Below are 121,896 nucleotides of genomic sequence, written 5' to 3' on the forward strand. Positions count from 1 at the left end.
ACCCAGGAAAATGAGAGACCCTCCGCCTTGGCTGCTTTTGCTTTGGGAGAAAACCCACCTCTCAAACTTCTTAATCTCAGGACATTAAAATCAAAACAAAACCACTCTTACACCGCAGTGAGGAAATTCTCTGTTCTCACGGCATGTCCTTGAGGCAGGTGTAAAAATGGTATCCATGTTTTATACATAAGGAAACCACGGATGGAAAGGGGGGTGGTTTGCTGAGGGAAGTCATTTTATCAGCTCTGACTTCCCAAGCACTGCATCTTCACCAGACATTTTAATGTCTTCTTTAAACTTTCTAAAATTCCTAAAATAGTCATGATAGCTGCATGTAATATATTGACTTGATACCATGGAAATGGAATTACATTTTCACAGAATGTTGGTATGAATTTTTTGTCTTCATCAAAATGTATATTTAAATTACTGAAGAAAAATACTACCACATAGTATGATAATGGAATAGTAACTCTGTGATTTGGGGTAAGTTACTTAACTTCTTCACTTTATTTCTCTGTTCTTTAAAGCACAGGGAGAATCTACCTCACAGGTTTTTCCAAACATTAGAAAAAATGTCTATATATAAAAAATATATATATACATATATAGTTGTGGCGCAGGGACTTAGTTGCGCCACGGCATGTGGGATCTTCCCAGACCAGGGATTGAACCCATGTCCCCTGCGTTGGCAGGTGGATTCTTAACCACTGCACCGCCAGGGAAGTCCAAGATTCAAGTTTAAAGTTGACAGATAAAGATTTTTTTTTTGTTCCTTTCAACCCTGAGTGTAGATACAATTAGAAATGATGTCAAGAGTGGGGTGAATGCGAGGTGGGAGCTAAATGGACCCCTTGCCCTGATCCTCTACCCTCATCCCCACTCTAAGCTAGGTCCCGCTTATTAGATACAGGAGCTATTAAGAAACCTTAAAGAGGGAATTGGCATGTTAAAAATAGTATCCATTATAAGTGAACATGGGTATATTTGTCTCCAGTAGAACAGGTGAAATAAGACTGATTCTCTGTCACTATCTCCAACTCAAGACTGTGGCTTCTCTCTGTATTAGCTGGTTGGGCTGCTGCAACCTGCATGTGACAGAGGAGAATTCTGGCTGTGCGGACAGGGCATCAGGGGATTGGAGTTGGAATCATAGAAGCATAGGCTGTAAGAGCTAGAAGGAATTGGGGTCATTTAGTGAAACTTCCTCTGGCTCAGAGAGATAAGAAATGTCCCTAAAACCAGAGACAGAGCTGAGACCAGAAGCCAAGCCTCCCAACTGAGTCCAAGTGACCTTGTTTTTACAAATAAGCTTTAGAAATCTTATGGGAAGCAGGTGCCCGAGGTTGTCCAAATCAATGCTCCTTTATTCATCTTTCCTTCTTGTTGAAGTAAATATGGCTAGCTTTGCCATTTGTCTTAGGATATCTGATGCCATGATAAGTCATGCGCTGGTGACCCTAAAGTGAAGAAAAGTGAAATGTCTTTGTTAGTCATGTGAAACCTTATTTCATTCTGTACCCTTACATTCTCAAAAGCAAATTTGCCTCAAAAAGTGCTATGTAAACTCTACTCAGGTAAGGATGAATCTCAACACCATAATGTTGAAGGAGAGAAGCCAGTCACAAAAGAACACGTATGACCTGATCCATATATATAACATACAAAAAAAGGTAAAATGAATCCAGGCTGTCAGAAGTCAGGGTAGTGGTTACCAAATCTTTGTGGCCAGGGGCACAAGTGAGGGCTTCTGGGGTTCTGGTAATGTTCTGGGTCTTCATCTGAGGTTGGAACAAGACTATGTTCAACTTACAAAACTTCATTGAGCTGTATACTTATGACATGTGCTTTTTTCTGTATATTTACTATTTTTCAATAAAAAGTATCACAAAGGAAGGGGGCATTGTGGTGGTATTGGATCTATCTTGAGTGTGTCTGGAATGAGCAAAATTTAGAAATATAGCTATTTTATAATCTGTTCTTCTGTATACCCCATCTCAGCTGGACACATGAAGTTGAATTTTACTGTGCTTTTCTTTGAGAATAAAATGATTCAGTTTTTACTTTTGGTGACGCATCAGAAAATGTCCACTCTGTAGTGCAGTCGGAGAGAGGTATTTTCTTTGCTCTTGGCTGCCTCTAAAATGCTTTGGTGTGTCACGTGCAGGCACTCATCTCACCAGCTGTTACATGATGGTCTGCAACAACAGAAGAGGCGAGATCGAGGATGGTCTTTCAGAAACAGTGGGTAATAAGTAGAATCTCTACAGTGAAATCCTCATATGTCCACTCCTTTGGGGCAGAATGTATCTAATTGGTGCTTGATGACAACTATCAGAAAATTATTTACGCATCTGCTTTGACTCTCTCTTTCACTTAAGCACTTTTTCTTCTTTCTTCTTTTTTTTTTTGAAAGTCAGGTTTTTTTATTTAATACATTCTAATCAAATAGTAACAGCAGTAAATAAACACTTTGAAAAACAGGCAGGTATCCCCCTATATCTGAAAGAAAATTAAGTCAGAGTATTCTACATGGTAGAAGGGAGACAATTGCTAATGTCCATGGTTAGACCACTTGGAAATTTCTAAAGCCATTTCTGAAAAATCAATGGCAACAGGTTGTGGGACACAGCTACTTCAAAGGGTAAAATGTCTCTTTCTACATGGTTTTATTAACAGGGATTGAGTTGCACCTGTATAGCATGACATTCTTGTCTTTAGCCTTAAAGGAAAAGAAGTCTTTTCCATTTGCACCAGTTTGAAATATTTCTGAAATAAGGCTCCCTTGAAATGGATTACTACAGTACTCATTCACATGAGAGAGTTCATACATGTAGTAAAAAGACAAATACAGGATTTCATGGTCACTTTTTTTTGGTTGATTTGGTTAATTGCATAAAATGAAGGATAAATACTCACAAGCATATCTGTTTAACAAATCTCCTAAGTACATCAGAATGCAAAATATCAAATGTCCTAAAATAGACTCTGATCACCAGGTATACAAAATTGAAGTTAAGCCTGTGTCAGTTTGGTTCCTTCCACTTCTTCAGCACTCCTAAGTGGAGCTCTTTCTCTACTGCCGGTGCTGGCACCTTCCACCTAACACGAACCTCAGAAAGGCAAAGAGTTCTGATAAAGTGTTCCTTCAGCCTTTACCTGGGACGTTTTATTTTTAACTTAAAAGGATAAACTGGTCTTGGTCAGCCTTAGGAAGGGAAGCATCACTCAGGTGAAAATATTTGGGGGAACTTTAAATACCTAGCTACCCCTCCACACGTTTAAATTAGATTGACTTCAGCTGTTCTTAGAATTCCGCGTGGTTATCCAGAGCCGTCACTCAAGTTTTGGTTCTCTTTTACATAGCTGCCTTCGGAGATACTCTATAGGAGGCATGTTTAGAAAAAGAGAAACACTTATACCTGGAATTTATATTCTTCCAAGTAATCTTTTCGTCTTGTTGGTAAAGGCAGTCCCCAGATGGTACCGGTACATTTGTTAATGGTGAGTCTACAGAGATGCTGCAGAGGTGGTGCTGATGTGTAGAGCGGTTTGGTCAGATAAAGGTGAACAGTGCCGTTCCGGGGGGCTTCTGGGCCCGTCCGCTTATCCTTGCACATCTGAACATAGTAGTCGATCAGATGAACCACACTGTCAAATTGTTTAAGCTTGGACTTGACACATATGATAGAGTCCAATCTAAATTTCCCATCTTGGTATTCGATGCGAAGATTAGTTGGTCCAGCTGATGTTTTAACAGATATTGTTAGTAGGTAGTCTGAATGCGAACTATCTCTAATCAAGAAAGTTCCTTCTGGTGCCTCTTTTAATTTCTCTTTGGCTTCATTAACAGTCATACTTCCCCAGTACCAACCTGTGTCACTAAGTTCCCGCAGGGCCTTCGCCAGACGCGCCGCCTCCGGGGACGGCTCCTCCGCCGACCCCGAGGTCCCCCAATGGCTCTGCGTCCCTTCCGCGCCATTCCCGGAGGGCTCGAGGCACCGCAGGGTCATGGGAGAAGGGTCACCGCGGCAAAGACAGGTGGCCGCCCGAGCTGGGGTCAGAGAGGGGCACGCGTCCTTCTTAGAAGTCAGTGGGAACCCCAAAACGAGTCCCTGAGGGGTCCGCGAAATGGAAATGGAGGGGGAGGTAATGGGGAGCCGCTGGTTCTTCCTCCCCGGGTCCCGGTGCACGGATGGCAAAATCCCCCGCAGGCGCGGTCACGCACAGTTTGCCTGCCGCGGGCCCCTGCCCGAGCTCCTCCGGCGCCCCAGCTGTATGCTACGGGGATCCTGAGGCTGTGCGCCCGGGACCCCGGCGCGCACTGTCCGCGGCCCGCGCAGTGCCAGTGGCGGCGGGCGAGAAGGCTCATGCTTCAAGGGAAGCCCAAGGCCCGCGAGCCGCGGCGGCGGCGAGACTAGACCCACTTTTTCTTCTTTTAACAGTTGATCAAGATTCAGTCATCTTCTTGGATTGTAACACAAAATAATTACAATTTTTCTGACCTGATTGTTGCCCCTGTTTAATGTCTTCACCCATACACCCATTTATTCATTTTTACAGACATGTTTCTGTACATTTATATGCATGTTGGGAGAACACATCCCCCCCTGTAAGCATAGCCCCGTCCATTAGAGAAATGCCCTTGGCCATCAAACCTAGCTTCACCCACATTTGTTCCTCCCGTGGGGAAAAGGAATGCATTATCTGGCTGGTAAGTTGGGGAGTATTTTCTGCCTTGCTCCTTCCCACGGGAGAGACCTGGGGTTGCAGAGCAGTGCTGTGGCTGGGTGGGAAAGTTGGCCTCATTGAGGGGGAAGCAGTAGCAAGGCTGCTGGGCTACCAATCCAAGCCATCCTTCAGTATCAGCTTTCTCAGTAATCAAACTGACTTTCCTTGCCTGGTTTTTGTGTCTATCTCTCAATGATTCCAAAGTTAGGCAAGGAGGAAAAGGTAGATTTTATTTATTAGTGCCCCCCCCCCAAATTTCAACTCTTTACAGTCAGTGTAGAGTAGGGCTTCAGAGAAGGATCTCTGGGTTCAAATCCTGCTCTGGCTACTTACACCTGTGTAACCTAAGTTGCTTAACTTTTCTGTACCTCACTCTTCCATCTGTAATAGGAGGATCTTAATAGTATCTACCTCAAAAAGCTATTAAGAGAATTAAATGGATCATTCATGTGTACAACTTAGAATATTACCTGACATATCAAGACTACTCATTACATGTTAGCTGTTAATTATATTTTAACCAAAATAACATCGTCCTAGTCTGTAAATCCACCACCCCCATAAAAGGATCTGAGCAATAAAATAGATGAGATTGACCTCAGTGTTCTCATAATGTTTTAGACCACGCCCCATTTTGCTAAACTGAAGCATCTCCCATTATATTAAATATAAAAATTTGTATTATCAAAAACAAGAAGATTTTTACAACCCTCCCCAAAATGAAATTATAATCTAATACAGAATTTGCTTTTGATCAAACAACACATCTCACCTCTCCCTCCCTGCTGCCACTTTCTCCTTACCCTTCACCATCACTTGAGAATCACTGATCTGATTAATAGCTGGGGATGGAACCCTGAAAGCAGAGTACACCTCCTTCACCAGCTCACGGAACAGTTAATACATCTCAGAATCATGGAGTCAAGAGGGAGAAGCCCTTTTCATTTTTTTCTCACCTCAGATCATTCAGTCATCTGTCACTTCCCTCTCCCCTTCCTGTTCAGAATCTGGTTTTGACTGTTGGCTGTAAGGGGACCAGATAGAAGATTTCAGAAATGAAGTAAGACTTCTGAGGTGAGCTTGGTTTTTAAGTGTAACCTGGGTTTCCTCAACCACATCAGGCTGGGGGCAGTGTTTATAATAGAGTTTCAATAATAATAATGAGCAGTATTAATATGCTGGTTCTTTCCCACAGAGTTGAGGAAGCTTCAGTTTCCCACAAACCCTCCCCCAGAAGCTCAGAACGTTCCATGGGGTTCTCCCTGTCATTTGGTCTAGTTTTATTCTCCCACGTCTGTATTTGGTCTCATGCTCCCCCAGTCACTGCCAGCATTCCACCCTCCACTCTCTCAATCTGAGCAGCTTGAGGTTCAGGTTATTCTCAGCTTCCCAGGAGTCAACACCAACCGCCTTCCATGGGCCAGAATCATCCTGCAGTCACCTCTCTCAGATGTGGAGAAACTCCACCCCACACAGGCCTGGGTTCGTTCCTCTTTATGGTTTATAGTGCATTGCTGTCTAGGCTCTTGGTGACTCACAGAATCTGATGGTTTTGATTTTGGTTGTTGGTTAGTGTTTTAAACAGCCTTCTCCCTCTACGACTTTGTTCTAATTCCCTGTGTTTGAGGGCAATCTGAGGACCCCCGTGATTATCCATGTGTACTCACAAATGACCCCTCTCCTCTTTTTGGATGGTTCTGCAGAATCCTTGAGCAAAGCCTGAATATTTTTACTTGATCCAGGGTGTGAATTCTTCCTCTGAGTCTCCTCCACCTCTGGAGCAATTAGATGCCAGAATCCTGGGCGAATATGCTCAGGAGATCCTAGATATGTGTGAATTTGGCGCAGGTACACAATTTAGATGTTCTCTGCGATTTGTTTCAAAAAGTAGGGCTTTGGGCTTCCCTGGTGGTGCAGTGGTTAAGAATCCACCTGCCAATGCAGGGGACACAGGTTTGAGCCCTGGTCCGGGAAGATCCCACATGCCGTGGAGCAACTAAGCCCGTGTACCACAACTACTGAGCCTGCACTCTAGAGCCCGAGACCCACAACTACTAAGCCCACGTGCCACAACTACTGAGCCCGACGCCTAGAGCTGGTGCTCTACAACAAGAGAAGCCACCGCAATGAGAAGCCCGCACACTGCAACGAAGAGTAGCCCCTGTTTGCCGCAACTAGAGAAAGCCCACGCGAAGCAACGAAGACCCAACTCACCCAAAAATAAATAAATAAATAAATTAAAAAAAAAGAAAAGAAAAGTAGGGCTTTTAGGTAAGTAAATAAGATTCGGGGAGACTATTCAAATTAGTTAATTTAATTTTTTTACAGTTCTTTTTAAGAGTGAGTAGTTAAAATGGTACAACTAATTCTCAAATACACCTTGTTAAAAACTCAAATGGTAGAGGTATACTGACGCAATGTGTGGGGGCGTCCCTCCATTTCCCCCAGTAATCTTTTTTCTTTAGTTGTAAGCGCTATCACATCACTCAAGACACTACACTAGGGCTTCCCTGGTGGCGCAGTGGTTGAGAATCTGCCTACCAATGCAGGGGACACGGGTTCGAGCCCTGGTCTGGGAAGATCCCACATGCCGCAGAGCAACTGGGCCCGTGAGCCACAACTACTGAGCCTGAGCGTCTGGAGCCTGTGCTCCGCAACAAGAGAGGCCGCGATGGTGAGAGGCCCGCGCACCGCGATGAAGAGTGGCCCCCGCTCGCCACAACTAGAGAAAGCCCTGGCACATAAACGAAGACCCAACACAGCCATAAATAAATTAAATAAATAAATAAAAGACCGTGAATTTCTTTAAAAAAAAAAAAAGAAAAGTATTCTGGATAATCTACCTCTAAGGTAGGGCTTTTTAGGTTCCAACTTCAGTTAGAGATCTTCCTAAGTAGTAAACATTCATGGAGTATTTCCAGTCAACAGAAAGCTAGGAGATCAGAAGTTCTGTAAAATGAAAAAGGAATTATAATATCTGTCTTTTTACTTCCAGGATGCTTACCTAAACGTTTCTTTCTTTCTTTTTTTTAAATGGGGCAGAAGGAAAGAAGCTTTATTTATTTATTTATTTATTTTTTGGCTGCGTTGGGTCTTCGTTTCTGTGCGAGGGCTTTCTCTAGTTGTGGCAAGCGGGGGTCACTCTTCATCGCGGTGCGCGGGCCTCTCACTATCGCGGCCTCTCTTGTTGCGGAGCACAGGCTTAGTTGCTCCGTGGCATGTGGGATCTTCCCGGACCAGGGCTCGAACCCGTGTCCCCTGCTTTGGCAGGTGGATTCTTAACCACTGCACCACCAGGGAAGCCCCCTCATGCTTTTCTTATAAGGGGATATTGACTCCACTTTTATCAAGGTAGGGGGCAGATTTCTCCCCTTGAATCTGGACAGGTCTCTAATTATCATAGAAGTAAAACTGTGACTTTCAAGACTAGGTCTTAAAAGGCATATGTGGACCATTACACAGCAACACAAGGAACTAACAATTGATACATGTACAAGTGGATGGATCTGAAGGGTATTATGTGTAGTGAAGAAAAAGCCAATCTTAAAAGGGTACGATGTACTGTGCGATTCCATTTATGTAACATTCTTGAAATGATAAAGCTATAGAGTTGAAGAACAGGTGCGCTGTTGCCAAGGGACAGGTATCAGGGTGGGGAGGAGTGGGCGTGACTATAAAGAAATAGCACAAGGGAGTCCCTGGATGGAACAGTTTTGTATGTTGATTATGGTGGCAATTACATGCATCTTAACGTGAAATCGAATTGCACAGAACACACGCGCAGGCACACACATACACAAATGAGGGCATGTAATAACTGGTAAAATGGAGTAAGTTCACAGTCTAGTTAATTGTATGTTAATTTCCTGGTTATGATATTGGCCTACAGTTACAGAAGATCACTATTGGGGGAAGCTGAGTGACAGGTTCATGGGACTCTATTACTATATTTGCAACTTCCTGTTAGTCTATAATTAACTCGATATAAACAGTTTTTTGTTTGTTTGTTTTTTTAAAGGCCTTACAGGTTTCATCTGTCCTTTCGGGATGCTTGTTTTTGGAGCCCAGCTGCAATGCTATAGGTATGTCCAGGCCACATGGAGAGGTTATTGTGGCATTCTGCATGACAGCCCCATCTGGGGTCCCAGTCAACAGACGCATGAGTGGGGAAACAGCCACAGCTGCCATCTGACTGCAACTGCATGTGAGACCCCAGGTGAGAATCTCTAAGTAAGAACTGCCCAGCTGAGCCCAGTCAACCTCTAGCGAGGTAACAGTAAAGTAATATTATTGCTTTAAGCCACTAGGGTTTGAGATAATTCATTAGGCAACAAAAGATGACCAGAATACCATCAATGTGACCTGGGCACCTCTGTGCCCCAGGTTTTTTATTTACTTATGAAAAAGTAATAGTGTCTGCACCACAGTTTATTGCAAGCATGAAACAAGTAATCGAGTAAAGAAGCTAGGGCAGTGCTTAATGAGGTTCATAAATGTTAGCTCCAGTTATTATTACTGTGTATCCAAACTATAACAACAGGACAAGCAAGATATTAAATAGCCCATTTAGCTCTGGGTCAATTCCAAAATGACACTAAATTACTTGTTTCCTCTTATCCCCAGAGATTGAGAGCAAGACACAAGAACTTGGCAATGGAGTGGCTTCTATCTTGAGCACATCCTTGTATGACCTCTACCCTGTGGTTTGCCTGTGGGGTAAGTGTACATTCTAAAAATAAATGATGGCTCTATTAAGTTACCCCCCTCTCCCTCAACCCCAGAGGGAGTAACTTTTTTCTTCTATATGGGTTAAAAGTATTTGTGGGTGCTAATCTGCTCCTTGGGACGAAGAACATTCTTTTATGGAAAATGTCTGTTGCTTGAGCAACATTTCAGCTAGTTGGAAGCCCACTTTGTAATACACAGCATTAAGAAAGGCCTTCTCCCTTTCCCCAATTTGAGCACAGAGTGTGCTAAATCAAAGCCCTCTTTTCACTGCACCATTAAAAAAAATTATCCTATAATTCCCACCCTACTCCTACCTCCTGACCACACAGTTATTGCACCTACAGGTCAGGACAGCAGACAACCTTTGGAAGGAAGAATTGACAGAAGGGGAGGCAGAATTGATTCAGAGGAGCATGGTGTCCTGAGGCCACCCCCAAGGAGTCTGAATTTCTCTCAAGAGAGAGTGCCTGGTCGGAAACCAAGGAGGGGTCATTTCACCCGAAAGTGCTGACTACAGCTGCCTGGCAGGGCAGGGATGTGCTGCAGCAAGAGAAGCCCTTGGGCAGCATCTGGATAAATACTTAGAACTTCAGACTTTGGAAAATGCCGAATCATTAACCCTTAGGTTTTAGTCCTTGCCTGTGATCTGTATGGGTGTTTTTGGAGGTTGCCCCGGAATCTGGATTCACTATGACTAACTCAGCCCACTCAACCTTGTCTGTAATACTTAATCCCTACACAGAACGAAAAAAATGAGAGAGGAAAAAAACTTGATGTGTGGGACAGGGGAAGGAGGATAGGGATGCTGGGGGCACACCCACACCCACACCCACACAGATGATGGAACAGTTTCTGCATCATCAGTTTGAACTCTTTATCTGAGTTATCACAAAACCCCATTAAAATATAACCTGAGCTATATTTCCCTCCTGCAGTTGTAACAATGTTGTGATAGCATATCTCCTGATGTATCTGTGATTAATGGCCTTTATCATTAAGGTTTTCACATCCAAGGTGGCTTTGAATGCAAATGTGCATTTTATCCAGGAGATGTTGGGGAAAATATCATAGAATTGCCTGAAAACGAGGACAAATATCTCAATAGCTAGAGAATCAAGAACTCCTGCTTTACAAATGACCTGTTGTACAAAGTACCACAGCTGGCCCTGACACTCTCCTGACCTCACCACTGGGAGTTCTTAAAAGAATGACAGTGACACCAACCCTAGCTTAAGTATTTGATAAAGCCTATGGGTTCTGAAGTGGAAGAAAGGAAGGAAGTTGAAAACAACAGGTTGGATAGTGAACCTCAGAGAAAGTTTCTATAAATGAAAATTGCCGATGGGGCATAAAGTAAATAACACAAGGGGCATAAATAATACAAGTAATTCAAGTAAATAATACAAGGGGGGGCTTCCCTGGTGGCGCAGTGGTTGAGAATCTGCCTGCCAATGCAGGGGACACGGGTTCGAGCCCTGGTCTGGGAAGATCCCACATGCCACGGAGCAACTGGGCCCGTGAGCCACAATTACTGAGCCTGCGCGTTTGGAGCCTGTGCTCCGCAACAAGAGAGGCCGCGATGGTGAGAGGCCCGCACACCGCCATGAAGAGTGGTCCCCACTTGCCGCAACTGGAGAAAGCCCTCGCACAGAAACGAAGACTCAACACAGTCATAAATAAAAATAAATAAATAAATAAAAAGAACGTGAATTCCTAAAAAAAAAAAATTAAAAAAAAAAAAAATACAAGGGGCATAAAGTAAGCAATACACCTTAAATTGCACCTGTTAGGCATTACTCGCAATTCATCATCATCCCCCTCTTTATTAAATGGCTGTTATTAGCCAATCAAAACTTTGCGTAAAACTTTGTGTACATCTGGGGGCTTTTTCCTAACCCTCTTCTGTGGTTCTCAAACTTTAGCATTCATAAGAATCACCTGGGAAGCTTGTTTAACCTGAAGGTTCCTGGAATGCTGCCTTCAGAGTGTGATTCAGTAGAGGGAGCCCAGGAATCTGCATGTGAATATCCAGTTGGGGGTTTTCCATTTAATTTTCTGTTTGGGTGTTCTGCCCATCCCTAGTGAGCCTCAGGTTCATGAGGCCCGTGGTTCATGTTTTGAGAAACATTCTGTGTAGCTGACTGAGAAGTTTGACCTCTATTCTGCTACTTATTAGCCGTCCCTGGACAATCACTTTTATTCTCTGGGCCTCAGTTTCCCCCTATAAAATGCAGTGATATATTGTGGTGGGAATTAAATGCAAATGCATGTTAAGGACCACATGCACAAATGTGAGTTCTCTCAACCTAGTTAGAAATTAAACACTTACTACGTTACTTCCGCAAGAAATTGTGTTCTAGTGGCAAACAACTGAATTATACAAACTTTGGAAACATGGTCTATTTGCAGGCTTGCAACTTCAGCCTGGTATAAGGTTAACCTTATTTACAGAAAACCATGTGTCCAGAAAACAATTTACTTTCTGATTATATGCCTTGTCAGCATAAATGCTAAGGTTATTAATTTTGCATAGAACTCAGTCTATAATCTGCTTTTCCATAACTCCAGTTTACGTGGGTAATTCTACTCATATACCCCAACCACTCTAACTTATGTCTAGAATTGGTCACCCTTTCACTGTCTAGCACTCTGCAGGTGTTCATTTTTCTCTTTTCTTTGTATTTCTTTTCCTAGTCTACCCTACCCCTGCAAAATGTTAACTAATTTTTTTCCATAAGCAGATCAGAATGAGAAAACTATATTTAAGATATAATTATGCCACTTGAGACTAAAACTTCAAAAGTGCTTACTCACTTTGTATCTGAATAAAAACAAGACCAAATCCTCCATGAGGACTTGATATAATTATTGAAATGACAAATGGATTTACATTTGTTTGATGAAAATTGCCTGTATAATTTATACATGTAGGCCCTAAATGCCGATCTAAAGTGATATGTAATATACATAATATATATTCTTACCAGCCCCCCTCTCTCTGGGTAGAATGTAAATGGTGTAATATTAAGCTTCAAGAGGGCAGAGGTCAAGTGTAAGTCACCACAGTGTGCCCATTGTTTAGGCCAGTAACTGGCCCACAGCGGATCCTCAAAAAATATCTGTTGGATTAGTACACAGTTTTGGAGTTTCAGTAGAGTTAAATTTCTCCTAGAACTTTATTCAGTTGTTCAGATACAGAGAACAAACTAGCGGTTACCAGTGGGGAGAAGGAAGGGGGGAGGGGCAAATTAGGGGTAGAAGATTAAAAGATACAAACTACTATGTATAAAGTGAATAAGCAACAAGGGTATATTGTACAGCACAGGAAAATATAACCACTATTTTGTAATAACTTTAAATGGAGTATTATCTATAAAAATATTGAATCACTATGTTGTACACCTGAAACTAATATAATACTGTAAACCAACTATACTTCAATTAAAAAAAGAACTTTATTCAGTTGCTTATGTGATGCCCTTTATTTTGTTCCCTTACTGATAATGATTTTACCACCTTTGTTCAAGGTGATTCTTAATCATAGATGGCAAGGTGTTATCAGTTTAGAAGATGGGAATGTGATAAGCCTCATACAAATGAGTAAAACATTTATTTAAACGTTTATTTTAAAATCTTAGGAGGCCTTTTAGAGTATAATTGTCAGGAGTTGCCAGTGATAGTTTTTCAGTTTTCATTCACCTTTATCCCTCTCTCTAACATTTTTCTCTAACAACTACCTGAATGCCTACCCCTTTCTACATGAATTAGCTTTTCTTCTGACTTTCTTTGACACTGACCTCCCCTGTCTGTCAGACTGTTCCTCCTTTGTCCTTCTTCCTGATTCCTAAATGTGGCAATCATTGACCATCTATTGTTCTTATTTTGCTATTCTTTCTTAGAGTATATCTATTTTCAAGACTTCAGCTACTGACTACATCTCTAGCCCTGACTTCAATCCTTCATCTTCAAATGCTGCTAGGAATTCTCCAATTGGGTGTTCTGCCTATCTCAAATTCACTGTGTCTATAACCGAACTCATCTTTAGCTTGGAACCAGCAATCTTCTTGGGACTTCTCTATTTTTGACGTTGGTCCCTTAGTGATTCACTCCTCCAGACTCAAAAAGAAGAATCTTTAAAATGCATTTTCTCCTTTTTATTTTGAAAGTGAAATCTCTGACTGCTGAGTGGATAATGTGGAAACTAAGACACTGTCATTCCAAAGACATGTGAAATGGCTTCTACCAATATAGAAGATTTACTGAATAGTGTATCAGTTAACCCTAAAAACCAAGTTGATAAAGAGATTAAACAAAATAGATAGTACAGAGCTCCAGACTATACAATGCTTACTTGTATTTTTTCCTAATATTTTTACCATAGACATGAAGTATGTGTGATAGATATAAACATATGCAGAGTTAACAGTTGTTAACAAGGCCTTTTAGTGGTTGTTAGAAATCCATACTCTTTATACAGCAGATTAGGAAAAAATGTTTGTGTGATACCAATAAGATGCTGGATGTTACTTTGAGACATATTCATTGACATATTTTTAGGTTGAACAGATCCTGGTAGTAAGAAAGGAAGTTCAAAACTGATCTAACTGGGACTTCCCTGGTGGTGCAGCGGTTAAGAATCCACCTGCCAGTGCAGAGGACACGGGTTTGAGCCCTGGTCCGTGAAGATCCCACATGCTGCGGAGCAACTAAGCCCATGCAGCACAACTACTGAGCCTGCGCTCTTAGAGCCCGCGAGCCACAACTCCTGAGCTCGCATGCCACAACTGCCAAAGCCCGCGTGCCTAGAGCCTGTGCTCCGCAACAGAGAAGCCACCGCAATGAGAAGCCCGTGCACCACAAGGAAGAGTAACCCCTGCTCACTGCAACTAGAGAAAGCCCGCTCGCAGCAATGAAAACCCAATGCAGCCAAAAATAAACAAATAAATAAATTTATATATTAAAAAAAAAAGTGATCTAACTATCCTCAGAAGTCATTCCAATTCCTAGGCTATTCTTACTTATAGACTCAACAATTCTCAAGTGTGTCTGGACTATTTTTTCACGCCCAACACTTTGAATAGATTATTCCACTGCCTTTTGGACTCCATGGTTACTGATGAGAAATCAGCTGTTAATTTTATTGAAGATCCCTTGTACATAAGTAGCTTCTCTCTCACTGCTTTCAAGATTTTCTCCTTGCTATTGGCTTTTGACAGATTCTTCTTAATGGGGTATGGTAACCTCTACTGCAAAATCAGATTACCTCACAGTTATAGCAGGTTTTATATTTTTAATCTGTGGCTTCGAACCCAACGAAGTTTATAGCAAAGAAACACATGGTATTAGTTACATAAAAAATAAACATATGGAGTTGATTCCTATTATGGTATTTATAGGTAAAATAGTTAGTGGCCTGCTATTTCTCAAGGGTGACTGACACTATATAATTAAAATAACCATCTGCAAACTATTTCAAGTGGAAAGGCTTATGTCTTCTTGACTCTGAGAAGGTATCACATGCCACCTTGTTTCTTACGGGAAGCATTGAAAGCATTCCAAATGTAGTTGAGAATCCAAAAATGGGTTAATGCCTCGTGTACAGGCAAATGATAAGATCTGGATACCACTCCTATATACAAAATCACTAATGAGTCCATCACCGGAGACTCTGAGAAAGGAATAACCTCAAACCACTTCCTAAAAGAGAATTAGACTAGAAATAAATGTGTCGGTAGGAAAATTCCATCCTCTGATGTCTTAGATCTCCTGCTGTGCTCAGCTGGGAGTCTGTGAAGCAGTATCACAATTACTGATACTTTCCCAGTAATTGTCTGAGGAAAGAGAACCAGTATCACTGAACCAGGTGAGTTAGACATAACTGTGTAAAAGGGCGAGGATTAAAGCACTATTGTACAGATAAAGATGTTGTGTATCTTGCCATAGCTTCAGGACATTTGAAGAATGTATTCATGGAAACAGAATTAACTCTAAAAGTTAATTAACTCTAGTTAACTCCAAGTTAACTCTAAATAAATTCTGAAAGTCATTCCCATTACAACAGTAAAGAAACACTGTAATGAACCCAATGACTCAAAACCCAAGCTGCCCGGTACAATTTAAGCATCTGGTATAACCTTAACTGTAAGAGAAGTACCCCAACCTAGAGGTTGTGGGCCTTATGGGACACTGATATCCCAAGAAAGTGTCAGAATTAGAGGATATACTTCATCTGTTTGTTGGGTGAATTGTGCTCAAAGATATAAGAAAAGAAAAAAACCCTCATATAAATAAGTTGATACAGATGGAAAAAACAGAATTAAAACACTGAGATCCAAGTTGCAGGTTTCATGGACTAGTATCCCACTGTGTTAATTAATTTGCAGCAACAAACAAGTCACCAACATGCAGGCTCTCTCAAACAATAAAAATAGAAACATGAAAAATAAACTCATTGAGTATTTCTAGCAAGTGGAATAATTGCAACCAGAAAATATGGAAATTTTTAAACAGGTGAGAGTAGCTCTAGAATGTTAGAATCAAAATTCAGAATCAAAGTTTTCAGTTTCTATCAAATAGTAAAACACTTTGGAATTTACGTGGGAAATTTGCAGTGTCAAAATCTTATAGGGGGAATTCCCTGGCAGTCCAGTGGTTAAGACTCTGCGTTTCCACTGCAGGGGGCTCGGGTTCGATCCCTGGTCGGGGAACGAAGATCCCACATGCCACAAGGTGCAGCCCCCCCGAAAAAAAAAAAAAAAAAAGGAAAGCTAACTTCACCAATATTGGGACAAACCAACATCATATGTCCTTTCCCCCTTTCCCCACTACTGTACCCTGAGAAGGATACTACACCACTTCAATTGTATTCCTGGTATTTCTATCAAAAATGTGTAACTTGGATCTAATTGCAAGGAGACATCAGACAAACTCAAATGGAGGGACTTTCTACACAATAACTAGCCTATACTCTTCAAAATGTCAAGTTCTAGGAAGAAAAAGAAAAGTTTAGGAACTGTTTCAGACAAAAGGAGACTTAAGAGATAAGATAACTAACTGTAACGCATGATCCTGGATTGGATTCTGGAGGGGAAGCTGTAAAGATAATTGGACCAGTTGTTGAAATTTAAATAGGGACTATACTGTATTGATATTAAATTTCCTGATTTTTATCATTGTATTGTGGTTATACAAGAGAACGTCCTTGTTCTTCTTAAGAAGTACACACTGGATTACTTAGGGATAGAGGGGTACAAGTTTTCAACTTTGAAATGGTTCAGAAAAAAAAAAACGTGTGTGTTTGAGTAAGAATTTGGTAAAGGATTATGGGATTTCCTCATGCCGTTCTCATAATTTTTTCTGTAAATTTGCACTATCAAAACTACAAGTTATAAACAATGCTACAATGTCTGCAAAATTCACCTCTTTCAGAGTTTGAGAAACCATCCAAATTCAGAGTTGTTCAAATTTCTTGTTGCAGAGGAATTAGCAGTTTGGATTTTATATTCTCCCTAGTATTAAAAACAGGGACTATGAAACAAAATATTAAGTGATAAAAGTACATTTTTATTAGTATTTATATAAATATTCAAAGTCTTCCTTAATATTTTTTATGTTGGTTTCTAATCTTATTTCCTTCTTCACAGGAAGAGATAAAACCCTGAATTTGGGGGAAATTTTTATTAGGTAAATATTCAACTGGAAGATGGGAAATGACTTGTCAGAAGTGTCTCAGAAAGATTGTATCAGGCAAGAATACAGGCAGCTGTGATTCTAATTAAGATTAGATCTTAAATATTTTCAGTTAAAAATTCTACCTAAGAAACGATACTTGCAATACAGAGAATTTCAAACTCTTGTCTTCTCTGTCCCTGGATCCTGCTGCCTTCAGTGTTATGCTAAGCACCAGTCATTTTCCAGGCCAACAATTCTGATCCTCTAGTTACAAAATAAACCATTAGCTTCTGGATGTATTGGTCAGCATCTGTTCATTTGCTGATTATTTTAGAACATTAACTGGTTCTTGGCCAAATGCTGATCCTGATACACATTGTTCAGAGTGGGGTTTGGTGCCACGAACACTCATCTGATTGACTCCCAGGATGAGTGCTGGAAGGACTATTTAAGATCAACCAATCCAACGCCACCATTTTGTTTCACGGGATGCTTTCCCCTTCCATCCAAACCTGAAGGTATGCTGGTATAGTAGAAAGAGCTCTAGCTCAGCTATAAGGATTTCTGGATTCCAGGCCAAAATGGCCACAGATGTATTGTGTCAGCTTGATCAAAACTCCTCTCAAGCCTCAATTTTCTTCCCCCAAATACAGATAATGTTGGGATGTGGACCAACCTTTCTCCAGGTATGGAGTCAGAAATTTGGGATATCTCTGACTTGTTTCTTTCCCTCAACCCTCACATATCCTGGGATCCCCCAATCCCCATCCATTCCACTTTCATTTCTCAGGATCCACCCCATTCTCTCTACTTTCAGTGCCATTGTCCCAGTTGAGATCACCTTTTCCCACCTTGTAACTGGTCTTCCTTCCTCAGTCGTGCCCACTACTCCCTGCCTCACTCCACTACTATCCATTCTTCATAAAAGCTGCCCAGAGTGCTATTTTTTTAAATGAAAATATGATCACGTCCCTCCCTTCCTAAGTCTTAACTGGCTCCCTATTAACTTACGTGCTAATAATACCTAAACCCCTTAGCATATGCATAGACTCAATTCCCTAATATTCCATTATTACCCTTTTGTTCTCTTTGGTCTTCTTTCCCTTTCACTGTAGAATCTACATCTTACTGTCTGTTTACTTATCCATTTTCCCCTCAGTAAACTCCTTGAGGACAGACTTTTTAAAATCAAATTCCTATGGCTAGGACCTAGCCTGGCAACTGAAGTATACTTGATAAATAAAAACTCAGAAGACTACTCATCAGCACTTAATTTTAATTAAAATTGATAGTTTGGATTAAGAACAGGACTAGAATAGTGTTTACAATCAAATTCTGAAAAATCACATTTATATAAAGGAAATAAAACAGGTCAGCAGAAGTCCAAGAAAGGTGCAGCTTGTAGTATTGCACGTGGATGAAATACGCCGTTCAGGGTAGCATAATACTTAGGCCACACAAGGCGAGGAGGAGGAGACAAACACAGAGGACAAACCCCCAGTTAGTATTTATTCTGGATTCTCCAGTGAGCTCAAAAATATGTAGTATTTTTGAAACATTCAGCTAGAGCTCTTTACAAGGATGACTGTGTCTTCAACACCTTTTACTTACAGCCATGCTTTTCATTCCAAATCATGTGCAAGTTTAACGTACAGCTTCTACCTCACATAATGGGACATCTGTTAAATCAAATCCACCCAGTGCCACAGGCCATGGAAAGTGGGAAAGGGAATGAATTTCTACTTTATACAATTTTAGGGAATAGTACTGTGGCTATAGTTTACCCTTTCAAGCACTCTTCATTTTGGTCATTTATATCAGAACATGAAGAAAAGTGACAGTGAGTACAAATGGACACTAAAAGTAATTCCTAGGCTACTAGTAGAAAATAAAATAAGATTTAAAAAAAGTCCCCTGCCACGTTCACAGAGGTGGCATAACTGTATGGATAAGAAAAAGGCTGTAAACTTATAGAAAAGATAAACTCTGGCTTCTAAACAAATTACAGAATTGATTTTGCCTTTACTCTTGAGTGTTATAGAGAAAAATGTAAACCAGTGGACCTAGTTACCAAAAACACACATCCTCCAAAGACGAGGGATGACCTTAAAGTTTGGCCTGAGCTAGTTTTGTCTTCAAGTTTTCTCCGAGTTTATCCATGAACTCAAATGTATTCAGGTAGTCAGAATGCTGCACACTAATAGCAGAGGAAAAAGAAAAGAAGGAAATTTAGTTTGTCTTTGATCTGGTGGCAGGTAGAGGAGAAGTCCGAGACATGCTACTTAAAGTAACATTCTATTTATTTCTAGAAGGAAACTGATTAATGTGAACAAGCTGTAGGTTTATGGCCGATGACTGCGTTCAAGGTTCAAGGGGCTAACCCAGGTTACAGGCAGTCTGAGCAGAGGCTGGGCCACACACACACTCACAGGAGGTTCCTGGCCATGTAGCTCTGAGGGTGAAACTGCCCCAGAGCTTCATTCAGACTAATGCCTGGGACACTGAAATCATCCCACTTCTTATTCCTCATTCTTAAAAATAACAGAGCATATCCAGGTACAGTCATGCTTTTACTCATATCCCCACAAAATGTCACATGTCCTCAAAAAAAACCTTCTGTAAAAAATTTATTCCTAAGTATTTTATTCTTTTTGATGCTATCATAAATAGAATATTTCAAATATGTTTTTCAAATATTTGAAAAAAAAATAGTTTTGCTCCGTGAATGTGATGGTTCTTCCATTTCCATTTTTGTTTATTGGTGGTGTAAGGAAAAGCTACTTTGTTGTTGCTTATTTATCTAGTATCCAGCTACCTTAGCCTTTTTTTGTTGAATTGTTTGAATTTTATAGATATATAATTTATAAGCTGAAAATAAAAGACAATTTCATCACTTCTTTTCACATTAAAAAAAAAAAGTAAAGCTTTAGTGCTCTTATTTCTACCTTTGTCTTACTTAAAAAGCAAAAGACAGGGCTTCCCTGGTGGCGCAGTGGTTGAGAATCTGCCTGCCAATGCAGGGGACACGGGTTCGAGCCCTGGTCTGGGAAGGTCCCACATGCCGCGGAGCGATTAGGCCCGTGAGCCACAATTACTGAGCCTGCGCGTCTGGAGCCTGTGCTCCGCAACAAGAGAGGCCGCGATAGTGAGAGGCCCGCGCACCGCGATGAAGAGTGACCCCCCCTTGCCGCAACTAGAGAAAGCCCTAGCACAGAAACGAAGACCCAACACAGCCATAAATAAATAAATAAATAAATAAATAAACTACATTCCTTAAAAAAAAAAAAAAAAATAAGCAAAAGACAATGGACTGCCTATCTAATCCTGCTAATAGGTGCCTATTCAAATCGGCTTGGCACCCATAGGAACATTTCAAACACTGTATTCTTGCTGGAAATTTAAGATGAGAAAGATGTAGTGATGGAGTGTATCCCCATTACTGAGGTATACTGACCCTAACAGAGATCTCTGAGGACACATGGATGGGACATGGGATTGGTGTTAAATTTTAGTATTGTTTCTTGATGTGAGTCATAGTAGCCAACTTTGATTGAGGGAGGAATTCCTGATCAGCAGCTGATCCAGCTGGGATACAGGCTACCATGTTCTCAAAAAAGTCCTGGGCGATACATGGGCCCTCAAGTATCTGACTGCTGGTTACAGATACTTAAGGAAGGGACTATGATAAACCGGACATCTTATACCTGCACTGCTTACTTTTCTTACTGTAAATTGAAGAAAATAAAGAGGTGGAATAAAATAGTCTCGGGGGTCTCTTTGTTTCTAAATGCTTATAATTTTCTTGTTAAATTAAGCAGAACCTTGCCACCCACTTGATTGTAACTAGATCAGGGGTGAGCAAACTACAGCTTGGCCCATGAACCCAGTCTGGGCTGCAGCCCAGTTCTGTACACAGGGTTTGATTGGAAGACTGCCACACCCATTAGCTTTTGTGTCACCACTGACTGCTTTCCTGCCATGGAGGCAAAGTTCAATAATTGCCGTATGTTCCACAAAGCCTGAAATGTTTATTATCTGACAATTTACAGATGTCTGCTGACTCCTGAACCAGATGACAAATACTAATTCATGCAACTCCAAAAAGCACTTGATATTTTGAGTCCAGTGAGGATAAATGGTAATTTGATCACAGAGCTTAGGGCATCTTATACTTACTTGGGTAAACCTTTAATACAAGCAGCCAAGTCCTTGGTCATGAAGCCAGCCTCAATGGTCTCAATACAGACTTCTTCCAAAACCTTTGCAAAGAAGCTGAGGTCTTTATTGTTATCAAGTTTAGCTCTGTGGGCTAAGCCTCTGGTCCAGGCAAAAATGGAAGCTAAAAGAGAGGGAGAAAAAAAAAAAGCACACTTCAATCACACTGGTTAGAAATATTCCCAAGTGCCTCAGTTCCCCAAAATAGAACATTTTTTTTGTTTGTTTGTTTAGGTAACCGACTTCATTGGATGCTATCTGCATGAGCTGTTAAGTTTTAGGAAAGTTGGAAACATTTTACCAAACTGAAACTTTTAAAAAACCTGCATTTTTGTAGAGGAAGTGTTTTGGATTTTGGACCTCAGACCTTTAAGAAAGCACATATTCAGGGTAGGAATACATGACACTTAAGGCATTTATGAATTTGGAAAAGGTCACAATCTCTTCTACCTCTTGTCTATATTGGTCTCTTCTCCTCTTTCCAGGCTATAATCTGTTTTTAAAGTGCTATCCCTAAAACCTAACAATGTGGCTTTAGATTCTTAGCTACATGTGACATTTCACTGCAGCAGAGGAAAAGGAAACTGCTTGTTGATAACATTCTTTGCTGTAATGAATATTCTCCCACAAACTGGAAAAGCATAGATTGTGTATATTTTAAGAAACATATTAAAACAGTTCTTATGAGTAGAGCAAATCAGCTGTTTGGTGATGATTTTATACACAAGGCACTGGGCAGCCAAAGGAACACGTCTGAGCTCCTTTGGAGATTTCTATTCTGGTTGGCAATCAATGTAGTAGCAAACACTATCTTACCAATGGGATTGGTGGATGTCTCCTGTCCTTTCTGGTACATTCGGTAGTGACGTGTTACAGTCCCGTGGGCAGCCTCTGCTTCTACTGTCTTGCCATCTGGACAAACCAGCACACTGGTCATCATGCCAAGAGAGCCATAACCTATGAGTGGCAGAACATGAAGTATGGGATTTAACTGCATGAAGAGCACTGGGTCTCCCAGAGATGACAGAAAATGACTTCGTCTTGACAGGTTTCAGTGAGCAAAATAAACATGAGCACATGGAGTCACCAATAATTCTTCTGCCTTTCAGAAAAGGCTGTGCTTTTTCCTCACTTATCTACCTCAGAGGCACCTGCTCCATGACGAAGAACTCGTGGTCTGACTGCCTGCATTCCACCCTAGTTCCGTGACTCCCTGACTACTGTGGCTCAGTTTTCTTACCTGTAAAATGGGAATAGTAGAAACACCTACTTCATAGGGTTGTTGTGAGAATTAGATGAATATGCATATGTTTGTGAATATATATGAAGAGAATACATATTCCTATTCCTTAGACTAGTACCCGCCACAGAGTAAGAACTCAATATATTACTGTCATGCTTACGTGCAGATACTCTGCTGTTCTAGGAAAACAAAGATTAATGAGTTGTCTCCTGCCATCAAGCTGCTCACAGGCTCATGTGGGACTGGGAAAAGAAAGCTGATTAAAAACAGAATGGGATGGGGCTTCCCTGGTGGCGCAGTGGTTAAGAATCTGCCTGCCAACGCAGGGGACACGGGTTCAAGCCCTGGTCCGGGAAGATCCCATATGCTGCGGAGCAACTAAGCCCGTGCGCCACAACTACTGAGCCTGCGCTCCAGAGCCCGTGAGCCACAACTCCTGAAGCCCGTGCGCCTAGAGCCCGTGCTCCGCAACAAGAGAAGCCACCGCAATGAGAAGCCACCGCAATGAGAAGCCCGCGCACTGCAACGAAGAGCAGCCCCTGCTCGCCACAGCTAGAGAAAGCCCATGCACAGCAACAAAGACCCAAAGCAGCCAAAAATAAATAAAATAAATAAATAAATAAATACACACACACACACACACACACACACACACACACACAGAATGGGATGGATCCAAGCACCTCCCACTCGCCCCTGCTCTTTCACAGCCTCCCCAGAACGACTCTATTCTGTGGTTTCCTATTCAGAGAACCACATTACAACTTTTAAGTCCATACAATTGATTTTTCTTTTCTTCTTTTTTCTTTTTTTACACTTGAATTCAAAGAACACTTTTCTCCAGTTTTGCTACCTCCCAATAACACCTGTGGAGTTAATAATGCGAATTTATAATAGGCTGCTACTTTGTTTGTTTGAGAGTAAGTAAAACCCTTTTTAAACTCATCATTGAGTACAATGGCAATTTCTGTGCTGAATTAGCAGCTCCTTTCCTATCACTGTGTTGGTATGAGGCTTTAGTAGAGTCTCAAATATTCATTGATTGGAGACGTTTAGGGCCATATCCACGGTGAATGTGTCTATCTATTTATATTAGGAGACACTAGTTGGTACCACTGTCAAAACTGAGGACAGAAATAAAATGTTTGGTTGAGTCCAAAGTAGTTCATGCCTCTAGAGAAGAATGAACGTAAGAACAGCTCGGCTGCCTTTTAATCTGTTTAGCTACGTTGAGTTCACCTTTATCTAAAGGCGCTGCTCAGACACAAAGCCTTGGTTCCAGGTATCTTATCGGTGCACTGCTGGACACTGCAATTCCACATTCCTATTTTGAAGTCCTTTGAACCTCCATAACTTGACAATTACATTGGAGATATCCCTCCAGATACCCTCTTCTTATTGCCATGAGGACATTTAGAAATGATGGAATGATTTGGGTCCCTTTCTAAGAACTCTGATTACCAGGAAGCTTTTTTATGCACCACAAAGCAACACTCCTTCCTCTGCTGCATTCAATACAAACGATTGTGAGGACTTAAGAGAAACAGAAGGAGGGTAAAGAAGGAGAACTGGGTAACTCATGTATCTGACATAAAAGTTATCTTTAACCAGGCGTATTTACTGATTTTCAAACTGATAGGAGATGATTAACTTTTCATAAGAGAAAGAAAAAGTAGTACTTCCTGGGGAAAAGCAAACATAATAATTAAAGCTACCACAAACATTCATCGGGGGAAATTCAGTTTATACAGCTACCCTGAGTAACTAAAGTTGGAGGGCAACTTGGTGCCGAGGAAATCAGGGAAGGGAGCATTTTTGCTCATTTGGTCCTTATCTCTGGCATGAAGCTCCTGGTTCCTGGAATTTCTGTGAAGAGCCCGGGGCTTCTTTGCTCAATTCTGTGTGTTTCGAGCTAAGCAGTAAACACATGTGTCTTACATGGTGACAGAAGAGCCGTCAAGGCTGGCAAAAGGGGGATGATTTGTAACTGTCTCCAGATGAATGGGCTCTCAGAGGGAGGCCCCTCGCTTAGGACACAACCCTGGGCCCTCCTTGCCTGAGTCCCCTAGCTTTCTACGTTCTCATCAGAAGGCAGATAAGGGTGGGGAGTGGTTTTCAGATTGGGCCGCTGGGCTACCGTTGGAGGCAGGGAAGCTTCAAGCGGGGAAAGGGCTGAGACATGAGCTGTGTCAGCCTCTGAGACTGGAGCCGGGAGTCTCGTCCCTGCCAGAAGTCGCCTACCCAGTCTGAGCTTAATTTCCTCATCTGTCAGCTGAGAAGATGGACCTGGACGCCTTGCGGTGTTAACATTTCATGACTTTTAGCAGCAAAGGGCTACAGAATCCCCCTTCCTGTGCCAGAGAGCTAGCAGGGCACGACCTGTCTGCTGCAGGCCAACCCCACCTCCACTTGGTTCTCCAGCTCCTTACCTTGGGCCACGGAGTCCGACTGCACATCCCCATCATAGTTTTTACAGGCCCAGATGAAGCCTCCCTCTGATTTCATAGCTTGGGCCACCATGTCATCTATGAGCCTGTGCTCGTACCAGATATTCTGAGCTTCAAACTGAGATTTGTACTGCCTGAGAAACAAGAAAGAAAAGAGAACAACGGACAAAGAAAACTGGTTTTGTTGGGATACCGTGTGCCTCTCCAAAGGAGTCGGGGTGGGGTTGGAAGCAGCACATTTTAGTTGAAGCAACACAAATTTGGGAACCAGACAGACATGGGCTCAAATCTCTGCCCACTCATTTTCTAGTTGTGAAACCCCAATTTCCCCTTCTGTAAGGGTGATTTCATCCACTCTGCAGAGATGTGAGAATTAAGCAAGACGGTGGAGTGTTCCAAGTACTACTTTTACAGTTTTCAATACACCACTAATGAGATTCATGAGATTCAGCTTACTTTAAGAACGTAATCGGGGAGAAAAAGACTACTTTACTGCTCAATATCATTCAGGAAACTAGGACAGCTTCTAGGTTTGATATAGATAGGTAGTAGGAGGAATTAAAATGTCTCAGGAAAGATACCTAAAATCCTAGCCCTGGCCTGAATGCTTGTATCTAAAAGGGAGGGATGCCATCTTAAAAGTCAACAAGTGCTCAGGTAGTGTTGAACTCAAAGTTGTTATAAATGTAGACTTAAGTTCCAATGACTCCACTAAAGCAGAGTTTTATTTTATTTATTTATTTTCAATAAAATCAATCAATCAATTAATTAATTAATTTAAACTTTTTGGCCCACGGCTTATGGGATCTTAGTTCCCCGGACCAGGGATTGAACCCCTGCCCTCGGCAGTAAAAGCGTGGAGTCCTAACCACTGGACCACCAGGGAATTCCCAAAAGCAGAGTTTTAAATCATAGCAGTGGGCTTCAGAAAGAATGGAAATGGGCCCAGACTCAAACTCACACCCATGAAAAATCAGAACTTTCTATCACTAACAGGGTACCTTTACTCACACATTAAATAACTCTGGCCCTGAAGAAAATAAATGTGGGGCCTTTATCTGAGAACACATTTCCCTTCTAAAAGCAATTCAAGAGTTTCGTTTCACTCCTGTTAAATCTCAGTTTTGTCCTTATCTTAATGGGATAGTGATTTTCACTCAATTTGTCCCACAATCAAAGGGATAAGCATACAAATTCTATATTATAAATGCCAGCTTATGTGACAAAAAAGAAGAAAAAGAACTGTAGTTACTTGTCATATATCTCCTGAAAGATGTCTTTAAAACGTCCATCATATTTCTTTAGAATAGTGTTTTTGGTGCTCAGATACAAAGGCCAATTCTTAGACAGAGCCATCAGGAAAGAACTGTGTGCAAAATCTTCGATTGCCTTATCTTGATTGTACATCCCCATGGCAACACCACCACCCTCTGTGGGGGGACAACAATGAGGGAAAAAAGAAAGGTAAACAGGGTATAGTTGTAACAAGTCTATATACACCCACCACCCCCAAAACACCCAATTCCCAGCTCTCATGTCTGAGTCCAGGCTTCAAACTTCAATATTCCATGAGTTCCTGAGACACATAATCGGAGGAAAGTCAGTTCTAGGTAAGGACATTCTAACTTGTTCTGAAAGGGTAACATAAATGAGAAAAACATGGTCTTTAGGATCCTAAAGTTCTTGAAGTACCAAAAGCTACTGATACGAACCAGAAATACACTCAAGAGGTGAATAATTTTTAAACTCTCTTTTCATACTTTAAAAATTTCAAGCATGTTTTTTAAACTCTAAGTGTGAACTCAATCCTTAGCTACTGAGAAAACTTTGCATTTCAAATACTGGATGAAAATTCTTGTAATTTCCTGGCGGATACTGAAAGTTCATTCTGTCATTGGTAGAAATAATTACGCTCCATGTAATCACTGGTGTTTCACAGCTCTTATTGTTTGAACTTTGTTATTATTGAAAGCTAGAACTTGAATCTGTGCCACTGCCCAGGGCCAGCTTGGGCTGAGGATGTTAGAGCTGCTGAAACTGGCAGAACTAGATTCCATTAAAACGATTTGATTTACAGGAGGCAAGGAAAACAACAGCTAGGTAAGTTTTGAGGTTTTGTTTGTGTGAGTGCTTTTAGCAACCTTAACAGTGGAGAAAGAGGGTCCTCTGTTCTTTCAACAGCTTTTGGGAGGGATTTGCCATAATGGACCTTAGAAGCAGCAGGATGGGGGGAAAGAAGAGGCAAAAAAAACAAACATTCCACTTTCACAGAACAAATACTCAGAAGGACAAGAAGAAAACTTCAGCAAATAAATAATGCAGCCATTTTCAAATACAAACCCTACCAGAGCCAAAGGGCAGGATTACATGACAGGCGATTTGGGGCTATTAATGTTTAATTTGTACACTTTGCGCGCAACAGACTCCTGTCGACCTTCCCTCCATGTTTTAAGAGAGACACATAATTATCTATTTGCATTTCCAATTAAGTGGCTAGTTCTTTTTATGCCTTTAGCAATGCCACAGGAAGCCATGGCATTGATTTTGAGTCCTCTGGAAATGTTGTAGATTCAGGTTGTATGTTTAGGCAGCCACACAATTTTCACAGAACTTTAAAAAACCAGTAATGACGCTGTCTAAATGATCTGCTAAAAAAATGAAAGATGTAGCTCATGCTGGACTTACACATACCTGTGAAGTTATGTACCAGGTATGTCGTTTTGGGGGATCCATCGCTTGGCGTGTAGGATATCTCTACTTTTCCAGGCCCCGGGACAACAAAATCAGTTGCTCTGTACTGTATGGGGGAAAAAAGGTATATTAAAAAAAACAAAAACAACCCCCCCCCCCCACAAAAACCCAAAACTGTCCTAGCTAGTTAGTGGTAGTACACATTAGAAATCAATATTTATCAGGCATCTACCATGCATGGGGCAGTTTTCTGAGTTCAGATATGGGTATGAGAGAGAATAACAAAGTATTTCCCCTTATGAAGCTTACGACCTAGCAAAGACATACAAAAGAAGTAACATTAGAGCTTTCAAATGTCAAAAGGGGGCACAGATTAAAAAATGCTATTGGAAGACAGAGGAAGAGGAATGACTATAACCTGGAGGTCAAGGAAGTCTTCCTATAGGGAGATAATATACTAGCTGTAGCACTGAAGACGATGATGCCAATGCCAATGCCTGGTTCCCACTATATGACATACTGTAAGTGATTAACTTGTATCCCTTATTACCTCATTTGATTCTTCCATCAATCTTACAAGGGAGGAACTGCGATGTAGTGGAAATAATGCATCTAGGGTCAAAAGACTCGGGATCTGGTCCTTGAACCTTCAGGACTTGGTCTCTTCATGGTAATCACTGTTACTAATGCCCAGTCCAGGACCTGTCCACATGAAGCAATCATTCTGAAAGTAGCTGCAACAGGCTGATGACCCTTAGGAAAGGGCCTTTGGAGGACAGCTACCTTTGTCATGGGTATGGAAAATGTGCCCAGCCCACACTAGGCTTATGTCAATCTTTGCTGCTTTGTATCTTTTTCAATGGCTTAGATTAGAATACTTTCAGAGTCAGGTACCAGCCGATGCCAGCCAAACCTATTTGTCTACGTTTGTGTAGAATAATACTAATGACAGCTGGCAGAAAAGCTGTCAGATAACGATACAGATTAAATATCTACTCTATGCAGAATTATTTCTGACGTATAAAGTCCTTCACTATGGGTGGTAATTGATTCCCATTTCTCAAAAGGCAGAAACCGAGGCACAAAAGTACAATAAATGCTTTCTAGAGGTTTGGAATTTTCAATCTAGACTTTAATAAATAGAATGACCATTCTTCCAGGTGATTGATGCCAAAATAATAATTAAAAAAAAAAAAAAAGAAAGAAAGGAAAAGGACATCATTGAACTCGTAAGAACTTAAGAGTGGTGTTCCCAGGATTAGTGAGCTTGTAGCACTCCCATCTACATCCCCTCTCCTGGGCCTCTGAGAGGTATCTGTGAAGGGACTGGCCAGGAGGACGGGATAGCCTGAGCCATACAGTAGAACAAAGTGAACTACCCCTCAGGGACTGACCTGGTGACCCTGCCCCCAGGAACGGAGAGTGGTCTGCTCTATCCATACTATTTTTAAGGACGGCTACATCAAAGCCTCTGGGTGTCAGCATCAGAAGTCTTGTTTTTAAGGTTCTTTTAAGACATAAGCTGCTTTCTATGAAAGTCTAAAACTTCAGTTTCAACACAGAACTTTTATTTTGTTTAGTTGGCAATTTTTGTTTAATTTGGCAATAAGCCTACTTGTATAGAAGTACAGAAACTATACTTTTTTTTTCCCAAGCAGGAAGGGAATGTTTTAAAGAGACTGTTTTCAACTACTGAGTCAGTTTTTCCTTTTATGCATGAAACAATCATGTTTAATATAATCTTTGGTAGTTCTCAACTCTGTCTGCACATTAGAATCACCTGGGGAGCTTTAAAATGCCATGGAATTCAGATTTAGCTGGTGTAGGGTGGGACTCAGGCACTGGAATTAAAACAAACAGAATTTTTTTAAAACGCGAAGCAAAATAAAACAAACACCAAAAAACCTGTAAAGGGACCTTACTGTACAGCCACAGGGTTTGGCTGAATCACTGATTTGGCCGAACCACAGGAAATTATCTAAATAAAAATGTCTACATCATATGGTTTAATCTAATAAAAAGATAAGGAAGAAAAAAACATGCCTGAAAAAAATCATTTGTGTTGAGACAGGTACCTATCTGTAAGTTTATCTGTATTTACTTTTTTGTTGTTGTTGTTTTGTTTTGTTTTTTTAATTAATTAATTAATTAATTAATTAATTTTTTATAGTTGGCTGTGTTGGGTCTTCGTTTCTGTGCGAGGGCTTTCTCTCTAGTTGCGGCGAGTGGGGGCCACTCTTCATCGCGGTGCGCGGGCCTCTCACTGTCGCGGCCTCTCTTGTTGCGGAGCACACGCTCCAGACGCGCAGGCTCAGTAGTTGTGGCTCACGGGCCTAGTTGCTCCGCGGCATGTGGGATCTTCCCAGACCAGGGCTCGAACCCGTGTCCCCTGCATTGGCAGGCAGACTCTCAACCACTGCACCACCAGGGAAGCCCTGTATTTACTTTTATCTAAATGTATACAGACATTCATTTCTCAATTCTGTACCTCAATTAACGGGAGTAGATAAGATAAAGATAAGAATAAAGCACATATAAATCAGAACTGCTGGGCAGTCAAAGCCCGTGAAAAAAGAATATGGAAAAAATCAAGTTATGCCAACACCACTTACTTGATCGCCATAAGCATGACGACCTATGATGATGGGTTTTACCCATCCACTCACAAGCCGGGGGATATTTCTGCAGATAATAGCTTCTCTGAACACAGTGCCACCCAGGATATTTCGGATGGTGCCGTTGGGTGATTTCCACATTTGCTTCAACTTGAACTCCTCCACCCTCTTCTCATCGGGGGTGATGGTGGCACACTTGACACCAACGTTGTACTTCTTTATAGCTTCTGCAGCATCCTTGGTGACCTGGTCATTGGTGGCATCGCGATTCTCTATGCCTAAATCATAGCTGGGAGGGGAAAAACTGTAAGCGTAACTTTCCAGGCAAACCGACAGGAGATTGAGGGTACTCCTATTCTATCCCCATGTACCACTCTGTGCATGGTGATGGCATGCAGGGCCTGCCCTGCAGAAAGTGAAGACTCCATATGTACCCAAATCTGCCAAGTTTTAGCGTTAGTCTATCCTAGACGCAGAAGATGGCTGCCAACTAAAAAAAAAAGCACCAAGAAAGGCTGGACTGCTAGGCCACACATGCCTCCCCGTGTTGTGGGAAGCTGTCTAGAAGGAAACTAAATGGAAACCACTGCGCTCTGCCCTGCTGCCTGCTCTTCACCATAGAGGCAATAATAGCACACCAGCCACCTTTCTGCAGACTCCCTTCCGCACGATTAACACAAGAATGCAAGCCCAAACATTAATTTTCCCTTAGTAAATATTGTGCTCTAAAAATAAAGGGGTCAGAGGGTTTAAAGGGTTTCTATTATTTTGGCATTGAAGTGTTGGAGTTACAGATGAGACGAACACCGCCAGAAAAAGCTAATGACCTCTTCATTAATGACAATTAGTCATATGAAGAACCTTTCCCTAAATCTTGGGCAAATCTCTTTATTTCTGGAAACAAGCCTGCAGTTTATAGAATAAGTAATGGAATCCAGCAGTGGTTTTATATACCCCAGTGAATTATAGCTTAATACACACCAACACCCAGACTGCAGGTTATTCAGAGCAGGAAAGAATGCTGGTTGCCCATGAAGTATAGAAAAAGACTGTAAAGCTTTATGTAAAGTATGTAATAGTTTGTCAAAAGCAGGAAAAACAAAACAGTAATGAATAGTTTATTTTGTTCTCCAAGGCTTTAAAAATTTTCCAAATTTTTTCAGCTTTCAAAACTTGCTGAACCATTAAGCCTCTAGATTTTTCCCTTCAGTTCCTGTATTTTCCTTTCCTTAGATATCCCAACTTGTGATGGAAATGCAAAAGGGAATCCAATCTTACAATGTATTTCCAAATAAAAATAATTCCAAATTGCTTTGACTCTTTCGGCTTCCTCCCTCCCCTTGAGGGTGTATCGTGCATTTGCATTAAGCAGACCTCGTTAGGAGATATCCTTCCTTCTTAGTCTTGTAAGGGGCCATGATGACCCACTACTTGCTTTATACGCACAGGTGCGGATTGTGTGTAAACTGTCAATACATCATTTGACGTACAACCCTTCATTCAAAAACTTACTTAACTGCTCTTTGACCTCTAGCGGGCAGAACAGTCCTCAGAGCTTTCTGAAAGACTGTCTCCTGGGTTATAATCCTCAAGTTGGCATAAATAAAAATTTCCATTTCTTTCTTAGATCGATTATTGGTTAATTTTTTTTTCATCGACACTTACAAAGCCACTGACTTTCTTATCTTATGGTTTAGGGAGTGCTCAATATCTATAAGTGTCTACTCCTAACTCAAACAAGCAGTGTGGTCAGCAGTATTTATGTTCGTAGGAAACATTTTTCATCAGAAGAACCTGCCAGCAAATTAGTGGATTTTTTGCTTCTCTTCTTAACATTTCTAAGCGAAAAGAATGAATAAATGGCCTCGATTACTGCTTAGCCAACAGAAAATAAAACAAATGAATAGCTCCACTCCCCTCAAAAAGAATCAATCATGTAATAATAATAGCAATTTTGGAACAACTTACACTTGTTTAAGTCTCCAAAAATTCTTTAGTCTTTAGCCAGTGACTCTTTGCCTTCTAGGCATAATGACTGTCCTTTAAAACTCCTTATGCCTCTATACTAAAGCAGCTCAAAAGCATCTTTGCAGCTACTATACTGGGAAGAGCTCTGCAAGTTCACCTATTGTCATGTAAAGTGTTTGTAAAATGCTTCTTTAAGCACTTGGATGATGTTTTTAAAGCGTCATTTCCTGTGTGTTTGGTGGACCTCTGCAGATATTTGCTCCCTCCCTCTCAAGGCTGCAATATAGATATTATCAACACCTTAGGCTTAGAATAATTAAAAAGGGCATTTAATGACAACATGTGAATTAACTGTCTACACCCAAGCAAATAACAGGTCCTCAGGACAGTCTGAGGAATAATTCTGGGTCAAGGCAAACACACTTACAGTTGCCAATAGTTTGGCTGAAATGTGTTGTTCAACATATTACCCTGCCAGTCTTCAGTCACTCCACCCCTGTGAAAATTCTGTCTCTACCTAGTCCAAATGTACAAGGAGCATGAGCAAATGTATGAAAAACACAGGGGGAAAAAAAATGAAAGAATTCCATAGAGATTTTCATATCTGTCTCTAAATACTTTTAATACAGGGCAAAGGCTCCAATCTCCAGGACACAAATGGTTTAGGGAACTTCTGAAAGGTCGGGGTTGTATTAGATAGATAAGTCAAGAATTCTTTGTGTGCTACAATTGTATGAAAAGGGTAAAAGACAGGGAATGAAAAGGTAGCAAGGCCCACTGACTAGTTAAGTAGAGTGACAGAAAATACACTAAATCTTCTGAAAGGACAAAATCGTGTTAACTACATTCTTTACCCATTAACAGAGGATGTAGCTCTATTATTTTCCCCTCCGCAAATAATACCTCCTGCTGCTCTTGGCCACTGATTTATTACAAGTAAAACCCTCACAGGAAATAGAGGCTTGGAAAGACCTGAGAATTACTTTGTTGCCATCATAATTCTTCTCTTCTGAAAAATGACAATTTCAGTGTTTCTAGTATTATGTTAAAATTAAAATAGAAGATTCATTTGCATATATATTTGAAACCCAGTGCCCCTAAAATCGAATTCCCTTACTGAGTTTATGATTAATCTATCTGAAACTTTATCCCCTTGCTGGTCCCCTCTGACCTCAATCCTGTGCTAATTTAACACTAATCAACCAGAATCAGATGACTGAAATTGCTATTATAGACAACATTGTTAATGACTAAAATTGCTCTTGTAGATATCATCAGTTACTACAAACTCAGGTTGTTTCTCCAGGTCAAGATGAGCTAACAGACCCCCAGGCCATGAACCACCTGGCCAGAGAAGGTAAACAGGACACAATCTGACCCACTGAAACTAACATTTAAGAAATATCACAGAAATTTCACAAGCTTCTCAGTTCTTCCCTTTAAAAACAACCCCAACTCAAAGACGAATTTGGAACGGATCTGAGACTTGTCTCCCACTCCCTTCTTGGCGCCCTGCAAATAAACCCTTACTTTGCTGCAAACACCTACTGTCAGAGTTTGGCTTTCTGCACAGGGGCACACCAGTTACACAATCATTTGCATATAAGCTCACCAAAAGCTTTATACACAAGATACAGTGGTATCTATGTAAAAAAGCGACTTATACCCTGAAATCACATATGCTCTCTGACTTTGCTGATTGGCAGAGTGATTGATTTACCTGTGCAGGTCCAATTCCACATAGGGAAAAATAAGTTTCTCTTTAATCAACTCCCAAATGATTCGTGTCATTTCATCTCCTTGCATCTCTACTACAGAACCGCCTTGGATTTTTTGAGACATTTTGACTTCAATAAACCTTCAAGAGGAAAAATGATAAGACACATATCTCATCATTTGCCTCATTACCATGTAAAAACAAAATACAATTTGGTAACTACTAAAAGAACAATTCATAACAGCATGATTGCATAAAAAGCTAATAATAACAATTACATTAACCATTAGAATCGAATATGTTCCCTGTATAAAGCATTGTGTTACATGCTTCTTGTGTGGTTTCTGAATCAACACTCACAACAACCCTGTAAGATGGAAATTATTTTTCCATTCTACTTTGCTAAAAGAAAAAAAAGCTTTCGCAAGGCCATCCGGCTGGAGGGTCGGGGAGCCTGAGCCTGTCACATGCCCTTAATAATGTAATCATTATTCTTGACTGTTGGTTTGTCCTATAAAATGAGATTATTTCCACAATATCATGTTTATTTGAAAACCTCTATCCAACTCCTCATTTTACTGGGCCCCCTCAAGAGGAGCAGAATGACGTGTGCTACTATTTCCCATCTTTTAAGAGGCTGTTTTGGTTAAAACAACTATCCTTGAGGAGATTCAACAAGTTCTAGAGACCCACTTTAAAGAAACTTTAATTAAGTCCTTTTAAAAGTGAAAGATGAAGAATTCCGGGTGGAACTATATTTTCCTAGAGACAATAATGGATATTGGGGATGTCACACTGAATACAAAGTGATTTCTCAGTTAGAGAAATCTGTACGTATAGAGAAGGACTACTGTCCAGGACATGCCCCTGTCCTGTCCTCGGTATCCCAACTCCTGGACTGTTCTTCTGGCTGTTAGTGGGCAAAGGCAAGCTGCCAGTGGGTGGGACAGGGGATTGGAATTGTTCCAGGAAGAGGTGTCTTCCTGGGATGTGGGGGGATGCCAGATACAAATCAATCTGATTCCCAGAGAGGGCAGGGGTACACCCTTTGGATAAGGCTTAAAGAAAGGCGTGTTTCCTGAGAGGCAGAGGAGGTCCTGAGCCTGCTAAAGGTTCCCTTTCATGGTGCTCTAATGGAAACTTTCTTTTTTCCCCCTAGCAACATAACTGCAGATTGCTTTTATTCTTTTAAGTTATGGCTGAGGACTGGAAGTCAGGAGAACTGACTAAAAAAATTAAGAAGTAAGAGGCCTGTAAACAGTATTTCTTAAAAAGTTAAGCTAAAGTAATTTGGTCTTTAAATTTTAAAACGTAATGATTAGTAGACTGTGAGCTTCAGTTCCTCACCACAAGCCAGGATATATTCCTAACCCCTAGGCCCGTTTTCACTTCCCAATTTCTTTTTTTTTTTTTTTTTTTTTTTTTTAGGATTTTCTTATTTATTTATTTATTTATTTATTTATTTTTGGCTGTGTTGGGTCTTCGGTTCGTGCGAGGGCTTTCTCCAGTTGCGGCAAGCGGGGGCCACTCTTCATCGCGGTGCGGGGACCGCTCTTCATCGCGGTGCGCGGGCCTTTCTCTATCGCGGCCCCTCCCGTCGCGGGGCACAGGCTCCAGACGCGCAGGCTCAGCAATTGTGGCTCACGGGCCCAGCCGCTCCGCGGCATGTGGGATCCTCCCAGACCAGGGCTCGAACCCGTGTCCCCTGCATTAGCAGGCAGATTCTCAACCACTGCGCCACCAGGGAAGCCCCCACTTCCCAATTTCTAACTCTGGGATCCTGCTTGTTAGTATTTAGGAGGTTCCCTAGACCATTACTGGGGAACCATCTGGAACTCAACTAGAATAAAAAAGTGAACTGGTGTGAATGAGTCAGCTACTTCCCATTTGTAACTTCAAGTACAATTTAAAGTACAGCTTAAAGTGTATGATTTAGTCATGCTGATCTCACTGTCACATCTGTCCTTGTATTTAAAACAAAACAAAAAGAGGCAGCAAACTTATCTTAGTTTTGATACATTTCCGAGGCCATATTCTTACATAGTATTATGCAAGGGTTATGATGGCTATTTTTCTTTGATGGCAAATACAGTTAATAAAAGGTTATACATCATACTTGAAATTTCAATGAGTGATGTTTTTTAGTTAATTATTTTCTTCTCAATTGAAACAAACACTTTCTGCAGTAATCTTTCTATATTTCATAATGCATAACTGAAACATTTCATATTTTCTTCACGTTACTTATCCATTACATTTTTACTATCCTTTCACTAAAAAAGTGAAGCTTTATTGTAGACCCTGGCTTTCTACAATGTAGGACACTATTTTATTTCTCCTAGATTTGAATTCCATGCGGTGAGCATTAGACACCACTGAATTCACTTTCTCCCCTAGTCCCTCAGATTTTCTGTCTCCACCCAAACCCTGACTTCAGAAGGAAGGCCTTTTCCAACAAGCCAGTTCATTTATTCTGAAAGCAGTTGAATTCCAATCTCCTGACACACATGTGCAATGCTAGAAAATAAACCTGGACTAATACAAAGTAGTTTAAGAAAAAAGAGCTGCTCACCCTGTTTAATTTTATTTTCATTATTCCCAAATTTTTAGCCACATTTTTTTGGGGGCTGAGTTCATAAACTACATTAATTTCTGGGCAAAACCCCCCAAAAAACCAGTCTCTTGCAGAGAAGACTAGACTAAAAGAAACAAGGAAGCAAGTGCAATTTATTGCTGGAAATATTCCTGACTCACTCCCTTGCAGTGGCTTCGACTACTTCCAAGACCTCCAAGACCAATTAAACGCAATATTGCCATATCAAAGAATGGAAGAAATTGCTAATTCTCACCTTTACAACTTCTGATCACCCCAACGCCTCTCAATCTTGCAGACTCAGCTGAGTGCAGTTTATCTCCTAAAACAAATCAAAAAGGGGAAGAGAAAGGTAAGGTACAAGGCACTCCTGTCAGGAGAATTTAGCTGATTTCAATACGGGCCAGGCAGCCCGGTTTGTCTGGTTTAAAGTACAGTGCTCAGTGTACACAGGGGGGGCAAAGGGCAGTTTTAGGTCCGCAGGCACCTTTCAAATAAAGTAAATATCTCTGCACACACTGGAGGGTGCGCCCGTGGAGAGTCCCGGGTTCGTCGTCCGTTAGCTAGTCTTGGGGTTTGCACGTCCCTAGGGGACGCTGTGACCAGCGGACTCTTGGCCTGCATGCGTCCTTGGGGCCATTGTGCAAGAGGGCTGCAACCAAAGCTGGCTCGGTTTCTCCTTCCAGGTCTCCACGCCCGCCCCTTCCCTCCCAGGTGCCGGGACCTTTAAAACCCGGGCTCCAGGAGCAGCCCGAAGGACGCCTCCCCCAGAACTCGAGATGCCGGCGGCGGCGTGGTTTCCTCCACCCTCACTCCGCCCCCGACCGCCACCAGGTGGCCTAGCGAACGCCCCTCGCCTCCCCCCTTCAGGATCCCCAGGCAGACGCATTCAGCTCGCCGCACCGCCAGTCCCAGCCGCCCAAGTTCGATGCACACGCCCAAGTCCTCCAGCTCCTGAGGCCGCACGTTTTCTTCCCCGTAAACCCAAGACTTCGTCTTCCACGCGTCCCTGCATCCTCCCGCCCCGATTGTCCCTTCTGTTGCAGACCTGGCCTTCCGTCTGTCATGGCATGCAACCTTCCGCCGCCCAGTTTTCGTCCTCCCTTGCCTAAGAGCGGACCTTCTACACATCCAGGTATCCAGCACCTTCTTCCTCCCCATTTCCTTTTCCCACGCCCAATACCTGGATTTTTTTCCCTGCCTTGCTTCCACGACTCGCCGCTAAGTTGCCCCTACCATACCCAAGATCTGAGCTTCCTTCCTTTTTCCCACTCCAGCTATTGACAGAGCCTCCCCACAAAAGCCAGGGGCCAGAGACGCCCCTCGAAGCCTGCGGTTACCTGCAGGAGAAGGTACGCTGGCGATGACCCGAGAACGCCACAGCCCTCACACGCTTAACCCCACAAGCGCACACTCTGGCAATCCCAGCTGCACTCCAGCTGCTTCGGCTTCTGACACGGTCTCCGCAGAAACCCAGAGCTGAAACGGCGGCGCTTCCAGGCTTTTGTCCCGACCCAGGCCCGGCCCACTCAGTCCACCTCCCGGAGCTCCGCCCCTGCCCCGCCGCCAATCGCCGCGCGCTGACCCGCTGAGATGGGCGGGGCCAGGGGCCAGGGGCCAGGGGCGGGTCCCGGAAGGCTAGGTCGAATTCCGCGGCGAATTCCAAGCGCTCATGGTGGGGAAGGCCTTGCAGCGCCTTTGGAGTCGGCCTCCACTCCTCTACGGCGGAAAGACGAGATTGCCACCTGCAGGCTGGGGAGCAGGGCACGCCTGGGCTGGTCTTCTGAATCCTCCGCCGCGAAGGGGCCCCCCGGGCTAACAACCTAGGTCCCGGCGGAGTGAGTTTCCACGTCTGCAATAAAGGCAAACCGGGGACTGCGCGGCTTGGACCGATCCCCTTCCCTGCGCGCCCCGGCTGTGGGGTAGACTGGAACGCGCTTGGACAGAAGGAAAAGTGCCCTGGGCAAGCGTGACGTCGCTTTGGGGGCTTTGCGCAGCTGGAATGCAAAGGATTGAACAGTTGCACAAGCAGGCATGCTACAGTAAATTTCCGCCACCGCCGATGACTAAGTCTTTAGAGCTTCTGTATCTATAATTTCAATTACTACTGCGTACTATAAATAAACGCAGTCATTTGCGTTAGAAGATAAGGATAATGAGATTATTATCTGGGTTCCAGAGAAGTTCAAATAAAGATCGGAAGTCTTAGGGAACAGTGGATTAAAAAAAAATTATGTCCTCTGCAAGGAATTATTTTTTGTGTATTCCTTACTCTTGAAAACATGGAAGGCGGGGGAGGAATATTTTCGATCGTGATTTGTAGGATAATCGCATGCTTGGTCCAGGATTCAATGCCCCCAAATTTATTTTTTAAAATTATCTCTAATATCGGGTTATTATTATCACTCTTATGAAGGGTACTATGCGAGGTGCATTTTGGTCACTAGAGGGCACTGGTATTTTTCCCAAGAGAAAAGGAAGAAGGAAAGCATACACAGCCTCGCGCTTGTTGATTATTGAGATGGATTAACTGAAAATAGCGGTCACTTCCATTTATTCCTATAGAACTGATTATAGAGGTATATGGTCTTGTATTTTCATCTCTAATTTGAGACTCCAAATCACCTGAGATTGTAAATTTACTCTATATTATATCAGGCTCACGTTATTATCCCTTGTCCACTACTAAAATTATTTATATTCATTCTTGTTCCAGAAAGGATTTAGGGCAACCTTCAAGATACATACAGTATAGCACGACAAAGGACATTGAATATAGGTGAGGAAAAGACAGAATAAATACAGGAAATTGTACAGAACCAAGGTGAGTTTAATCACAAAATGTATTCCATCAAATCCTAAACAGTGCCAAAAAGGGGCTACAAATTTGGCTCTAAGCCAATGTGGGAGGAAAGGTAACACTTAAGGGGGTCTTAGCATCTAAAACAGCGTTTCCTAAGTCAGTAATGTAGGAAGTACTTTTCAACTGAAAAGTTTTCTTGTAGATCCCGAGCAGTGACTTATATTAATATATACAGATATATGCTCCTTATGCTGGTAGCTCTCATACAACTATAAAATAACAAACTTATAGACAAAATGACTAGAAGCAATATTATAAAAAATATATTACCATTGTCAACATTAATTAAATGTAACAAACGATGTTTGGCTGAAATTAAATTACTGCTTGCAATTTGAATATGAAACTCACTGCTTACATTCTGGTTCTTTTGAATTTAGCTTGGCTTTTCCACTGGATGCCATGTGAGGATTCATTTAGAACACCAGTCTTCCAGACTCACAGACATAGGGAACAGACCTGTGGTTGCCGAGGGGGAGCGCAGGTGGGGTTGGAATGGATTGGGAATTTCGGGTTAGCACATGCCAACTATCATGTATAGAGTGGATAAACAACCAGGTCCTACTGTATATCTCAGGGAACTATATTCAATATCCTGTGATAAAACAGATTAGAAAAGAATATAAAAAAGAATGTATACACCTGTATAACTGAATCACTTTGCTGTACAGTGGACTATCTTTACTGGGCTATCTATTCTGTTCATATGATCTCTTGGTCTAATTTATACTTTATTGTATGTTTATGAAATATTAACATCACTAGGCTAACTACAAGAGGGGGGAATTTTTTTGCTTGTCTTTGTTTTTGTTTCTGGAAGGCATAGACTTGAGCACGTTCACAAGTTAAGGAGGAAGAGTCATTGGAAAAAGAGAGGTTGAAGAGACGGCACAAACTTCTGTAATAGGGAAGACACTTTGTACTCTATTATGAGTTGATCACTAAAGAAATGTTGCCTGTAAGCTTAAATTATACATAATGGCCCATCTCTGGGAATCCTGCCTCCCAGGTAATGAGCATTAAGCTAAAATACCTTTGCTTAGCTCATAGGAAACATCCTGACCAGGCGGACCTGTGGATGGCTGCAGGGAGGTAGAAATTAACACATCTCGTGTGGAGGCTGAGTGGAACCAGGAAATGTTTGACTTCACTCCTTCCCCTTTTAGTATAAAGGAAGCCTGAATTCTAACTCAGGCAAGATGGTTCTTTGGGGGCACGAGTTCACCATCTTCTTGGTTTGCTGGCTTTCTGAATAAAGTCGCTTGCCCCAACACCTCGTCTCTCGATTTATTGGCCTGTCGCGCTGCCAGCAGTTGGAGCTTGGACTTGGTGACACTCCCAGGGGAGAGAGGAGAGACTGGCTTGAGAGCTGGGAGGATTGAGCAGGAGAAGAGGCTCTTTTCTCCCAGAAATGAGGGCAGGAGTCAGGCCAGGGTGGACGTGAATGCAGGTAAATGCGATTGGGGTGGTTAGGTAGTTAGGGATCGCACCCAATACCTCGGCTATTTCACTCAGGTAGATGAGATTCTCTTGCTGAGAATGATAGTCAAGGTGGTGTTGGTGCGGAATAGCAGTAGTGAGGAATGGAAGAGGAAGTTGACTGCTGACTCCTAGGAAGATTGCTGAGGGGCTCAGCTGAGGGTGGTGACTGGCATTTATACCGCTATCAGCCTTCAGGCTTCCATGCTACTCTCCAGTGGCTGAAAAGACCCAGCTCAAGGAGAAATGGGTGGGAACTTGCCAAAACTCTTGGGGAAAATGGGTCTGCAGAGTTTAATTATAACAGCACCTCACTTTGGGTTTCACTTCCTTTCTGACTGCCCCTGCCAAGTCCCACAATCCTGTCAGCAGGTTTTGGTATGTTCTCTTCAGCTAATGGCAAAACACTCTAGCAGGACAAAATGATGGATAATGCTAGCTCGGCCCAGCAATACGGGGCTTGGTAACTTTATTTGCGCCAGTCTTTGCAACACAAAACTTGAGTGAAAAAAATAGCTATAGAGCTAACATCACTTATTCCGGATTAGACATTGCGCCAAATGTCTACAAACATTTACGTACAATGTTTTACTTAATCTTCAAAAAACTATCTGTGAAGGGTACTATCATTAGCTCCGTTTTACAGATAAGAGGCTTGGAGCCTAAAGAAATTGGTAATTTAAGGTTACTTGGCTAGTTGTTGGCGGAGTCACCCAAGTCTGATAACAGTATTCGCTTTAGGCGCAAGTGTTACGCAAGTGAATGTCAGTCCGTAAGAACGCTGAGCGCTGTAACATATTATGAGTGCCCATATCATCGGGCACATACGGTAACCGCAGTCCAGCCAGCACCCATCCGGTGACCCGGACACTTGACGCTCACGCGCGCAGTCACCGTGGCTTCCTCTAGGAAGGCTGAGGCGGCCTAATCTTGGTCAAGGTGTCGAGCACGACTCTATCTGGGCTCGACTCCTTCTGCCTGAGCGTCTGATCCGAATGTCGTGCGGGCGGAGCAGGGAGGGCGGAGCCGGCGCCCGGGAGAGTTACGGATTGGAGGGGAGGAGGAACAGAGGGCGGAGCCTGGGTGGGTGGCGGACGAGAGAAGCCGCAGCAACCATGTAAGCAGCTTTGCTTTCTGCCGTAACCGCCGGCTGCCTGAGAACCGCGGCACTGGGCTCTGAAGCTGCCTTCCTGCGCTGGGACCCGGTGAACCGGGGTCTGGGGTGGAGGGTGGCCGGCGGGGCCGCGGCGGGAGGCGCAGGTAAGGGAGGGGGCTGGCGCGCGGCCGGCTGGGCCTGAGAGTGGTGAAGAAGGCGGGTTTAGGAAGCTTTGGGGCCGGAGCGGAGGGGAAGTCTGAAGTGAAGGCGAGAGCTGGGGCTTTGCAGCCGCGGCTGCGGCCGAGGCTGGGCAAGGAAGGGCAGAGAACCTGTGCCCGCATTCAGGCGGCTCCCTTGATTCCCCGGCTGCCGCTTGTCTGGCGAGTGGGGAAGGGAGCCGGGTGGGGCTGTTCTGGAAGAGGTTTCCTTGGAAGCATTTGAAGTTCTCTTGCTCCTCTCTTGTCCCGTGTACTTGAACTTATTTCGGAGATGCATAGTCCAGCTCCTCCTCCCTCTGATGGATAAGCTCTGAGCCTTTGTTTCGGAGGTGTATGCGTAGGCTGGACAAGAAAGTTTCTCGTCTGCAGAAACGGTACCGGTAGTGGGGTTTCAAATATGTATATACCTCCTTAAATGCTTGCCTCTGCTCTTTGAGGCTATTCCATGTGTACCTATGTTTCAAAGTCTCTTGAGGAGAAGACTTGATTTCCCAGTTAGTATTTTCCCCTTGTTTAGAACGTTCTCAACAAAAGGATGAGAATGGAATATTTTTAGGAATTAGGGGGTCTTCTGTTCTATGTAGAAGTCACTGTTAAGGCATTCAAGAAATATGAGAAATGCTGGAATTCTGTATTAGTCCAGTTATTCCTGTTTATCTGGTGAGTGTATTTATTATATTATCCCATACTGATTCAGTGCATCCTTTTGTAAAACTACTCCGATATTGACAGTAGAGGTGGTCTCTTGGTATATTGTAGTGTCTTATTTCTAATTTATTTGAGTCTTGATTTTTGGCACTCCCACTATCAGGATTCTTACATAAAAGTTTCTTAGTTCCTTTCGGTTAGATTCGAGTTTGTGACAAAAAAGGGCAGGTTAAGTTTCCTTTGCAGAGCAAGACTGCTTTCCTGTGTCCTCTCTTTTTCTTCTTTCTGGGAAGAATAATATGGATCATATGGTTTTCCTTTAGAAAACCTCCATCTGTTGGTATGTCGATCAAAAATTGAACAAAAAAATCTTTGTAGATGGAAACTAACATTTCTAGTATTCAGTTGTCCTGCATTGTTAGATATATTTTGAGTATTAAAAAAAAAAAACACTGTACTTAGAAATGACTGAACTGATACTTGCATTTTTCTGTTCGCTAAAATTTTGGTTTGGCTGGTAGAGCAGGCTTATTTTCTAAATTTCAATTCCTGACAAGCCTTTTGATAGTGCTGAGTGGGTCTGCATATACTAGTCGCATTCAAGTGAGAAGAGGCAAAGTGCTGGTGATACATTAGAGGTCTTTGAATGAGTAAGTGAATGCTTCTAATTACCTCTCAGATAGGAAAGCATCCTAGTTTATATCACAGACAGTTAGTTATTAAGCTACCACAGAATAAGAGTTGTAAGGTAGTTTTTTCAGGGTCCTGGTATTATTATGTAGTTATTAATATTCACCCTGTGTGATTGTATTGTTTTAGAAACTACACTGGTGAGTGTTTGCATGGTAATTTTTATCCTCACATCTTCAGAACCTAATAAAAGTTTCTGCATGGGTGACCCTTAGGTGTGATGCTAAGACTTTAGGAAGGTTGCTAACTCTCCTTCTCATGTTACTTGCGTCAAAGTAGAATGTAGGATGTTCTCTGAGGCCTTCAGGTTGTTACTGCTGTCACATTATTCTTTCTCTCCAGGACCCTCTTTTTTTTTTTTTTCCTCTTTTTACCTTTTTGAGTTTACACTTGATCAATCACCAGCTGATTTCCCAATCCTTTATGCTGGAATATGGGTTGTCAAGACACTTTAGAAAGACGTGTCCTTTCCCTCTTTCCTTCTTCCTGTTCTCCCCCTCCTCCTCCCCCCTTCCTCCTCTTCGTCCTCTGCCCCTTCCTCTTCTCCTTCCTCTTTTTCTTCCCCCTCCCTCCATTCCAATAAACATTTGTTGCCAACATTCTCCTCATCAGTGCTTTTATTTTTGCTTTGTTTAATTAATAATCAATTAAAGTTTTAATTTGGCAGTGTCCTGAGTAGTTAGAATTCAGGTAGGCCAGAATTGAAAGTCTGGGAAGAGCTACAAGATAATTTTGCTCTAAAGATTAATTCTGTGCCTTTTATGGGCAAGCACTCTGCTAAACGTGCTTCACATATACTGTCCCACTTAATCACCCTAAGCCTCAGTTTCCACTATGTGAAATGAAGATGGTAATACATATCTCACAGGGCTCTTACCCAAATTTACTCAGCTAAGATATTTCAGAGTCAGAATTTGAAACCAAGAGTGTCTGCCTCCAAAACCAATGCAAACTCGAGATATCTCTTTAATTGAAAGAAGAAGTAATTAAATAAAATGCTGCCCTCAGGAAAAAATAAAGAGTAATTCTGGGGTAAAACTTGGCATCTAGTTACAGCTCTACCACTGACTAGCTATGTGACCCTCGAGAAAGTTGTTTTAGGTTCAGTGTACGTTGGTTGCTTCAGAGGTAAAATGTGGTAATAAGCCCAGCTCTGTATCTTTCAGGCTTTTATAAAAATGAAATGAGATGGTAGATAGGATTTTGAAAGTGAAAAGCATTTTGTAAGAGTGTAGTGTCCTCCTTGTAAATATAAATTAGATTACAAGCTATAGCATTTTAATGAGTTATGCATAATTCATGGTCTTCTCTTTGAAGTATTAATCAATATGGCAGAAAATAGACATCAGTGCTTTTATGTTACCTGCATCTGGTGATGTGGTTAGCTTTACAGCTTTGGTTGAATTATAAGTTTTGGTTATTTAAAAAAAAGCCCTTTAAGATCTTCATTTTAATGCCTATGAATTTAGGCTTAAAAGGAGAAAAACCAGGCTCCTGTGCCTAGGAGGACATATGATGGGGATCAATCAGTTTGTTGATTTGGATAGTTCTCATAGGTGATGAGGCATAGTTTGAGGTAACTTTTGAGGTTATATAGAAATGTCGTTAAGGGATGACTATTTCATTTCCTGTTCTTGGAAATATTCATTTTTTAATATTTTTTTGAAAGAAAACATTGAAATAAGTAAAATAAAACTTTGAGGAATTTGTATGCTTGTGTAAAACCAGTTTTCCCCCTTTAAAAAGCTATTTTTTCAAAAAAAATCTTAAAATGAAAACTACATAAATCATGTGAAAATCCTCTTTTTTCCTTTTTTCCTGCTCACATTTATGCCTTCAAATTTTTAATAATTTTGGTATTTTTCTGTATTTGAATAGTAATTTTGAAAATGAGATTGACTATATGTTCCTAGTTTTAGGTAATTGAGACTCTTCCTTATGATCTAGACTTCAGTGTTTTCAAGTCTTAATTTGGAGTGTATGCTGAACTAGATTTATTTACTCGTTGGTTTTTTTAGGTCTGAATTTTTGAAGTCAGATTTCTAGATATTTGGATGCTGTTTGGAATCAACCTTTGGGCTTCCTGAGGAACTTACTTTTGCTTATTTCTTTTGTTTACTAGACTCATGAAATGGCCACAGATGATAAGACTTCCCCTACATTGGACTCTGCTAATGATTTGCCTCGATCTCCTACTAGTCCTTCTCATCTCACACACTTCAAACCTTTGACTCCTGATCAGGACGAACCTCCTTTTAAATCAGCGTATAGTTCTTTTGTAAATCTCTTTCGATTTAACAAAGGTAAGACTTATTCTTAAAGATCAGAGCCCCTACCATCTTGATTCTCTGAAATTCTCTTGTTCAGCTTTCATGCTGTGTCTTTGCAAGAAAGTGAAATATTAACAAGGAGGTAGCTTTATAATCATAGGTCACTGGGGTTAACTGCATAAGAAGAGAAAGCTAGAATTTTCACTTTAATCTTATTAATTATTGGCAACTGAAGATCAGAATTGAAAACTAAATGTTAAAAGGGGGTCTCTTTTTAAAGAGAAGTTAGCATTCTTTTTTTTTCCTTTCTTAATATATCTCAGTTTTCTTAAGTTCATAGAATGGACTTTTCTCTTTTAGGGGTTAATAGCCAAAAGATTTTAATTAAAGCAATGAAACTAAAGGACCAGCACATGGGAAGAAGGGTTCATATTTTTCAAAAATTGAAAGCTGTCAGCAGGCTTGTTGTTGATCTGTTAAGGTATACATTTAATGACACCAAATGAAAAGATCATTTTAAAATGAGCTCTTTTTAAGTAATATATTTTTTACTTGTTAGAAGAATTAAAAAAAAAAAACATGGCCTACATCTTTTGCTTTATATTTGCCTGTATTGTTTGAAATGTGTTAGAAAGTAATCCCTCTAGTTGTAACGGATTTGGGGGTTAATAGTTTAATTAACTCAGTAGAAATTTTAATAGTATTAACTGACTTTTATTAGCAGTCATGTTTAAAGCTCTGTAAAACCTGTTAGTCCATTTTGAAGACAATAATCTTTTTTTTTTTTTAAAGAAACTGCAACAATCTTATTTTTTAGAATAGTTTTAGATTTATGGAAAAATTAGGAAAATAATACAGGAAGTTTTCATATACCCCTACACCCAGTTTCCTGTGTTATTAACATCTTACATTGGTAGAGTACGTTTATTACAATTAATGAACTATTATTGATACATTATTAGTAACTGAAGTAAGTATTTTATTCATATTTCTTCAGTTTCTACCGAATGTCCTTTTTCTGTTCCAGGATCCTGTCTAGGATACGTTACATTTAGCCATTAAATGACAGTAGTCTTTTTATTTAGCATATATTTATTGAGCACCTACTATCCACTGGGCACTATTTTAATAGTACAAGGGATCTATCCCATAAATAAAGCGGAACAACAAAAAAAATCACTGCCTTCTTGTGGAGCTTGCATTCTGTTTCCTTAAATATGCTCAAGAAATTTCTAATGAAAAGTAAAACAGGGACTTCCCTGGTGGTCCAGTGGTTAAGACTCCGTGATCCCAGTGCAGGGGGCCTGGGTTCGATTCCTGGTCAGGGAACTAGATCCCACGTGCTGCAACCAAGACCCGGCTCAGCCAAATAAATAAATATTAAAAAAAAAAAAAAAAAAAAAAAGTGAAACAAACTGAAGGTCACATATACCAAGGATGTAACTTTGCCACCTTCTTTGAATTTCTCTCTCTTTTTTCTTTAAGAAAAACCTAATTTTTACTTAGGCATGTAATACAAGTACACATTCTTTCCTAAAAAATTCTCATCTATTTCCTTCTCTTTGCTGAACTCTGAGTCTTAGTTTTTCCAATAATTCCAAGCTTTTGTTTGCTGCAGAGAGAGGAGAAGGGGCTCAGGGAGAGCAACAGTCTCTGAGTGGAAGTTGGACCAGCCCTCAGCTCCCTTCAAGGACACAATCTGTGAGATCACCTACACCTTATAAAAAACAGCTTAATGAGGAGCTCCAGCGGCGATCTTCAGTGTTAGGTATGACACTGTTCTCGTTTCATTCCTCTCTGTGTATTAGACTTTTCCCACAGTCATTGTGTTTTGCAGGTTGTTTATTGACTTAACTTTTTTGCTATTTGGAATAGTCAGGTGCTCTTAAGAATTAATGAAACTGTTACCTGGATAACTGTTGATACCTAAACAAGAGTTCTTAAACATTTCATTAAACTTTAGGCAAGGCAGAGCTTTCTTTGACTGTTTTTTGATTAATTACTTGCTTGGGTTTCAGCAGAGGACAGTTTGCGACACCCCCAGGAGAACACAGGTTAGTTTCAACTTTGTGACTGACTGCTGCATCTATGCTTGGGGTGGCCAGTGTAATGTGATGTGCATGCCTCTGGCTGCAGAAGTCTCTCAGTTCCATTAGTGGGCTGCCACTTGCTCTTGGCCTTCTGTCCTTGTCGGGGTGCAAACTGTCAGTGTGGCTGGATAAGCTGAGCTCCTCTTGCCTGTTTGTTCTCCGTCCTGGTCTGCTATGTGGTCATGCCCTTCATTTTCATGCTGTTCTGTTGAGTACAGACTGGGATCAGCCTGAATCCACAGACTAGATAAAGTGAGTTGTTTTATGTTTTATTTCTGTTAGATTATTAAACTCAGTGCATTGGTTTGCCCAACTCAAGGTGACAGGAGAAAGGCAATGAGAGGTAGCATAAGAGAGGGAAAGGGATGTAGCATTGGAAATCAGGTGTCCGTGAATGTCGGATCCTGCCTTGTCTGGCCAGTCTTCCCCATGAGGTCTTCGAGTGAAAAGTAGGCAGGCACAGGTGATGGTTGTTGGCAGAAGGATATTTTATTGCTAGTTGAGACTTGGCTCAGAACCTTCTTCTGGTGGGCCAGAGGAGAAGGAGAAACCAAGCAGAAGAAGAGTTTCACGCTAAGGACTGGAGCAGAGCTGGCTGTATCACCTCTGTAGGTTTCCCAGGGCAAAGGGACTCAGCCTGGGTCATATCAGCTGTTTGGAAGGAAGAATCAGAAGGTAGGAAGGGGGAGAGAGAGAAGTGAGCTCTTTACTCCAAATGGATGGAGGGAAGAGACCATCCCCACTTTTAACCTTAAACTCTCCTTAGCTCTTGAACCTGGCCTGTGGCAACACTCCTATTTTTGTTAAGGGAGCTCTTTTGACTAAATCCTATACTGAGTCAAGCATAGGATTTCTTTGTTTATAAAATTGAGGAGTTGGACTAGAATCTAATCATTTAGGGGTTACAAACTGACAGCCTACCAAACCTTGCCTTGGTGTTTTGATAAACTTGAATTTAAATATCACCAGGTGGAGCTTGTAATGTCTAGTTTGCTGCAATCCCCACCATTCCTTACTGTCTTTTATCAAGTCCACTTGATTCTTTGATTCTGCCTTAGCTGCTAGAGGCATTTGAGTTTCACAAGCCTGGGACTGTTTTACCAAACTTTTCCTACTAAAAGGCTGTGATTCCACAATCTACTAGCTCTGTGACCTTGGGAAGTTATTTAATTTTCTAATATTCATTTTACAAGGGAAGCCACTAAGATGATTTGCTTGAGGGCAGAGTGCTAGACCAAATTTTCTCTCATGTTTCTTTCATCTTCATCCATGATGAAACCATCATCTGTTCGTTCCAGGAACAGTCTTGCTCCTGCTTTTTCTGTGGATGATGCTGTTTTTACTTTCTCATACTCCTAAGTGGCTAAATGCAAGGGGCTTCACAATTAATTGTTGCCTGTGCATGGGAGCACAGCCTTACTGTTCTAACAGCTTCGTCTGTCTCCTTTTTCAATTGGTAAATCATGGAGAGTTGGTTTAGCATAGAGACTCAAGAACAATTTGGTCATTCTAATACACATACATTTTTATTCTAGTAATAACACATCTGAAGTATCTGCTGAAATTAAGATATTATTTATATAAAGATAAAGTTTTCAAAGTTTTCTAACATAGGTGCTGTTTAGATAATTATTTCCGTAATTAATATCTTGGAAAGTTCTTCGTCAATTTAGATTTAGATACCAACTTCACATTTTTTGTAATCTTTTCTTTCCCACTCAACCAAAACAAAGAACGCCTAAATCTAACCTAGCAAACAAGTGAGTTTGGGAAGGATTTAGAGAGGGCTATTTTCCATCTTGTTTTACCATAGGTTATTAGGGTAATGAGTTTAAGCTAATAAGGATGTTCATCCTTTTTGTCAAGCCACCTCTACTTCATCCTTAGGTTTAATAACTGCTGGAGCCAGGAATAGGTAGAAACTTCAGTTGTAATCTTGCTCTAAAATAAGGAAATGATACATGACAGCTTTGGTGGACACAAAGCTGGAACATGGGCGTGTTTTATTATTGACAGGACTGGCTTCAGTATTGCTGTTTCAAGAGCAAGTGATCCCGTCTAGTTTGGAACTGTAGGAGTAGGGAGGTGGCAGGGAAAGGGTAGCATTGGGGTTCTAGCAATTCTTTGGGGAAGAGAAGTTTGTGGATAAATTACCATCCTGGATGTTCTGAAGTCTGTCAGACTGTATGGGGTTGGCTATTAAATTCCTTTTTGATGATCTACTCCACGAGCCTTTGGGTTTGTGGTCTGCAGACTGAACTGAACTGTTCAACCCTGTCGCTGACCTGTTTGACTGTGGAGACTGGGCTAGGATAACACACGGGAATTGCTTTTCCTTCTGTTAAATTTCTCGCAGGTATTTCTAGCAGGACCGAAGGGCCCAAGAAATCATTAATGAATTTTGGGCCATGTTAAGTGATGCTCCCATCCAGGCCTTAAATCATCAGTGGTCTCAGACAGTGTTTGTCTCAGGTAGCCCTCATTTGCTTGTGAAGCAGTGTTTCACATGGTAATAAGAAACACTTTCAACAGCCTCTTACCCTTATAGAGACTAGTTTTAACTCTCAGTCTGTGTCACTGGCTGGGAGAACGTTAGTATTGATATATGCTAAAAATAAGAGGTACTTTGCATTGGTACTAGAGACTATTAAGGTAGTTTTTTTTGTTTTTTGTTTTGTAAATCTGACTCAGATACCAGAAGGAAGGCAGAACCTGCCTTTGGAGGTCATGACCCTCGTACAGCTGTTCAGCTCCGAAGCCTCAGCACAGTATTAAAACGCCTCAAGGAAATCATGGAGGGGAAGAGCCAGGTACTGTCTAGAGGCTTTAGAAGATTACTTTTTAAGCACTTACATGGGGACCATGCGGTACTCACTAAAAATGGTACAATGCCACTTGAAAGAAAGTTCAGTTAATACTAACTTCACCTGTGGACACCATATTTTTTACTCATAAGTTCCTAATTTTAATTTATCAATTTTTTTCGTTTTATGGATTGTGCTTTTTGTGTTCTGTTTAAGAAATGTTTTTCTAGCCCGGGGTAGTAAATATTCTCCCATAGTTTCTTTAAGAAGCTTTATTATTTGTGTGAAGTATATGGATCAAGATTCATTTTTTTCCCCATGGATGTCCAGTTGGACCCAGCACCATTTTTTAAATTTTTAAAATTTATATTTATTTATTTATTTATTTATTGGCTGCGCCACACGGCATGCGGGATCTTAGTTCCTGGACCACGGATCGAACCCGTGTCTCCTGCAGCGGAAACTCAGAGTCTTAACCACTGGGGAAGTCCCAGCACCATTTTTTTTTTAAAGACCACCCTTCACTGACTGCATTACAGATCTTGTCAGAAATCCATTTATATGTGTGAGGGTGAGTCCATATATGTCCAGGGCTCTCCTTTTTCTTCCACAGCTCCATTTTTTCCTTCCACTAATACTCTGTCGAAAATTACTGTAGCTTTGGAATAAATCTTAATGGCTGACATTATACGTCCTTCAGTTTATTCTGCTTCAAGATTGTTTTGGTCATTTTGACCTTTTGCATTCCCATATGAATTTTAGAAATAGCTTGTTAATTTCTGCAAAAGAAATCTAGAATTTTGATTAGCATTGCATTTGCCATTGCATTTTAATAATCAGTAGTTTCAAGAAGCCTTCACACATTTTTATTGTTACAGGATAGTGACCTGAAGCAATACTGGATGCCAGATAGCCAGTGTAAAGAGTGCTATGACTGTAATGAGAAATTTACCACTTTTAGGCGCAGACACCACTGCCGACTGTGTGGGCAGATTTTCTGCAGTCGTTGCTGCAATCAAGAAATCCCTGGAAAATTTATGGGTTATACAGGTAAATGAGCTGTATTGACAAGTTTACAATTTTTAAAGGTCATAACAATAAGATAGTTATAATACAGTACCCATGTTAAGTCATTTTTTAAATTTTGGACATCATTTGTGAGTTATGGGAGGTACAAACATGAGGGAGACATGGCTTTGCTTTTAAGGACCTTATAGTCAAATAATAAAGTAGATGGGGATATTCATAAATAACACGAGTAAAAGACAGTGTATCATAGATGCTACCAAAAAACCATGGGACCGTTAATGTTTATTAGACAAGTTGGTTGGAGTGATCACTAATTTATATTATTATGAGAGTTTTTATTTTACAAAATACAGATATTCCTTGAGTTATATGACAGTGTGCTTTAGCAAATTGCATTTACTCATATTCTTCCCTAAATTTTAGTAATATAGAGATTTAAAATTATTTGTTGAAGCAGAAAAAAACTAAACGGTGTGTGTAGTGATTAGGGAATGGAAGTAGGTGGGCAGAAGTTACCAAAAAGAGAACACTTCTCTTTTTTTTAAAGTATATATATGTGTGTATATATATATGTGTATGTGTGTGTATATATGTGTGTGTGTATATATATATATATATAATTTTTTAAAAAATATTTATTTATTTATTTTGGCTGCGCCAGGTCTTTAGTTGCAGCATGTGGGAATCTTTTAGCTGCGGCATGCGGGATCTTTAGCTGCGGCATGTGAACTCTTAGTTTCTGCATGTGGGATCTAGTTCCCTGGCCAGGGATTGAACCCAGGCCCCCTGCATTGGGAGCGCAGAGTCTTAGCCACTGAACCACCAGGGAAGTCCGAGAACACTTAGTATCTCTCTCATGTTATTTTTATTATCATGTAGATCTTCCTTTTGGCCTTACTCACTTTAAAAAAAAAGATTTTTTTTTTTTAACCTAAACTGCTTCAGAGTTCAGACCCCAGTTATCTTTCATCCAGATTATGGCTGCAGCCTTTAAAAGATTTTTTTACCTTTAGTTTTTCCCTATCTCGAATTCATTTTTCATACTCTAGTCATAGTCAGTATCTTGTTAAACGCTAATTTGATCATGTCAAATTCCCTTGCGTAAAACCCTTTCAGAGTTCTCATTACCTTTAGGATAAAATCCTGTCTTGTTAATATGGTTGGTGTATGGATTCCCTAGGGCTTTCTTAACAAAATACCACAAACTGAGTGGCTTAGGACAGACAGAAATTTGTTGTCTCACAGTTCTGGAGGCCAGAACTACCATAATAGCCCTCATTCCACAGGTCAGGAACAAATGTAGGGATTTTGTCATTTGCTGAGTATGTCTATTCCAATTATATATTCTAGAGCTGAGGGATAACCACAAATGGGTTCGGGGACTCACTGAACCCACTGTAAGATGGACCTAAGCTGGAACTCTGTTGATCACCTGACCTCTGTAAGCCCCTGCTGTGACTTGAAACTATAGTAACATTTTGAGCCTCTTGGAATTAGTGTTAATTCAGTGCCAAATCAGGTCCAGTCATCTCCTAAAAGTTTGACTGTTACCTTTTTCTCAATGCACTGTCACTCTGGTGAAAGGCTATAGGTCCTTTGGGGAAGCCTTTTAGGAAGATAAACAGTATACATTTTTTGGCAGTGTAGTGGGGTCCTTCCTCAAGGTGACCCAGCCTCCCTTTATTCAAGGAATTCTGGGTCTGTAAATGGCTTAAGTCTGAGAATTGGTTGAGGGGTCATGACTCTTTTAGATTCAAGTTTGAGTTTTGTTCACTTGATCTAGAACTCTTTTTCTTATACAAATTCAGTAAGAGTTTAGAAGACTGCCCATTTACTTTTAGGAACACCATGATCAGATGTGTCATAGATCTCTGTATATGTTACACTATTCTGCTTACAGCTTTGACTCTGATGTCTGTTCTGGTAACATGCCTACCTTGTCTTTGGCGATTAAATGCCACCACTCTGCCCCTGCCAACCTGGGATCCAGTGGTCCCCAGTGTGTTTAGATTACCCAGTTCAGCACCAGCAGTTCCCACTATAATGGGTGACTGCAAAGCTCTACAGGGATGCTAGGGCTCCCCTCACAAATTTTTTTTCTCATAGTCATGGTGAAAGGTATGTCCCCTGGATCCTCCTGGGGCAAGTGAGCAGATCTTACTTGGTAAATCTGCTCTTAACAGTCTCCCTAAGCTTTTGGATCCCTTCCTTTTTAGCATTCCAGGGTAATTCTGGCATTTCAACTTCATTTAGCATAGGACACTTTTGGTCCATGTTTTAGCCAACCAACCAATTAACCAGACTGTTAGAGCCCCTTTGAACACCTTGAGCTATAACATTAAATCCAGAATCTCTGCTTAGTGGGTCCATATCAATAGATCCAGTTTGATCTGACTTTATGTTCTTTCCAGTATTATTCTATACCCTTGGTAGCCATTCCCACACGTATTCCCTGGGTTTCTGTTTGTCTAAATTGGAAAAATCATGTAGTTCTTTTGGAATGTAGTGTACTTCCTCATGGGTCACGCTTTATAACTCTCCTTTCAGGGGACCTGAGTCTTATTATAGGCCTAGAAGCAAAGAGGGTAGTGGGAGTGGGTCCTGAGGAGAATAAGCAAGGTCTTGCAAGTCAGCTAACTCATGGGAGGCCGTTGTGAATTTCTCAGGCAAAGCAGGGTTAATCTCAGACAGGGTGGAAAGGCTACTTCTACTCGCAAAGAAGACTAAGTAGAAGTTGGCAGTTCAGTGTTCCCAGCTTCCCCAAATATCCCCTTCCAGTTTTCAGGATCTCATTCCTTTCTAATCGATGCCCTAACTTTAATAGACGCACTGTAAGGTTAAGTGGTTCAGTGTGTGTTGTGGTTCAGTCACTTGCATGATGAGACTCTTGGTTTGATTTTCAGCAATCTCAGCTCTGCAGCTGTATATGGTTTCTTTCAGGGAAGACATAGACACTTTCAGGTACATTGTACAGTTCTTGAGCTGGGAATCTGAATTCCTGATGTCATTCTTTTCCCTTTTTGTCCAGTGCAATTAGGAGCAGCTAATCTCATACTCATTAGTTTGACAAAAATGTTCTAAGATGTGCAGTACATGGTCAATCAGGTCTTTGCCTCTTATAAGTATTTGATTAGGAGTATCCATAGGTGATACTTTACGTGACTCTGTTGCCCCATCACACCGTGGACTATCAGCATTCTCTTTACTACTGGGAATAGAGTACTTATTGCCTTTAAATCTAATTAGAGAACCAATTCCAGAAACCCAAAAACCAATTCAGAAAATTCAACCTTAAGATTTTGTTGCTCTAGAACTCCTCTTGGTACCAAAATTTGTATTAGGGTTCTCCAGAGAAACAGAACTAATAGGGTATTTACGCCCCCCCCCACACCCCCCCAGCACACACACATTTATATAGAAAGAAAGATTTATTTTAAGGAATTGGCTCAAGTGATTAAGGGAGCTGGCAAGTCTGAAATTCTTAGGATAGGCCAGCGGGCTGGAAACTCAGGCAGAATTTCTGTCTTAAAGACTTGACACAGGGCTTCCCTGGTGGCACAGTGGTTAAGAGTCCGCCTGCCAATTCAGGGGACACGGGTTCGATCCCTGGTGTGGAAGATCCCACATGCCGCGGAGCAACTAAGCCCGTGCGCCACAACTACTGAGCCTGAGCTCTAGAGCCCGTGAGCCACAACTACTGAAGCCCGCGCGCCTAGAGCCCGTGCTCTGCAGCAAGAGAAGCCACCGCAATGAGAAGCCTGTGCACTGCAACAAAGAGTAGCCCCCGCTTGCCACAACTAGAGAAAGCCCGCGCGCAACAACGAAGACCCAACACAGCCAAAAATAATAAATAAATAAGACTTGAGACAGAATTTTTTTTTTTTTTTAAGAATCCTCAGTCTTTGATCATAAGGCCTTCAAATGATTGGATGAGATCCATCCATATTATGGAGGGTAATCTGGTTAAAGTCAACAGATGGTAAATGTTAATCATATCTTAAAAAAAAAAAACCTTCACAGTAACAGCTAGACTATTGTTGGACCAAATAATCAGTCTTGCCAAGTTGACACATAAAGTTAACCATTGCAGATGGGACAATGAATTCTGGACACAATTGTATATCCAGGCCCCGAATAAATACCTAGAATACCTAGGCACATAGAAACAGATTAATGAATGTGAAGTTATAGTGGTGTAGCAGTGCTATCTCTGTATCTGCCATGCAACTTTCTGATTGTATGTGTCTCTTGTCTCCAGTGGACTGAGTTCTTTGATGGCAGGGCTGTGTCTCATCGACCTTTATACCACGTCCTTTAATTTAGGCATGCGCTCAGTAGGCCCTTGCTGGTGAGGATTCTTCAGGAAATGAAAACTTTTCTGGTCAGGGTTGGCTCCCTTTATTGATCTGATCATTTTCATTCTAATAGCTGAACAATGAAGGGAGATTTCCTTTACAGTGTAAGAACCAAGCCTTTGTTATGGCAACTTAAAGACCTTTCTCAGGAAGTAATTTCATCTCCTTACTACAATTCTACTTTGGTCAGCCGGTGGTGGTATGTCCTAGCACTCTCATTTATCCTGGACTGGAATTCAATTTTTTGGGGGGGCTCTTGATTGGAGATATCGTTCTTTAGATTCATCTGTTGAATCATGGTGTTAGAAATGAGTAACACAAGTAGTGATATTTAATTTTGCTTAAAATACATGCATAATTTAATAAAGCTGAGTACTATGTAATAGTTGTCTTAAAATGAAAAATAAAAGACCCTTTATTGTACTTGGTAGTAATTATGGTAAAAACACAGTACAGTTGACTTTCAGAAGTCTTTTGTTCATATCACTTCAGTTCTCTAATCTTAATGGTAAAAAAGAATTAAGGTAGAATTGTTACATAACATGTTATTAGTAAAGTTTAATTATCTTACCTCCTTTTTTAGTACACTAAATTGTTATAGAGTCACACAAAAAATTGTTACCGAAAAAGAGGGTAGAAATGAAAACTTACATTTGGGCAGGACTGCATCCTGAGAAAAAATGCATTTAAAATTATTAAATAGCCTTATTTTTTGTCTTCCCAAGAATATTTCATTTCCACCCTTACTTTCACTAAAGAATTTCCTTTATACTTCCCCCCCATATTTCATATTGCTTGCAAGCCAATTTCGTTAGTTTGTTTTTAAAACTGTGCCCCCTTGTGGAGGCCACTCTTCATGGCTTCATATAGATAACTAAATAACATTTTCCTCCTTACTTGTTATTTAGGGAAAAAGTGTTACTTCTATTTGTGCTGGTTTATGTACTCAATTAAAAAAATTTTTTTTCTTGAACCTCCTGTCTCTGATAGATCCCTTACTTCACTTTTGGAACCTTGAGGAATATTCTTGTAGCAGAGTTTTCTAGTACCTTGAGTCATATTTTCTTGTTATAAATATTTGAGGTAATTTGGATACCTGGATGGATTTTGCATAATGATGGTTTTTAAAATATATAACAGAGCTAACAGAGTTACTTCACTTTTAAAAGATGTCTTTTTTGGTAGTCTTTACTTGAGGATGGTTCCTGTTATTAGATTAACTATTAACCCAAGGGTTTAATATGTTCTGGTAAGTAATATATTAGTTATCTTTTACTTAATTTTCTTTTTTTTTTTCCTCCTAGGGGACCTCCGAGCCTGTACATACTGTAGAAAAATAGCCTTAAGTTATGCTCATTCCACAGACAGTAATTCCATTGGTGAAGACTTGAATGCTCTTTCAGATTCTGCTTCCTCTGTGTCTGTACTTGATCCGAGTGAACCCCGAACACCTGTAGGGAGTAGAAAAGCCAGCCGCAACATATTTTTAGAGGATGATTTTGCCTGGCAAAGGTACTGTCACTTACATGTAATTTTATTTATATTTGATAAATACTGATAGTCTTGTGACCTAAGGGTGCTTTAAGTTAACATCTAACTTCTTTGAATTGTCTCCTGAAAATACACCGTTTTCTCCTTTTTTCTCAGCTTGCCTTAGGAAGGATCACAAGAAGATGTTTATGGATAGTGATAATGTTGACTAATTAGAATGTTAGCTCCACCAGAGGAGAGACTTTTTCTTGTTTGCTCTTCTATACCTGGCACCAAGAACAGTGTATGGCGTATATATGATCCTGATAATATTTGTTGAATAAACAACAGAAGTTATTTCCATTAATAATTTCTAATGGAGCCTTCTTTGAGAAGGAGGATCCTCCTAAGATTTGTGTTCATAATATTTGCAAATGAAATTAGGTTTTTTCCCTTCCTGAGGAACATTTCATCTTTTTTCGTATGTCTAAATATGCTACACTGTCTGGTTGTGGAGGATGTTACTCTTTCTTTACCTGGAACTGATTGAATTAGAATCCTAGGTTCATCAGTTTCTGGTTGTTTTTCGTTAGCTAAGTAATTTTCTCATGCGTCATACCACATATGACCATGTCAAAGTGCTTGAAGTTTTAACTAGCATCTTTCTGTTATTTTCTCAGTTACCTCTTAATGGAGTGAGGAATTAATAGGTAACCAATGAATTTAGGGAAAAGTAAAAAATGAATGAATTATACCTACATTCAACATGTATGAATCTTGGGGATATAATGTGGAGGAGAAAAGAAAGTCACATATGATATAGCCAGTGATTATTTATAGAAAGTTCAAAAATATACAAATGGATACACTATCTAGGGATACAAACATGGTAAACTTAAAGAAAAGGAGGAGAATGATATATATAAAATTTACAACAGTAGTTTCATTGAGGGCAGGGAAGGGAATGGGATTGGGTCAGGGGAACAAGCACTTCAAAGTCGGTGGTAATGTTCTTTTTCTTAAATTGCTCCATGGGTGCATTGGTGTTTGTGGCATCATGATTCTTTATACCTTACATATATTTTATAAGTTTTGAAGATTGACTCTGCATTTAATGAACAAGAAAGAAAGGAGAGGGATTCTTCATTTCTTACTTCAGTAAGCAATGCCATGTGGATGCCTGGCCCTGTTGTGTGAGCCCAGAATTGGCAAGTGTGATTTAATAAAACAAACCAGGTTTGAAAGCTTCCTGGGAGATGCCGGATAGATGTCAAAGGCAGAATAACTTTAGGTTCTGTGCTAATAGTTTAATGTTCATTCTCTTTTAGCCATCATATCTCTGTGGTAGGCACTACTTTCTCCTTTTGACAGATGTGGGTGCTGAAGTTCAGAGAGATTAAGTAACGTGCCCAAGGTCACACAGCTAGTAAGAGGTAGAGCCTGTACTTGGACCTAGGTTTGTGTGACTCTGCAGTGCTATTCCACCTAGTTATGGGGACTGAGAATAAAATATTTGAACTCAGGATTCCGGTCCCCCTCAGAGCACTTCAATCTTGTATATGTGATGTGAGAAGGAGTTCTACAAGTCACTCAAACAGCCAATTTTATTATTTCATTGACACCCATTATACTTAATAAACTCTATCACTCTTTTGGTATTTGATATCCTTAAGACAAAAACCATCCTATTTCCACTTCAACTAAAAGAAGAAAACAAAAATGACCCATAAGCTCATTATTGCAGAAAAACAACCTGCTTTTAAATGTTAAAGCATTTTATTGAAATTGGATTTGCCTGTAGCTCTCTTAAATCATCTCAGTATTTTCTTATTTTCTTTATAGTTTGATTCATCCAGACTCCTCAAATACTGCTCTTTCAACAAGACTTGTGTCTGTTCAAGAGGACGCTGGGAAATCTCCTGCTCGAAATAGGTAAACTGCCAAATGAAAGCACTGTTCTGTGTCTGGTTTTTCTTTTTTATAGTAATGAGAAGAACAGACATAAAATGGATGGGATTGATTGTTACACACTTTCTTAGCTCTAAAAGCTGAACTAAACTGTCGTTTCCTTTTTGCTAGTTAGCTGTCACTTGCATTCTCTCAGTGGCCGTTTTCTACTATTCTCTATTGGCTTCAGATCTCGGAACCTTCATTCCTTCTTTCTTCACGCTTAACAGGTGACCTCTCCTTCAGTTACACAGCAGAGGGGAGATAACAGAAGAGGGTGTCCTCAACTCTTAACATCACTTACCAACTTGATTACAGTTGCAGCTCATCCTTTTTCTCTTCACTTCTGGTTCTCCACTTGTGTTCTGGTTCTCATCCCTTACCAGTTTTTATTAGTTACCGTATTAGTGTTCCTTGTCTTTCACTTCTCTCTGCTGACTCCTTACTGTCTGCATTTAAACAAGCTCAAGCCTTACCTATTAAAAACAAACAAACAAACAAAACCCCTCCTTTGTGTTTTACCTCTAGTTATCTGTAGTCTCAATTTATTTTCTTAGCCAAATTCCTTGAAATAATAGCCCGTAACTGTTCTATACCTGCACACTTCCTTCTCCTTTTCAACTTACTAGGGTGTTACTAACATCCACACCTCCCCACCAAAAATACTGTCATTTCAAAATCAATTGGTAAGTGGTTATAAACCTGAAGAACAAGATACCTGACTCACCATAGTTTAACATACTTTCAATGTATTCTTTCAACAAGTAATTAATAAGTACCTACGAACTACGTACTTGTATAACAGTGAATCAAATAAACAAAAATTTAAAGCATACGAAAACGTAAGGAATAGGGGAGGAGGTTGGACTTTTGGTTTTTTTTTTTTAGATTTTTTTTGATGTGGACCATTTTTAAAGTCTGATTGAATTTGTTACAATATTGCTTCTGTTTTATGTTTTGGATTTTTGGTGGTGAGGTGTGTGGAATCTTAGCTCCTTGACCAGGGGTCGAACCCCCCCTTCTCCCCCTCCCCCCCTCCCCCCAGCATTGGAGGCGACGTCTTAACCATTAGACCGCCAAGGAAGTCCCAAGGTTGGAATTTTGAGTAGTGTGGTCAGTGAAGACCTCACAGAGATGGTGACGTTTAAGCAAAGACTTGAGGAAGTGAGGGAGTAAGCCGTGTGGAAATTTTGTAGAAGAGTGTACCAAACAAACAGGGAATTGCTAGTTCCTGAGAGGGAACATGTCTGGCAGGGAATAACAAAGAGTCCTGTGTGCCAGGAGTAGAACCTTCTTACAATTTATTGTAAGGACTTTGTCGTTTAATGAGTGAGATGGGAAGCCGTTGTAGAGTTTCATTTTTTATTTATTTTGAAAATATTTTATACTTGCAAAAAAGTTGCAAGTAATAGAATAAAATAAATTTTCATATATTCTTCATTAAGGTTCACTAATTTACATATTGCCCATTTGCTTTGTTACTTTTTTTTTCTAGACCATTTGAGAGTAAGTTGCAGACATCATCATCCTTTACTTAAAAAAAAATTTATAAACTCCACTTTGTAGAGCAGTTTTAGGTTCACAGCAGGATTGACCGGAAAGTACAGAGAGTTCCCATATACCCCTGCTCCCCACAACCTCCCTCACTATAACCATCTCACACTAGAGAGGTATGTTGTTAAAACTGATGAACCTACAATGACACAGCATTATCACCCAAGTCTGTAGCTTACATTAGGGTTCACTCTTGGTGTTGTACGTTTTGTGGGTTTAAACAAATATGTAATGCCATATATTCACCATTATAGTAAAGTACAGAATAGTTTCAGTGTTTTAAAAATCCTCTGTGCTCTGCTTATTGATCCCTCCCTCCCTGCCTCAACCCATGGCAACCACTGATCTTTTTACTGTCTTCATAGTTTTGCCTTTTCCAGAATGTTATATAGTTGGAGTCATACAGTATATAATCTTTTCAGGTTGATTCCTTTCACTTAGTAATATGCATTTTAGTTTCTTTCATGTGTTTTTATGGCTCGATAACTCATTTCTTTTTAGTGCTGAGGAATATTCCATTGTCTGGAAGTACCGCAGTTATATTTATCCACTCACCTACTGAAGGACATCTTGGTTGCTCCCAAGTTTTGGCAACTATGGATAAGGCTTCACAAACATCCATGTGCAGGTTTTCTGGATATGTTTTTCATTCATTTGGGTAAATACCAAGGATTGTGATCACTGGATCCTATGGTTAAGAGTATGTTTAGTTTTGTGAGAAACTGCCAAACTCTCTTCTAAAATGGCTGTACTATTTTGCATTCCCACCAACAATGAATGGGAGTTCTGTTGTTACATATCCTTGGCAGTATTTGGTGTCATCCGTATTCTGGATTTTGGCCATTCTAATAGGTGTATAATGCTATCTCATAATTTGCGTTTCCCTAATGATGTGATGTTGAACATCTTTTCATATAGTTCCATCCTTTCCATCTGTATACCTTCTTTGGTGACGTGTCTGTCTAGGCTTTGGCCCATTTTTTAACTGAGTTTTCTTATTGTTGAGTTTTAAGAGTTCTTTGTATATTTTGGACAACTGTCCTTCGTCAAATGGGTCTTTTACAGATATTTTCTCCCAGTCTCTGGCTTGTCTGCTAACTCTCTTGCTGTTGTCTTTTGCAGAGCATAATTTTTTAATTTTAATGAAGTACAGCTTATCTGTTTTTTCATGGATGATGCTTTAGTGTTCTATCTAAAAAGTCATCTCCATACCCTAGGTCATCTAGATTTTCTCCTATGTAATTTTCTGGGAGTTAGTTTTACATTTTACATTTAGGTCTGTGATTCATTTTGAGTTAATTTTTTAGAAAGGTAGAAGGTATGTGTCTAGGTTAATTTTTTTGCATGTGGACGTCCAGTTGTTCCAGCACCATTTGTTGAAAAGACTGTCTTTGCTCCATTGTATTGCCTTTGCTCCTTCATCAAAGATTAGTGACTATATTTATGTGGATCTGTTTCTGGGCTCTCTGTTTTGTTCCGTTGATCTATTTGTTCTTTCACCAGTACCACATTGTCTTGGTTACTGTAGTGTTATGGTAAGTCTTAAAGTTGGATTGTGTCAGTCCTCCGACTTTGTTCTTCTCCTTCAGTATTATGCTGGCTATTCTGGGTCTTTTGCCTCAACATATAAACCTTAGAATCAGTTTGTCAATATCCACAGAATAACTTGCTGGGATTTTGATTGAGATTGTATTGAATCTATAGATCAGGTTGAGAAGAACTGAAACCTTGACAATATTGAGTCTTCTAGCCATGAACAATGACTATTTCTCCATTAATTTAGTTCTTTGATATCTTTCATCAGAGTTTTGTGGTTTTCCTCATTCAGATCTTGTATATATTTTGTTAGATTTATACCTAAGTATTTCATTTTTTTTGGGTGCTGATGTAAATGGTAATGTGTTTTAATTTTTAACTTCACTTATTCATTGCTGTTATATAGGAAAGTGACTGACTTTTGTATATTAACCTTGCATCATGCAACCTTGCTATAGTTCTGGGAGTTTTTTTGGTTGATTCTTTCAGATTTTTACATAGAAGATCATGCCATCTGTGAAGAAAAACAGTTTTAATTCTTCCTTCCCATTCTGTATTCCTTTTATTTCCTTTTCTTATTACATTAGCTAGTGCTTCTAGTATGATTTTGAAAATAAGTCTTGAGAGGACATCCTTGCCTTGTTCCTGCCTGAGCAGTTGAAAGGACAGAGTTGCCATTTATTGATATGGGGAAGAGGGGGAGGAACATTTAGACATGTTGAATTTGAGATACCTTCTAGACATCCAACTGAGATATCAAATAGTTGGATATATACATCTAGAGTTCAGGAGAGGGGTACAAGTCAGAGATATAAACTTGGGTGTTGTTATCATGTGAATGGTATTTAAAACTATGAACCTGTGTGGAGATCATCAAAAGAGTGAGTGTGGAAAGTGAGGAAGTAAGGACCAGGGACTGAGACTGGGGAAATGAAGAGGAACCAGAAAAGGAGACTGAGAAGGAGAGACTAGTGATAAGGTGAAAGGGAGTCAGGAGAGTGTGTTGTCTTAGTAGCCAAGTGAAGAAAGTATTGTATTTCAGGGAAGAGGGAGTTATCCTGCTGATACATCAAATGAGACGAAGAGTAAAAACTGACTATGGGATTTAACAATAACATTGGTGTAGGCAATTTCAGTGGGTTGTTCGGGGTTCTGGCGAGAGTGGAAGAAGAATTGGAGACGAGTTTTGTTATACTGAAGCAGGGGAATGCACTAGAAGAATGTGAAGTCAAGACAATTTTTTAAAAGATGGGACAAATTCCAAGATTCCTGTTGGCACATATACAAATGTAGAGATAGCTGTGCTAGTGTACAGTATATCTCTGTGTGTTTTGAATTAATGCTAATATTGATATATGTCTTTAGGAAAGATGTAATTTAGTCAGTGAGTACTTTCTCTAAATAAAATGTTAGCTAACATTCTTACCACTAGGCTACTTATTTGAATATTTGACAACAAAATTGACTAATTTTCTTTTACTCTTGTTGCCACTATATCAGAATATGTGTAGGGATGATGGACTTTTAGAGAAGAAGAATGCATGGATAAAGCACATATTGGACAAGAGACTTTAACTGGTTGAATAAGACATAGTGGCAACTTTTCACTAAAAGAATATGCCAAGTCATGAAGAAGAAAAAAAAAAAAAGAGGAAAAAAAACCCATGAAGAACTGGTTACTTAAAAAGTCTTGTTTATAGACTATATTTCTTTGATACCAGGGTTTCTTATTAAGAATGATTTTTTTGCCTAAACTTGTTACAGACCTGTGAATAATTTCTTAAATTATTTTAAAAGTATCTTTATGCTAGGAGAACATAGGTTTTCAATTGAGACCTGGTTTGAATGGCAGTCCTGTTATTTATTAGCTGAGTTAGACAGATTCCTTAATCTCTGACTCTTGATTTCTTTATCTGTAGAATGGATCTAGTTGTACCTATTCAATAGGATTCTGTGAGACCAAATGAGGGAAAATACATCCTGAGAGGGACTTGAACACATTGTAGATGCTTCTGCCTTTTATCCTTTATATAGAAGCTAAAATTGGGTTTCATTTTTTCTATGTAGAAGCTAACTAAATTTCTAGTTAAAATTTATTTATAAATAAAAGCTTGCTTGCTGCTATTGATATTCCATTTACAAGTCACTTATCTGGTAACTTATTGATATTACACTTACCTAATGATTGACTGTAAACTTTAGAAATACAATTTTTTTCCTATGTTAAAAAAAAAGATATTTTGTAAGTACTTATATACCAAGAGAGGAAATAAATTTTCACTACTTTTTCTATCGATCAAATTCAAAATATAATAATAATTGAGGACAATATTTTTAACATAGGTCTACTAATGAGAAGAAAGGAATTCTTTCTTGGGGGATGATTTTGCTGAGTTGGGGTTCAAAATTAGTGTGTTTCTTGTCATCAGAATGTTATAGATGTTCAATTAAAAAAAAACTTGTTAGTTCAGTGGTTATGCAAAAACTTTTTGGATTGTGGGCCATAATTTCCCATGCCTGATCTGCAAGATTATTTCTGCATTTAGACTGTGATGCTTTGTATTCGTCAATTAAAAAAAAGAAAACACCCTAATTTTCAGCATTTTAAGAAGAGTTAGTATTTATTTCCTTTGAGATATTACTGGTGTATGAACTACATCTATAATTTTTTTCCTGTAGTCTTTTCATAATGACTTTTTTTTTTAACATCTTTATTGGGGTATAATTGCTTTACAGTGGTGTGTTAGTTTCTGCTTTATAACAAACTGAATCAGCTGTACATATACAAATATCCCCATATCTCCTCCCTCTTGCGTCTCCCTCCCATCCTCCCTATCCCACCCCTCTAGGTGGTCACAAAGCACCAACCTGATCTCCCTGTGCTATGCAGCTGCTTCCCACTAGCTATCTATTTTACATTTGGTAGTGTATATATGTCCATGCCACTCTCTCACTTTGTCACAGCTTACACTTCCCCCTCCCCGTGTCCTCAAGTCCATTCTCTACTTCTGCGTCTTTATTCCTGTCCTGCCCCTAGGTTCTTCAGAACCATTTTTTTTTCTTTTTTTTTTTTTAGATTCCATATATATGTGTTAGCATATGGTATTTGTTTTTCTCTTTCTGACTTACTTCACTCTGTATGACATACTCTAGGTCCATCCACCTCACTACAAGTAACTCAATTTCGTTTCTTTTTATGGCTGAGTAATATTCCATTGTATATATGTGCCACATCTTCTTTATCCATTCATCTGTCGATGGACACTTACGTCCATAATGACTTTCTTTTAAACTTAATTTGAAATAATTACAGACTAACATATAAGTTGGAAATAATAGTGCAGAGAATTTCTGGATACTTCTCTCCCAGCTTCCCCAATGATAGTATCATATATAACCATCATAACTACTTTTAAAAGTGCCCTTAACATTGGCAAGTAACCATTTATTTAAAAATGAACTTTCATTATAATCCTGTTTATTGATGAAGAATTTACAACTGTGTTTTCACTTTCTGTTTTTATTTCCAGATCAGCCAGCATTACTAACCTGTCATTGGATCGATCTGGGTCTCCCATGGTACCATCATATGAGACATCTGTCAGTCCCCAGGCTAACCGAACATATGTTAGGACAGAGACCACTGAGGATGAACGCAAAATTCTTCTGGTACCGGTCCAGTATCTTTGACCCATTGCAACTTTAGAGCATAAAGAATGTTTATCTCACTAATTTTTTTTTAAGACAAATACAAATGAAATAGCCCGTTATCATATAAATTAAATAGAGGAAATAATTTGCTAAGTTTTTATTAAGATGACCTGAAATTGGTCAAGCATTCCATGCTCATATGCTACATTAATATTTTCTTGACTGCTTTCATCTGGCAAAATCAGAATTCAGATGCCTACATAATACTAGAGCTTAACTTTGAGTTAGGTCCCAGATTGCTGTTTAAACTTTGGAACATGTTTCTTATACACATGGAATACTTTTCAGACATTTAATATTATATGTTTAAGTAGGTAGTAATCAGTTGTTTATTGAATTTATCTTTGTAAAATACTGTGTTCAAAAAAAAAAAATACTGTGTTCAATCATAAGAGTGACTCAAAGAAATGGAAGATATGGCTTCTGTCCTCAGGTTTACAATTCAGAAGGTATAGAGGTGAGAATAAGCATGGCATTTTTTGTGGACTGAGGTGACGTTTATTAATTGGGAGATGTTGGGAGGGATATTAAGTTCATTTCTGTGGGCAATGAGAATGGAAAGTTATTTGGGGCTACTTGGTGGAAGGTGGTGAATTCAGTCTCTGTAAGGTTTAGATTTGAACCTGTAGGTGCTGAGCAGTGTTGAGGTTTTTTTGAGCAGGGAGTAATTCCCTGATGGCCTTTCTCTAGGAAATTCACCTGGCAGTTGGGTATATGTGAGAATGGTAAGAATCTGGTGGGGTAAAAGCTACAGAAAGTTACTTTAGATTAATGTGATTCACTGTTCCCTCCTTCTCTTCTGTTCTGTCTCCAAAGAGGGGTGTGACATTCTGTGTTTAGATAATCAGGAGACCGATGGTATGTGCCATTGACTGAAAAAAAAAAGTATTTGGGATAGTTTTTTGTTTTTTTTTCTCAAGAGAAAAAGTTACGTTTGCAATTAGATGAGCTGAGTTCAAGCTGTTCCCCATGCATGTGTCATTTCTATTAAATCATGTAAGTTAGCTATGACAAATCTGAATTGAGTTTCCTTTTATGAATCTAAAAATCACAAGAAGCAGTCTGAAACGGTATATAGCATCCTTCTCAGGAGTAATTACTTCCTCATAATGTGATTTCAGGACAGTGTTCAGTTAAAAGACCTGTGGAAAAAAATTTGCCATCACAGTAGTGGAATGGAGTTTCAGGATCACCGCTACTGGCTGAGAACTCATCCCAACTGCATTGTAGGAAAGGAGTTAGTCAACTGGTTAATCCGAAATGGACACATTGCTACAAGGTAATGGAGCTTAAGAAAGACTTTTTGATATTATTTATGAATTTATTTTTAATGACATATCATGTAGATATAAAGGGAGCAAATTTCTTTGTGAGTGGGGTGCTGCTTGCTTTCTGCATTTGGTGTTTGGGCTGCTAATTACTCAACCCTCCTCCCTTCTGAGTTGTAATCGGTAGAGAGTAGATGCAAGGAGCCAAATGGGGTCACAGTTCACCTTATTTATTAGAAGCAGAAATGTGCAGTTAATTCCCAAAGCCCAGAGCTCTCTAGTTAAGCCAGGTTGGGGAATGCAGCTAGATCCTAAGGCCACAGTAGATTCTCCTGCTACTGCTCCCTAATCTGAACTTTCAACCTGTCTTGAGAATTGGGTCCATTAACCACACCAGGAGTGTCCTAGCCTGCCTCACAAATCATTTGTGAGAAAGAGACAGACAGGTCTTGTTGCCTTTCAGGGTAATGCGTCACCTGGCTTTTCTGCTTGCTTAGAAGAAACAAGTATGTAGGAAGAGAAGAAACAGCTGTAAGCAGTGAAGCCCTGGGTTCCAGTTTGGGTTGTATCTCTTTTTAGTTTTGTGCCCTTTGTCAAGGTATTCAATCTCTTAGAGACTTGACCTCTCAGCTCTAATATGAGGACAATATGTGATCCTATGAAGAAGCTGTGAGAATGAAATAATATGGGCAAATGTGTTTGGTACATTGTGAACTGCCATATAAATGTAATGTGTTAATAATTATTTCATGTATATATATAGATATACATTTTATATCTATATTTATAATATTTGGTATTGTCTTCTCATCAAAGACTGTAAGCTCCTTGAGGACAGGAGCCATGCTATTCTCAACACTTTTTACTCCTAGTAAGTACAGGGGTGTGCATGCACTGAGTACTTGTAAATGTTTGTGTAATTGAAATTAGGTTTTCTTGGGACTGGTTCTCCTTTACTATGGTACATGGGAAGATCTTTTAATTTAGCTTCAAGTCTCTCTTGTTTTATCCCTCACCTATCCAAGGACCATTTGAAATTCCAACTCTGATTAGAATGGAAAAAAAATTCAGTTTGTGTCTGATCTTGTACTTGTAAAATTATTCTGACTGACTTTTAAAAGTTTTCACTTTTCTTGGTCTTGATTCAGGGCACAAGCTATAGCAATTGGACAGGCAATGGTGGATGGACGTTGGCTGGATTGTGTCAGCCATCACGACCAGCTCTTCCGGGATGAGTACGCGCTGTACAGACCACTGCAGGTAGTGTTCAGCGGCACTGCTAAGGGGAGTGTAGTGAGCTTTGCTGCCAAGTCTTCTCCATCAGCGGGAATAAAAACTAGCTGAATAACCCAAAGATACACTTTTCTAACATGTTTTCCCTGCCGTTTGAGGAAAGTTAAACATTTTTACTTGATAGGTAGTGGTGATTAAAAAACCCATTGGAATCAAACACTGTTCAGTTGGTGTGGCTTCTCTTAAGCTTGGCTTTGTGATATTGTAGTTGCTTGTCATTTATCTTCAGTGGTTTTCAGTTTTACTATGTCTGCATTTTTAGGACTAAGAGGGAGTATACATAATAAAACAATTGAAAAAACTTCATGGTACCATTGCAATAGATTTTGACTCTATAGCAGTATTCAACTGTACAGTAATGGTAAAACGGTGAATATTCTCTTTTCTGTTTTTTTTTTTTTTTTACTTTAATTAGGAAATTGGAAATTACTTAAAGATAGAACTTTTAAAAAAAGATATACTTTCACTTTTGGTTTATGTCAATTTGATATAAATAATATTCAGTAATACCTTTGTGAACTAAAATTGAAAAATCAATGGTTAGAAAAGACAAAGACCCAAAACACTAGTGTGGTGTTATGTGTTAAAATCTAACCGTTGTTTTCCAGTATGTTGGCACAGGGTTAGGATAAATTCTGAGCTGTCTTTACTCTCAGGAATAAAAGATGAGACACTATAAAATCTGTATGTTTTGTTCGTAATATGCTGCCTTTAAGCTTACTGATTCATAAATATTATAATTGTAAGAGTGGAGTTGCCAGCATGATGCTGGTTTACAACTTAGCTTCTATTAATTTGCTTATTTTTACATAAATTTATTTAGTGGTTAGCCTTGTACAAATATTGGGCTAGAATTTATTTGTAGTGTGACAGCCTCAACATTGTTGCCATTGAGGGTCAATTGCTTGGATCCTGTCTTGACCCTTTCAGAGTACAGAATTTTCCGAGACCCCTTCTCCGGACAGTGACTCAGTGAACTCTGTGGAAGGACACTCTGAGCCATCCTGGTTTAAAGACATCAAGTTTGATGACAGCGACACAGAGCAGATAGCTGAAGAAGGTGACGACAATTTGACCAGTGAGTTTCACTTTCTGACATTTTAGTTTTTATGAATCATTACTGTGTATGTATGATAAAATGAGTGTTTTGTTTATTTAGTTGAAACAGTCCTACTTTTAAGATTTATGGCTCCAACTAAATGTAACAACATCTGATAGCAGTCCTTGTCTTAGATACAGTATTTTCTTAAGAAACCAACTTGTTAGGCTACTGGTGTTTTCAGATTTTGCCGTAGTCTTTAGTTTGCAGCAGCTTAAAAATAACTCCGAGCTAATATTGCAGTAGACAACTTTCTCACCTCTTCACTATGATATCAGACCTTCTCTCTGCAGAACCTCCAACATATTTCTTCATTTTAAAAATTCATTTTACATTTAACTTGCTCAAATTTTATTAAGTCTACACAGAAGTACATGAAAATACTGTATCCATTTTGGTATTGCACATTGGGCTTGTATATTAAAAAAACCATTTTTCTCCTTTCCTCTGATACCCTGATGAAACCCATTTTTACTCCCCTCCTCTCCCTGTATTTCTTTCCCCTCCCCAACACTAAAAGACTCTGCCAGTCCTAGCAAGCGCACATCAGTCAGCAGTTTCCAGTCCACAGTGGACAGTGACTCAGCCGCGTCCATCAGCCTGAACGTGGAGCTGGACAACGTGAACTTCCATATCAAGAAGCCCTCCAAGTACCCACATGTGCCCCCTCACCCTGCTGACCAAAAAGGTAGGAGGTAGTCACCATCTGCAGTCCAAACACAGGCTGGAGAGATCTCAAGCCAGCTTGTCCTTCTGGCTTCCTCTGACCCCTATGGCTGAGGGGATTTGGTGTGGGTTTTGGTCCACCCCTTCTCATTTTCCCCACACCTCTTCCCCACATGTTTTTTTTTTGTTTTTTGGTTGGTTCTGGTTCCTTTTATTTCTTGTTTTCTACCTCAGTACCACCACACACAGTTTAAAGCTTGTAGTCTTTAAAAGGAACTACATCTGACTGCTTTTCCCTTAGCATAATGTGCAACTTCCAAGGTGGCATTTCTTTGCATTTATAACATGGATGTTCTGCTCTATTCATTTCTCTTTCTTCATTTAATATTTTAAAGCTTATTTGCTTATGCTATTGCCCAGTAGCATAGTATTCCACTAAACCTTTCCAGATGCTTGAACTCGATTGGTGAAAAACGTTCACACATTCCAAAACATCTTTCTACTCTAATTTAAAATGCTTATTGTGCATATGCTATATTTATAAACAAGGTTTCTTCTTTAATACAAAACAAATTCCTTCTTTTAGCTGTCTTATTTGAGGCTTTAGTCTACTGAAAAATAATAATTCAAAAGACATTCGGTAAAAAAGGAAAAATAAGGTAAACCATTACTAAAATCTAACATAGCGGTACATAGAAATGAAATGCTTTCTTTAAAAATGGATGATGAGGTTTACTTTGTTGGCTATAATTAAAAGGCAATTTAAATTTTAGCTCTAAAGTGGCATTAGTAAAGGTAAATAAATAAAAAATACATAATTGGGAATTCCTTGGCGGTCCAGTGGTTAGGACTCCGCACTTCACTGCAGGCGGCATGGGTTCGATCCCTGGTCAGGGAACTAAGATCCCGCATGCTATGCGGCCAAAAAAAAAGAAAAAAACATAAGTAATAAGTAACTGTGGCATTTCATTATGTTACAGTAACTGAAAAATCATTATTCTACAGATGAAGCAATTTATTCCATGATTTCACCTGTAGTTTGAATTTTTAATATTTAGCGCTCTAAATTTGAATTGTCTCCTTACTTAGATCTGAAATTCCTGCCTAATTCTTTGCTGCTGCCTACTTTGAGCCTCAAAATATTATCAGAAGAGAGAAGCTTTTGAATGTAAACATCTATGCTAAAATAATTGGAAACAAATTCACATTTCTACAACAGATTTCTCATAATTGTCGATATTAGCCACTCTCATCAAGATGTGGTAAAATGGCATTTAAGGGTTATAGTAATAAAAAGGTATATCTTATTTAAGAATAGAAACTTAGAGAGGGTGTGAGAAAAGAGGACACCTGACTCACATTGAGCACAAGTAAGATACACATCGTTACGGGAATCCTCAAAGCAGAAATTGGAAAAATGATGGCAGACATTTGGGTGAGTATGAAAGGACAGTGAAGCAGACGTGGCACTTGTGTGAGAATTAACTGTAGACTCTGGTCACATGGAGGATATTGGATTTTTGTAATATAAATGACAGATGTGGTTCATAGGTGGGATGATCTGTCATGACGGAGGGTATCTGTTCTCTGGACACTTCTGTTGGCAATTTCATTGTGCTGAAAGAAGAGTGTGAAATACATTTTGACTTGCTGGTGATTTCATCTCTTGGAAAGTTAAGGAACTTTTGAAAATCATGAAGAAAGTGACCTGTCATCATGCAACTAATAATAGCAAAAGGTGGACTGCTGAGCACAGTCAGGCATTTGCTTTAGGAAACCTAACTTCATAATGTTGGGGGAAGAATGGGAATAGAAGGCTGCGATAATGACGTTTTTACAGTACAACCTCAAACTGCATTTATAAGGAAAATTAAAGGGGCAGCACCTGCAGTTGAAAAAACCATCATGACTCCTCTGGCAACTTTCTGATCTCAACCTTTAAAAATTTTTTTTCTAGAAAAATTGTGAGAGGAAACCTTCATATGAGGAGCAGTCTGAAAGAGGGACCAGTGCTTTTAGAAAAGTGGCAGGATAGCAGAAGTCCAGACTGCACTGAAGATTGGAGGAAATGCCAAGGATATCTTGGGAAAGATTTTTAAAATTGTGATGCAAAGAGAAAAATTAGGCCAGTTATTTGGGGAAGTTGATACAATATTAATTGAACTTTTTTTTTTTTTTTTTAACCTCTGTTAAGATAACCTTACCCAGGAAAGAACACTGTCTGTTAAGAGGAAGTGAAGTCCAAAATAATGAAGAGTTAGAGGATGCCTCGTTGTTGTTTGTCTTCCCTTCTAGTTTTACTGAGATATAATTGACATAAAGCACTGTATAAGTTTAACGTGTGCAGCATAAGTTTACTTATGTGAACATCCATCATCTCCCATAGATAGAAAATTAAAGAAATAGAAAAAATTCTTTTCTTTGTGATGAGAACTCTTAGAATTTACTCTCTTAACAACTTTCATATATGACATACAGCAGTGTTAATTGTATTGATTGTGTTGTACATCCGTCCCTAGTACTGGAAGTTTCTGCCTTTTGACTGCCTGCGTCTAATTTCCCCTCCCCCACCCCCTTCCTCTAGTAACTACCAATCTGATCTCTTTTTCTGAGTTTGTTTTTGAAGTATAATTGATCTCCAACTGTTATGCATCATAGTGATTACATATTTCTATACATTTTGAAATGATCACCAGTTAAGTCTAGTTACAGTATGTCACCATACAAAGATATTACATAGTTATTGACTATATGCCCCACCCTGTATATTTTACACCCATGACTTAGTTATTTTGCAACTGAAAGTTTGTACCCCTAATCTTCCTTACCTATTTCTTTTCTCCTTCCACCCCCCTCCCCTCTGGCAACCCCTGTTTGTTCTCTGTATCTATAACTCTGTTTCTTTTCTGTTCTGTTTGTTCATTTGTTTTGTTTTTTAGATTCCACAAATAAGTGAAATCATACAGAATTTGTCTTTCTCTGACTCATTTCACCTAACATAATACCCTCTAGTTCCACCCATGTTTTCACAAATAGCAAGATTTTATTCTTTCTTGTGGCTGAGTAATATTACATTGTATATGTGTACACACACCCCCCCCCCCCACACACACACACCCACACACCCACACACCCCAGAAAGAAGGTAATTATTAGATTGACCTCTTAGGTCATTTGCAACCTTGAGAGCCTGTAATTTGAGGACTTTATAAATCCCTTAATACACATTTCTGGCTTTCACAGTTCTCTCTTGTTAATTTTTAGCATACTAACAGGAATTATTCTTTTTTCTACTTTTCTTGTGAAGTTGAGATACAATAAATTATTTTTTTCTTCACTGTAGTTAGGAGGAACACTGGTTACCAGAAAATAAAGGTCATCAGAGTGACCTAGTTAGGGAAGTGAAAGATTTCCTCTGCTTCTGGTTTTCATTTCTCTTAAATAAAAATGAGAATGGATGCTTTTTATCTTTCCATTAAAGGTAAAGGTAATACTTATTAAGTCATTTCTTTGGGATCATCTGCTAGCTTTTAAGGCTGAGGAAATTTGAATTTATAAAATTGATTGAAATAGCTATACTTAAAAAAAACTGGTCATGTTTTTTATGTTACATAAGCAAACCCCTCATTTTCAGAAACTTGTAAAACTGAGACAGCGCGATCTTCTGGTTTGATTAATTTTTCACTATTGGTCTTGGAGAGTTATGCAATTAAAAAATATTTTATTCTGTGTTGGTCGCAGGATTCTGAACCATTGTTGGAAAGTTAGCAAGTAGAACCTAGAGAAGAAAGTGAAAATCATGGCTTCCGCAAACCTCTAGACCTAACTTCCCATTTATAGGGAAACAGGGGGTATAAGAGCAATTTAAACAGCACCATGAGGAAACAATCCATCAAATCCAGAATGTGGGATGTTCACCAGGACATTTTCCCTGGGTTCTTTCAAAATTCAATATCATGAAAAAAAAAGGTAGGAAGTCTACTTTAGACTGAAAGAGAATAAAGAGAATGTAATGTATGAACCTTAATGGATCCAGGTTTGAGGGGGAAAAAAACATTTATTAAAGCATTTTGGGAACAGTTAGATAAATTTGAATATGGACTAACTCAATGATATTAAGAAATTGTCAGTTTTCTTAAGTGTGTAAATATTACGGCTATAGAGGAGAATGCCCTTATTTTTAAGAGATGCATGCTGAAGTATTAGTGGTAAAATGTTATGATATGTGTAATTTCAAATGGTCTGGAAAAAAAGCACACATATAGAGAGAAATCAGATATGGCAAATCATTAACAATTGTTCAGTCTAGGTGGAGGGTATACAGGATTTTCTGTATGTTTGAAATTTTTTCATAATGGGGAAAATCCATCGCTTCTGGAATTTTATATATATATATCCTTTAGTATGAAGAGTAAAGCTTGTAAAGCCTCTACATTAGTTGAACAAATAGGGGTAGGCATTATTAATTTCTGTGCGGGAGGTATAGGAATAAAGTATAACATCTGTTTTCACTGGTCCATATAATACTTGATTTTGTTGTATTTGACATGGCACACTTGAACTTTCTAAATTTTTTTCTCCACTTTCTTGTTTGAAGGATGAGCATATTGGCTTATAGACACATTGACTTTTGAAGCCCATTTGTTTATAAATAAACTCTACCTGCAAAGAATTTTGTGGAGCACCTTTGCCTTAAAGGGCTTAAAATGCATTGTGGTTAAATTTGCATGGTAGAAAGAACCTCATTTGAGCTGTGCTTGGGCACAGACCTAGAGAAAAGGTCATGGGGAAGTAAAGAGTAAGTTTCACTTATAAGAAAAATAATTACTATTCTAAAAGTTCTAAAAGAACACATTCACTGTGTGTGTTCAGAAGTTATCTTTCAGCAACTATTTGGAAGTATTTGGTTAGAATTTTTGAAAATTAAAACTCTAAAAACTAATATAAATCCTTACGAGTTACATCTTTATTCCCTGCCATTGTCACTTTTGTATTAATTTATTTTATAGCTTATATTCTGAAATTTTAAAAACCCCACCTTATATTGTATTATGAGGTGGCTTCTCTATCTGAACTCATTGTTTGTTAAATAATACAGTTGTGCATGAGAAAAAGAGTAACTTTTTAGGCTTGTCATGAAAATTACTGACGATCTCAGTTTTCGTAAACCAGTTCAGTTTTGATAAGGGAAGAATGATCTGTTAAAGATTATCTGTCATTACTGTTTCAAGGTTTTGTTGAGTTACTAATTTAAGTCTATCAAGTTTAGTATGAAGTGTGCAGAACAAGTTATAAAGCATCATTTTAGCCTAAAGTTTTGTGACTTGGCTGTGTACTGATGGGTTTAGTATGGGTAATACTTTGTGTGTGGGTGTGTTTTCTGTATAATTATGCTGGCATGTTAATAGTCATAAGCTTCTCCTTTCCTTCCTCCTCTCTCTCCTCTCTCCCTGCTATGCAGAGTATTTGATTTCTGACAATGGAGGACAACAGCTCTCAATAAGTGATGCCTTCATCAAAGGTAATTTTATCAAAAGCTATACATGGGATGGTGTCTCTTTTGTTCATGGGGATATACTTGGGGCCTAGCACATTGATAGGTGCAGAGTAGGTACTGACAATGTATATGATTATTTTAGTATCATGGGAACACAGATTTTAATATGTGTAGTAACTTTGAGACTGTTGAGAACCAAAAATATAAACTCGGACTCGGTTTGAAAGAAGGCCTCTGATCTGAAAAGTAATTGTTTAAAAGCTTTTAAATAGATTTTGAATTTTATTCATTTAAAGGCATGAATAGTTTATGCTTTCCTATATCATGAGTATAGTATTAAGTATTGATAGACATATCGTCAGTGATTGTCAAGCTTATCAAAAAGCCTACAGGCAGATCTCATCCGATTGAGGATGCCGCTTGCCCTGTGGAGTTGGGGAGACAAGTGGACAGAAGGGGATAAAGAACTAATTCTGCTGCTCATTTCCCGGGGACAAGAGGAAGTACAAGCCTTTTCTAACCGCGACCCTACTTAGCTTGCTGTGGAGTGAAGACACACTTACTTAATTGGTCCATAACACTCTACAGCTTAGGCCTCAGATAATGGGAGGGTTTCACATAAAAGAGAGAAGGTAGGGCAAGCTGGTACAAGGGCAGCCACTTGCAGCTGGTGTCATAACTTAGCAGTGTTTCTGAATTCACCTCCAAGCATCTGGTCCAACTAGGTGTTTATAGACCAGGGGTTTAAATAATTGAATTGTGCCATTTTTGTACTTCACTTGTCATGGACACTTGCTTTACTGTGTAAGCTGCTGGAATGTTTAGTTGAAAGTTTTTTTGTTTGTTTAGTTTGCTTTAAGAGGGGAAAGATTGGAGAATTTTTGTAAGCATTTCTCACCTCTTTTCTTTCCATTTATTCAATCACAGTTTTCAGCATTTAGTGAGCATCTTTTTTTTGCAAAGCATGTAGTATTATCTATTATTTTTTGGGTCTTGATCCATTAACAGAATTTTACATAAATTGTTATTTACCATGTTTTAATTTCTTTACAGTTAATTTTTAGGTCTGACTTGTAAAAGTTTTGCCAATTAAAAAGAAAGCCTTTTGTTCCTGTATTGAAAAAGAAACACTAAAAGGATTGTCTGAGTAGACTTTCTATACTGTCATGTACTGGTTCAGACGTATCAGGGCTGAACTTTTTAAAGTTCAGCACCCACACTATCACATGTTCTGCTTGCATTCTGATTTCTATTGAATGCAGTTTTCAGTTTGTGATTTTATAGGAAAAATTAACCACCTTGTTTTGTTTATGTCCCCAAATAAATAAAAAGACTGTAAAGAAATCTCATTTTATTTGCTTTTCAGAAGCCGTATTTATAATTATTTTCTTGAGAGTCCTGGTTGCTTATGTAAATTTACTTTTCACACTTCTGTCTCTGATTTTGTCTGTTGAGAATATTGATGATCTAACTCAGAGTTCATTTTTTTATTTATGAATTTAAACATGTCCTTGCTTTTTTTACACCAACAATTGAATTGACTAACTTAAAAAATGTAAAAACGTAAGTTGGCAATTTCTAAATCTATGAGTAGATGGTATAAAACGTGACAATGAAGTATAATTTCTTATTTTACACTTAGAATCCTTATTTAACCGTCGAGTTGAGGAAAAATCCAAAGAGCTGCCTTTCACACCTTTGGGCTGGCATCATAACAACCTGGAGCTGCTGAGGGAGGAGAATGGAGAGAAACAAGCCATGGAGAGGTTGCTGTAAGGCAGTGAGCTTTTTAATTTTAATTCTCCATTTTTATAATCTTCAGTGACTTGATAGGCATGTGCATAGTTCTTCCTTAGAAAGTCAAAAATACTAACATTACTTAGGAAATAAAGCCTGTTCTGGTGAAATTTCTTATAAAACAAAAAGTGTCCTAAATTGTGCTTATCTGTCCCCATTGTCATTTATGTGTTAAAGTTTAATCAAATTAAATGGGTCATCTTAGTTGAAGATATTCACAGATTTTCTTTATGTGAAAAATCATTAAGGTGCAGATATGCAGAAAGAATAAAATTGACCAAGAAGATCTCATCTGTGAACCATAATTTGTGTGCTTATTTCTTTGGTAGACTGTGTTGTATCTTCAAAACTGTTGTCTCTGGCAGTATTAACTATGCAGACTTCTTTCCTGTAACATTTTTGTAGCTCAGCTAATCACAACCACATGATGGCACTACTCCAGCAGTTGCTCCATAGTGAGTCATTGTCACCATCTTGGAGGGACATCATTGTATCACTAGTCTGCCAGGTTGTTCAGACAGTCCGACCTGATGTCAAGAACCGGGATGATGACATGGATGTCCGTCAGTTTGTCCACATCAAAAAAGTGAGCTCTGCTAATGCTTTCCTAATGCTAGGAATTGATGAGATGGGCCTGATAGTAATTTGTCTCTTAATGGTAATCTGAAAGGCTCATTACCAGGAGGGGTGCTAGGTGAGGAGGGGGAAGTTTCTCTGCCTGCTCTATTTGTTAGCAGTGCACTTAAGGGTCATAGAAGCCACTGTTAGGAAGTGAGAGGTGAATGGGGGTGGGGGGTAAGTTGGGCTTGCAATGAGTTGGGAACCCAGACTTTCCTGCTTCCTCTTCTTGATGTGTCATCTATGAAAGGGCCTCTTTCCACAGATTACTGTCACTGTTATGAGTAAAAGCAGTGGGTAATTGCTTTATTTAGAGAGTAGTGGAGTTTTGCCTGTAGTTTTTGCCTATGATATGTAACTTAATAGTGGTCTTAATTGACATCTGGCATCAAGTACCAGGTAGTATGTTACAGTGTTGATGATCATGCTAAGAGGCCATTAATTATTGGTTGAAAGGAAGAAATGCATCCTGGAACTTTCTGTACTTATTTGAAAATAAATAATAAATAATAGAATTTATTTGACTGGATTCTAAGGATGTGTCATTGAATTTTATTGTTTTCTTAATTGTTTCATTAGATCCCAGGTGGAAAGAAGTTTGATTCTGTGGTTGTCAGTGGGTTTGTTTGTACCAAGAATATTGCCCATAAAAAGGTAATGTGATTCAGTTCCACAGTGACGTTCAGCAGACTGTGACTATGTGCCAAGCTAACAAGCTGGGGGTACCTTAATCATGGAAGAAAAGGAGATTGGACATTGAGGGGTGACTAGCAGTGTCTCCCATAGGGGTGAAATTTTGGGGGTTGAGGGAGAGTCTCCCAGAGCCGATGATGATTGGGACTTGTACAGTGGGAACTCATCAGACAGAAGAAGGCTTCCCAACCAGCAGGCTGACAGGACACTGGTATCATGTCTCCCTTCACCCCACCGCATCTCAAGGAGACAGGATTTTCTAACAGACTGGAGTCCTTCCAGAGGCCTACCATTTGACAGCTTTGTTCTTCCTCATAGGGCTGAGCTCAGAATTATCACTGGAATTCTGTTATCCTTCTTCCCTTTTATCTCTACCTTCAACCCTGAGGCTCTTTCTAGCACTAGCACAGAGAGTAGGGTGAAATAACCTGGTGGACTAAGGAAACTCTGAGATCCTAAGGTGCAAGATGGGAAATGGCAGGAGATGGGGCTGTGGAGGAAGCAGGCAGGGGCTTTGTATCTCACTTTATTCTGAAGGCTACTGATTAGCAAAGTGTAGTGTGCATCAGGATCATCTGTGGACCTTGTTAAAAATGTAGATCCCTAAGTCCAAACCCTGGAAATTCTCATTCAATAGGTTTACGGGGGTGGGAATTGGGGGGTGGGTAGGGGAAGGGTGGGACTACTTTAAAAATTTTTTTTTAAGGAAGTATAGTTAATTTACAATGTTATGTTAGTTTCCAGTGTACAGCAAAGTGATTCGGTTTTTTATACACATATATATATTTTTTTCATATTCTTTTCCATTATAGTTTATTACAGGATATTGAATATAGTTCCCTGTGCTGTACAGTAGGACCTTGTTGTTTTATTTATTTTATACACAGTGGCTTACATCTACCATTCCCTAACTCTCAATTTATCCCTCCCTGCACTGCTTTCCCCTTTGGTAACCATAAGTTTGTTTTCTATGTCTGTGAGTCTGTTTCTGTTTTGTATATAAGTTCATTTGTGTCATATTTTAGATTCCACATACAAGCGATATTATGTAATATTTGTCTTTCTCTGTCTGACTTACTTCACTTAGTATGGTAATCTCTAGATCCATCCTCATTGTTGGCAAATGGCATTATTTCATTCCTTTTTATGGCTGAATAGTATTCCATTGTGTATATATGTACCACATTTTCTTTATCCATTCATCTGTCGATAGACATTTAGGTTGCTTCCGTGTCTTGGCTGTTGTAAATAGTGCTGCTATGAACATTGGAGTGCATGTATCTTTTCAAATTAGAGTTTTCTCTGGATGTATCCTCAGGAGTGGGATTGCGGATCATGTGGTAACACTGTTTTTAGTTTTTTAAGGAACCTCCATACTGCTTTCCATAGTGGCTGCACCAATTCACATTCGGTTGGGACTGCTTTTAATGGAGGCACTCTGGGTGTTTCCAGTGTCGTTTATTGGTTCTCACATTTTGAGAAACCGTTGATCTGTAACAGTGTTCTCAAACCTTGCTGTGCTTCAGAATCACTAAGGGAACTTATCAAACATAGAGACACCCTGGCCCCACCTCTGAGGATACTGATTCGGTTACAGTGAGAGCTCAGGCAGATCTCAAGCCTGAACAACTAGATGGAGAAACTGCAGTCCTGTTTTCACTCTTTTCTAAGCAGGGTCTAATAATTTATTTTTTGTAAGTCATTAAGCCTCCTGAAAGTTGTTAGTGACCAAAGAGAAATAAAAGTATGTTTGGATTTGATATTATAGCAATGATCCAGAGTTCATATTTCTACATAGAGTCTTATTAAAACATTTTACCCATCAAAGTAGTACTTTATTTTTTTAAAGATTTATTTATTTTTTTTAAAAAATATTTATTTTTATTTTTGGCTGTGTCGGGTCTCAGTTGCAGCACGTGGGATCTTTGTTGTGTCATGCGGGTTTTCTCTTCTCTAGTTGTGGTGCGTGGGCTCTAGAGCACGTGGGCTCTGTAGTTTGCGGCACACGGGCTCTAGTTGAGGCGCGCAAACTCAGTAGTTGTGGCACGCGGGCTTAGTTGCCCCGCGGCGTGTGGGATCTTAGTTCCCTGACCAGGGATCAAGTCCCCTGTATTTCAAGGTGGATTCTTTACCACTGGACCACCAGGGAAGTCCCCAAAGTAGTACTTTAAATCAAATTAAATGATCTTTGTTGAATTCAGAGGTAGGTATGTTGTGCTCATCTCCGGAATTAAAAACTGTTATGTGGGTGTGGTAGACACATATGCATGAATGACTGTCTTGCTCCACTGACCATGTTTAGAGTTAGTCTTTAATTTGTAGTTGCTAAAAGAGCCCTAAATGTAGTTTCCCAGCTGATGAGTCACTGTTTTCAGGACCATTTACCGGTTTGGCCCTGATAAACTTGGTCAATCGGAAACTTGGATTGCAGGCCCTGGCTGTTCTGCTTGTGGCTTTAGTTGCATGGTTAGGATATATTGTTTGAGTCACTGCTTCAGGATATGCTTTAAGGTTTTCTGTTTTAACTTATTACCCAATTTGGCTTGCAAATTTATGACTGCTTGGAAATTTATTCCATTAAAAATATATTCAGCAGGTGTTTTAATTCTTTTCTCCCTCATCTACCCTTCTTGAATTTCAGAAAAGTTAAATTCTGCCTTCAGAGTTGCTGATTTGTGGGAGTTTGTGGAGTAGTCTGTCTTTAAGCCCCTCTCTGCCCTACCCAGGGCTGGATAGCTTTTCTTGCAACATTAGAAATTAAAAAAAAACAAATAGTTAAGAGTATAGAAGATTAGGTAAAATAGCATTATTAGAAAAGAAGCCAATTTTTGAAGAATTTTGCATAGCCCTAAACTAATAATTTGCTTTGAAAAAAAGTAAGAGAATACCACAAAAGAACTAAATGAGAGTATTTTAATATGAATATAATGAGATCATCTATTTAAGAGGAATTATGAACAGTGTGAATTTAAAGTTGTGATTAAAGGAGGACTATAAGGTGCAAACTTCGAAGTTTTAACAAACTGTTCATTTATTTTTTAGATGAATTCTTCTATTAAAAACCCCAAAATTCTTCTGTTGAAGTGTTCCATTGAGTATCTCTACAGAGAAGAAACTAAATTTACTTGCATTGATCCTATTGTGCTTCAGGTAAGAACTTACTGAAACAGTAATCTGGAGGGATGTTTGCGTACTATGATGCTTGCCAGCTCTTATAACGCATTCCAGCTGGTTAAATTGGACAGACAAACTTAATTGCTGTTGTTTCATTTGAAAAATTTATTATAAAAGATGTTTTTATGTATCACACTTTAGAAGCTTACCTCTGTCACTATTTTTAGTTTCAAAGTGTTAAAGGCAACACATGACTTTTTGGGAATATATGAAGAAAAAGTGACAATCCAAATCCTGTTTTTCCTTCCCACCTGGGTCATGGATTTACTTTAAGGATTTCTCTAGCTTAATCAGGTTCCCAATGGTAATACCTGATTTTTAATACAGTCTGTTCTACTAAAACACATGTTTCTAGAACACTAAGTAGCTTACACACAGTTGGTAAAAGGGAATAACATCAGATGGAAGTTGTGTCAGTTTCTGTCTGGTTTTGCTTAAGTGAGGAGGCCCAGAAAAACTGCGGTAGGATTATAACCCTCAGCTGGAGAGAAAATCAGCCTCAGCTCAGCTCCTATAAAGACAGGAACCCTTTTAGCTCTATTTTAAGAAATTAGAAGTGAGCTCCTGTTCGAAGAGTTCTCTCCCTAGAGAGATGCAACCCCTGGTCCTGGAAGGCTCTTAGGCGTTCACTGTTCAGAGTTCCATTTCCAATTGTACTGTTGCACTTGCTTTTGTACATTTTAAATTTCCCTTGAGGCCACCTCCAGCTACACTGAGCTGCCTGTCTGGGCTGTCCAAGTTCTCTGTCAAGGTACCAATTTTTATTCTTGTTAGTGCTCTGAATATGAAGTTACATAGGTTTTAAAAGTTGTCTGCCTCAACCTCTTTTCTCCCATAAATGCTATTAATTAATTTGTAGTTGTTCAAAATGGGAAGTTTTCAGGAATGTGTATTCCTATTATAGCAGAAACACTTACATTCAGTTCCAGAAACATTTAGGAAAAGCATTGCTTGAAAATTCATAGGTGATAGGTACATTTTCTCAAGAGTGGTTAAGAGTGGTTAATCACTTTTGTTCTGAATTCGTAGACAGCAACAGAAAAAACTTAATTGTGGTGAAAGGCACCATGGGTTATGAAACTCTGCTCTATTGCTTAATGAACTCTGTTAACTGGGACTGTTTCCTTTTTGGAATTCGGCTGTGTATCAGTAAAAGTGAGGGGTTTCAGCTAGATTTATACCATTCCTTCTAGCTCTTATTTACTATGACTTTTCAATGACAACTGAAATAAGGAAAAAGGGGAAGCACAATTATCGTTCATGGAATCTAAGGTACTGTGATGCTGGGACTTTTCTTGATCTCACTGAAGGTGTCAGTGAAAGACTTTTCTAGGTTTAGATCACAACCACATGGATTGCAAGATGCATCCTAATTGCAGAGATGTTAAAATGTGTAAAATTTTGTGTCTTGGAGTCGATGAACTAGTAATCAGAATCCATAGATATTTAGTTACAAAAAAGTTATACTTAAATTTATCTGCTTTATTTTAACTCCACCCTTACGACCAGGTTAACAGACTAAAATCTTTATGTTAGAGAAGTATGCTCTGTGCTCTGGGCAATGTATATTAGTAAACATGATTTAATTCATGTAATTTAAAGCATCTGGTTCATCAGTGCTATAAAACATAGTTTATTATATCTTTAAGTTCTGACCTATTAAAGTTTTTAGTTTGAATTGATAGAAGGTATCAATTGATATGACTTTTTTTTAATCCTTTTTTTGGTCCACTCATTGTGGAATAACCAATCAAAGAAGAAGCTGAAAGGTAGACAGTTAGAAAAAGGAGGATGAGAAACAGTGGGCAAAGAGATAATTAGCCTGTGGTGCTATACTGTCTTCACAAGGTCGGCCCTCAAGATCTGTTGGTCTGCCACTGCTCCGTTGTGTTCCTGCCCTACCTTCTGATACTCTTTCCTTGCTGAGCCTCTCCCAGGACCCCTTTTTAGCATGGTGCTTCATGCATAATCATAATAGTTGACTGGAGCTGGAACTGAGAGGAAATGTATTTGCTATCCCTGTATCAGAGGCCAGAAACTTAAAAAAAAAAAAAAATCAACTTATTTTAGTTATTCTTTATTGGAGCTGCACAAATAAAATCATTTAAAATGTCATTAAATAACAATTTAGTAAGCAGAGAAGGAAATTAACACGTTTCAAGGAAAAAAAATTCCATTTTGTTAATAATGGGAGAATTTGAAAATGTGCAACTTCTATCAGTAACACAGAGAAGGGTGAGAAGAAATATACTCCCTAACAGGGCAGGTTCATTGCAGGGAATAGGCTCGTCCATTACTGGTGGCACTGACCATGAATACAGTCTTACTCAGAAAGCACTGGGCATAGGGAGCAGAAGTGACAGATGTGCTCCCACATTCCATTGTCACCTCTCTGAGGCCAGAAATTTTATGAAACAATTAATGAATTATATTGTTTTAACTCTGGTTGTTATTTACAATATTCATTTGCTTTGAAAGTAAGCCTTTGTGATGAAATTGTATTAAAAATGTTTTAATTTTTAACTATAGCTGTTCTAGATAGAATATTACCTGTTCGGAGATTGAAATTAGGAAGTAGCTGAAATAGCATCTGTTAGAGAGTTATTTATTCAGATACCCAAAAGAAGAGATATTCTGGTTTCTTTCAGATTGTAAAAGGGGGAATTCATAACTATATTAAAAACGTTTAGAAATTGCTTTCATTTAGGGTTAGGGTTTTTTATTTATTTATTTATAACCTTTGAGAGCTAGCTAATTGGATTCTTGGCTTTTATGTCATAGGTTATTAAGAATTCAAAATCCTTCAAAGTAAAGTTAGTGAGTTGGAGAATGAAATTTCTCCTGAAACTCTTTTCAGCATAATCAGCAGATTAGAATGATGAAAAATATTCTTGGTTGTGTTTGAGTTAATTTGCTTATAGCAATGGTAAGTGATCTTTAGCATAGTTTCCCCTGAGATTGGGGGACCTGAGAAATGAGTTAACACATCAGTACTACAGTGTTTACTTAGTAGGAAATATTTATTAGTGGTTTGTGGGCAAAGAAAACTTAGGCGGAGTTTGATATTAATAGTCAAACTATCCTGATATTTTTACATGTCTAGATCTTGAATTGTACCACACATAATAATTTTGATTTATCTTACTTAGGAAAGGGAATTCTTGAAGAACTACGTTCAGCGAATAGTTGATGTTCGGCCCACATTGGTTTTAGTTGAGAAAACGGTATCTCGAATTGCCCAGGATATGTTACTGGAACATGGCATTACTTTGGTCATTAATGTAAAATCAGTGAGTGTTCTTATTTTTCTATTTTTATATCATTTAAAAAAAATCACGGCTTATAAATTTATATGCATGTATGGTAGATATGCAGGGATCTTTAATTATTTATTTCTTTGCTGCGCCATCTATATTGAAAGTAGGACAGGCATGGCAGTGATTTCATTATTTATAAGACTGGAGGATCTTAGGCTGGAATAAAGTATGATTCATATAGCACTCATACGAGTTATATAATGCTCATCATAGGTTCTACAAGACCAAAGGTGTAATAGACATTAGTTAATAAGTAGTATTTGTGGAGACTTCATTTTGTAGCAGAAAATGTTCTCTCCCTTGAAAAGTTACCCTCTTCAGAACAGAGGTCAGTTCTGGAAGTTTCCCACCTTCCTGGAAGCTTCCCACCTTCCTGGAAGCTTCCCACCCTCCGCCCCTGAGTCAGTATCTTTTGCCAGTGCATTATGCTTAAATGTCTTTTGATAATGTCATTAATATGAGTATGGTTTATTTTAGTACGCACATATTGATTTCTAAGTGTAGACTAATCTAGAGTCAGTAAAAGTCATTTAATTATTAAAATCAAGGAAATTCATTGCGAGGGCATTTTCATATGTTCCTATTATTTTTTCATATTAAATTTTCTAAGAATTTTATTCTTCTCTGTCTAATTTTGTAATATAATGTTGTTCTGTGTTCTAGCAAGTTTTAGAACGAATCAGTCGGATGACCCAAGGTGATTTGGTGATGTCGATGGACCAGCTGCTTACAAAACCTCACCTGGGCACCTGTCACAAATTTTACATGCAGATGTTTCAGTTGCCTAATGGTGAGTGATCTCTAGTATAGATTTACCTGGAATTGGGGACCTGAGGACATGAGTAAATTCATCAGTACTACAAGGTTGACTTAGTAGGAAATAGCTATTAGCAGTGGTTAAATGAGGACAGGCAACTGTGGTTTTACTTAAGGGTTTTTCTCTGGTAGATGTTAAGATGGTGAGTTCTGTCTGGACTTCTGGATTGCCACCTAAGCCTTCTTAACCTTGTGTTTGTTTATTTGTAGAACAAACCAAAACACTGATGTTTTTTGAAGGCTGTCCACAGCACTTGGGCTGTACAATCAAGCTTAGAGGAGGCTCTGATTATGAGCTGGCTCGAGTTAAGGAGATCCTAATATTTATGATCTGTGTAGCTTATCATTCTCAACTAGAAATCTCCTTCCTCATGGATGAATTTGCTATGCCTCCTACATTAACACCAAACCCCTCCTTCCATTCTCTGATTGAGGGACAGGAGGATGAAGGGGCCGCACAAGAGCCATTCAGCGGAAGTCCCCTCCCCCGGGAGCCTGACTTCCCTCCGGACTTTCTGCCCTCTGATGATAGCAGTTTGCTAGAATCAAGGATTCTGTTTGAGAAGGGTGATCAGGAAACTAAAAGCGTGCCACAGGATGTTGCCTCTTCGAAGCATCAAGAGCATGCCACAGCAGCTTGCCCAGCAGGCGCCCCCTGTGCTCTCTTTCCATCGGTACCGGAATCGTTGCTGCCGCTCCATATAGACGACCAACAGGATGCCATAGGCAGCGAGCAGCCAGAGGCTTTGCAGCAAACAGAGGAGCTGCAGGATCCCAAAAGCCAGATGAGAGCCTTTAGAGACCCTCTGCAGGATGACACTGGCCTGTATATTACTGAGGAAGTTACCTCCTCTGAAGATAAACGAAAGACTTATTCTTTGACCTTTAAACAGGAATTGAAAGATGTGATCCTCTGTATCTCCCCAGTAATCACATTCCGGGAGCCCTTCCTTTTAACTGAAAAGGGGATGAGATGCTCTACCCGAGATTATTTTGCGGAGCAGGTTTACTGGTCTCCTCTCCTCAATAAAGAGTTGAAAGAAATGGAGAGCAGGCGGAAGAAACAGATGCTCAGGGATCTCTCTGGCCTTCAGGGCATGAATGGAAGTGTTCAGGCCAAGTCTATTCAAGTCCTGCCCTCGCACGAGCTAGTGAGCACCAGAATTGCCGAGCACCTGGGTGATAGCCAGAGCCTGGGGAGAATGCTGGCCGATTATCGGGCCAGAGGAGGAAGAATTCAGCAGAAAAATTCAGACCCTTTCGCTTATTCTAAGGATGCATCGGGTACTTCAAGTGGCAAATCCGGAAGCAAAAGTGAAGGTGACGAAGAGAAAGGGTTGATTACAAGTGATGCAGTGTGGTCAACAAAGGTGAGCAAGACCACTTTGTGTGCTTGTGTAAATTTAAAATGTGTTGGGGACTTTCCTGGCCGTCCAGTGGTTAAGACTCCGCGCTCCCACTGCTGGGGGCGCAGGTTCGATCCCTGGTCGGGTAACTTAAGATCTCACATGCCTTGAGGTGCGGCCAAATAAATAAATAAATCTACTTAACATACATGTCTTTAAAAAAAATGTGTTGAAAATCTCTGCTATGGCAGGGTAAAAATAATCAAATGTGGCAAATTGCATGCAGATTTATTAAATATTTCCTCTATGCTTTTTTTTTTTTGTCTAGGTCTTTCGGCTTATGTGTTGCTTTAAAATGTATGAAATAGGAGTGTAATGTAATGAAACTGGATTTTGAGGGTTTCAGGCTAAGCTCACAGTAAACTAGGAGGAGCTCTGAGGTAGGGGGGCAGCGTGGAGCTGCTTAAAATTTCTGGCATGATGACTTGGGTTTAGTGTGATGCGTCCTTGATCCTTTTAATGGCAATGAGCAGGACAGTAAGGGTTGGAAGTTTATTGTAGGAAATGGATGTGTTTTAAAAAAATAAGATTTATTCATGGATACATTATTGATAATGGAGGTAATAAAACTAATGAACAAATCTATCTCTAGATGAGGAAATAGTTTTTTAATAAAACAAAAAGATGTTCACTTTCACAAGTCTGGGAATGATTAAATAATAATGGTACACCGTTTTTAATACATGAAATTGGCAAAAAAGAATGTGGTAAGAGCCATGGTTAATGAGGTATGGAAAAATACTTATAATAAACTTTAAATTTATGTTTATATACATTTATGTAAACTTATTAAAAGTGATAGGGAGGTCTTTTAAATTTACATGAGCACATATATGTTTTTGACTTAGGATTCCTATCTTTTATAACTTATTCCTGCAGAATAAGTAAGCATTTGGTATAAGGATACTTACATTTTATTATAATATATGTACAAGGGTGTTTACTGAAGCATTATTTCTAATTGTTTGCTGTTAAAAGGATGAGTTGGATCTCGTTTAATGACCCAAGAGAACCCATGATATATTTTCTAGTGTTAAAAAGCAAATTGTGGGCTTCCCTGGTGGCGCAGTGGTTGAGAATCTGCCTGCTAATGCAGGGGACACGGGTTCGAGCCCTGGTCTGGGAGGATCCCACATGCCGCGGAGCAACTGGGCCCGTGAGCCACAGCTGCTGAGCCTGCGCGTCTGGAGCCTGTGCTCCGCAACAAGAGAGGCCGCGATAGTGAAGAGGCCCGCGCACCGCGATGAAGAGTGGCCCCCGCTTGCCGCAACTGGGGAAAGCCCTCGCACAGAAACGAAGACCCAACACAGCCAAAAATAAATATAAAAATAAATAAATAAATAAGACCCGGTGCAACCAAATAAATAAATAAATATTTAAAAAAAGCAAATTGTGTTTTAATATATGTAGCATCAAACCATTTTTGTAAAAAACCAAAGTCACCTGTGTATACTTATGTGGGTGTTTTTGTGTGTTTATGTGTATGAGCTAGCAAAAGTACATGGTTTTTTTTTTTTTTTTTTTTGACAGCCGATTTTTTTTTTTTTTTAATTAATTTATTTATTTATGGCTGTGTTGGGTTTTTTCGTTTCTGCGCGAGGGCTTTCTCCATTTGCGGCGAGTGGGGGCCACTCTTCATCGCGGTGCGCGGGCCTCTCACTGTCGCGGCCTCTCCCATTGCGAAGCACAGGCTCCAGACGCGCAGACTCAGCAGTTGTGGCGCACGGGCTTAGTTGCTCCGCGGCATGTGGGATCTTCCCAGACCAGGGCCCGAACCCGTGTCCCCTGCATTGGCAGGCAGATTCTCAACCACTGCACCACCAGGGAAGCCCAGTACATGGTTTTTAACCATACAGTCAAATTTGTCAGTTTGGGAGGTGGGGCAGCATCAAAGGAGGAGAGGCTTTAAGTACTTCATGAACTTCTTCATATACCTCTGTACTGTTTGAATTTCAGCAGAGACAGGTGTTACCTTTGTAATGATCAAAAACAGGTATAAAGTACAAATAAATAAATACCTCAGGATTTAGATTTCTGGGTATCTCAGGTGGATGTTATATCCAGCTATCAATTCAGACTGTTTCATATTTAATTAACTACTTCCAAGATAATTTAATGTAGTTTTGTAAAAATAAGAGTATTTAAGAAAACAAGCTGTTTAGACATCTATTTGTATGTTTATGTTTCACTTAAACCTTTTGGATTGCTTTACCTCAAAAACTAACTGCTCTTCTTCCTTATATTTAGTGTCTTGTAGTTTTGAATCTTCACTGAAACCCCTGTAGTGATGGCAGAGGCTTTACAAATCGAGTGGAGTGTGTCGGATGTTGGAGATGGGCCTTGGGGTTGGAGTGCGTGATGGCTTGTGGGTGCTCATCTGGATGTTCCTTCTCTTGCAGGTGGACTGTCTGAATCCTGCCAACCACCAGAGACTGTGCGTGCTCTTCAGCAGCTCTTCTGCCCAGTCCAGCAACGCTCCCAGTGCCTGCGTCAGTCCGTGGTAGGGTTCCTTGCCCACCCTCCTTGCACCCCCCCCCCCACTATTGTACTTGAGGATAGAATTCCAGCAAGTCTGAACAAAATTCAGCCATTAGGCTCTGTTTTTAGGTGAATGGCATGCTGCTGGTCATATGTGAATTGATGGAACTTTAGAACTTGTGAATTACATATGAAATTTGTATTTGTTCATGGGTAGAAGTAAATGAAAGTACCTTTAGTGAGAGTGAAAACGGATGTGAGGGATGGAAGAGAAATTTGTAGTTATAAAAGTGAGAAAGTTGATACATAAAAGCTAGTTTTAAGCATTTTGATAACATGTACAAATCAGGCAGGTTTTCTTTAGGCATTGTTTTCATAAAAGCAGTCAGTCTTTTGTCTTAAGTTTTATTCTAAAACTTAATTCTAAGTAGATTGATAGAAACACATTTTATAATGTTATAATTTATTTCCAGTAATAGTCACAAAAGCCTAGTTATTACATAGTTTAGTTTTAAAAGTACTAAAGAACATAACTGCTTATTTTTGGAGTACTTTCCATGACAAAATGTGTTCTGTATTTTAATTTTGGACACCAGAAACCCTTATTTCTACCAGTGAGATCAGGGATTCTTCCAGCATCAGTAGAGCTCTAGCAGTCTGACTTGAGGCTGGGTGAGCCCATGGGAATTTTCTCTGGGAGTTTAGGTCAAGGCTTGATATAAGATGTGGGTTTCGACAGGTATGTATAGCTGAACTCTCTTATTTGTGGGCATTTATAAGTTGGGTATAAAGTTAAGAAGTGCCTTTCCTGGAGGAATATGAGCTGCTGCTCTTCGTGCTCAGCAATGGTGTGGACTAGAGAGCAGAGGCAGGAGTCCCATTTTATACTGACCAGGCTTAAGGCTTTGTAAGGGAAACTTTTACTTCTTCCTAACTCAGATCAGTTTTACTCATTTAATATTACAGTTTGTGCATCCTGATTAAATAGTTTCATAGGATACTAATGGACTGGGAATGGATACAATGCTGTAGTGTGGCTAGTACAAACCTGGTCTATCAGATGAGGTAAAACCTGTTCCTTAACAACAAAAGAGTAGCACCTGTTTTAATACTGTATTATAAGCAGATCTAACAGGTATCAGTTTGGAGTCTCATGAAATATCTTTTGCTGGGTGGTAATTCATATGATATGTTTCTAAGAAATCTTTTCTTTTAGGATTGTAACAATGGAATTTTATGGAAAAAATGATCTTACATTAGGAATATTTTTAGAGAGATACTGTTTCCGGTAAGAACCAATTTTCTCCTTATGTTCCATTTATGCTTTTTTGATGCCTAGAATTTCAACCTAAATATAAACATGAGTTGGAGCACTGTTGTGTGACCTTCCTGTTCCTGCCACGTGCCAGGGTTTACTATACAGAGAAGTAATCCTTTCATATTCAACCCGGCATGTCTTCTCCAGTTCATTCCTCAGATCTTTGCCCATCTAATTGCCCTCAATCCCACAGACTTTTTTTAGAATGTCTGTTTTCACAGTGATTTAAATGAGAGGCAAGAGAAGCTAAGGACCTCAGTTTAAGTCTTAGAGCTATCACCTGCCACTTAATATGACAAAGAGCAAGTAGTTTAATCTTTACCAGCCCCCTTTATAGGTATTAACAAACTCCACAAATGTCAGGAGTTTTAATAGGTAAAATGAGATGATGTTTTAGAAATACTTGGCAAATAGAAGGTGCTTAACAAGTTTAACCTGTCACTGTGATGTGGTTGAAGGCAGGATGTTCAGCTGCAGGCTCTGAGCAGGATGAATGTAGATCATTCACCACCAGTGAATGAGCAGATCATCCACCAGTCATCCTTACTCTTGAGAGGATGCTGCACTTTCTCTACAGTGGTCCTGATTAGCCAGGATTCACTATACACTGCTCCTCGGTTTCGTGGTTAATGTGAGGACTTTCTTTTTGTCAAAGGCCTTCCTATCAGTGTCCTAGCATGTTCTGTGATACCCCCATGGTGCATCACATTCGACGCTTTGTCCATGGCCAAGGCTGTGTGCAGATAATCCTGAAGGAGTTGGATTCTCCAGTACCTGGATATCAGCATACAATTCTCACCTATTCCTGGTGCAGAATCTGCAAACAGGTAAGTGTACCCTGTTGCTGTAATACATCACATAGTATCTTTTATTTCTATATTTATATAGTTCTTTTTTGGGAGGGAGGGTGGCCTCTATTTTTTTGGATTTAGTATTTGTCTTTGGACTCTTATTTATTTTACCTTCTAGTGCTGTATGTTCCCTTTAATGTTTGTTTCCTAAAGATTCCATTTTAGGATTTATCAGTCATTATATAAAACATAGGTACCATGTCCAGTAAAATAGGTGGAGATTTTATTTTGACAGTTCTCCATTATGTTTGTTTATTCATTCAGTAAATGCTTATTGAGCACCACCTAGGTGCCAGATACTGTGCTAGGCCCTAGGAATGAAGGAAGAACAAGGTAAGGCTCCTGTCCTCTAGGGGGGGAGACAGACTTACAGTGATTACAGTATGCTAGAATGTTTGGGTAAGTTTAAGTCTATGTCAACATTTCTATCTTAAGACATACAGATGAGAGACCATGTTTAATTGATCTCTGCTGGTTTTCATATACATTCTTGAGGAAAGAACCATGTGTTTTATTTCTTCTGTGTGTTTTTCTAACTCTGGAGGGAATATTTGGTGCCAATATTATGTTTTTAATATATACTTTTTATTCAAATTGTTTACATTGAGCATATGCCAAATTTAACTTCATTGTTATCTTAATTGGCTTATTTTGGAGTGTATGTTTGGAAGCACATATGGGAATTATAGATAAAATAATAGTGCAACCTATTTCAGTATCAGAGGTTGAGGAGGGCAAAGTCAAAGGTAGTGCCTTCTTCGGTAGGAACATAGAGCCATGAGATCATTTCTTGCAATGATTGGTCTTTTTATACTTGTTCTTCTAGGCCTTTAGTTGCTGTTAGACAGCTGGCAATATTTTGTTGTAGAATATGTGAACTTCTGTAGATTGACCAGTGAACTAAATGAATAACTTAAATTCGATCTTTATATCTTGCATGTTTGGTGTATGCACTTTATTTTAAAACAAAAACTTCTGCCTTTGGGGTTATGTAGAAAGGAAAAGGTAAACAGTTTTTGTTACACAGAAATGAAAGCTTTTAGGTGTCCAAAAAAGTTATAATATATATGACCAAATATTAGTGTACTTACTATTAAATTTCTGTAAGCCATGATAATAGAAAAATGGGCAAAGGGTGTGACAAAGCAATTTAATACAAATGGCCAGTAGACATGTGCAAATACATTTTACTCATTAGTAATAATCAAAGAAATATAAATAAATATAAATAAATAAAATAAGTGGAATGTGTTTTTATTTATTTATTTTTTAAAGAAGTTACATTTCAAAGATTTATAATTCCTGAGATTGGTAAGAAAGTAGGGAAATTGATATTCTCAGATACTGTTGGAGATTGTCTCCCGAAACAGGTGTACTGGTTTACCCAATGTGGCAGAAAGTATCAAAGACCATATAAATGTTCATGCCCTTTGACCTACCAATTTCCACTTTCATTAATTTATTCCAAGGAAATAATAATTATGGATATTTATAAGTGTATACACACACACACACACACACACACACAAGGGACGTTCATCAAAATAATGAAAAACTTGTAATGTCTTAAATGCACATCAATAGAGATTGGTTAAATAATTCCATATTATGGGATACTTTGCAGCCATTAAAAATTAAATTGTACAAGAATATTCTATGTGGGAAAATATGATATACTGCTAATAAAAAAAGGTTATGAAGCTAATTATAGGGAACAGTTTTTATTTATAAACATCCCAGCTAAGCATATATGTGTTCATGTATAGAAAGAAAGCAAACATACTAGCATATTGATGGTGGTAGTGGGATTACTGGCAAGACAGTTTTCCCCAGCCATCCCTAACTCCACCCACCTCGAAGCATTTTTTTCTTCTTCTAGTTTTCTGCAGTCAGAATATACTAGATTTGTACTAGAGAAGAAAATACATTGTTTTTTAAAAAAGAGATTCCTCAATATGTGATTAAATAACAATTTATGCTGAATTTCAGGTAACACCAGTTGTTGCTCTTTCCAATGAGTCCTGGTCCATGTCATTTGCAAAATACCTTGAACTTAGGTTTTATGGGCACCAGTACACCCGTAGAGCCAATGCTGAGCCGTGTGGTCACTCCATCCACCATGATTATCACCAGTATTTCTCCTATAATCAGATGGTGGCATCTTTCAGGTAAGAAGTCTGAGTGACCTTGTCACAATCACATACTCCCTGGAAGGCTTTGTAACATTTCCAGTATTACTAGATTGAATTAATTTTCGGTGTGTGTTGTTCCCCATTCCCACTCTTGCAAAGGCAGAGGGCCATACTCTGTGAAGAGCTTTCAGTGTTACTATTTTATTGAATCCTGTAAGAAATATGTATTATTATCACCCTAACTTAGAGAGCTTATAGCTGACAAATAGAGCTAGCAAGTCATGATCCATGATTCTTGCTACTGCAGGTATTACTCTTAACCATTGGTTTTCCATCTGAGAGCTTATCAGAATTTTTGCTAAGACATTACTTAGCATAAGGGTAATCGGATATTCCGGATAGAGCTAAAATCACTAGTTCAAAGAATGGGTATTTACACTTGTTTTTAAATGATTTGAGAAAGCCTTCGGGCTCTGCCTTCAGAATATACCCAGAACGTGTCTCACCACCTTCACCACTACCACTCTGGACTGAACCTCTGTTGTCTTTTACTAGATTATGGCACTAACCTCAATCAGTTTCCTTTTGGCCTTACCCGCTGCAGCCTGTTCTCAACACAGCAGTCAGAGTGGTCCTGTTATATGAAAATCAACTCAGGCCACTCATGTGCTCTAGAGCCTCCAGTGGGTGTCTGTTTCACCCTGAGTGAAGGCCAGAGTCCATTTACGGGCCTGTGAGCCCCTACATGCTCTGGCTTCTCACCCCCTACTACTCCCGCCTTGCTCACCGTACTTCAGCCTCACTGGCCTCCTGGCTGGACCTCAGCTATGTCAGATAGGCTCCTACCTGGGAGCCCTGCACTTGATCTTCCGTCTCTGAGCTGCCTGCTCCCAGGTATCTGCCTACTTTTCCTTATTTCCTGCAGGTCTTTGTTCAGATTTCACCTTCCCTGACTCCCTCTCACCCCTGGCACTCCTTGCTTCCCTTTCCTGCTTTATTTTGCCCTGTAGCACCTACTATCTGGCGTAAGATATGTTTTAAGTATTTGTTTTTGTTTATCGCCGAAGTCTTATTATTCCTGAATCACGAGAGCAAGAATTTTGGCCCTTACTCCATGCTGTATCTCAGCACCTAAAACAGCATCTGACACATAATAGGCACAAATAGGCACACAAATAGGAAGTACTTGTAATTGAACCCTATTTCCTTTTTTAAGCAAGAGCTATTAACCATGAACCTAGGGCCTAGGTGGGATATAGCATTTACTAGACATCATGAACTTCAGGTGGAAAGGAAACTCACAAAGAATCCTTGGGAACTGAGAAGGTAGTGAATACCTGTGTCTAAGCTAATTGTAGGAAGGAGTCCCTCTCCTCATTCATGGAGGTTTATATCCCAGTCATTTGTTTTTAAAGCACATGAGAATGGCCTTGGGGGATAAATGATGACATCACAATGCAAGGGAAAAATAAAACAAAATCTTTTTAAAACTGGGGAGGATATTTGTAATGGCTGAAAGTTGCCTTCAATATTTTTGATTGTTTTAAAAATGCCATTTCATAGAAACTTTATGATCTCTTGCACCTCATAGGACTTAGTTGGCTGTCATGATATACCTCTACTCAAAATATTAAAATATTTTTCACTTTTCTACTATTACTTGTATTTTTTCCTCTCAGTTATTCTCCCATTCGGCTTCTTGAAGTGTGTGTTCCACTTCCCAAAATATTCATTAAACGTCAGGTCCCACTAAAAGTGTCCCTTCTTCAGGATCTGAAGGACTTCTTTCAAAAGTAAGTTTTACTTTCTTTGATCATCTGTTTTTGTTTAGTACTGCCTGAAATCTAAACTATTTTAAATATCATGTTTGTTCATTTAGCTTTCTTTGAAAACAAAAATAACCTATTTTTCTAATTGTATGTTATATATGCCTGATGTAAAAAAGGAAAAGTGTAGACAGTTCACAGAAGTATTAACAAAGAAGTCAAACGCTCTCAGGCATAACAACTATTAAAATTTTGATATACATCCTTTTTTGTTCTGCAAGATTGTATGTGATTCTTAATTAGATAAGACCTAGTTAAAGTTTTGTGTGTATATCTTTTTTCTACTTGTGTGAGATTAGACAATTTGATTCTGACTTTTCTAAAGTGTTTAATATTGTTTATGTTTATATTGTTAGAGTTTCACAGGTATATCTTGCTGTGGATGAAAGACTCGCATCTTTGAAAACTGATACATTTAGCAAAACAAGAGAGGAGAAAATGGAAGATATCTTTGCACAAAAAGAGGTAATTCATTTTTCTGACAGAAACCCAAATGTTAGCTGTGAACTTGTTAGAGGTTCCTTTTGGGGTGTGTCTCAGATTGCTGGAGTGCTTTCTGTTTCTCATAGATGGAAGAAAGCGAGTTCAAGAGCTGGACTGAGAAGATGCAAGCACGGCTCCTGTCTTCCTCTGTGGAGACCCCTCAGCAACTGCAGTCGGTCTTCGAGTCACTCATCGCCAAGAAACAAAGCCTCTGCGAAGTGCTGCAGGCTTGGAATAACAGGTGTGACTTTGCAGTCTGGTGTTTCCTTTATATTATTGCAAAATTTGCTCTGCTATCATGTTTTTGATGTAAATGTCCTTATTAATTTGGTTGTTTCCTTTTACTCTCAAGTTGTAGGAGCTTTATTTTTATTGCCACTACCACCCTCCACCTCTTTCATCCTTTAAAGTGTAGGTTGTGAAGATAAAAAAAAACAAAGATGAGAATAGCCTTCATTGCTGTTTCAAATACAGTGTGTGTGCTTACTGAATCTAATTTATCTGTATTAGTATGTCATGGAGTGATTATTGGGTTTCAGGCCATGACTTTCAACTCTATTATTTTGTGTATCTTGTACCTTTATTTAAATATTTATTTGGGGAAATATTTCCCTTTAATGCTTATTGAAAAGTTCAGTTAGATTATTATAGCATTTATTCATTGAGCACTTGGATCATGCTAGGCACTAAGTAAGGCAGTAGATGGACATGCACTCTTTTATTTGATTTTGAGTCCTACAGTGTATATATACTGATTCCATTTTACAGAGGAAACTGTGGCTCTACGAGACTAAGGGATTTACCCAAGTTATATAGCTGTTAATTGTCAGAGCTCGGCTTTGAGCCCAGGCCTGTTGGTCTTTAACACCCGTATTTTTTACGTTATGTTGTATTGTCTCATTATAACTTGCTATTCTTTTATAACTATAGTCATATCAGTAACAAGTGATTAATTGATTAGAAAACAAAAATTTAGTCTTAGTTATGTATAGTTTTAAAATCTATTGCATTCGAAATAGGAAAATCTAATTCTTGTGGTTTCAAAGTTATAAGGAGAATATGTGTAAACATTATTCAGGATATTAGAAGGAAAATCGTATTCTTCTTTTCTCTTTTCCTTTTTTTTCATTAACTATAGGTTGCAGGACCTTTTCCAGCAAGAGAAGGGTAGAAAGCGGCCTTTAGTTCCTCCAAGTCCTGGAAGACTGAGGCAAGGGGAAGAAAGCAAGGTAATGAAATGTAGTTTTGTCTTTGGGCCTATATATATATATTGGTATAGATATAATTAATTTCTGTTACGACACTTAGAAGTGGTAGTTTAAGGACTTCCCTGGTGGTGCAGTAGTTAAGAATCCACCTGCCAACGCAGGGGACATGGGTTCGATCCCTGGTCTGGGAAGATCCCACATGCCACGGAACAACTAAGCCCGTGTGCCACAACTACTGAGCCTGTGCTCTAGAGCCCGCGAGCCACAACTACTGAAGCCCACACACCTATAGCCCGTGCTCCACAACAAGAGAAGCCACCGCAATGAGAAGCCCACGCACCACAACGAAGAGTAGCCCCCGCTCGTCGCAACTAGAAAAGCCCACGTGCAGCAGCGAAGACCCAACGCAGCCAAAAAAAAAATAAAGTGGTAGCTTAATATATACTTTATTAATAATAGTAGGAGTTTTTCATTTTGAAATTATGAGGTTTCTTGGTGGTGTGACCTGGATTAATTTTTTTTATCTTAGCCTGAAATAAAATACATTATAATTCATTTATTGGAAACATTTATCAAAAGCTACTGTCTACTGGCATCACTGAGGATAGTATCACAGAGGCAGTAAGTGCTATAAAGGAGAAGGTGTGGATGTGCTGAGTGTATAATAGAGTCCTAATTTACTTTACTATGAGTTTTGGGTGTTCTTATCTCTGTGCTTAAGTGAGAAGCTTTTCTTAAGGGGTCTGCACCAGGTTAGTTCTACATGTTGATTTAATTAACCTTTCCTAACTGTATTAGTTTTCTCTTGCTGCACAGCACATTACCCCAAACTTAGTGACCTAAAACATAAATTTATTATCTCACAGTGTGTCAGGACTCTGGCACAGTGCGGCTGGGTTCTCTGCTCACAGACCTGAGATGAAGGTTTTGGCCAGGGCCATTACCTGAGGCTCAGGATCTTCTTCCAAGCTCATCTGGGTTGTTGGCAGAGTTCAATTCCTAGTGGTTATAGGACTGAGGTCCCCCATTTGTTGCTGGCAGTTGACTAGAGGCGATTCTCAACTCCTAGAGGCTGCCTGATTCCTTGCATGTGGCTCTGTTCATCTTCAAAGCCATCTTCAAAGCAGTGGATTGAATCCTTTTCATGTTTCACATCTCTGAATTCTTCTGCTGTGTCTGACCTCTAGACACAGATTTAAAGGACACATGTGATTAGGTCAGGCCTACCTGGTTAATCTCCGTAGTTTAAGGTTAACTGATTTGGGACCTTACATACATGGTAAAATCCCTTCACAACAGTGTCTGGATTAATGTTTGATTGAATAACTGTGTGTGTGTGTATGCCAGGGGGCGGAGTTCTTGGGGGCCATCACAGAATTCTACTTACCATGTTAACCATGAACAGATGAATTACTGTCAGTATATTATAAGGGCTTAATATTCTGTTATCATGAGGGCTTTTGAGAGAATATCTTTTTGTACAAGTGTGTAGTATCTGTTGCAGAGGTTTTTCATGGAATGATGGGTTCAAGTGCCTTGGATCTTTGTGTTATTTAGTAACACTGTGTAACTGAATTCCTCCTTTTTGTCTCATAAATAACTGTGCAGGAATCACTTTTCCTTAAAGTTTAGGTGAGAGTAAGAATAAGAATTACTGAAGATGATTTATTAGTATTTGCCAAGTAGTTTAGGACAATTAATGGCTATCACAAACTGCTAGTGGCCTTTCTGTTTGCCTACTGATGAAACAGTGAAGCTAGTGGTGTAAGACCTCTCATTATAATATTGAGACATAGAATTGAAAATACAGAATCAGTCAGTAGATAATCATTTATCTTTCTGAAAGATGGAAAGTTGATTTGACAATCTGTAGCACTGCCTTTGTATTCATTCATTTGATAAATAGTTCTTGAGTGCTTTTAGGCACTGTTCTGAGTGCAAGGAATTCACGTTTGTGAATGAAGGCCATAGTTATTGTCCCTATGGAGCGTTTGTCTAATGAGACTGACAATAAACAGATGAACCAATAAACATTTAAAAAACAAATGGAAACAAGGCTATGAAGAAAAAATTAAGAGAAATGGAGAGTATTGCTAGGGGAGTAGGTGATGCTGAGTTATTTTATATAGGGTGCCCAGGGAGGTCTCTCTGGTATGGTGAACAAATCAAAGAACATTTTAAGTAGCAATCTAAGAAATGACTTTGTAATGAAATTGTACACAGGGCTGATAGTCATTTAAAATGTGTCTTATCTATGGATAATGGGACTTGTGAAAGTCCAGTGGGTAATCAAAGATTACTAGGCTTAATGGATAATCATAAGTAGTTCCTAGATGCTTTAATGGGTTTGTGAGCCACTGTTTAGAACAGTGTATGAACATTGAACAGTTCATACTGTTCAACAGTGAACATTCTCAAAGTGTATGGTTCAAGGATCCTGGGGGGGTCCAAGACCCTTTTTAAGGGCTCCACAAGGTTTCTCTTTTTCTTTTTTAATTAATTAATTAATTTACGGCTGTGTTGGGTCTTCATTGCTGCGCACGGGCTTTCTCTAGTTGTGGCGAGCAGGGGCTACTCTTTGCTGCGGTGCACGGGCTTCTCATTGCTGTGGCCTCTCCTGTTGCAGAGCATGGGCTTTGGGCGTGCGGGCTTCAGTAGTTGTGTCACACGGGCTCAGTAGTTGTGGCTCATGGGCTTAGTTGCTCCACAGCATGTGGGATCTTCCTGGACCAGGGGTCGAACCCGTGTCCCCTGCATTGGCAGGAGGATTCTTAACCACTGCGCCACCAGGGAAGCCTTCCCTTTTTCAACTGTATATCTGTGTGAGGCTAGATTTTCTTTATATACTTCCATCATAATAATATAGCTCAACAGGTTAAATGCAGAAGTCAGAGAGGAATTTAACTGTCTTCTATTAAGCTAGGCATTAAAGTATTTGTAGAAGTATAAAACACTGCCACTCTTAACAGTTTTTTTTTAAAAATCTATTTTTAATTAAAATATGTTTTTTATGTTAATATGTAATGGGCTTATTATTGTTATTTTTAAATGAATTAATAAATGCATGTTCTATAACTTTTTCAGTTTCAATTTTCTAATAAGGAAAAATTGGACGATATAACCCACATAAACAAAAGCTATCTGAGTGTCTTAATAATTCTTAAGAGGTTGAAAGGGTCTTGAGGCCAAAATGGTTAAGATTCACTGGGTTAAAAAAATTTTTTTTTAAATTAAAAATTTTAAATTTAATGTCTCCTTAAGAACAGAGTATTTTGTTCTCGACAGATAAGCGCAATGGATGCATCTCCACGGAATGCTTCTCCAGGACTTCAGAATGGGGAGAAAGGTTGGTCCTTGAGTCTGGTGATCACCTGCCATTGAATTTAAGACATTTCTTAGTCTATACGTTGTTTTTAACTACTAAATATTGAGAATTTTTTTCTGATGCAATTGGACATAGACTTTTTTTTTTTCCTTCCTGTAAAACGTTTGTAGCACTCTAAGTTTAAGATTATCATAAAGTACATTGCATAAGGTAAGTTAGGCTATAGAAGTACATGATAAATAGAGTAGACTGCTTTTAGGGAAAGAACAAAAATACAAAAGGAAACTGAATTTCTGTCTTGACTGTTATGAAGTCAACTGCCAGGTTTCATGGAAAAAAATCTTATAAAGTTTAATTTATATTTTTATATCACTAAAATCTTTTCCAGACTTAATTTTTCCTCAGTATTTCATAGAGTAACTTTTCTAGGTGCTATCCTAGAAAATTGGTAGGGAAATTTACTTAGACTATCTTTGTAGAACAAGAACTCAACTCAGAATTCTTGGCATTTTTCTATCATAAGTAAGTGAATTTCCCTCCTGAGAATAAGCATGTGATTTTTTTCCCCCAGTAGTGTCATAATTGCATTCTCTATTAAATTGAATGAACTAATATTTAGGTAGGCATTATGGTATAGTGCAAAGAATATGGCATAGGAGCCGGAATTGGTTGCCAGTCACAGTGCTGTCACTAAGATCTGATTGGGGTCAAGTCATATAACCTGTCTGGATTTTTGTATCCATTTCTAAAATATGCACTGAAATGGCCTACGTAACTTTTAAGAAGCTAAAATTCTTTGGTTTATGAAGTAGAAATAGGAGCTGGCATTTTAAAAACATTGCTGTTAGATAGAAATGGACATAATGTTTTAAAGTGACTCATTTGCACTCTGTTTTTCTTTAGAGGACCGCTTCTTAGCTACCCTGTCCAGTCAGAGCTCCACCAATTCCCCCCACCTCCAGCTGCCCACTCCTCCCGAAGGCGTGCCTGAGCAGGCCGTGGGAGGGCCTCCAGAACTTGATACCGCCAGCAGTTCCGAAGGTACAGGTCAAGTCACTTTTACTGCACTTCATCCAGTATAGACAAACACGCTAAGTGCTGTGACACAGTGCTTTCTTAGCCCTTAGGATTTAAAGTTTTTACTATTGAAAGGGCTCTTTTAGATGTAGCTTTTTACCATATCCCTTCTTCAATTGCACTGCTTGACATGTAAATATCTCAGTAACAAAATGTTATTCAACTTCATCTACTTTCTGGGGCTATTACTTTCTTAAGTCTCATTAAAGCACATGATTTTTGCCTTGTAAGAAAGAAAGAGAAATTGCAGCCATTTGTCTAACAACAAATATTTGTTTCACTAATAACAAATTTATACCTTTTTTCTTGCTTTCCTTGCTTTCTGTTTAAGCACCAACTACTTAATTGTAGCGTAAACTTTAAAAATAACTTTTAAATTGCAGTTAAACTCAGATGTAATAGCCACAGTGCGCATAACTGAGTTGAAGTGGCAACAGGAACAGCTGTGACTGAGTTCACGCATGCTCGGCCAGTAATTACGCCATGGCTGCCGCCTGGCCCTGTGACGGTAAGAGGCCATCGGTTGCAGGATGATCTCAACTTCAAACATGTTGAAATGTAAAAAAAAAAACGAGCCACTTGGGGTCAGTGCTATGTCTGCTTCACTGTTGCTTCCTGTTTGATAGTCATTATTCCTAGATCAAAAATTTTACACCATAATTGGTAATTATGGTGTGCACATGTCTGTGTTCCAAAAAGGAAATGAAATATAGTTGACTCTTTATACTTTCTTTTACTCTTTCTGAATATTAACGTATAAATAGAATATTTTTCATTCTAGATGTATTTGATGGACATTTGCTGGGATCCGCAGACAGCCAGGTGAAGGAAAAATCAACCATGAAAGCCATCTTTGCAAATTTGCTTCCAGGAAACAGCTATAACCCTATTCCGTTTCCTTTGTAAGTATTATAAAAGCCAGTGGCTGTTGGGTGGTTTTATTTTTACTTCATTTAAAAAATCTCTCTATAGATATACTCTCTACATATTTAAATATGTTTATTTAACTGTATATATGTATTTCTCAATCCAAAATTATACTTCATCATAGTAAAAGAGATGTCTTTTGGTATAATATGATTTGTAGAACATGTAATCATTATATAGTAAATGAGTGGATTAAAAAAGCATTAACTAACATTACTTAATGCTTAAGAGTACTGATTCTGAAAAGAATTGCTTATATATATATTATTAAGATATACTGCTATATCTATTGATCTCATAATCATAAAAACATATTGCTGATTGTATATGGGGTTATTACTGACCCAGTAGTTTACTGGGACGTGATGCTTTTTTAATAGTGATGATGAATTGCAATGGCTATACAAGTTTTCGTGTGATCTTGTTTGTACTGGACTCACTCAGAGTGGGGAAAAACATAGGCTGGCTTTCTACACTGCCAGTGTGGAAAGCTTTGTTTGGAGTGATGATTCCAGAACCCTCTGATTTGAAAAACAATTCTGATAATTTTCAATTGTCTTCAAAAACTTTCTGTTGATGTATTTTCCTTGGCTGTTTGTTCAAGTTCTGCATACATTTTTGGCTTAATTATATTCTTGTAATTGTACATTATTTAGTTAACTTAAAATTGTCCTGAGATTTACTTGTAATAGTGCTAATGGTTTGTATGTGTGATTTTCTGCTAATTTTGTTCTGATTTATGTATTTAAAAATTTTGAACAGTGATCCAGATAAACACTACTTAATGTATGAACATGAACGAGTGCCCATTGCAGTCTGTGAGAAGGAGCCCAGCTCCATCATTGCTTTTGCTCTCAGGTATTATTCATGGGGCTTTTTCACCTATGGTTATATCTTTATATTTTATGTGTATTTATTAATTGCTGTATTTTGAGTTCTGTTACATAGAGTAGAGCAAAATACAAGTAAATGTAAAATATTAAAGATAAGTAAAAGAATATATTCTTTGGGTGTGACAGCTTATTCTTTTTGTATCTGATAATGTACTCTTTACCCAAATAATAACAGGATGATTCTTAAGCTTCTAATAATTAAATTAACTAGGCAAGTTATTTACTAATCCTTATATCCTTTAACCATTCTCTGTATTATAATATGTATCCATTGTATCCTTTCCTTTGCTTTATTTATTGGCATAATACTTGGAACATACCTGCCTTATATCATCTGAATGTCTTTTTTGTATTCTTCATTCATTTCCTTCCTGCTTCCCACACATAGCAGGTAAAGTTTCCTTACTTAGAGTAATGCTGTTCTTATGCCTTAACCCATTTACATGCCCACAGTTATCATGTATCTTAAAGAAGGACCCCTCATTAAAAATATTTATATATCATGTCTAAAAGAACAAAGCTTTTTAATCTTAATGGTATCTTGGCAGTGGTAGAACCTAGTTTAAGTAGAATCTAAGATGGTTAATAAAAAACATTTTTTTTCCTCTTGGAAGACATTGAAATTAAAATTTTATTTTTAATATTGGTTACAAGTTGTCCATTTATCAACAAATATTTGAATGTCTGCAATGTGTGGTATACTAGGTACTGGGTATACAGGGATAAGCAAGATAGATTTATAGGCTTCAGCATTTATGTAGTTTAGAGTTACTATTTGGATAATGAGGAATTTTTTTCCTTTAGAAGATTCCATATGATAAATTTTTTATCTTTGCCTTTTGACGTTTATGAAGATAGTATTTGCTTCTCCTTTTATTGGTTAGACATACTACATTAATAGATAAGAAAGGCAAGAAAGTCAACCAAGAAAAACATATATTTTGTACTATGAGGAAGCAAGTTTTCTAGTTGAGTTCACCTTTTTCTAATGTTTTGGAAAAATAATACATGCTAAGATGCTTCCCTTGTTCCCTAACATCTGATTTATCTAAATCAGGCCTTCCAGACTGCTAGTCCAAGAGTTGGATTTTTTTGGCCAATGCAAACTAAAAAAATATGCTTTTTCTTAAAGTTCAGTACCTTTAAGTTGAAAAGTACTCTTAAGTTCCTTTCCTCTCTGTTATACTAAATGGTGAAGTTTCATGCTTTTCAGTTAGTTGTTCAACCCCTGAAGGCATTTGATCTAAATGTTAGTGTGGAGGCCTTGACAATCATAGTTTAGGATATTGAGCCTGGTTGGTGTGTTGGGTCGTATTTTGTATTATTTTTTGTGAAGACATTGACCTTCTTCATGAAGCTTGTACTTGATAACTTTTGTTAGTTAACTCGTGTTTGTTTAATTATGGATGCTTACAATGATTGTGTTTCTACAATGCAAAGCTTATTCTAAAGCATATGATTTACTTTAAAAGAAGACCATATGTTTAACATTTTTCAACCTATTTCTACCCTAAGTTGTAAAGAATACCGGAATGCCTTAGAGGAATTGTCCAAAGTGACTCTGCGGAACAGTGCTGAAGAAGGGTTTCCAACAAACAGGTGATTTGCTATTGAGTAAAATCTATTTTCATTGAGCTACGTCATCATTTTCTAGGTGCTCCTACTCCAATTTTATTTTAGCTTATTGTCAATATAAAAGTTTCTAGAATATAGTCAGTGGCACTCATCCTTTAGCCAATAGTTGATAGAACAAAATTCAGGTATAGCAAAAGACCTTAAGAAGTCTCTTAGGATACAGTTTTCTGATAATTTGTCATAGAAGTTTATTGTGTATTGCAGATTTAAACTTTTTTTTTTTTTAAAGAATTTCACTTTATTTATTTATTTATTTATTTTTTGGCTATGTTGGGTCTTTGTTTCTGTGCGAGGGCTTTCTCCAGCTGCGGCAAGCGGGGGCCACTCTTCATCGCGGTGCGCGGGCCTCTCACTATCGCGGCTCCTCCCGTTGCGGGGCACAGGCTCCAGACGCGCAGGCTCAGCAGTTGTGGCTCACGGGCCCAGTTGCTACACGGCATGTGGGATCTTCCCAGACCAGGGCTCGAACCCGTGTCCCCTGCATTGGCAGGCAGATTCTCAACCACTGCGCCACCAGGGAAGCCCCAGATTTAAACTTTTAACATTTTAAGTTCTCTTTATCGTTTTCATTTAAAAAATAGTAACTTTGAAATTAGTAAACTACTGCTTGATTTTGTAATTTAAAGTATTTATGAATTTTCCATAATAATTAAAGATCTTAACAGTTAAAAAATAAAACAGCCCCCCACCAAACCAGTTCTTTTAAGTGTGTTCAGTATTTTAGACATTTGAGACAGAAATTGTCATAATTGTTGGACTTATGGATGCTAATATAGCTCTGATAGACTTGTGAAAAATATTATAAGAGCCTATACATTCATATATTTTTCCATACGCTTTTATAGCTTTACAGTTTGCTTTTTCTTAAGCCCAGAAGATATTTCAAGCCTTTTTCTTCTATGCTAACCTGTGTTTATATAAATTATGAATCAGATTTCTGATATTGCGGGTGGGGTTAGGTGGGGGGTAGATTAATACAGGAATTAGAGTACTTGCTATTTTGTGTCTGAATCATATAAAACCAACTTTTCTTTTGTTTTTCATTTTAGCACTTTAGACAGCAGACCAAAGAGTAGCAGCCCTATTAGATTACCTGAGATCAGTGGAGGACAGACAAACCGTACAGCAGAAGTAGAACCACAACCAAGTAAGATTACAAATAGAGAAGTAATTCCTAGTTTTGTTTGTAATTGTGGTTTGAAGAAGAAAACACATTAAATAAGAAATGCCATCTGGCAAGGATATATTACTTCTGGTCTTTGAAATACAGTATGGATGTAAAATTTTTTGTATATCTTGTTTTGTACATATTTCACTTTTCTTTGATTCTTACCTTAAGTTTATTGAATTTGAAACTCCTAGAAACTCATAGGTCTATGCAAAAAGAAGGAGAATCTGCCTTCCTGGCTAGAGCTTTCAGTTTAAAGCATATAACTGAAGAAATATAACAGCAGTTTTTGCTTGTTTGTTTTTGCAGCATTGTTGGCATTGTGAAAAGAACTTTTCATGTATTGTCTCCTTTAATTCCCATAATAACCCCATAAGAGTTACTTGACATATCTCCATTTTTCAGAAAGTAAGTTAAGACTTAGATAATGCAATTTGCTGAAGGTTACACAAGTAATGGGGAGCTGGGATTTGAACTTGGATCTCTTTGACTTTGTCAGTTAGGAATATTCACTACAGGTAGCAGAAAACTCAAGTGACTATTGGGTCTTGAATGACAGTTTATTTTTCTAAGATAGCAACTGCAGATAGACAGTTGCTAGCATTGGTTCAGCTACTCAGCATTGTCATGACAATATAGGGGTAGTTTCTCTTTGATTCTCTTCAGTTTTACTCATGGTCAAAAATGTCCCACTTAATCTCTGCACTTGAGGCAGAAGGAAGGGAGGTACAAGCTGCAACTGTTCTCTTTTATTGGGAAATTCCCTTCCCCCTTCAATCTCATTGGTTAGAAGTGAGTCTCATGGCCACCCTTTCCTGCAAAGGAGACTGAGAAAGTGGTAAGCAGCATTGTCCTGGTTGGCTTAAATAAATCATGATTCATTTCCTGGGACTCTACACATTGCTGCCTCAAACAAAATTGGAGTTCTGTTAGCAAGGAACAAGGTGGGATTGGATATTAAGGAGGCCATAGTGGTGTCTGCTGCCCTACGTAAGCACTTCATGATCGACATTTGATGCGGGTTTTGTTAATGGTAAATGTACAAGATTAGGATCATATGTATTAGTGATATGTTGAAGCTCAAAACTAAGAATAAAAGTGTAGAGCAAGCTTTAGTGATATTTTTGGTCATCCTGTACTACTTATTTCTGAAAAATGCTAAAACTAAAACTGTATATTTTGCTATGTTGAAATGTAGGAAGACAGATGATATAAAAACCTTTAACTTTGACGCATTGTAGCTTGGAATACTGTTTTGTATTAGTTTAATTAACTATACTGCAATACTGTAAGAACCCAGCCGTAACTTAATCTTGTTGCATAAGATATTCTGACAGCCTTGGAAAGATATTTTTAAAAGGCCTTCTATATAATTTCTCACATTTTGATATATAGCTATCTGAACATTGCTCTTCTTTTATGTTTCTGATGATAAGAGTACTTGACTGCCCCCTAAAGATCCCATAAAACATGTGGAATAATAATCTGTGCAAATAAAACTATCAGTGTTACTCATATTTATTACTCTCATGTAATGGTTACTGCTAACAAAGGAATGAGTTGAAAATTTTTATTTTTCTACCTGCGGTGACCTGTACTTAATATGTTACCTCTTATTTTTAGCCAAAAAGGCTTCTGGAATGTTGTCCTTCTTCCGAGGGACAGCAGGGAAAAGCCCTGATCTCTCTTCCCAGAAGAGAGAGACCTTACGTGGAGCAGATAGTGCTTACTACCAGGTTGGGCAGACGGGCAAGGAGGGAACGGAGAATCAAGGCATTGAGCCTCAAGGTGTGTTAAAGGAGACCAAATATGCTTATTCTAGGTTTCGATTTACTTATTTTAGTTGGTTATGTTCCTTGTAGCTTGAAGTAGATGCTTCTATTGCTGAGACCAGGGCATTCCCTCTCTTCTCACACCTTGGTGGGGGTAGAGTGGGAAAAGCATGGCGCTTGGAGAATCCAACTGGTTTCAGATGTCATTGCTATCACTTACTGTGTGGTGGAATCAGAAATCCTTACTTTCTGTACTCATGAACTGGAAAAGCAGTGTCTTCCAAGGTTTACTGGGTTTACTGAGGACTAAGGTTTACTGAGGACTAAGTGACATTATACATGTAAAATATCTGTCTATGTAGCTCACAGTATATATTCAAATGTTTTCATCCCACTACCCCCTCGGACGTTTCCTTTCTTTTCCAGTCTCTGTAAGGTGGAAGCTGTTGATACCCACCTTCATTTGGATATTTAAAAAATATATCTACCTGATTGTGTTTGAATACAGGGTTGTTAGACCAGGAGTTGGCAAACTATGCTGACCTGTCTTTGTAAATAAAGTTGTGTTGGAACACAGGCACACCCTTTCGTGTACTTACCGTCTGGCTGTTTTCGCATTATATCGGCAAGTTGAGTAGTTGCAACTGAGTAGAATACTTACCATCTGGTCCTTTACAGGAATAGTTTGGCAACCCCTGGGTTAGATCATGAATTATTTGTTTAAAAAATAGGAACTGCATGATAAGCTTTCATCAGTAATTAAGATATGCGTTAAGTATTCTATAGGCTGCTATTGGGCTGTGATCCTTGGAAGGCATTGGTGCTTTGAAAAAAATAATTTTGAAATGTGAAACTTAGTGGATGACTTGTTCTTCTAGATATTAAAATGTATTCAACTCTACAATAATTAGAGTGGATCTGGCAGTAGGTTTGCCAGACAAATCAGTCAAATTAAAAAAAATAGCTCTGAAGTAGACACTAGTATATTTTCTATATTGTACATATATCTTAGTATATGATAAAGAAAGCATCTCAGACTATTGGGGAAGCATTATTCCATACACAGGGAAAACTGGTCATAAACTCTGGTAAAGAAGCCACACAGAAGGTCGTGATGTTAGAGCTGAGTTATTTTATTGCTATCATAGAGATTACTTAACTATAAGAAAAATTATTCCTCAATCTGAATTTTCTGATTTTTAATCTAAAAATTGATCTTTCAAAAGGTACATACATTTTTATTGTAATTTACACAGTTAATTGTATACATGATGCTTGCTTGAGAGTGACTTGACTAGGATAACATGAATTGACTTGTTTTTAGTGTTATATCAGGGGAAAAAGAAGAGACAAAATGACCTGATAACTATCTAAAACTTTGGCTTTACTAATGATGTTAAATCTTTTAGATGAAGTAGATGGAGGAGATACACAGAAGAAGCAACTCACAAATCCTCATGTGGAGCTCCGTAAGTATGAGATAAATACCTTTGGTTTGGGGACCAGGACTATAATTGAGCAAACTCCATTATTTGAAGCTTCCAGCTTCTCACTAGATAAATATTCTACTCCTTGAAATGAATATTAAGTCTGTGTACTGATGAACATTTGTTTAGTCTAAATTTAGTTTATAAAATACACATTATTTAATTTAGAAGGAAATTTATTTATAAATTTAATTAAAATTGTAATTTAATTTATAAATTATAATTTAATGCAATGTCTGATCTTTAAATAATTACTTTTTGTATAATCTAGAGCCACAGAGCCTTAATAAGGCATCTAGAATTGTGTGTGTACATGTGAGTGCCAAAAATTTATTATCCAGAATTATAACACTATAGAAAAATTTAAGATGTAAAAGTGCAATGATGAAAATACAGTAACCAGCATAAAATTAGAAATGGGTCTTATTTTCTGTTTGATTTTTCTAGAAATATGAAGGGTGGTCATAAGATGCTCTTTAATCCTTCCTGAAGATAACTTTAACTGAATTGTGATAAACAGGGATGTAGTAGACTTAATGTGAAAAATGCTATCATGGAGAAACTTAAATGATTGCATTTGGTGGGGGTGGGGAGTGAGCAAGAAGGAAAAGGAAAAGGTATTTCTGATCCAGAAGAGCTTTTTTTTTAAAAAAACACTTCTGTTTATAGAATTTTCCGATGCCAACGCCAAGTTTTACTGTCGGCTCTACTACGCGGGAGAGTTTCATAAGATGCGAGAAGTGATTCTGGGCAGCAGTGAAGAAGATTTCATTCGTTCCCTTTCTCACTCTTCTCCGTGGCAGGCCCGAGGAGGCAAATCAGGAGCTGCCTTTTACGCAACTGAAGGTAAGTCTTCTTAATCATTTACTAATTAAGCGGTATCCATCTTTTTCCCTCGGATAATTTATGAATCCCTTGAACTGAGGTAATACGATACTGCCTTTTTGCAAACATGTTTTTCTTTTTATGCTTGAGAGGATGAAAGAAGCATATTTAAAAGAATTTATGATGTATGGTGTGTAATGAGAGACAAATATTGATCAAATCCTTACTAAATTCTTTCTAGTCCTGAGTTTTCCAAATGTAAATAATAACAGAGAACTTCTAGAAGACTCAAAAGGTACCTCAGAGCTCATGAGAGAAAGATAAAAATAGAAACATTTGACCTGAAAACCAGAAGGCCAAGTTCTTAATCTACAAAGTTTTGCAGAAGATCATGACCATTTTTATTTCACATTCCATTTTCCATACTCACTGAAAGCGAAATTATTTGAGAAAATGCATCAGGAAAGATGTGCTAGATAAGAACTTTCATAACTGTCACTTATTGGATTGTAAACAAAGGAATTTATAACATTTTACTTGGTAGTTAAAAAAAAATAGATCATTTAGCGATGACTTTAGGTGTGGTACTGTCGAAAGTAGAGGTTTCTTGACTATGTAAATCCTCAGAAGCCCTTCCAAACCTTCAATTACTTGAGAGCTGTGTTCTGATCAAAATCTTCTCAGTGGTGTCAGAAAATATCCCTTAAAAATGTGAAGCAAACAAATCATTTGGGATTTTTAGGATGATTTATTTTAGATTACCTCAGTAAATATTGCAATTGAATAAACATGAAATTTTTGCCTTTTAGATGACAGATTCATTTTGAAGCAAATGCCTCGTCTGGAAGTCCAGTCTTTCCTTGACTTTGCACCACACTACTTCAATTATATTACAAATGCTGTTCAACAAAAGGTAGAAACCCAAACCTTGATCTGTAAGTTTACTGGGCTTTTTCACATCCTGAGAGTCCTAATGGCAGTTTTCTCCATGGTAATATGTGAACAGAACATGACTAGATCTCTGCTATGCTATTGAGGTGTGGTAGAATGCATGGATTTCAAACTCTTTTTCCTACATATATATAGAGAGAGATATAGATTACCCACTTGTCATGAAGCAGTGACCCTTCCGTGAATATGAAAGAGTCACATAGATTTTTTTTTCCATTTATGGGTTTATTGCCTATTATTGGAGCAATTATGTCATAATAAAATTTGTGAGTTTGAGAAATTGAGAACGATTACCCCTTGGGAGAATGTTAAAGATCTAATAATTTTATTGGCATTGCTGCTTTACTTGCTTCATAGATTCAAAGGTTTGAGTTTGTTTTAAGGTCCTGTGACTGATCATATTAATAGAAAATCATGTTTGGGTAATACATGAATAATCCAGATATTGGTATTAAATTATAAATAATCCTTTTGAAAAATTGAAGTATAGTTGATTTACAGTATTGTATTAATTTCAAGTGTACAGCATAGTGATTTGGTATTTTTGCAGATTATACTTCATTGTAAGTTGTTACAAGATAATGGCTATAATTCCCTGTGTATATAATATATTCTTATTGCTTATCTGTTTGATACAGAGTAGTTTATTAATCTCATACAAAAAATATGTCCCTCCCCCATTCCCTTTCCCTTTTGGTAATAACCACAAGCTTGTTTTCTATATCTAAGTCTGTTTCTGTTTTGCGTGTACATTCATTTGTATTACTTTTAAATTCCACATATAAGTGATATCATACAGTATTTATCTTTCACTGACTTATTTCACTAAGCATAATATTCATAAATAACCCTTTTTGATAAGAGTTTACTTTTTTCTTGATTAGAGGCCCACTGCATTGGCCAAGATTCTTGGAGTTTACAGAATTGGTTATAAGAATTCCCAGAACAACACTGAGAAGAAGCTAGATCTCCTTGTCATGGAAAATCTTTTCTATGGGAGAAAGATGGCACAGGTAAGGATACTGGACTATGCAAAGCATTTAGCTAGCATTTACCCTTTGTATTTCTGGTTCCTGAACATAATGAATCAGAGAGTAACATGATATTTGATAGTAAATACTAAACTTTGGTTACTAGGCAAAATTTAACTTTTGAGTTATTGAACCCTGTAGGAAAGAATAAAGAGGAATATTGTGGACTGGTCCTAAAATTTAACATATCCAATATCCTAGAAACACAGAATTATAGAAAAAGAAGGCAGATGCAACATAACAGTTTTAAAGATGAAGAAACTGAGGCTCAGAGACATTGAGTACTTTATCAAAGTCACACAGCTATGCCTAGAACTCAGGTTGGTCTAGATTCTAGAACAGTACTCTTCACTGTGCTGGTCCTTGAACTGTTTCCAGTCTGTGGTGCGATGAGAGCTTGTACTAATCAATAGAATGTAATTTAATACACTGCTTTCTTCATCGAGAATGTCTTGCTATGGAAAAAGCATCTGCTGAACTAAATTGTGGGTTTAATGATGTAATTGATTTACATTCTGGCACTAACCTCTCTGTCATCATGAGCCAGGAAAGCCTGTCTAGCAGTGGTCTGTCGAATAACACTTCAGGTCGCACTGGTCTAGTACCCAAGTCTCTGACCTTTGAGTGCATTGCTTTTCCTAATGCCCAGAAATTCCTAGAGATATGCTGTTGCTTCTACATTGTCTTAAGTAATTGCACAGTTTTGGTATCGATACTTAAAGTTTCCTCTGAATGTTTGCATCTGTTTTTTAAACTGCGTTATGATTCAACAATATATTTTTGGAGTTACTTGTTAATGTTTCTTAGAGTTGATTAAATGGGTCAGTATATTTCTGAAATATTTCAATAAATGAGTACCTAGCTATTAATTTCATATGATACAATTACATGACCATGTGTTTTATGTATTGTACAATTACAATGTATGCATTTAATGACTTATGTAAGTTATTAGGTTTTAAAATTAAATTTTAAAGTGTTTATAACAGTAGTGGCTACAAGGAAGCTTTCTGCCTTTTTAATTTAATTAACCATTTGTAACAACTCACACATAAATGACAGAGAGTTTTCTTTCTGCTAGGTTTTTGATTTGAAGGGTTCACTTAGGAATCGAAACGTAAAAACCGATACCGGGAAAGAGAGTTGTGATGTAGTCCTGCTGGATGAAAATCTCTTAAAGATGGTTCGAGACAACCCTCTATATATCCGTTCTCATTCCAAAGCTGTGCTGAGAGCCTCAATCCGTAGCGACTCCCAGTTCCTTTCTAGCCACCTCATTATAGATTATTCTTTGCTGGTTGGGCGAGATGATACCAGCAGTGAGCTGGTAGTTGGAATTATAGGTAAGTTGATGAGCATGCCTTATGTATATATAGTTCATGACTGAAGCCAGAGTAAAATTTGAAGACTATCTGGTCTAGTAATAGCTTATTGAATAATTTCAAACTTTCATTTGAAATTTTAAAAATAATAGTTTTTCTATTCTGGTACCTTTTATTCAGGTTCCTCATTTCCATTTTCATTATTTTTACCAAAAATATCTGTATTCAAAAGTCACTTGAAGATGAAGCCCTATGAGGTTGTTATGAGGATTAAATGAATTAATATGGTGAAAACCCTTAGGACAGTCCCTGGCATGTTGTCCGCACCTGCAGTAGTGCCAGCACTTAATAACTATTGTAGAAGTAATAGTAATGGTAATTGCGGTTGTCATCTGCTTATATTTATTAAGAGAACCTTTACTGCTAATCTCTCCCCCTGCAACAGATTATATCCGAACATTTACATGGGACAAAAAGCTTGAGATGGTTGTGAAATCAACAGGAATTTTAGGAGGACAAGGTGAGCAGAATTTTTGTTCTGTTTACTCTTTAAACTGTTCTTATTATCTTCCTCATCAGTTAACATATACTAAATGGATACTTTAAAGAAAATTCTAAAACGTTAAGTGGTTATCTTTGATTTTATCATCATTTCCAAGGTGATCAAATAATAAGGGGAATTGTTTAGGTGGGGAAATATGGGGTTTTAAATTTGTGTTAAGATGCCAGAGGTTCTCAAAATGATAAGTTAAAAAGGCCAGAAGTTCTGAACAGGAGGTTGTCCTGAATTAACACTTGAAATCCTCTAAGTTCTCTGAGAGCTGCCACTCCATTTGTGCTTTTAGACATCTCTCATCTGTAAGCAAGAGCGTCAACTCCTACCGAGAAGGACCTGTCCCTTGTCATGTGGCACAGTGAACACCCTCCCTCCTTTCTGAGCCCGCCGTGGTGTGTTTGTTTACAGACCATGGCATTTTATGTCTGTTTACATGAAAGAACATAGCCGTTGAAGTCAGTTGTCTTATCAATTATGTAACAGCTTCCTTTTCCCTCTTCTCTTTCATAATCCTAGGTAAAATGCCGACTGTTGTCTCTCCAGAGTTGTATAGGACCAGATTTTGTGAAGCAATGGACAAGTATTTCCTGATGGTACCAGACCACTGGACAGGCTTGGGTCTGAACTGCTGAAACGAAGCACATATTTTGAAATGGACCAGGGAGAAAAGGGGCCTGGAACCAGGGACCAAAAATAAGCTACATGTTTTATTCCTTCATCACATTCACCACTGTGTGCAAAGCCCTTTCAGTTCTGCGGCTGTGGAGGCCATCTGTAGCCTGAAGGGTTAAAACTCCATGGATTTGCACTTTGGTTTTTGATATCTACAAATGAGCTATCCATAGGCTGGGACGTTGCATGAACATTTTGTTCACTTAAGCTGAAATCTAGGCACATTTCGAAGGGCTTGAGGACAAATGTATGGTTAGAGATGAGATAGGGTGACAAAATGGGTTGTCATATTTGCTAACAATCCTGTTAAGAAAACAGTGTCTCATAGATTATGACTCTCCCGGCATCATATTGGACAGATTCTTTACCTAGAAAGCATTTGTAGAGCTGGTGAATTTGTTTTGTGTTTCTTATGTAACAATTTAATGTTACCTCTTAGCAGAATTTCTGAAACCTTAAAAAAATTCTGAATTATTTTATTAATGGCCAGTTAAACAAACAGATTGGTACACTCTATTCTTGTTTTACTGAGGAATTTGACTTAAATTGAGAATCCTGTCATGTTCTGCATCTTGCCCTGTTTTCAGGTGTGTTTGATATTTTTCAAGTTCTGTCTCTACTTGTCTGTGGGTGACAGGAGGCTACGGCCATTAACTTTAAGCCTTTTTCTGGACCTGTTTTTTTAAGCTTGTTTACAGCTTTTGTGCAAGTAGTATGCTGAACTGCACTTGTCTACACATGCTCATACTCTAGGTTTTCTCCCACTTTCAGGGAAACATTAGTAAATTAGTCTACAATGACTAAATCCCCAAAGGGATAATTGTTAATGAAGGGGTTTTTTTTTAATATAAAAAATAAATAAGGCCTGATCCAATAAATTGGGTGAGGGAAGCACTTGCTTTATTTTTTATAAAGGTAAAGTATCCTTTTCAATATAACTAGCAATTTATGTGGCATCTATAAAATTAAGAAGTTTCCAGTATGGACATCCCTGTTTTCTAACTTTCTGTACCAGTTTCTAGGCCAGTTCTGACTATTGAGAAATGTTAACAGATAAGGTATTCTTAGTGAGAAACTTATTGTTTAATAGAGTTTTTGTTTATTTAAAAAGTGATCAGAAGTATACTAAACTGTCTTTGAGGAAATAACACAACCCCGAATATTTTGTCTCGGTTTCTTTTCCATAATAAGGATAATTTGGGGTTTGTAAAGTTTTAAGGGTTCCACTCTTTTCAGGCTTCCTATAGTAGCACGTTTCTATTGCAACTTTCACATAATAAGAAAAAAATCTGGTTACATTCCAATTACAGAGACTTAAGTATGTAAAATAGGAACATTTTGGAGAGTTTGCTCGAGAAAATGAAAGCATTAGTTTGGTGTTTGGTGCTTATTAGAAACATGGTTTGTTCTGTACTAGAAACAAACTGACCAAGGACTTAGGGCTGATCTGATGATAAGCACTTTTTTCTTTTTTTTTTTTTTTAACATGTGATGTGCCTTTTGGAAACGTACAAAACAATGACGATTTTAGTTTCGACATCAGAGGCCAGTAAAGGAGTCGTACAGGGCCGAAAGATGTGGAACATTATTCACTTCTCATGTGTCAGGAACATGGATTCTGCATCTCATTTTGAATGCAAACGTATTTTGCATCTGTTTATTTTTTCTGTCAGGAGACTTAGGGTTATTTATCCTGTCCATCTCCCTCACCCCAGTCAGGAGCACTTCCAGGAGCAGGTGTCTTCCCCCAGCTGTAATCAGGTTGTTTTCTTTGTTTTAGTCTCAGTGTATAGCTTGAATGCGCCATTGGAATAGCTCTTGACAATAATGTGTCATGTTGATTTTGTTTTCCTTGCCCATGACTTGAAGAACCAATGTTTTTTAAAAGTACTGCTGCTGCTTAGGTAATTTTGTGGCTAAAAAAAATTCCAATATGATATAATCTGAAACAGTACTTGTTGCCTTGCAAGGGTGATCTGTCCTTTTAAAACTGTCTTAATGAAGGGGAAATATAAAATTTAATTTGTTTTGAGTGGTAGAACTATACACCCGGCCTCTTGCTGCTCTTGTTTAGGCCACTACCAGATACATAAGGCTTTTCAAATACTGTGTACTCAGTGTCAGGCACTGAATGGCTGTTTACCTCTCTTGAATTCCCCTTTGAGGCCTGGAGAACCTTGATGATGATAAGTTAAGAAGGAGGAAGAAATCTTAATACTTTCTTCTTTAGAATAAAAAAATGAATTCTGAGAATAATTAATAGCACAAAAAAGCTATGTGAACATGTTGCATTGTATAAAAATCTTATTTATAAATGTGAAGTGTTTTGATGCCATCAAAACTTTATTTAAAAATGAAAAGGATTCACTTTTTTCTTACCCAAGCCTAAGAAAAATAAGGGGAATAAGCTGTTGCAAGCCCTTTTGTAGTCTATTGAATATTTTAAATTTATAGATAACTCAAATTTTCCTACAGAATGTCCTACTTATAATTTTTTCCTTGATCCAGCAGTGAGTGGTTTTCTAGCTTTGGCCTTTATTGGGTATTGTAAATAGTAGGGTTGTATTGTTTTTTGTGGCATTAGCTTCTCCTTGGCTTTTTACCCATTAGTGTGGTGGGCTTGTATAAAACTGCTGAGGAAAGTAATGTACCTGTATAGAAAGTTTGCTTAGCTGGCAGAGTGAAAACCCTTGCGAATGAGCCTGGTGGTGAAACAGATCAGGCCGTTCATTATTCCTCAAGTGTTAACATACTGACTTAAGCAGTATTCAAACCATCTAGTGCAATGCCTTTTTTGTTTGTTTTTGTAACACGGGTGCAGTTGTATTATAGAAAAATAAAAATTACAATCATGAGCAGTTTTATTAATGCTGCTGTGCTTGTTTTGTAAAAAATGTATATTACGTCTTTGACAGGTTTAATTTTAACTAGAGAAATGACATTGTAAATCAGAATAGCCTCTTTTAATTTAATATGAAAAATTCAATTAACAATATTGAAAATACTTAATGTATTATATTGTATATATTTCTCTACTTTGGTTCCAGCTGTTTTATATGATTGACATGTTATTTATGAGATAAAACTGCATTGACCTTTTGGAGACTTATACTGTAAAAAGAGGACTTACAATAAACTGAGAATCAACTTCACTTTGTTTTGAATCTGCTTGAGGAAGTTAAGAGGAGATGGAGTTGGTGCCCGTGGCCCAGCAGTGTTGTCTTCTGTTCATTCTCTCCCCTTTCCGATGGGAGAATTGAAGTCTTTCTCCAGTAAATAACCCTCCTCTTTAGGTCTCAGAAAGAGGGTGCTAAAATCCTTGGGTTCACTTTGCCCAGTATGGGCCTGGCCTTTTCTGTCCTCCCGCCTCTCTTCAATTCTGTGTTTTTGCTTTCCTTATGGGGAGCTCTAGAAAGCTTGGCCTTGCCCATCAGGGAATGGCTGAGTCCACCTGGAGGGCAGCCTCCACTATTAGTTGTTCCCACCCTTTACAGGATCCCTGAAGTGGATCCATTGTGCTGCAACCCGCAGCTGTAAGCACAGCGACTCCCACTCACCATGCCCAGACTCACAGGGCGAAAGTGAGAACCGCTGGACAGAGGGGATGGCCCCTGTGCCCAGGGATGCCCAGGCGGCCTGTCTCTGCTCCCTCTCAACCCCCAACAGTGGTGGAAAAGGCGTATGCATAGTACCAGTTTTCTGTCCCCACTATCTTGACATCTCTTGTGTCAGAAATTTAATTACTTACAAAATTCCTGGGTTAACGCTGAAAGAGACTTTTTAAACCTATTTTTTTAAAATTTATTTATTTTTGGCTGCATTGGGTCTTCGTTGCTGCACGCGGGCTTTCTCTAGTTGCGGCGAGTGGGGGCTACTCTTCGTTGCGTTGCTCAGGCTTCTCATTGCGGTGGCTTCTCGTTGCAGAGCATGGGCTCTAGGTGCGCGGGCTCAGTAGTTGTGGCATGCAGGCTCAGTAGTTGTGGCACACGGGCTTAGTTGCTCCGTGGCATGTGGCATCTTCCCGAACCAGGGCTTGAACGTCCCCTGCATTGGCAGGTGGATTCTTAACCACTGTGCCACCAGGGAAGTCCCTAAACCTATTTTTTTTAATTAAGGAAAAGAAGTTAAAAATTATCATCTTAATTGTTTTTAAGCATATAGTTCAGAAGTGTTACATTGCACAATACATCTCCAGAACTTTTTCTTCTGGCAAACACTGAAACTATACCCATTAACTCTTTTTTCCCCCTCACCCTAGCTTGTGGTAACCACCACAGTCTACTTTCCATTACCATGAATTTGACTACTTTAGATTCGTCCTTATAAGTGAAATCATGCAGTATTTGTCTTTTTGTAACTGACTTTTGTCACTTAGCATAATGTCCTCAACGTTCATCCATGTTGTAGCATTTCCTTACTTTTTTTTAAGGTTGAAAGGTATTCCATTGTGTGTATGTTGCTACATTTATTTATTCATCAATGGACATTTAGATTACTTCCACCTCCTGGCTATTATGAATAATGCTTCTATGAACATGGTAGTGCAAATATGTCTTCAAATTCCTTTAAAAATTCTTTTGGGTAAATATAAGTGGGATTGCTGGATAATATGGTGGTTCTATTTTTTAATGTTTTGAGGAAACTTCATACTGTTTTCCACAGTAGTTGCACTGTTTTACAATCCCATCAACAGTGCACAAGTGTTCCAATTTCTCCACATCCTCTCCAATGCTTATTTATTTATTTATTTTAATGGTAGGCATCCTGATGAGCGTGACATAATATTGTGGTATTGATTTGCATCTCTCTGATGACTAGTGATGTTGAGTGTATTTTCGTATGCTTGTTGGTCATTTAAATATTATCTTTGGAGAAATGTCCAAATGTTTTGGCCATTTTTTAATCGGGTTACTTGATTTTTTTGTTGTTGAATTGTAGGAGTTCTTTATATATTCTTGATATTAATACCTTATCAGGTATATGATTTGCTGATATTTTCTCTCATTCCATTGGTTGCCTTTTGATTCTATTGATTGTATCCTCTGATGCACAAACGTTTTTAAGTTTGATGTAGTGCCATTGGTCTACTTTTATTTTTGTTGCCTGTGCTTTTGGTGTCATATCCAGAAATCATTGCCAAATCTCATGTCTTGAAACTTTCCCCCTGTTTTCTTCTAGGAATTTTATAGTTTTAGGTCTTACATTTAGGTCTTTATCCCATTTTGAGCTAATTTTTGTATGTGGTGTAAAATAAGGGTCCAACTTCATTCTTTGGCACATGGATATCCAGTTTTCCTAACACCATTTGGTAAAGATACTGTCCTTTCCCAATTGAGTGGTCCTTATCAAAGATCATTTGACTGTACAAACAAGGGTTTATTTCTGAGCTCTCTATTCTATCCCATTGGTCTATGTGTCTGTCTTTATGCCAGTACCATGCTATTTTGATTATTATAGCTTTGTAGTATGTTTTAAAATAAGGACGTGTGAGATCTCTCTCCAACTTCATTTTTCTTTTCCAAAATTGTTTTGGCTATTTTGGGTCCTTTGAGATTCTAGAGGTGTTTTAGGGTGAATTTTTCTATCTCTGCAAAAAATGCCTTTGGCATTTTGATAGGGATTGTGTTTAATCGGTAGATTGTGTTGAGTAATATGGACATGTTAACAATATTAAATTTTCCCATTCATGAACACAAGATGCTTTTCCATTTTTGCTCCTTCTGTAATTTCTTTCAGCAATGTTTTGTAGTTTTCAGAGTATAAGTCTTTCACCTTTTGGTTAGGTTTATTCCTAAGTATTTTTTTTTGTTGTTGCTATTATAAATTGAATTGTTTTGTTAATTTTCTTTTTGGATTGTTCATTGTTAGTGTGTAGAAACACAACTGATTTTTCTGTGTTGATTCTGTATCTGCAACTTTGCTGAATTTATTACTTC

At 38.8% G+C, this 121,896-nt stretch overlaps 3 protein-coding genes across 14 annotated transcripts; 1 reads left to right on the forward strand and 2 right to left on the reverse strand.

The window, feature by feature from the left end:
- Window positions 1–3,402: 3,402 nt before the first annotated feature.
- On the reverse strand, window positions 3,403–4,409 carry LOC130708661 (suppressor of cytokine signaling 2-like). Its single transcript, XM_057550630.1, has one exon. The coding sequence runs from the start codon at window positions 4,011–4,013 to the stop codon at window positions 3,417–3,419; it is 597 nt and encodes a 198-aa protein (XP_057406613.1). The 5' UTR covers window positions 4,014–4,409; the 3' UTR covers window positions 3,403–3,416.
- A 13,977-nt stretch (window positions 4,410–18,386) lies between these two features.
- Window positions 18,387–38,535, reverse strand: IDH1 (isocitrate dehydrogenase (NADP(+)) 1). Of its 2 annotated transcripts, none has more exons than XM_028167900.2 (10): window positions 37,960–38,535; window positions 36,876–36,941; window positions 34,030–34,167; window positions 30,339–30,630; window positions 27,727–27,832; window positions 26,288–26,465; window positions 25,018–25,169; window positions 22,162–22,302; window positions 21,307–21,469; window positions 18,387–19,327 (listed from the first exon to the last, which is right to left on the reverse strand). In XM_028167900.2, the coding sequence occupies exons 3-10, from the start codon at window positions 34,149–34,151 to the stop codon at window positions 19,237–19,239; spliced, it is 1,245 nt and encodes a 414-aa protein (XP_028023701.1). In that variant the 5' UTR covers window positions 34,152–34,167; window positions 36,876–36,941; window positions 37,960–38,535; the 3' UTR covers window positions 18,387–19,236. The 2 variants fall into 2 exon arrangements, with proteins under 2 accessions (XP_028023701.1, XP_028023702.1); XM_028167901.2 differs by lacking the exon at window positions 37,960–38,535 and adding an exon at window positions 37,107–37,238.
- Window positions 38,536–42,037: 3,502 nt separating this feature from the next.
- PIKFYVE (phosphoinositide kinase, FYVE-type zinc finger containing) lies at window positions 42,038–119,112 on the forward strand. 11 transcript variants are annotated; one of them, XM_057551386.1, is made up of 43 exons: window positions 42,038–42,078; window positions 45,736–45,916; window positions 47,502–47,651; window positions 47,902–47,937; window positions 50,665–50,783; window positions 51,656–51,827; window positions 57,466–57,673; window positions 59,474–59,563; window positions 66,199–66,337; window positions 67,501–67,658; window positions 68,796–68,907; window positions 69,871–70,018; window positions 70,560–70,727; window positions 76,167–76,226; window positions 77,845–77,974; window positions 78,405–78,585; window positions 79,197–79,271; window positions 82,353–82,460; window positions 85,634–85,774; window positions 86,465–86,591; window positions 86,828–87,987; window positions 90,423–90,523; window positions 91,718–91,789; window positions 92,475–92,646; window positions 94,660–94,838; window positions 96,482–96,595; window positions 96,985–97,093; window positions 97,198–97,352; window positions 98,250–98,340; window positions 101,605–101,665; window positions 102,548–102,685; window positions 103,503–103,623; window positions 104,411–104,506; window positions 106,057–106,140; window positions 107,226–107,323; window positions 108,968–109,132; window positions 110,526–110,585; window positions 111,273–111,449; window positions 112,238–112,341; window positions 113,264–113,392; window positions 114,492–114,753; window positions 115,178–115,252; window positions 115,805–119,112. In XM_057551386.1, exons 2-43 carry the CDS (start codon window positions 45,745–45,747, stop codon window positions 115,918–115,920), a joined length of 6,333 nt encoding a protein of 2,110 aa, XP_057407369.1. In that variant the 5' UTR covers window positions 42,038–42,078; window positions 45,736–45,744; the 3' UTR covers window positions 115,921–119,112. The 11 variants fall into 11 exon arrangements, with proteins under 11 accessions (XP_057407369.1, XP_057407368.1, XP_057407367.1 ...); XM_057551385.1 differs by having other exon boundaries at window positions 42,057–42,166; XM_057551384.1 differs by having other exon boundaries at window positions 42,058–42,221.
- Window positions 119,113–121,896: the final 2,784 nt, after the last annotated feature.

Source organism: Balaenoptera acutorostrata, chromosome 8, assembly GCF_949987535.1.
Source record: "Balaenoptera acutorostrata chromosome 8, mBalAcu1.1, whole genome shotgun sequence".
Lineage (NCBI taxonomy): Eukaryota > Metazoa > Chordata > Mammalia > Artiodactyla > Balaenopteridae > Balaenoptera > Balaenoptera acutorostrata.

What these genes read in the sequence shown, in the direction of transcription:
- PIKFYVE (XM_057551386.1), top strand. Translation starts at nt 45,745, where the DNA reads ATGGCCACAGATGATAAGACTTCCCCTACATTGGACTCTGCTAATGAT. An exon ending in GATGATTTTGCCTGGCAAAG is followed by an intron (nt 57,674 to 59,473) that starts GTACTGTCACTT and finishes TTTTCTTTATAG; the next exon opens with TTTGATTCATCCAGACTCCT. An exon ending in ACTTCAGAATGGGGAGAAAG is followed by an intron (nt 101,666 to 102,547) that starts GTTGGTCCTTGA and finishes GTTTTTCTTTAG; the next exon opens with AGGACCGCTTCTTAGCTACC.
- IDH1 (XM_028167900.2), bottom strand. Translation starts at nt 34,151, where the DNA reads ATGTCTCAAAAAATCCAAGGCGGTTCTGTAGTAGAGATGCAAGGAGAT. An exon ending in GTGGAATTGGACCTGCACAG is followed by an intron (nt 30,631 to 34,029) that starts GTAAATCAATCA and finishes TTCCCCTCCCAG; the next exon opens with CTATGATTTAGGCATAGAGA. An exon ending in GTCATGCTTATGGCGATCAA is followed by an intron (nt 27,833 to 30,338) that starts GTAAGTGGTGTT and finishes TCCCCCATACAG; the next exon opens with TACAGAGCAACTGATTTTGT.
- LOC130708661 (XM_057550630.1), bottom strand. Translation starts at nt 4,013, where the DNA reads ATGACCCTGCGGTGCCTCGAGCCCTCCGGGAATGGCGCGGAAGGGACG.